This window comes from Grampus griseus, assembly GCF_964374135.1.
Source record: "Grampus griseus genome assembly, chromosome: 3".
Classification (NCBI taxonomy): domain Eukaryota; kingdom Metazoa; phylum Chordata; class Mammalia; order Artiodactyla; family Delphinidae; genus Grampus; species Grampus griseus.
The window spans coordinates 114,832,756-114,974,819 of NC_139019.1; the positions used below are offsets into that span (position 1 = coordinate 114,832,756).

At 44.4% G+C, this 142,064-nt stretch overlaps 6 protein-coding genes across 12 annotated transcripts; 5 read left to right on the plus strand and 1 right to left on the minus strand.

Moving 5' to 3' along the window:
- Positions 1–4,982: 4,982 nt before the first annotated feature.
- On the minus strand, positions 4,983–28,061 carry CDC25C (cell division cycle 25C; the record flags this gene model as incomplete). 3 transcript variants are annotated; one of them, XM_082650429.1, is made up of 13 exons in its annotated part: positions 4,983–5,132; positions 5,332–5,443; positions 5,823–5,956; positions 6,491–6,589; positions 7,859–7,921; positions 8,932–9,033; positions 9,977–10,129; positions 19,530–19,679; positions 24,155–24,244; positions 24,360–24,393; positions 26,300–26,345; positions 27,055–27,149; positions 27,850–28,046. In XM_082650429.1, the coding sequence occupies 13 exons, from the start codon at positions 28,044–28,046 to the stop codon at positions 4,983–4,985; spliced, it is 1,425 nt and encodes a 474-aa protein (XP_082506555.1). The 3 variants fall into 3 exon arrangements, with proteins under 3 accessions (XP_082506555.1, XP_082506557.1, XP_082506556.1); XM_082650431.1 differs by lacking the exon at positions 7,859–7,921 and having other exon boundaries at positions 27,850–28,061; XM_082650430.1 differs by lacking the exon at positions 8,932–9,033.
- Positions 28,062–30,122: 2,061 nt separating this feature from the next.
- On the plus strand, positions 30,123–32,381 carry LOC309821272 (oocyte-specific histone RNA stem-loop-binding protein 2-like; the record flags this gene model as incomplete). The annotated part of the gene is made up of 5 exons (XM_082652458.1): positions 30,123–30,163; positions 30,270–30,374; positions 31,005–31,148; positions 31,294–31,405; positions 32,250–32,381. 5 exons carry the CDS (start codon positions 30,123–30,125, stop codon positions 32,379–32,381), a joined length of 534 nt encoding a protein of 177 aa, XP_082508584.1.
- Positions 32,382–33,125: 744 nt separating this feature from the next.
- Positions 33,126–43,638, plus strand: FAM53C (family with sequence similarity 53 member C). 3 transcript variants are annotated; one of them, XM_082650435.1, is made up of 6 exons: positions 33,631–33,660; positions 36,896–37,125; positions 37,517–37,574; positions 38,970–39,754; positions 40,683–40,747; positions 40,932–43,638. In XM_082650435.1, exons 2-6 carry the CDS (start codon positions 37,048–37,050, stop codon positions 41,041–41,043), a joined length of 1,098 nt encoding a protein of 365 aa, XP_082506561.1. In that variant the 5' UTR covers positions 33,631–33,660; positions 36,896–37,047; the 3' UTR covers positions 41,044–43,638. The 3 variants fall into 3 exon arrangements, with proteins under 3 accessions (XP_082506560.1, XP_082506561.1, XP_082506559.1); XM_082650434.1 differs by lacking the exon at positions 33,631–33,660 and adding an exon at positions 33,126–33,206 and having other exon boundaries at positions 40,683–43,638; XM_082650433.1 differs by having other exon boundaries at positions 40,683–43,638.
- Positions 43,639–46,703: 3,065 nt separating this feature from the next.
- On the plus strand, positions 46,704–105,719 carry KDM3B (lysine demethylase 3B; the record flags this gene model as incomplete). 3 transcript variants are annotated; one of them, XM_082650427.1, is made up of 25 exons in its annotated part: positions 46,704–46,898; positions 59,682–59,849; positions 62,634–62,747; positions 65,430–65,535; positions 67,108–67,232; positions 69,332–69,406; positions 72,101–72,269; positions 72,483–72,700; positions 76,293–77,529; positions 78,650–78,851; positions 83,124–83,338; positions 84,107–84,259; positions 89,535–89,642; positions 91,204–91,331; positions 92,415–92,694; positions 93,438–93,694; positions 96,558–96,824; positions 97,633–97,804; positions 98,203–98,293; positions 98,439–98,569; positions 99,508–99,627; positions 100,867–101,006; positions 101,287–101,463; positions 102,315–102,449; positions 104,296–105,719. In XM_082650427.1, 25 exons carry the CDS (start codon positions 46,704–46,706, stop codon positions 104,374–104,376), a joined length of 5,064 nt encoding a protein of 1,687 aa, XP_082506553.1. In that variant the 3' UTR covers positions 104,377–105,719. The 3 variants fall into 3 exon arrangements, with proteins under 3 accessions (XP_082506553.1, XP_082506552.1, XP_082506554.1); XM_082650426.1 differs by having other exon boundaries at positions 72,101–72,700; XM_082650428.1 differs by lacking the exons at positions 72,101–72,269; positions 72,483–72,700.
- Positions 105,720–107,454: 1,735 nt separating this feature from the next.
- On the plus strand, positions 107,455–113,632 carry REEP2 (receptor accessory protein 2). Its single transcript, XM_082651566.1, has 8 exons — positions 107,455–107,567; positions 109,531–109,603; positions 109,892–109,968; positions 111,153–111,273; positions 111,495–111,608; positions 111,976–112,123; positions 112,221–112,351; positions 112,437–113,632. The coding sequence occupies exons 1-8, from the start codon at positions 107,536–107,538 to the stop codon at positions 112,503–112,505; spliced, it is 765 nt and encodes a 254-aa protein (XP_082507692.1). The 5' UTR covers positions 107,455–107,535; the 3' UTR covers positions 112,506–113,632.
- A 12,662-nt stretch (positions 113,633–126,294) lies between these two features.
- On the plus strand, positions 126,295–129,290 carry EGR1 (early growth response 1). Its single transcript, XM_082652628.1, has 2 exons — positions 126,295–126,867; positions 127,569–129,290. Exons 1-2 carry the CDS (start codon positions 126,567–126,569, stop codon positions 128,861–128,863), a joined length of 1,596 nt encoding a protein of 531 aa, XP_082508754.1. The 5' UTR covers positions 126,295–126,566; the 3' UTR covers positions 128,864–129,290.
- Positions 129,291–142,064: the final 12,774 nt, after the last annotated feature.

Genomic DNA, 142,064 nt, shown 5'->3' on the forward strand with positions numbered 1-142,064 from the left:
CACAGCCCACCTGGCAGAGGGCCAGGAGGGAGGGTACTGAGAAATGCAATATAGACCTCTGAGATTTATTGGCTGCTGCTTCTGAATATGGCCATCCTGCTGTGGCCTCTGGGGGGCATTTGCCGATGTAATCAGCCCAGAAAGACAGTCATTCCAGCCAGGGTGTAAATCACCCTTCACAAAGCTAGGAGAGAGACATGTGGTCCTAGATAAGGAAGGAGACTGATGTGGCCTCTTGTGCCCTTTTCTCCCTTCTCCTGCCCAGGGGGAGCTGATTCCTGAGCTGTAATGCACTTTAAATGGAGTTTGTGCTTCATTTTAATCTATATCTGCCCTGCCAGTCTTACAGGAGAGCTGTGAAAGTGAACATCTGGCTACTCAGCTTTTGTACAGGGCGTGTTTCCCCCCAGATCCACTCTACCTCTGTGTACCTTTCCCAAGTCCTTCCCTCCAGTAAGATTAGAAAACCTGTGGCTGGGGAGCTGACAGCCCCCACTTTCCACTTCACTCTGGCAATAGTTTCAAAATGGGATTTACAAGGCAAAAGGTAACAATTTCAGGTGGTTGGGATGCTAGGAAAGGGTGCTATGAATCAACAAAGATGTGGGGTGTTCAAGGGGTGTCACTTCTGCTTACTCCTTCAGCAACCAAGGCAAATCAAGTTTGGGGTAGGAGGGTAACTTTGGAAAAGGCATTTGCTCAGGGTGCCTACTCAGTGGGTCCACTCAGTGCTCTCCCCACGAAATGGACCAGGAAGGCAGGAACAAGGTCAAGCCAATGGGCTGAAAGCAATATCCAATTCCACCTGTAAAAGGCCAGCCTCTTTTTGAGAGTAAATGAGATACTTGGAGCATATTCCTGTCTGGGCACTGCGGTGGAGAGCTTGACATCACTGGGCCTTTAATGAGGATTGGTAACCAAGACTAGTGGAGGGTTGTGGAAGCCTCTGCAAATACATATGACTCCAAGACTAATATTGACAGATCCTCCAGCACACTGTCTCCCCACCAACCATGTCCTCTGTGACTTGCCAACACCTGCTAGATAAGCAGCATTGTCATTGGGAACCTTGTGGGTAATGACAAATGAGCCAATACTTTATACAAAGATGTTACTCAGCCATCATTCAATTCAATAATGTCTTTTGAGATTGATTATGGGTTCAGCTTTGTGCCAGGTGCAGAAATGATTGAGACACAAACTGCCCTGGGAGGCCTTACAAACCACTGATTGGGGCTCAAAGGTCCAAAGACTCTGTACCTAACTCCACTTTCATTTGTAATCTTGGTTTTCTGCCTTCTATCAAGCCCTCTCTCACCATTGAGCTTTCATTCCTGTTGCTATCCTTAGCTAATCCAGGGTGTTAGCAGTTTAGTGAAAAACAGTTAAGAGAACAAGCTTTACAGACTACCTGGTTTCAGATGCCATTTCCAACACATGCTGGGTAATCTCGGGCATGTCACTTAATTTTTCTGTGCTTCAGTTTCTTCATCTGTAAAATTAATAGCAGCATTCACTTCATATAACCATTGTGAGGATTAAACAAGTATACGCTGAGTAAAGGGTTTAGCTTAGTGCCTGACACATAGTGAACACGGAATGATATCACCCCAGGAGGCAGGCAGGAGTTCATTGTTCTATGAACTCAGCCACCCCCTACCACCAGACCTACTGCTTTGGAGCTAAGGCTAGTTCTTCTTCCTTTTGCTGAATATACTAGTGGGCCAGAGTGCTTGTAGGGATGGAAACAAAAAGAATCATTTTCTACCTTGTCAGTTTCTTGAGGGCAGGAACTGTGTCATATTATTGAATGCCTGTGGTACTTAGAATTGACATCCCTAGAGAGGAACTGGTGTTTCCCTAACATTTGCTTGAACTGAGTGGGGAAAGAAAATCGTCCACGCCTCCCACTTTATATGCCTGGTAAGGAAAGGGAAATGCTTCCCTCTCTGTAGCAGAGGTCAGCCAGGTCCTGGGGCTGAGAATCAAGCAGGAAGCAGTATTCAGACCAAAAGGTTTCCATTCTTTATTACTTGACTTCATGATGAACGAATACCAGTCAGTGCAAGGACACCAGAGCAGAGCTAACCCCCTATATAGCCTCGTGTGGAGGTTCCTGGGCTGGGGTCTTAGTGTCTGCCCTTAGCCTCATTTCTCAAACCCTAGCAACCCTATGGCCCTGACTTCTCAAGAACCGACAACTGAGGCTCTTACACATGTAACACCTGATACAGTGCCAACTTAGAAAGACAGATTGTTCATTGATGAGGATTTGGTAACAGCAAAATCTATTAACGGTACAGACTCTGGAGCCATCTCGGCCTGGGTTCAAATCCCAATTCTGCCATTAATTAACTGTGGGATTTTAAACAAGTTACTTGGGCTTCCCTGGTGGCTCAGTGGTTAAGAATCCGCCTGCCAATGCAGAGGACACGGGTTTGAGCCCTGGTCCAGGAAGATCCCACATGCCGCGGAGCAACTAAGCCCGTGCACCAAACTACTGAGCCTATGCTCTAGAGCCCGCATGCCACAACTACTGAAGCCTGCGTGCCCAGAGCCCATGCTCCACAACAAGAGAAGCCACCGCAATGAGAAGCCTGCACACCGCAACGAAGAGTAGCCCCCCGCTCGCTGCAACTAGAGAGAGCCCGCGTGCAGCAACAAAGACCCAATGCAGCCAAAAATAAATTAATTAAATAAATTAAAAAAAACAAGTTACTTAATCCTTCTGTTCCTCAATTTCTTTATTGGTAAAACATGCATAATAGTGAATACTTGCCTCACAGGATTGTTGTGAAAATGAGTTTATATATAAAATGAGTTCATGAAGTCTTGCATGCAGTAAACAACTGAAAAGTTGTTAGCTACTATTATTATTGTTCCTGAAAATAACATGAATTAAGTGATGCGGTACCTATACAATGGGAAGATATTACAAGAAACTATATGGGAAAATGTTGCCTTTTAGGCAAATATAATTTTCCACAAAGTAGATAGCTGATTAAGCCCTAGTTTTATGTGTTGCAACTCAGAATTTCCATTTAAGATTACTGAAATGTGAACACTTGTACACCAGTCTCTTCCCAGGTAGTGACTTGCTTCCACCTTTTTGGGGAGAATTATCAGGAAATGACCCACTAGATTAGGCAGTGAGTCAGGGACCCCTCATCACACTTGGAAGTGGAGGTGCTTCCAGCAGTTTCCTGCTCATGCAACTAGAAGTTCCTGCTTGGTGGGGGGAAGTGTGTGGAGTGGGACAGGGAAGCAGCATCTTTCCCTCAGCTATTTCCACCTAATGTAGCAGAAGCTTTTCTTTCCTTTTTACCCCCGGCCCTTCTGAGCTCTGAGCTCAAGGGCTTAGGCAGGTCAGAGAGGGAGCCTCCCTCTGGACAGACACGCTCCAGCTAGGAGTGGAGGCTGCAGGCTGCAGTGGCTGGCTTAGAGAATACAGCAGTGCCCTCTGCTGTGAGGCAAGCATGCAGCATTCCGGGAGAACAGCACTTGCAAACCTTGCAAAAATCAATCCAGTCACTCTGGCACACTGTTGGGCTGCCCTATGGCTAATGCCCTCCTTCCCTCCCACTCACTTTTAAAAAGTCTCCCTGCTCCAGAACCTGGGAAGATATCATTTTTGTCTCCATTCTATGTCAGTCTAGGCTTCAGAGCCCTTTGTCCTTTTCTAGTCCTGAGCTATCACTACTACTAGGTTAATGCCAGAGAAGACAATGTTCAATTAATTCCACGGCCACCCAGGCCAAGTAGGGCTGTACCTTACTACACAGACAAAAGCCTACTCACCTTAAAGAGCTCTAAGAAAGGAAAGCCTGGGATAATACTGAAGAATGCAATTTAAAATATCTTTCTGAAGTCTAACTGATCTTGCTTGGTACTTTTCTTTTATTCCTATCTTCATATAGCACGGATCTCTACTTCCAACCATCCTAAATCCTAAACTTGTCTCTGTGAGACATGAAGTGGAGTGGAGAAAAAAATTTTGGAAAATGGGAAAAGTCAAAACTCCATTGAGGCTGTAGATAAGGAACCTTTTGAGCCCAACTCAGACCTATCCCTTGGCCTTAGAGAATGGCAATTATTTTGGTTTTCTGAGCCTTGATACCATTGAGTGTTGAGTCTGGGGCACACTTTTAGGCAACTCATACTATGGAATGGTCTAGGAAAGGAAAGCCTGGAACATTGCTGAAGAATGAAATTTAAAAGGTTTTCCTTAATTCCAGAGCTGTGGTTCTCAAGCCTTTCATGTATCAGAATCACCTGAAAAGGAGATTTTTAAAACCCAGATTTCTGGGCCCTAACCTCAGATGTTCTGATTTAGTAGGTCTGGAGTGGGCTGTGAAAATTTGCATTTCAAGCAAGTTCAGATGATGCTGATGGACCAGGGCCCAAACTTTGAGAACCATGGTCTGGAGAAAAGCACCTAGGCCTTAGCTATGAATAGAGATGGCTACATCTTTGTCCGAAGGAGTTTAATGTGGTGATTACTTCCTTATACACATCTTCTAGGAACAGACTGGGCTCACAATCGCATTTCTCATTCTTCAATGTTTATTTTCCCATTTTAAAAAAAGGTGAGAGAGGGAAACAAAGAAAGAAAATATAGAGAAAGAAGATGGGCAACTCTCTCTCGCATAGCCAGAAGCCCACGGGGAAAAAGATGTGGCTGACCTCTGAGGAGACTCAAGCAGTTAGGAAGAGGAATCCAACAGCTCCCTGAAGCAACACAAATCTCTATGCAACCCAAGGCTCCAGCCTTATAGAGCCAGCTCCAGGACTTCCCACCAGCCAGGAGCTCTACTGACACCTAACCAGTCCCCAGGCCTGGGATTTCAGTAGTTTGGCAGCCTGTTGGTTTGCTGACATCTTTTAACATCTTGGGTTTAGCTGCATAGAAGATGGCCTCTTTCTGCTTAGGGTTTCTACAGTGTCTTTTGGTGAGTCCTAAGCAGCCAGTGGGTGATCTGATATCATGGGCTCACATCCTTCACCAGCAGGGCAATCTGTTCCTGCAGCTGCCGCTCCCCTTCCCATGCTTTGCTCTGGTTTCGACACCTCAGCAGCTCAGTCTTATGGTCCTGGTGATGCATAGGGCAGTAGCTCTGTGGTTCGCACAGCTCCTGAAAGGCAGGGGACAGAGTAAGGGATCCTCTTGATTATGCAGTCTTCCTACTAGGTATAATAGAGATGCTGCAAGTAGTGGCTAAGAAGAAGCAGCAGTTTCTTCTCAGAGGGCTTTGCAGGACCTGGGAGCTGCATGCTGAAGTAGGCTTCCCCGAGTTTGGGCTCCCCCGTTGCCCCATGTGCCCCATCCTTTACCATATATTCTGGAAAGAAGTCTCTGTAGCCCCCTTTGAGGATATACAGCTCTGGGTAGTACAGTGCAGGATACTGGTTCACAGCCCTGTCCTCTTGTCTCAGAGAGCGGTACCTTTAGAGAAAATCCAGGGATGGGTGGGGTGGAAAGAAGCAAGTTCAGGATTCCACGGGCTATACACTGGGGAAGGGGAGGACTTTTGCTAACCCTCAAAAGGAACTCCAGATCTATTTTTGCAAAACAAGGTCCAAGTAGCACCATTCTTTCTCCTCTGCTCCATTGGTACCTAATTCCCAATCCTTTTTCCTTCACTGCTTCCAACCTTTGAATTGTAGAAACCCCTTTCCTCCACCTCCCTAACATTCTTCAAACTTCAGTGAAAAGTATTCATTGATTCAGTCTCTGTCTGAACTGATCTGGGAAGGTTCTCTGGCTGTAAGTCCCTACTCAAGATCCATTTCCATCACCCACCCTACCCTGTGTAGACACTCACATGCGGGGACCCCTCTCTGAGGAGAATTCACAGTGGAACACAATGATTATTCTTTTCTGAGTATCCAAAGGGACAATGGGTTTCTTCAGAAAGAAGTTATACAGTTCTTCTTGACTGTACAAGTTTAAAGCTCCCTGTAAAAGAATTTTATTAAGTATTTCCTTAAGGATCTGTGAACAGGGCCAACACTTAGAAATAACTGGAATACCATCTTGAAATATTTGGTTCAGGAAGGCTAGACTATAAGTACTTTCAGAGAGGCAATCTACCTGTATCTACCCCCAGGGCCTGGCATGGAGCTTGGTATGTAGTAGGTGCTCAATAAATGTTTATAGAATGGAGCTGCCTGAAGTGTAGGGATCATTGTGAGGAATGTCTGTAAGCATTAAGTGTTTGCAAAGTGTTTCTCAGTCCTTGGATGAATGTTTTTACTTCCAGGTAGGAGCTCTTGGCTCCTATAGAAAGACGGGAGATTGGTCTAAGAGGGAAAGGGAAAGTAAATTGCTCAAAGTACACAGAATTAGAACAGGAATGAGGACTGAGCCTTGATGTGCTCCAAATATATAATATCTGCCCTGGTTCTAGAGTTCACAGGACCCTTTGTCCAGACTTCTCAATAAAGAGCTATCCCCAGCCCCTTCCCTACTAAGTCCTCAATGTAACCTTACCTGGATGTGTCCTCCCAGGTACTCATATGGATAGCGGCAATCGATGATATAAAATATCTCTATCAGACCCTGGAACTTCCCCAAAAGCAAGGCAGCCACCTGCACAGAAACTATGATTGAATATCCTGCTTCTTCTGAGGGAGAGAAGAGCCAGTCACACAGTTCCTGATTTGCACAGCATTCCACTGTACGCCCAGCCTCCAAAGTCCCCCTATGGTTGAAATACGGCAGTGATGCAGCCCCACCCCACATGAGAGGATAAAATAGGAAATGGCCTTTTTGGAGAACCAAAATAGCTGGTATTACCAGGACATCAGGGAAAACCACACTCAGGCTACTTATTTGGAGGCAGGCATGGCTGCAGTCAGCCTCTGAGAAGATACCCAAGGACTTCTGTAAGGGCACAGGTAGCAGCTAGAGCTCCTGATTTTACAAGAAGAAATGAGAAATGATTCCCCACCCTCCGCTGTAAAATTAGAAAGCAAGTTTCCCAAAAGGGATATGGAAGGAAAGGGGTGATATCCAGAAGAGGAAACTTAAGCTCGTGTAGTTATGTCAATTGGTTCAACCTTTCTGGAGGGGACTTTGTAAATACTTATAGAAATAAATGCAATTACACTTTCAACAATTTCTTTTCTAACATCTTAAGTAAACAGAAAAGTACATAAAGATAGGGCACAATAATATTCATCTCACCATTGTTTCATATTATCAAAATACTATGAATAGCTTAAATACTCAATAAAAGGGGTTTAGTTAAATAAATTAGACATTATCAGTATAACAGAATATTACATAGCCATTAAAAGGATAATATAGATATCTTTTTATTGCTATAGAAAGATGTTTACAATGTCTTACTAAGCTAATTGCAAAATTACATGTTTATTATGATCCTATTTTTATAAAACTTATGCCAGAATAAAATGTGTAAGGCCATAAGGAAAGTATTATTAGTGCTTATTTCTGGTGGTGAGGTTATGGGTAGAGTGACCAAATAATTACTGCACAAACTGGGACACTTTTGAGAGTGAAAGAGAATACTATTAATAATTACCCTACACTAATAGGCATAAACGGGATTGCAACATGTAAACCAGGATGTAAGTTCAGCCTAACTGGGTGATTTTTACTTTTTTCCTTTCCCCGTCCTCCTTCCTTCCTTTCTTTCATAACAATTATATATCATTTGTTTAATTAAAAACAAAGGTGCATATAAAAGAGAGTCCTTTAACACAGCTTCAGTTGAATAAAGAGCCTATATGAGTGAACACAGAAATAAATACAAATGGAAGTGGGGATTTTAGGGACAGAACAGACCAGATGGTAGCTTATGTAACCAGTTACCATCTCCAGAAATCTGCTTACTGTTTCTGGGTTGATGTACTTCAGATCTTGGTGTCTCCCTGACACGGTCGGCAGTGCACATACCTAGAAATACCCAAGAGCTGAAATAATAGCAAGTTCTCTATACCCAAATTTGAGATCATGACCCATATATTGTCCTTTCCAAATGACATTTAAAACCTCAGATGCCTTCAGAAATCAATGCTCTCTATAACATGCATATGCAGCAATTTCATTTCTAAGAACTGATCCTAAGGAAATAATTACAGATAGGTACAAAGTTTTAGATTTAGCTACAAATATGTCCACCTTGGTATAGTGCATAAGGAAAAATTGTAGAAGTAAATATCCTACAAGAAAGGATTTATCAAGAAATTATGGGCAGCCAAAAAAGAAAGAAAGAAGTACTGTGCTGCTATTAAAAGTGATGAAATGATGAAGCAGAACTGTTTACTGACATGAAAAGATGTTCCTGATACATCAAATGAGAGGGAATAAAAACCTCAGCAGATCACAAAACAAACATAGAAAAACAAAAAATGTATTTGTGTACATGAATGTGTGTTTGTGAAAATACATAGAAAAAAGTCTGCAGGAATATACACCAAGAAAATATTAAATAAAAGCAATAATACTCTGACAAGATTTGGGGTAATTTCATTTTCCATCTTTTCTGTAGTGACCAAGTATGATTTACATAATTTTCAAATATATTAAAAAAAAAAAAAGTAGAAAGCCTCATACTTGGGACTTCCCTGGCAGTCCAGTGGTTAAGACTCCGTGCTTCCACTGCAGGGGGGACAGGTTCAACCCCTGGCTGGGAAACTAAGATCCTGAATGCTGCACAGTACAGCTAAAAAAAAAAAAGAAAGCCTCTTCTTATCTTCCCCACTGCTCTGGATATTCCCAGAATGAATAAGGAATCCTTTCTCATGAAAGGTTTAGGGCCTAGATCTACCACTACAGCAATTTCAGGTTATCAGTGAGTACTTGGTGAAGATGCATAATTAATTAAACCTAGTGTCCTCTGCAAGCAGAGAAGATTCAGATCCAAAATACAGGATGAAATACAGGATTGGTGTAACCAAACTCACCTTGGAGAAATCACCAATCAGAGGCCCCTGGTTAGAATCTTCCTCCAGCATCTGAGTCATATTAATGTCACAGAGGGAGACCATTTTCTTTATACCTAAACCCTGAAGACAACAAGATTCCCCCCACCCCCAGTCCTCATATTAAAGGTTTAAAAACCATGGGATGGAAGGAGTAGAGGGAGACATTAAAAATATGCGTACTCTTTGATCTAATAGTTCCGCTTGTTTTACTAAGAAAATAAAGATATGTACAAAGATTTGGCTGTAAGGATGTTTACAACAGAGAAAAATTTCTAATAAATGATCAATAACAGGATCTTGATTAAACAAATCATATCCACACACTACAGATTACTATTAAGGAATAAAAAGTATATTGTAAATTTCAGTGACATGAAAATATGACATGATATCATTAAATAGGTTAGAAAACATGTACTTTATAATGCCACTTTAATAAAAGAAAAAACATTTGCATTAAAAAATGTCTGAAAGACTATACATCTAGTATTAACAGTAATTATCTCTGGTCTGTGGGATTATGGGCATTTTGCAACGGCTTCTTTTTGCTTATCTGCATTTTCCATTTTACTGTAACGTCATACACTGATTTTATAAAATAGCCAAATGTATTGAGATTTTTTTTAAAGGAGGGATAGGGAATGAGGGCTAAGTTTTTCAGAATTTGCTTTCCACCAAACAAGTGTGCTCTAGGTTGCTATTTCTCTCAGAATGCATATAAAACAACAATAAATGTCCTTACCAATCAAAGTTCCCTTGTACTTTCTCAGATCTTAAAAAAGAGGGTTGGGAAGACAATACAATGACATCATTTCCAAAATTATACTATAATATAACATATTTATTATTAAATATTTTATATACGGATGCAGATGTAGAAAAGAAAACAGGAAGATGGAAAGAAGAGATAAAAGTAAAAGTAATGAAGAAGACCAAAAGATGTACTAAAGCAATCCCCATGCCAGAAAAGTGGAGAAAACGAGATAGAAGATTAAAGAGACTGTCTTCTTAAAAAGTTTCTTACCTTCCTGAGCTCTTTGTGGCTAGAACAATACTTCTTTTTTACTTTATCTGGTATTGTGTTGTCCTTGAATTTTACCATCTGCTTCAGTCCTGGACTGTTCAAACAGTCTGGCAACGAAGAGGAGCCATACAGGTAGCTCCTGTTCACAGATGCCTGTTTGGAAATATGAAACCCCAAGGTTCTTCCTCCTTAAAGTGTGTCTGCAGGCCAGCATTGTGAACATCTCCTGGGAGCTTGTTAGAAATGCAGAATCCCAGATGTTAGGCTTCAGCCCAGACCTGCTAAGTTAAAATCTGCACTCTAACAAGATGCCCAGGTGATTCCTAGGAACACTCAAGTTTGAGAAACAATGCCCCAGGTAAGCAACCTGTCTTCCCCTCCTCATTAACATCTTTCTCCTCAGACTGCATGATGTTCCATCTCTCCTAGATGTTTTAAATCCAGCCAAATTCTCGACCTGACCATCTTATATATAACAATTCTTGTAGAAGAAAGCAAATGCAAGCTTAGTTCCTCCAGTCATATGATAGTTTCTCTATGGGATACTAAGACCCTGACAATCAAAAAACAATTTTTCTTTTCCAGCTGTGTTGGGTCTTCTTGCTGCACGCGGGCTTTCTCTAATTGCGGTGTGTGCTACTCTTCGTTGCAGTGCGCAGGCTTCTCATTGCAGGGGCTTCTCTTGCTGCAGAGCACAGGCTCTAGGCACACGGGCTTCAGTAGTTGCAGCACATGGGCTCAGTACGCAGGCTTCAGTGGCACGTAACTGTGGCATGCAAACTCAGTAGTTGGGGCGCGCGGGCTTCAGTAGTTGTGGCACGAGGGCTCAGTAGTTGTAGCTCGTGTGCTTTAGAGCACAGGATCAGTAACTGTGGCACACAGGCTTAGTTGCTCTGCAGCATGTGGGATCTTCCCGGACCAGGGATCGCACCCATGTCCCTTCCACTGGCAGGCGGATTCTTTTTTTTTTTTGCGATATGCAGGCCTCTCACTGTTGTGGCCTCTCCCGTTGCAGAGCACAGGCTCTGGACGCGCAGGCTCAGCGGCCATGGCTCACGGGCCGAGCCGCTCCACGGTATGTGGGATCTTCCCAGACCAGGGCACAAACCCGTGTCCCCTGCATTGGCAGGCGGACTCAACCACTGCGCCACCAGGGAAGCCCTGCAGGCGGATTCTTAACCACTGTGCCACCAAGGAAGTCTAAGATCCTGACAATCAAGATTTAAGAACCCCGACAAAACTGAAGATGACAAGCCAAAAAAGTTAACCTGGGTGAAAAAGTACTAAGAAGCAAGAGTATATAGTTGTCCCTTGGTATCTGTGAGAGACTGGTTCCAGGACTACTACAGATACCAAAATCTAGGGACGCTCAAGTCCCTTACTTAAAACCATGTAGTATCTGTATATAATCTATGAACATCCTCCTGTATACTGTATTTTATTTATTTATTTTTTGGCCATGCTGCACGGCATGTGGGATCTTAGTTCCCTGACCAGGGATCGAACCCATGCCCCCTGCAGTGGAAGTGTGGAGTCTTAACCACTGAACTGCCAGGGAAGTCCTTCCTGTATATTTTAAATCATCTCTAGATTATAATACAGCTAATACCTATACCTATAATACCTAATACAATGTAAATGTTATGTAAATAGTTTCCTGTGTGGGCAAATTCAAGCTTACTTTTTGGAACTTTCTGGGAAAAAAATTTTTTTTTTTTTAATATTTTCAATCTGTGGAGTGAGAGAGAAAAAATGTCATTCAGCCTTCTTAAAGGGGATGAATAGGGAAGAAATATAGCAAAATAAGCAGCATGCAAGGAAAAAGAAAACACTAGAATCTAATATCAGGATGACCATTATAGGATTGATACTATGAAGCCCATCAGGAAAAAAGTAGATTAAATACCATGAAGAACTAGTCTTGGGAGTTGCTGGCCCAGGAATAGACTTAATACAGGAGGATGGACTAATTGTCTCTTTGAAAGGCATGGTATGTGTGTTATATACCCAGAGGCAGGGGGCTATATTAAAAGACCTCTGATGGCAAGTTTCAACTAATCCAAGATTCTTATCCTCTGTTTCCTTCTTTATACACTCACCTCACTAATTGCCATGGATTGATTTAGAAGGGTGCTAGACCTCCTAAATAAGAGATAAGAGAGCCAAAATTAGAACACATATTGATAATAAATGGTTTCTAGGAGAAGAAAACATGAACATCAGTATTTTACTTTACAATAACTATATCTACACTACAGTGTTTGTCACACCCATGGTCCTAAGGAAAACTCCATTGTTCATGGTACCAGTTGAAGGTACAGTTCACATTTGATATACCAACATTCTATACCTACCTTTTCCTTTGGACCCCTGCCAGTCATCTCCCTATGTCTCCACAACCCTACTCCAAGCCACTGGTGACTGGACCATATTGCTGACTGAACACTCCTATTTAGTGGTCAAGAATATGTAAACATAACCTGGGCCAATCAGGTTCCCTCTCTGATAGTCTAACTTGGAAAATATCAAAATAATTAGGCAGCAGCAGAAGCCAAAGCTTTATTAAAAGGAAGAAGCCAAGAGATATAGTCAAAGGCCATGACGCCAATGAATGGATGGATGAACCAAAGGTATGGTGGTAGAGGAAATGTGGTGAAGAACTGAGGAGTAGGCTACCCAGCCTCCATGACAGACTTCCCGTCATGTAACTTCAGTTTTGCCCTGAGAAGAATGCAGGAGGAAGCCAGATCAGAATTTCAAATTTGCTGGCCTTAGTGCAATCTTTGTTTCTTTTAACCAAAAGAGCCTCTCTAGAACACACTGTAATTATTAAGCTAAGGGCTCATTTTAAAGAGTTTGAATTAATTATCTACTAAGTGAAATGTATCCATGTATTAGTACTACATCTAAGAAATCTTTGCCTAACACAAGGTCACAAACATTTTCCTCCTGTTTTTTTCCTTCAGTTGTTTTACAGTTTTAGGTTTTATATTTAGGCCCATGATCCATTTTGTGCTAATTTCTATATATGGTGTGAAGTATAGATTGAAGTTTTTGTTTTTCAGATGGATTTTCAATTGCTCCAGCAGAACTTGTTGAAAAGACTATGCTTTCTCCATTTAATTGCTTTTGTGTCTTGGTTTATTATCAATTGACCATATATGCATGAGTCTGTTTCTCGAATATCTATTCCGTTGCACTGAAGCTTTAAGTTTTTGGTAGCTATTATGATGGTGATAACGAAGGTGATAAACATCTCTTTGGGTTTCATATTGTCCAAGGACAAGAAGCCAGAAATAAATGATAGCAAAAAACTACTTTAACAAACAGAAACAGCCACTACTGTTTTGACAGATACTTTCCAATACATTTATATAAAAACAAATGGCAACTTATTGCAAGGAGTATAAGTGGTAGGTCATAGAGGAATGATGATGATGATACTTTAGATTTGTCTAGCCAGTTAGAAGTTTCCCAGTTACCAGAAGCTAGTGAGGGGAGATCCCAGGACCAGCTGTCTTAGATCTACCAACTAATGACTTTCATTGTTTAAGGAATCAATGAACACTTTCCAAATCTGGGAGTTTTAAAGCACTGCAAAGGCCAGAAAGGAGAAAAGTTCAATTCTACTTGCAGATTTTATTAAAATGTTAAATTAGATAATTATTACTTTGTAAACTGAGGAGGCATCATCATTTCCTCATGGCTTATATGCTCTTCAGCACACATAGTCTTGGCTTCTGTCTGTACCGCTCTACTGCTCTTGTCAAGGTCATCAACAATTTTCTTGTTGTCACATCAGACGGTCACTTCTTTAGCCATGTATCATCCTGAATTTCACAGTGCCTTCCACTGACTTGGCTAATCCCTTATTTAGCTTCAATGGCACAGCCTAGTTTCTTAGTTTAGTCCTAGTATAGACAACTGTTTACTAAAAGAACTGTGATGCTTCTACCTCTCTGTTGCTCCTTCTCAGTCTTCTTTGTCAAGCTTCCTCACCTACCAAACCTCTAACAGATATTGGATTCAGGGCTAGGACCGGGCCCTTTTTCAATCTCCTCACTCTTGCCACAGGTGACTTTTTTCTACCCGTGAATTTAAACTTTCCCTCTATGCTGATGACTCTCAAATTTTTCTCTCAAGACTTCTGCTCTTACTTCCAGACTTCCACATTCACATACCTGTTTGACAATTTTTAAGTACATACCAGGTGACACAGCAGTGAATCAGAGAGTGGAAGAGACAAACAAATAAATATACTCTGTACTTTCATGTAGTGAAAAGTGCTGTAAGTAAAAAATAAAGAAGGATAAAAGACAGGAAAAATATTGGGGTTAGAAGTTTGTCGGGAAAGGCCTTTCTGTTAAGGTGACATATGTGGAGATAAGAGACCGAAATGAGGGAGAAAATCATGTTTGCCCAGGGGAAGAGTGTTTCAGGCTGAAGGAACAACAAATGCCGTGGTGAGAATAGCAAGGCCAGTGATGGCCGCATTTAGTACGGTTCCATTTTTAGAAAGCTCAAAAACTGAAGCAATACTATAAACCAAATAGATCTAACAGACATCTATAGAATACTGTACCCAACAAACAGTAGAATATACATTCTTCTCAAATACACATGGAACATTCTCCAGGATAGACTATATACTGGGACATAAAACAAGCCTCAATAAATTTTAAAGGATTGAAGTGATACAAAGTATGTTCTCTGATCACAATGGAATAGTTAGAAATTTATAATAGAAAAAAATCTGGAAAACTCACAAAAATGTAGAAATTAACACACTCCTAAATAACCAGTGGGTCAAAAAAGATCACAAGGGAAATCAGAAAATACTTTGAGATGAATGAGAATGAAGATATAACATACAAAAACTTAGGTAAAAATGCAACTAAACCAGTGCTTAGATGAAATTTATAGCTGTAAATATCTATAATAAAAAAGAAGGAAGAATTCAAGTCAATGACCTAACCTCCACTAAAGAAGAAACTAAATCCAAAGCAAGCAGAAGGAAAGAAATAAGACAGATTAGAGCAAAACTCAGTGAAGTAGAAAATAGAAAAATAACAGAACCAAAAGTTGTTTCTTTGAAAAAATCAACAAAATTGATAAACCTTTAGCTAGACTGACCAGGAAAAAAAGAGAAAAGACTCAAATTACTAAAATCACAAATGAAAGAGAGGACATTACAACCAATCATAGAGAGTTTTAAAAACATCATAATGGGGACTTCCCTGGTGGTCCAGTAGGTAAGACTCTGTGCTCCCAATGCAGGGCACCCAGGTTTGATCCCTGGTTGGGGAACTAGATCCTACATGCATGCCGCAACTAAGAGCCCGCATGCCACAACTGAAAGATCCCACATGCCTCAACTAAGACCTGGCTCAGCCAAAATTAATTAATTAATTAATTAATTTTTAAAAATCATAATGGTATACTATGAACAATTATATTCTAATGAATGAGAAAACTTAGATTAAACAGGAAAATTCCTAAAAAGGCAAAAACTATTGTCAAGAAAAAAAAAACAGAAAATCTGACTAGACCTGCAAAAAATAAAGAGATTAAATTAGTAATTTTAAAATTTCTCACAGGGACTTCCCTGGAGGTCCAGTAGTTAAGACTCCACGTCTCCAGTGCAGGTGGCATGGGTTCAATCCCTGGTCAGGGAACTAAGGTCTCGCATGCCATGCGGCACAGCCAAAAAATAAAATAAAATAATTAAAAACAACGACGACAAAACAAAACTTCTCACAAAGAAAAGCTCAGGGACTTCCCTGGTGGCCCAGTGGTTAAGAATCCTGCTGCCAAATTGAAGGAGAAAAAACATATGATCATCTCAACAGATGCAGAGAAAGCTTTCGACAAAATTCAACACCCATTTATGATAAAAACCCTCCAGAAAGTAGGCATTGAGGGAAATTTCCTCAACATAATAAAGGCCTTATATGACAAACCCACAACCAACATCGTCCTCAATGGTGAAAAACTGAAAGCATTTCCACTAAGATCAGGAAGAAGACAAGGTTGCCCACTCTCACCACTATTACTCAACATAGTTCTGGAAGTTTTAGCCACAGCAATCAGAGAAGAAAAAGAAATAAAAAGAATCCAAATCGGAAAAGAAGAAGTAAAGCTGTCACTGTTTGCAGAGGACATGATACTATACATGGAGAATCCTAAAGCTGCTACCAGAAAACTACTAGAGCTAATCAATGAACTTGGTAAAGTAGCAGGATACAAAATTAATGCACAGAAATCTCTGGCATTCCTATACACTAATGATGAAAAATCTGAAAGTGAAATTAAGAAAACACTCCCATTTACCATTGCAACAAAAAGAATAAAATATCTAGGAATAAACCTACCTAAGGAGACAAAAGACCTGTATGCAGAAAATTATAAGACACTGATGAGAGAAATTAAAGATGATACAAATAGATGGAGAGATATACCATGTTCTTGGATTGGAAGAAGCAACATTGTGAAAATGACTATACTACCCAAAGCAAGCTACAGATTCAATGCAATCCCTATCAAACTACCAGTGGCATTTTTCACAGAACTAGAACAAAAAATTTCACAATTTGTATGGAAACACAAAAGACCCCAAATAGCTAAAACAATCTTGAGAAAGAAAAACAGAGCTGGAGGAATCAGGCTCCCTGACTTCAGACTACACTACAAAGTAACCAAGACAGTATGATACTGGCACAAAAACAGAAATATAGATCAATGGAACAGGACAGAAAGCCCAGAGGTAAACCCACACACATATGGTCACCTTATCTTTGATAAAGGAGGAAAGAATATACAGTGGAGAAAAGACAGTCTCTTCAATAAGTGGTGCTGGGAAAACTGGACAGCTACATGTAAAAGAATGAAATTAGAACACTCCCTAACACCATACACAAAAATAAACTCAAAATGGATTAGAGACCTAAATGTAAGACTGGACACTATAAAACTCTTAGAGGAAAACATAGGAAGAACACCTAGAGTCCATGCTCTGCAACAAGAGAAGCCACCCAATGAGAAGCCCGAGCATGCAACAAAGAGTAGTCCCCGCTCGCCACAACTAGAGAAAGCTTGTGTACAGGCACGAAGACCCAACGCAGCCACAAACAAACAAACTAATTAATTAATTAATTTAAAAGAAACTGAGGCATAACAAGATCATATGACTCACCCATACAGGTAAAAGTGGCAGAGTCAAGCTATGAACCCAGGCAGTCTGGCTCTAGAGTCCATACTTTTTAGACCAATATGCTCTATTGACTCCCATGCTCTTGACTTTTCCCTCTAACCCCAAATAATCTCAAAGTCATCCTTCAATCAGGATTGGGAATGGTGGTCAGAAAAACATAATACCCAAGGCTAATTAACCCTAATTTTCTTTCAAGGAGAATATATTCAAATATACTTTGTGAAATAAGAAAATATATAAAATGACTTATTACAAAGCTACAGTAATTGGAACTATGGTTCTGTAAAGATACACCTAGACCAACGGAATAGAATAGGGAGTCCAGAAATAAACTCTCACATACACAGTCAAATGATTTTTGACAATGGTGCCAAGACCTTTCAATGAGAAAAAGACAGGCTTTTCAACAAATAGGGCCGGAAAAACTGGATACTCACATGCAAGAGAATGAAATTGGACCCTTACCTTACACCATAAGCAAAACTTAATTCAAAATGGAACAAGACCCAAATTTAAGAGTTAAAACTATACAACTCTACAAAGAATTTCTGTGTGGGGTGATGAAAATAAAATTGACACCTCTGTGCCCTAGATCTCTCCTTTCTGATCCTTGAATGATGTTATTCCTGTTATGTATCTACCTCATTATTAGACTCTTTAGTGGCTATTACTCCTTCTTCACAAACTTTCTCTCTGCTTTTAAACTTGGAGTCACTAGCCTTCATTTTCTCCTCTATGCAGATGGTTCTGAAACGTACATTTCCAGCCCTGATGGTTCCAATTCCTCATTCAGTATTTCCATTTAAGCTTCCTGTTACTGTCTCTAACTGAAATGTCCAAAACTGAACACATCTTATTCCCTTTGAATTCACGTTTCTTTTCAAATTCATTACAGTGTCACCATTTCTCCAGTTACTCAGATTGAAGTTAAAAGTAGTACCATCCCAAACTTCTAGGTCCCTTTTTCCTATCACTCTGCCATTCACAGCACTTTTGACAATCATTATCTTGTTTATTGACTTACTTGCATTATCTATCTTCTTGACTAGAAAAAATACAAATAGGAACTACATGAAAATTAGGAATCTTGTCCATCTTAATCATGACTTTGTTCTTAGTTCTAGCACAGCACCTGGTGCATACCAGCTTCCTAATAAATACTTATTGAATATTGTTAACAGCTTATACTAGTTTTTATTAACAATAATAAAGTAGGTATATTATTACAAACTGCTTTTAATACTTTATCATATTAACAATGATTCTCTTGTGGAAGTGTTTATTATCATTATGCTCTCCATTTTATATTTGAGAAACTGAGCCTTAGAGTGGTTAAGTGTCTTGTTCATGGTCATAACACTACATAAGAGAATGAGGACCAGAATCCAAGGGTTCTAACTCAGCTATATCATATTACCTTGTAATATGAATAAGTTTAAAAAACACACCCCCTGGACTTCCCTGGCAGTCCAGTGGTTAAGACTCCATGTTTCCAATGCAGGGGGTGCAGGTTCAATCCCTGGTTGGGGAAGATCCCCCATGCCACAAGGCAAGCCAAAACAAAAAACAAAAAACACCCCTACACATATTTGTTTCAAAGAAATGGAGTTGATTCAGAAAATCTAACTGCCTCAGAAACTATCTTTGATATTTCAGTACATTGCCAATAAGCTACAGGCTTCAGATATTCCTCTCAATGATATGGGGAGGATAAAAGACAAAAATATATATTGTAAAATACTTAAAAAATCATGCTAAGTATATCCCATCTATTACTATTATTCTGGAGGCATCACTTACACAAGATTACATTGATGGTGATCTACTCAAACTGCTAACGAACCTTCTCACCCAGCAGTAATAAGAGTCCCATGATGACCTGATACTCTATCAGTCAGGTAGCCCTTAGAGTATAGAGACCATGTCTTCTTGATCTCTGCAGACCTACCACATAGTACAGTGGCTGCAACATATTAGATACACAATATTATTTATTCAAGAATGAAAGAATTTAGGACTTCCCTGGTGGTCCAGTGGTTAAGAATCCACCTTCCAATGCAGGGGACGCAGGTTTGATCCCTGGTTGGAGAACTAAGATCCCACATGCCGCAGGGCAATTAAGCCCATGCACCGCAACTACAGAGCCCACATGGTCTGGAACCTGTGCACCACAACTAAAGAGAAGCCCGCGTGCCGTAACTAGAAAGAAACCCACCCACCACAATGAAAGATTCCCCGTGCTGCAACCAAGACCCAACGCAGCCAAAAACTTAATTAATTAAAAAGAATGAAGGAATTTGAAAAATGCAAAAACACCATCAGAGAGTACTTTACCTTGGCCTCTTCTTGATCTTCCAGAGAAAACTCCATCAATTCATCTGAAATCTCCTCTGTCTGGTTTTCTCCTAGCTCTGGATTTTTATCTAATTTTGAAACTGTAGTAATAGGACTGTCCAGATGTTTCATTTCACTTTCCACCAAGTTTCCATTGTCCTATGAATTATATTGACAATATTAAAAACTATCCAGGACCCTTACCTTACACCATATACAGATATTAACTCAAAATGAATCAAAGACCTAAATGTAAGAGCTAAAACTATAAAACTCTTAGAAGAAAATAGGAGGAAAGCTTTACAACCTTGGATTTGGCAATGATTTCTTGGATATTACACAAAACCACAAGCAACAAAAGAAAAAATAGATAAACTGGATTTCATCAAATTAAAAACTTTTGTGCATCGAAGAATACTATCAAAAAAGTGAAAAGGCAACCCATAGGATAAAATATTTGCAAATCACATGAATACTATCAAAAAAGTGAAAAGGCAACCCATAGGATAAAATATTTGCAAATCACATATCTGATAAGGGATTAAATTCAGAATATATAAAGAACTCCCACAACTCAACAACAATAACAACAATAACAACAATAGCAACAATAACAACAGAAGGAAACAGGACTTGAATAGACATTTCTCCACAGATATACAAATGAGCAATCAGCACATGAAAAGATACACAACATAACTAGTCATTAGGGAAATGCAAATCAAAACCACAATGAGATACTACTTTGTACCCATTAGGATAGCTACTATTAAACAAACAAACAAACAAAAAACCCCAGAAAATAACAAGTGTTGGCAAGGATATGGAGAAATTGGAACCCTTGTACATTGCTGTGGGAAATGTCAAATGGTGCAGTCGCTATGGATAACGGTATGGTGGTTCCCCAAAAAAATCAAACATAGAATTACCGTATATGACCAGTAATTCCATTTCTTGGTATATACCCCAAAGAATGAAAGCAGGGGTTTGAAGATATTTATATGCGAATGTTCACAGCAGCATTATTCACAATAGCCAAAAGGTGTAAACAACTCAAATGTCCATCAACAGATTAATGGATAAACAAAATGCAGTGTATTCATATGATAGAATATTATCCAGCCATAAAAAGGAATGAAATTCTGATGCATGCTACAATACGGATGAACCTTGAAGACATTATGCTAAGTGAGATAAGCCAGAAACAAAAGGACAAATATTATATGATTCTACTTACATGAAGTACCTAGAGTAGTCAAATTCACAGAGACAGAAAAGAGACTAGAGGTTACCAGAGGGAGAAAAGCGCAGTTATTATTTAATGGTTAGACAGCTTCTGTTTTGAAGGATGAAAAAATTCTGAAATGGATAGTGCTGATAGTTGTACAACATTGTGAACGTACTTAATGCCACTGGGTTGTACACAAAAATATGGTTTAGATGGTAAATGTTATATATATTTTACTACATTAAAAAAAATCACACACACATATACAGAAGATTATGTAGTAATTCACCATGCTCCACGTCTTCCCCTATTCCAAGGAATCAAAAATCTGAAACATGATCAGCTTCATCTACTTTGCATGGGATATGTTAAAATGGCTTTCCCAAAGTGTTGAGATTAGAATCCAAATCTCTGGAGTATCTTAAGTCCATAGTCTATTAAAAACAAGTGATGCTGTACACCTGAAACTAACACAACCTTGTAAATCAACTGTACTTCAATTTAAAAAAGAAGAAAAAATCACAACAAGTGAGTGCCTGGGTAACTTAAGACTCCAGTAGCAAAATGGACAAAGGACACAATCATTCACTAGAGAAAATATACATGGCTAATAGTCACATGAAATCATTACTAATTATTTTTAACATAAAATAAAACATTTTACCCATCTAATTAGCAATTTTTTTAAAGTGATAACAAATTATCCAAATGAGCCATGGATTGCTCCTGAAAACATAAATTCTTAGAACTTTTTTTGGAAAGGAATTTGGCAACATGTATCAAAAATCTTAAAAAGTATTTAAACCCTTTAATCCAGTAATTATGTTGTCTTGGTGCTAATCCTAAATAAATTTTTTAACATAGGCAAAAATTTGTGCTCAAGAACTTACATGATAGCATTATTTGTAAAAGCAAAATGTGGATACTCCTAAGTGTCCAACAATCGGGAAGTATTGTACGTAGGTGTTAGAATAAAAGCATCCCTTAAAAAGTAATGTTTACTAAGAGTTTTAATATTAACTTAAAATAACAGGATATGAAGTTATATATATGATACGACCTCAACTTTGTAAAACTGTACACATGGTTAAAAGATTGAAAGAAATGAGGTAAAATGTTAATAGTGGTTTTTCTCTATGAGGTAGCTATTTTCTTTTTTATATTTTCCTTTATTTATTTATTTTTAACATCTTTATTGGAGTATAATTGCTTTACAATGGTGTGTTAGTTTCTGCTTTATAACAAAGTGAATCAGTTATACATATACATATGTTCCCATATCTCTTCCCTCTTGCGTCTCCCTCCCTCCCACCCTCCCTATCCCACCCCTCTAGGTGGTCATAAAGCACCGAGCTGATCTCCCTGTGCTATGCCGCTGCTTCCCACTACCCACTAGCTATCTATTTTACATTTGGTAGTGTATATATGTCCATGTCACTCTCTCACTTTGTCCCAGCTTACCCTTCCTCCTCCCTGTATCCTCAAGTCCATTCTCTAGTAGGTCTGTGTCTTTATTCCCGTCTTACCCCTAGGTACTTCATGACCTTTTTTTTTTTCTTAGATTCCATATATATGTGTTAGCGTACAGTATTGGTTTTTCTCCTTCTGACTTACTTCACTCTGTATGACAGACTCTAGGTCCATCCACGTCACTACAAATAACTCAATTTCGTTTCTTTTTATGGCTGAGTAATATTCCATTGTATATATGTGCCACATCTTCTTTATCCATTCATCTGTTGATGGACACTTAGGTTGCTTTCATGTCCTGGCTATTGTAAATAGAGCTGCAATGAACATTTTGGTACATGACTCTTTTTGAATTATGGTTTTCTCAGGGTATATGCCCAGCAGTGGGATTGCTGGGTTGTATGGTAGTTCTATTTGTAGTTTTCTAAGGAACTTCCATACTGTTCTCCATAGTGGCTGTATCAATTTACATTCCCACTATCTGTGAAAGAGTGTTCCCTTTTCTCCACACCCTCTCCAGCATTTATTGTTTGTAGATATTTTGATGATGGCCATTCTGACTGGTGTGAGATGATATCTCATTGTAGTTTATTTTTATACCATTTTCACAATGGGCACATAGTACTTTTAAAACCAGGGAAGGGGGGGGGGGGCAGAAACACTTAAAGAATAAAGGGGAAATTTTTTAAAAGGCCTAAGAATTTTTTCTTCTCCTTAAATTTAAATGAATAAAAAGATCAGAGGATATCTCCTCCCTTTCCCTGCTCAAAGGTTACTTCTCCAACCTCTTTTCTCACCCAAGTCAGCTTTGAAAAATTCAAAGGGACATAAATCCAGATCTATCATCCTCTACCCCACAATACCTCAGTTGACTCTTGAGGAAGATGTCCAGTGACTCACCAGCAGAAAAAGAGGAGACCTCAGGTTCCTGGGTACCCACCACTCCAAGGGCTTTGAAGTGCTGTTTTCCTGCATAAGAAAAACTACATTGGCTGGAGGAAGAGAAGTGTCAGCAGACCCTGCCAAAAGCATTTCATCTGATGAAGCCATGAATAATCCTTACAAAACACAGTATATGTAACCAAGGTTGACCACGTACCCTGAAAATACAAATTATGGTTTGGATTTGTTATGGTGTGTAGATCTGCTCTGGAGCGTACTAATTTTATGATCACAAGCCAAATGAAGGGAGGAAAAAGGGAGCCTGACAGGGGAAGGAATGATGAGATTTTTAAAAAGTGATTATAAAGGGAGATTAGAAGGACTGTAATTCAAGAAAAAGCTGATTAGAACAGCCAAAAACATGGGCATAACTTAGGCAATGTGAGCAAAGAAGAACAGCAGCTATCTTTTATAGATACTGATCTGGCGGAAAGGATGGGAGGCAGGGAAAAGAAAAAAGATGGCTAGAAAATGGGATTAGTTGAAGGGATTAGTTAGAGAATTATCTTAGCGATTAGGTAGCTTTGGAGAGGCCAGTTTCAACTTGGAACTGAAGGATGGTCTGAGACTCAGAGGAAAAAGGACAATGACTTCCTCAGAATAGGGGCTAAGAAGCTGGGCTAAGGGGGAAATAAGAAGAAATTAAGAAACCTAGACTTGTATATGAAGCCATGCAAAGAATATGTGAACAAGTTATGTAAGTTATCCCTATCTGTTTAAAAAAGAAAAAAAGTCCTAAATTCCTTACACTGCAATCAACTGAACATGAGTAATAATGATGAACTGCTGTGGAAGATTTGGAGCTAGGATCAAACCTTAAAGGGTAAAAACAAAACAAACCATAAAGAATTTTTTTTCCATAGTGATGCAATTTGCTTGTCTAGCATACTGAGGCACAAACAGCTCTAGGTCTCATAATGATACTGATGAGTTAGTTGTTCCACTCAAAGGAAGAAAACTGCTAATGGATCTAGGTTTCCATTAAAACACTCACATTCTCTTTATTTGTGGATGAGCTACATATTGCATCTTTCTTCCTGTGGCCATGGTCCAAAGCATTCGGAGTGCTACAAAGCAGCTGTGCCTACAAGAGATTGTTTTCTGAGAACATCCAGCATCCTCAAGCCACAGGTAAGCTGGAAGCCCTCTGCTTCCCACCTGACAAACAAACTCAGACCCAAGAAAGATGAGTTACTCACTGGGCTGCATTTTACAAGGTGTTGGTGATAATTCCTGTAGATAAAAAAAACTGCCAGTCAGTTAAACCCCAAATAGGATTTGGTTATTCTTCAGTGGCTTGGGACATCCCACTTTTCCTTTCTTCCATTCTAGGAGACCTGTACCTAGTTGATATGTCTTTTCCAATAACAATATGTAGGGTGTTCTCTGTGGTAAATATCAAGACATTGAGTGACATCCTGGGGATAAGGACCTCATTTCACTGGCATAACCATATACATAGATATGCATCAAAGATGATGAGTTTGTCCTACATCTTATGCAGACACAATTTACAATTTACTAATTTTTCAGCATTGACTATTGAGAGATAATATTTATTTTTTTATGAATTTCTATCCTCCCTTTCCAGATTTTATCTAGTTTACCTGGGTTAGGACATATAAACAATTCAAAGAAAATACAGGCAATATAAAGTAAAATTTTCACATGTATTGATTAAAAATACTCATGGAAAGCCTTCCCTAGTGCATGAAAGTGGCACCTAATTCATCTGAACATCGAAGAATAATACTATAAAAAGATTAAAACAGTCAAATGGAAAATTTATGATAAATTTAAGAAGTTGAATTAAAATTACTTTTCAGTCCTGAGTACTCTGATTGAACATTTTAAGATCTCCAACACGGGACTTCCCTGGTGGTTCAGTGGTTAAGAATCCACCTGCCAATTCAGGGGACACGGGTTCGATCCCTGGTCCGGGAAGATCCCACATGCTGCGGAACAACAAAGCCTGTGCGCCACAACTACTGAACCTGCACTCTAGAGCCCACGAGCCACAACTACTGAGCCTGCATGCCACAGCTACTGAAGTCCATGTGCCTAGAGCCCGTGCTCCACAACAAGAGAAGCCACCGCAATGAGAAGCTCATGCACCACAACGAAGAGTAGCCCCCGCTCGCCGCAACTAGAGAAAGCCCGCGCACAGCAACGAAGACCCAGTGCAGCCAAAAGTTAATTAATTAATAGATTAATTTTTTTAAAAAGATCTCCAACAAAGAATCTTCAACAGTAATAATAATAAACATTATAAAATGTATGGTATGCATTAGGTACACATTTTCATTTAATCCTCACAGCAGCCATTTATGTAAAGTGCTATTATTATCTCCATTATTATTATTTCTTTATTACAAATAAAGAAACTGAGGTCCCTTGAAATTAAGAAACTTGTCAGAGTCAGCTGGTGAAGTAGTAGTAAGCCACTGGAATCCAGACACTCTGATTCCAGAGCCTGCACTCTACACTTTCAACCACTAAGATATATATACTCCATCTAAGTGCAGTATACCATTCTCCTCCATTCTAAAGACAATACTGATTGTATGTGATGGTTAAAATGAATAGCCTTCATTTTCACAACACAATTTAAAATGAGCTTTTTTTTTTTTAAGGAATTTTGCCTTTTTTCTTTTTTTTTTCAAATTTTATTTATTTATTTATTTGTTTATTTATTTATTTATGGCTGTGTTGGCTCCTCGTTTCTGTGCGAGGGCTTTCTCTAGTTGTGGCAAGCGGGGGCCACTCTTCATCGCAGTGCGCGGGCCTCTCACTATCGCGGCCTCTCTTGCGGAGCGCACGCTCCAGACGCGCAGGCTCAGTAATTGTGGCTCACGGGGCTAGTTGCTCCGCGGCATGTGGGAACTTCCCAGACCAGGACTCGAACCCGTGTCCCCTGCATCGGCAGGCAGATTCTCAACCACTGCGCCACCAGGGAAGCCCCACAACACAATTTAGATCTTGGAAACTTAAAAACATTTCAAGGGAAGAATCTAGGCCCCCAAGCCCACTTACATCTAAAGTGAAACATTCTCTACTCTACAGAGTCTGCATAGGATAAAATCCCCAGGCCAGTGTTGAAAAGGCTTTAGCATGGGGTTCATTTCGCAAAAGAACTTACATCCCAGGTAACTGTATTTCCTCAGGTCCTGTAGAATCCAAGTGACCTGCAATCAGATGTGAAGAGTTATTCCTGTCCATGCATTTTGTCTTTCCTTCTCATTTTCTTCATTACCAGTGAGTCATATTAATTTCAAAAGCTGGCCTTGTGAACACAAAGGCTCTTGATAGGTACCAGTTTCATGGTACAAGGTACCATGGTATAAGGTACAAGTTCATGGAAACTTAAGAATTTACATGTGTCACGGAAAGAAAAAATTCTGATTAGCAGTGCATTATGCTAAACTACAGAGATTTCTTCCATGAGTAGAAAGGAAAGCTTATCACTCAGGAAATGTGAAATCAGAACAAATACTAAAATGGTTGATTAGTAAAACACATTCCTTTGGGGTACACACCCTATAAAAACACATAAGAATTAGTTGACAAAGTATTTCTTTATGTTGGTTTCTTTGCCTCTGCTGAGATTAGACTAGGGCATAAACTTTTCATCTTTAACTACCACTTTCATTCCCACAATCAGTCAACAAAATATTCCTTCTTGTCTAACTTTCTCAATGAAAAGTGACTCCTATTGGGGTCAATTCTCTTCCCATTGGCTGAATCATTCTCCTCAAAAATCCTCTAGGTACTCAAAGAATTCCATCTTCAAAGTTCTCTATTTACTTTTACCACCTTCCATCTCTATCCTACTACTCTGTCCTCACCCCTAACAGTTATTCCTTCCCTTGAGGCTTTTACCTCCCTTTTCCCTACCAGTTTCATCAAGGTCTGAAGAAGTGGTAAACTGAGTGGCAGACATCTCCCCGCTGCTAAGATTCGAAAGATTAAGGCAACGTTTTGGGGTTTCTCTGTTGAGACATAATAATACATCAAGATTCCCATTAGGTTGTAATATCCTTAAAAGGCAAAGATCACATTATCCTCTTCATTTGAAACACCCCTCAATGACTATCACATAATCTGAGCAGTGTCCAAATAAAGCTAATTGTTTTTTGGAAGTATTTCAGATTAGGCTGAGAAAAATCTCCCACCTTTTCTCTACTCTAATAATCTGTACCTCATTTTCTCCTCACCAACATATTGAGACAAGGGAATTTTTAAAAATTGGCTGAGGTGGGTCTTGACCACACATCTTTTGCCCTGAGCAACATAACAACACAGATTTGATTTCTCCCTGGAGTCTCCAGTACTTCTCTGATCTGTGATTCTCCAACTTTGTTGATTAGCTGACGCATGAGGGCATAGCAAGACCAGAATTTGAAGTACAGTAACAGTAACGTTAACAGTAGTACTAATAAGTGGAAACTCATATAATGCAATAAAGTTTTCAAAGACTTTTCCCAGACATCACATCATTTGATTCTCACAAGATCCTAGTAAGATATTATGTCACAGCAAAGAAGCCTGAGACTCAAAACGGTCACATGGCTAGTCAAGGGCAGAGCTAAGACTTAAACCCTGATCTCTGAGCCAGGATAATTTTTAAAAACCCAAAAACTGTTTAGAAGAGCAAAGGAGATAAGGTGTGAAAAGAAAAAGTGGATTTACCCAGACAAAATGCTTAGGTTTGCAGAATCACCAAAAAGTTTCTTCTCCACTGGGGTTCTAGGGATATCTGAACTGATGGAAAAGGAAGTATCTCTCTCCAGGAGCAGGTTTAATATCTTCCTCTGATTGGACCTAAAACTAGGTCCTGAGTCAGGGCTTCCCTCCTCTCTTGTAGATGAAAAGAATTCTGCAGACATGGTCTCCGAGTTCTCACTAAGAAAAAATAAAACGTAGCTAAGAGAGGGAGAACGCCATCTACACAGGTACATCACAGATGGTCTAGCTGTCAGAACCTCCTCCACCCTTTCCAGCAGCGACCAAGCGGATCAATATTAAGGAGGGGGCATTCCTAAACGGTGAACCACATCTTGGCTTGAAGATTAAATAGCACTTGCCGAAGCGGCTTGGCCTTTCCAGCGGAACCTGAACTAACCGAAAGGCAACCTCAGGACCTTAAAGATGGAATGAAAAGAGGACCTGGACTTGTTAGGAGCCACATAGCTCGTGACTCCTGACAGGAAGGAACTCGGGTCTCCTAACTCGCGATAATGCCTGTTTTGTCCCCCTAACCTCTGTTTGCGAGGCCCGTGATTCCAAGGAGGACACAGCTCTGGGCTTACCTCAGGTTTGAGTCTGAGACTTGCCTTCAGGAGGAAGAGAAGTAGGCAGGGAATCACACACAAGCGAAGACTCTAGCAGAATTCAAGGAAATCTGGGGAAAAGAGGCGATTTAACCAGACGACAGCTATGCCTCTCGAACAGATAGGCTGGAGTTTGCCTTCTCCGCTTCTCTCACCGGACTGTCGAAGTTACAGCCTCAGAGCAAGATCAACAGCCATAGGCCTTGACCATTCAAACCTTCCGCCCGCCCAATAACCTATCCCGCTCGCCTCTAAGCTGCGCCAGCCAATCTTCGCGCACCCGCCTAGACAACCCCGCCCCCCCACACCTCGGCCAATCGTTTGCCTCGTACAGCACCCGGGGGCGTAAACTGTTCCGGAAGGAGCGAGATTTGCCCCGCCCCGCAGCCCAGCGGGCTGCCGACTGGCCCACCAGCTTTCGGCAAGACCCGAGTTAAACCCCGCCCCACAGGGAGTTTGGCGCCTCATTGGCTCTCCCTCTGGCCTATCACCACACCCTTTCTGAGCTCCCCTTTCCTTCAGCCCCTCCAACCCCGGGACATTTAAATTGCTAGCGACGACCACTCCCTAGGGTAATACCTGGAGAAATTAATTTAGGTGGGAGGGTGCTTTAAACGTTTTTTGTTTTTGGTTTTTTCCCTTGCTTCTTTCTCGTATCGTTACGTGGACCTTTCCCTCTTAGTTTTGCTAGCCTTCCCCTAGATGGAACATTTGCCGCCCGTGTGGCAGATGTTGCGGCGAGACAGGTGCGTGTATTTATGATGAGTAGCACTGGCCCCTTCCAAGAGCTTTCCTGGGTCGGTGTCCCTTTTAAGCGCGCAGCATCTGAGACGCTAGGTTATATGCGGTAAAGGGAATTCCTTTTCAAGGAAAGTAGGAGAGTTGAATCATCTCTTGGCGTAATCCTTATCACAGTCCAGAGGATACCAAACTTTGGTTGTTTATGGAAATTTGAACATTGACTAGGTGATACTAAGAATTTATTCTTAATGTTGGGGATTTGCTTTTAAATAATCCTGTGGGAGTGGTGGTGAGTATAGGTGAAACAAGATTGGCTGTGAGTATTGGGTGATGGGTAGCTAGGGGGTACATGATATCAGTGCTCTCAAAGTTTTATCCGCATACTAATCACCTGCGGATCTTGTTAAAATACATATTCTGATTCAGTAGATCTGGGTAAGAATTCAAGATTCTGAACGTCTAACAAGCTCCCAGCTGATGCTAATGCAGCTGGTACTGGGACCATACTTTGAGTTGCAGGAGATTACGCTGTTCTCTTTGTATATTTGAAATTTTCCATAAAAATGTTTAAAACAACCTTGGAAGCTCTTTAAAATACATGTTCCCAAAGTGATAATTCAGTAGGTCTAGAGTAGGGCTCAGGAATTATCAAGGCCCCCAGGTGCTACCCAGACAGATGGCTTGCAGACCACACTTTGAGAAACGAATTAGAAATGCAGCCTTAATCTTTGAGAGACAGTAAGTGAGAAATACAACCTTTATCTGGTGTCAGGATCTTGGTAGTGGTAGTAGCTGAGAGTAGCTGGGTTTTATCCTAATACCCTTTTCATCTGTAGAATCTGCTTCCCCAGAAAGGAGGTGCGTGAAGAGCCTTTATCCTCTAGGATAGAGATGGTGAGTGTGGGAGTCAGTACAGAGCCCTGCCATGCCAGGTGAGTTTGACAATCAGGCTGGGGATTAACGGAATGTGGGAAGAGTTGGTTTCCGCTTTGATGACCATCATCACACTTCATGGGACGACTGTCTATTTCCTCACAGGTGGGAGGTAGAGACAGATGCAATTGTCCTACAGCGGCGGCAAAAGCAGATAGATTATGGCAAGCGCACACCTGGTTACCAGTGCTTTCTGCAGCAGGTCCCCAAGTGAGTGCAGTTGTGGGTAGTTACAACAAGAGTGTCAACCACGTGGCTTTTGTTCACTATCAGATGATGGAAAGATACTAGAATCTGAATGCTCCCACAAAGTTGTAGCATTACTAAAATAAATTATCCAGCACTCTAGCCCCCCAGATAAGTTTCCAAGTGTTTTTTTTTCAAATGGAACAAGTTATACGTGGGCCATAAGACTTTTTAAAGCTCTATCCATGTTTGCTAATGAAAATTTTTTTTCTTCCATCCATTTTCACCTCATGCCTCCATCTGACTTGGCTTATTACAACATACTTGCCTAATTACATGTAAGCTTACATGCATACATACAAACTAATGTATGAAAAGGTAGAATGTACTTTAAAGAGACGTCAAATATTTTCTTTTATATCTCTCTTGACTTCTGAGGGAGTTGGAATATCTAATTTACCCTTCCCAGAAGAAAGAATATTAGGGAATTGGGAATTTTGATGTTTAATCTAATTTAAAGATTTTCTTTGGATTGTGGGCATTGATCTTACCTCATTATCAGAGAATCCCTAATGAGTCTCCTAATTCATCATGATAAGCAGTGAGCTGTGCCCCTTCACCTTGACCTCAGTCTGACATATATGTTGTTGCCAGGGCACAGCGACAGCCAGGACTTCACCCTCAAACACCAAACAAGAACAGGAGGTACAGCCGTCGCTCCTGGGATGCCCAGATCAGGCAGTGGAGAAGAGCCCTACATTCCTGGGACCCCCCCAGCCAGCCTCTGCAGGCTGAGGGGTGTGTGCACTACTATTCCTTGTTCCTTCCCTGAGTGGTGGACTAAGCCCTACCTCTCCCCACTTTGCAGAGGTTTAGCTTTCACTGGCTGAAAAGGGAGAGTCTGAATGAGCTGCACGTTCCTCTGACTCTGCTGCCTTCTTAGGTGGGGAATGGACAATCTCTTAGAGCCAATGGATTCTACCCCTTTGGATGACTGGCTCAAGACCCTGGAACCCTCAGAGAATCTGGATGGAGAACAGAAGGGAGCCCAGGTAGTATCCTCTGCTAAAACCCACTGGAGCAGGGTCAGAGATGGGATCTGGCCCAAGAGGTCACAGTTATGATGGGGTTCAAGGTAGTAGCCCAAGAACAAAAGAAGGGAAATGGGACAGAAAGAAAAAATTGCAGGACGTGAGTAAAAAACCTTGAACCAAAAGTGGCATAAAGAAATCTAGTTATAGTTAGTAATGGGGGACAGGTTGGGCTGCACTGGGGCGCTGTTTTATACGTGATGAAATGGGTGTCATCTTCCTTTGAAAGGAGACATGAAACCTGAGTTGCAGGGTTTAGTTGTTTTAAGTGTCTCAGTTTCTTTCAGTGTTTTCCAAATGCGCCAATGCTAACTGAACTTCTTATTCTCAATCACTTAACTTTAGTAAGTATGGTATTTTGTTATTAAATAAAAAGGGTGATCACCAAGTGGTGAAGACCAAGGGCTTTAGAACCTCAGACTGCTTTTTTTTAACTTTTTATTTTATATTGGAGTATAGTTGGTTAACAATGTTATGAGTCAGATTGCTTTTTAATACTGCTTTTGTCCACCACACGGGCAGTCACTTAACCTCTCCTGCTGTTTAATCCAACAAATAAGGAGATTTTGTCTCATTTGATGATTGTAAACAAAAATGAGAATACATATTTAAAGTATGCAGCACGGTGCCTGGCACGTAAGTGCTCCATAGCAGCAATTATTGGAAACCATGTCTCCTACACTTCACGGCCCCTGTCCCTTCTTTTGCCAAGGGGAAATGTGCAGGGCAAACAAATGTGCAGTGTATCTCCCATCCCCCCCCCATTTTCTTGATACTACCTCACTTTCCCTCTACTCTTCTTTTCCAGTTTGCAGGTTTGGTGGCTCCTGTCTCCTCCCTTCCCTGGTTCTGTGAGGAAGATCCCCACCACTGGCTCTACCTTCTAGCCGATCACAATTACTTATCTGTCCCAGACTTGAGTGGGACACAAAATATTTAGGGAAAACATATCTTTCACGGGACTCGTTGCTGAATGTAATAGTGAAGATTACTTGTACTACTTCTACTTAACAATCGATTAAAAAAGATCTAAAACTCTGTCCTACAAAGAGATCATAACACGAAGGCATTGTTTAAAACCTCTCCTCTTCCCATATTTTACCCTCTCTCTAAACCTTCTTTGCTGGCTGAGACTCAAATTTACATAAGAGCCAGAAACCACCTAGCTGTTCCACAACCTCTTCACGTGCTAACGGCTACATTCAGTCTCTTCAAAAAGGACTTAAACTTTGGCTGAGGTGGGAGGTGGTGGTAGTGGTGGAAATTTAATAAAAGGTGGTTTCCTCTTCCTGAAGAGGAAGTATAGCGCCATCAACATCTTTTCCCCAGCTGCTTGTTTCCTCCCTCCCTTTTTGTCTTAAGGAAAGTGGTCCAGCTGTAACCACCGAACTCCCCCCTCCCCCACGCAAGCAACTGAACCGCCTATGATGTCATAATCACAATCCCATTACCTCATCCTGCTGGGGTGGGGGGGGCGTAGAGGGAGGAGAAGGAGTGAACCGCCCTGGGCCCTCGTCAGATTTACGGTGTTTTGGGTGACGGCTAATTACAGAACCAAGTGGGAACGGCCCCGCAACCGTTGTAAATCCTGGGTTTATAACGTTCGAGCCCATCCGGCAGCTGGAAGAGGGGCTCCCGGGACTCAGAGCAGGCCCTAATCGGCGCTTGGACTACACTTCCCAGAAACCTTCACGCCGCGGACGGGTCCTCTGCTGGGGGAAGGGGGATTCCTTCAGAGTGGCGGCCTTAGAGGGTAGGAGAGCAGGTGAGAGGAATCCTGGCTAATTCCGTTACGCGCCGGAACCGAGTTGGGGGCTGTACAGGGGCCGATGTAGTAACAGAGGGCAGGGGCGATGTCTTTGTGTACCTTCGACCGACACGGCCTCCCCCGGGGGTTCTGAGATTTGCCTCCAACTGGGCCAGTCCACCTTCTGCAATATTTTGCAGGGGGTGACTCGCTAGGGAGGAAACCACCCTCATCGCTAAATTAAAGAGCCGGGCGTCTTCCTGACTGTGCTCTCCAAGAAAGACTTTGCGAGAGAAACGACGCGGGTCTCGAGCCTCCGCGGACGGTTCAGGGGCGTTCTGCGAACCGGAGCGATCTCTCCACTCTCCTCAGGGGCCCGTTGGTTCGGGCCGGCGCCTTTTAAGGGCACCGTGGGGCGAGCCGAGCGCTCAGAGCTGCTCCGGCCGCGGCCCTGGGAGCAGGAGGAGCCGCGGTAGGTAGCGGAGGGCAGGTGGCGCTGGGGCCTCGGGGCGGGCACCTAGACCGTCCCTCCCTCCTTCCCTCTTTCCCCTCCCCCAGCCCGTCCACCTTCGAGGCACGGCCTCGCTGGCCGCCTCCGCTGGGAGAGCACGGGACCTGGTGGGGGAGGGGGTGGCGGAGCGCTAAGTCCCAGACCCTCTCCATACCCTGCGTCCTGAGTTCGCTTCCCGCGGCCAGATGATGGAAGCTGATTGGGAAGAGACGAGCGACAGCCCCCCGCAAGCGTGCCCCGGCGCCCCCCGCCCCCCAGGGGCCAGCGGACGCCCCATGCCCCACCCCGCGGGGACAGGCAGGGCAACCAAGGGAGAGGTTGAAGATTGGAGGGGGGGGCTAGCCTTTTGCTTCTTCAGTGGGGTGGGGGGAGGGGTGATCCCCACTTGTCAGCCCTATCCCCTCAGTGCCATATGGAGGAAGAGCAGTCAGGTCCCCACATACCTGTTCATGTACCTTCATGCCTCCCTCATGTTTTCCTTCAGTCTCCCCCAGAGCTGTGGGACTGGGACCTGGGGGGAAGGTCCCCAGGGGTTTGTGACTCTCCTCTCCCTTGGCCTGACTTGATCCTAGGTTATCGAGGTTTCAGCACAACCTCAGCATCCCTGAAACCGTAATGTCAGGGGTTACTGCCACCCAGTGGGGTGGGGGTCCAACCTTTATTTGCCGGGGGGGTGGTGCTGATGGTGGAGAGAAAGCCTGGATTGAGAGTTGGGCCTGGTGGGGTTTGGGGGAGGGCCTAGCGGCCTGCTGCTCTGTGTAGGGCTGAGCCCCCGTGCCAGTTGTTAAGCTGAGAAGTTTTAACTTGCTTAGTGAACGTTCAGGGCTGTCTCTGCCCCTCAGATACACAAAATGGAAGGGGAAGGAAGGCGGCAAGAGAGGGCTTCTTATACTTTTTCCTCTGCCTGCTTGAGAAAGAGGAGGCCCCTCGCGGAGCTGGTTTGCCTTCTTTTGTGTCCTGGTTTGATTCCTTATGGCTTCCGTTCTGTTCCCCCTCTCAGCCTGGCCTGTTTTAGGAAACTCAGACTGAGAGTATCAGTTGCGTGGTGGTAGCTGCATTGTTCCAATTACCGCCGTTTGTGGCCACATCCCAACAATTAAAATGCAGAAAAACACAAAATCACTCTCTTCACTTGATCCCAGAGAGGGCTGGAAGTTTGCTGTTTGGCCAGATGCCTCATGAAAAGCTTTGAAAGAGTTTGCTTCACTCCCTGCTCCTCATGGCTGGTCAGCCTGAGGCCTGGGGTCTCTGAGGGTAAAAGCCTACAGTTAGGTTCCCTCTCTGGTTGATCTTTGAGGGCAGAGTTAAGAAACCAAGAGCAGAAGTGATATAAGCTTTAGCTTCTCCTACAAGAACAGGGGAAGCAGCTGAAGGGAGCACTCAGGAAGCTGGAACTTTGTTCAAGGTGGTAATGATGATTATGCATGAAAATGTTATTTAACTATAGTGATGATTGACTTCTACAACGTTTTTCCCTGAACTCCAAGTACGCCGAGGTGTATTTCTTTGCTTTTCCTTGTGGCCTGCCTCCCTCTGAGGTGGGAATTGGGTAGAGAGGATCCCCTCTTTTTTTTTTTGCTAAGGTAGAAAGTTATCTGCCCTCAAGGTCAAGCCTTTTGGGCTTCTCTTGGTATGCAGGTGAGGGAGGTTGATATCCAGCCAAATAGATGAACGCAATTGCCTTCTTCATCCTAATATTATCACTTGTGGCATTCTGAGGCTTTGTAGAGCAACGAATAGGAGGGGTGAGAAATGGCAGTCTTTGTGAACTCCTGATTTGTACAGGGCAGGTGGTATACTTTTTACATTTTGATATTTGTGTTATGTTGTCCCAGTGACATATATATTTTTTAATAAATTATTTATTATTTATTTTTGGCTGCGTTGGGTCTTTGTTGCTGCGCGCGGGCTTTTCTCTAGTTGCAGCGAGTGGGGGCTACTCTTCGTTGCCGTGCGCAGGCTTCTCATTGCGGTGGCTTCTCTTGTTGCAGATCTCTGGCTCTAGGTGCGCGGGCTTCAGTAGTTGTGGCTCGTAGGCTCTAGAGCGCAGGCTCAGTAGTTGTGGTGCACGGGCTTAGTTGCTCCGCGGCATGTGGGATCCTCCCGGAACAGGGCTCGAACCCGTGTCCCCTGCAGGTAGATTCTTAACCACTGCGCCACCAGGGAAGCCCCCAGTGACATATTAAGATTATTCTGCCCATTTTTCCTATGGGTAAACTGAGGCAAAGAAAAGTTTGATGATTTGCCAAGACCATCACACCAAATCGGATCTAGATTTGATTTCTTGATAGTTCTCTCTGCTAGCAAATGCTACTTCCACTGTCTGGTGTGCTGTTTGCCTGCTGGTCATTTCTGGGAATAGGCAGAACAGTATGGAAATGTTAGGTTAACTTCCCCTCCTCCCTTGAGCGAGGCCCCTCAGGCAATTTTGTGGGCTTGAAGCCTGTCCTCTGATAGAAATAGTTTGCTTCTACTATAATTGACCATGAGAAGGAGTCTTGATTAATTGTATTCATGGTCTTTGAGTCAAATCAGGCTAAAAACTTAGTCAAATGAAGTCAGAGTTGTTGTTTTTAAACTCTATAGAGTTGAAATGTAAATGGAATTACCTCGGTAGCATTTCCTTATCCTCTTATAAGAGAATATGTACAGTATCTGTTGGAGAACAATAATATAATATCAGCTGTTCAGGCTAAAGGAGAACATAATACCTTGTTTATTCTGATTGGTTTGAAGCAGAAAGTCATTCCTACAACCACTGTACCGTTCTGTTCCCTATTACTCTTTCTGTAGTTTAGGAAAAGTTTACCTCTCTTTGCTTATGACTGGAAGATAAAGAAAATATTGGACTAATCAGGATGGAAATAACAATTTGGGCATCTCTCTCATTTGAGCTATTTTCTAAGTGGTGCTAGTATTCTGGGTAGGCAGAGCAGAGCATGAACCAGGTTAGGAGTGGCAAATAGGTTTCACCTTGCTTGCCAACTCCATTTCATTTTACTGGTTATCCGGAGTGTCAGGTTGAGAATGTTTCTGAGGCTATGTTTAGGCTTAGCAGGAAAAAGCTGTGATCAATTAATGATGTCTGCCAGAGGCCTGACATAGGGATGCTGTGGTATGTGTGCCATACATTTTCCATCTCTGGACTAGATACATCTCTAATATCACTTGGGGCTGGTCCCTCTGTAATTGGCAGACTCAGCAGGCATGACTGGAGAGGGAAGTCCCAATGGTGCTAGAATGGTGCTGCAGTGGCAGAAGACGGCTCACGAGTGAGGTCTGGAAGAACAACAGGGAAGACATCCATCATTTGCTCCAAAGTGTGCAAGTCAGATTCCGGGGAGAATCATGATAACCCTGATCACTGAGCAGCTACAGAAGCAGACTCTGGATGAGCTGAAATGCACACGCTTCAGCATCAGTCTGGTAAAAGACCAGTCTTCCTGCTTCTCTATGACCCCCTCCCCCTTTTTTCGGAGGCTGTTTGTTGTTACTACTTCACCCTTGTCCTGTGCTGTGTGAATCATGGTACTTGTATTGCAAGAGCCCACTAAAGGCTCAAAACCCAGCCCAAAAGGAAGGGAGCAGGGATTTTCTTCACTGTTATAAAAGGGACACCAAAATTTGGGTGGAAAAGGGTTTGAGATACTGGAAGACGTGGATTATTTTACTCACTAACTTTGGGAGGACAAGAAGAAGAGAACACTTAGGAGTTCCTAACATCCCTGTAGCCCATGAATTGCAGGGGTGAGCTGAAGAGGGCTTCCTGGAACTCTGTTCTGATCCTGAATCATGATGGATATTTTCTGTCTCTTAGCCTTTGCCTGATCATGTAGACATCTCCAACTGTGGGAATCCTTTCCAGCTTGTGTCTGGTAAGACATGATGTGTATATTTGTGTGTATGCCCATGCCTCTATCCACGCATTTCTTTCATTGGTTTTCAGTAACCAGGACTAGCTAGCCTGCATCCACAATTTTCTTGCCAGGGTCACCTTCTGAGATTGGCGCTTGTCTCCATTTTACTGCACCAGCATGGAAGTTACTTGTTTAGTTTGGTCTTATTCTAGTCTTGTAGGACCTTTTTTTTTTTTTTTTTGTGGTACGCGGGCCTCTTACTGTTGTGGCCTCTCCCGTTGCGGAGCACAGGCTCCGGACGCGCAGGCTCAGCGGCCATGGCTCACGGGCCTAGCCACTCCACGGCATGTGGGATCCTCCCGGACCGGGGCACGAACCCGTGTCCCCTGCGTCAGCAGGCAGACTCTCAACCACTGCACCACCAGGGTAGCCCCTGTAGGAACTTTTATAATCTAATTTTTTGTGTAGGCAGTACATTCCCATTTCCAAAATTTTTAAACAGCAAAAACATTATACTGAAAAAAGTCCCCCTTCCTCTCCTCTCTCCTCTGCACCCAGCTCCCATCACCTCCCTAAAAGTAACTACTGTTATTAGTTTCTTGTCTATCCAACCAGAGTTTCTTTATACAGATAGAAGCAAATATAAATGTAAATGTTTTTATTCCCATGCTTTTAACACAAAAGGTTGCATTCTGTATATTTGGCACTTTTTTTTTTTTTAAACTAATCATAATATGGCTAGAAGATCTTTCCCTATAAGTATGTTCCTTGTGGGTGGCGAGACACAAAGGAACACGAGCAGTCTTAGGGTTTTTCCCAAGCATGGGTTCCATTGGCAAAGGCCTTCCCCACCCTACTTGCCCTCCCTAGAAATACAAATGATCTCTTACCTGCTTGATCACCTACCTCCTGTCTTGGTGCTTTGACACATAGGAAAGGGAAAGGCTAAGGACGGAGAGCATAGGCCTGCTTTTCACAACTCCGGGCTGGGGGATGCGGGAGCAAAGTAGAGCTCGGTGGAGTAGAGTGAGGGATGAGCATGGCTCTCACACGTTCGCTTCTCTTGACTCATTCCACCTTTGACGGGGAGCAGCAGGCAGTATATGAGACTATATTTTAAGTTTCAGGTGGTTCCTCATACTGGAGGCAATATAGTATGCTGGTTAAAAGGCAGCTTTAGCATCAGACAAATCTGGTTTTGAACCCTGCTTTTGGTCATTTGATTCCTGCATGACTTTTGGCAAGTTACTGGACTTCTCTCATCTGTGAAATGGGGGTAGTAATAATAGTACCTAACTCATGAAGTTTTGGGAAACCTCACATAAAGTGCTCATCACATTGTATGGCACATAGTAAGCTCTTAAAAATATATTAGCTATCATTAATATTATTTTTATTATGAATGCCTTCCAGAAGGTGCTTCCTGGAGGGGCCTGCCCCACTGTTCCTGTGCTGAGTTCCAGGACAGCCTCAATCTCAGCTACCACCCCTCAGGCTTGAGCCTGCACCTCAGACCACCTAGCCCAGGAAATTCCCCACAGGAGCAGCCCCTCTCCCAAGTCCTAAGCCCTGAGCCTCCAGACCCAGAAAAGCTTCCTGTGCCCCCTGCCCCTCCATCTAAGAGGCACTGCCGCTCACTCTCAGTGCCCGTGGACCTGTCTCGCTGGCAGCCGGTGTGGCGGCCCGCCCCCTCCAAGCTGTGGACTCCCATCAAGCACCGGGGCAGTGGTGGAGGGGGTGGGCCGCAGGTGCCTCACCAGAGCCCCCCAAAGCGGGTCTCCAGCCTCAGGTTCCTCCAAGCTCCCAGTGCCTCTTCTCAATGTGCCCCACCCCACAGACCTTACAGCCCCCCTTTCTTCAGCCTGGCCCTGGCCCAAGATTCTTCTCGTCCCTCTGCCACCTCCCCCCAAAGTGGCTCCTGGGAGAGTGATGCTGAGTCCCTGTCACCTTGCCCACCCCAGCGTCGCTTCTCCCTGTCACCCAGCCTGGGCCCACAGGCAAGCCGCTTCTTGCCCTCTGCCCGGAGCTCCCCCGCATCCTCCCCAGAGCTGCCCTGGAGACCTCGAGGCCTGCGCAATCTTCCCCGAAGCCGCTCACAGCCTTGTGATCTTGATGCCCGCAAAGCTGGAGTCAAGCGGCGCCACGAGGAGGACCCTCGGCGGCTGCGGCCTTCCTTGGACTTTGACAAGATGAATCAGGTGGGACCAATAGGACTAGGGAAGCTTGGATGGGAGTAGGGGGACTGTTCCATTTGCACCTGTGAGTTGTCCTCTAGCTCCAGGCCCTCCTGGCAGGGCCTCCCTTGGAGCTCCTTTCTGTCTGAGCTTTTGCTGAGAGTGATCTACCATCCCGATTTGCCCAGGATTATTCTGGTTTTATCATTGAAAGTCCCATGTCCTGTGAAATTTCTCAGTCCTGAGGGTTCCAGAGAAACTTGGGGTGAGACCCATGTTAAACCTTCCAACAGAGATCCCAGATTGTCCTGCTAGAGACACTTTCCGTCCTCTCTGAGAATGCATGAGCCACAAAAGCCCCATCATCAGTGCCCCACCCCTCCTCATGCAAGGCTGGTTTTGTCACTTGCCCTTTACTGCTTCATGTGGGTCTGTAAGGGCTTAAGCAAAACAGGCTCTGCATCATTCATCTGCTCAACAAATGGTTTTTTGACTTCCCAGTGTGAGTGCAGTTGTTGTAGGCAGTTGCCCACTTTTTTCATATTCTTCCTTCCAGACCACTGGGTCATAAAACTTTCTGAGGACTTATTCATAGAGTCATTCATTCAACCAGTCAGCAAGCAGTGTTGGATGCCTACTATGTACCAGGCTCTGACTAGGCACTGGCAATACAGGAGTGAGACAAGCAGACAGTATTCCTGTCCATATGAAGTTTATAAACATGCTTCTAATCTTGAATCTGATCGAAACTATGGGCACTTTCCTCAAAGAAATGTGCACATACACTGAATTTTCAAAATTTTATCAGGGAGTTCACGACCTCACCCTAACAGAAAGGACTCCTGCTTTCAAGGATAACTAAGAGAGGGGTACTTTGAAATCCAACTTGGGCCAGGGTTCTCTGGGAAATTATCATCTTTCTTTGCCTTAATTTTGTTTGTTTGTTTGACAGAAACCATACTCAGGAGGTCTCTGTCTCCAAGAAACAGCCCGGGAAGGCAGCAGTATCTCTCCACCGTGGTTCATGGCCTGTAGCCCCTCACACCTCTCTGCTTCCTGCAGCCCCATTGGGGATTCCTCCCAGGTGCTGAGTGAAAGCGAAGAGGAGGAGGAGGGGTCCGTGCGGTGGGGCCGGCAGGCGCTGAGCAAGCGGACATTGTGCCAGCAGGACTTTGGGGACCTGGACTTGAATCTCATTGAGGAGAACTAAAACTGAGAGGCTACTTCCTGGGGCCACACAGACTGACTCTCTTATGGCTACTAACAAGTGTCGAGGTCCCAAGGCCGGGGGCCCAGCCTGGGAATGGGGGTGAGTGGAGGGCTCCGACTCAGGGCAGCCGGAAATCTTCTCACTCCAGGAAGCTCGACCATGCCGAGAGACTGGCTGGGACAAGATAAACGGAGCTGGTGGCGGGAGGGACAGCCCCAGAGCAGGCCCTTACCATGGCGGCCCTGAGTGTGAGTATCCCTGCCACCGAGAAAGCAATGGGCAGGGAAGGAAGGGGTCTCCTGACCCCAGCTCGGGGAATTTCACTAGCCCCTTTGCTTCAAAGGGCACTTGTGTCTTAGAATTTGGCCAGGGTGGGGGGTTCATTCAGCCTCCTCTGAGAAATTGTGTGAGAGTGTGTGCGTGCATGAGAGTGCTCGAGGAAAGGTGTGTTTGGGTAGCCTTAGGGAAGGAAGGCAGTTGCTCCTTAATGGCAGAGCACCATGGATCTTGGGTTTTTATGGGATAGCAGGCTTGTTCAAGGAGTCAAGGTTCTAAGGAGCTCTGGAACCAGGCTCGTAATCCATTAGCACCAATGGCTCTGCAGAGGATTCTGTTTTGGGGTACAGCAGGGTCTTTTAAGTGCTGTGACCTCAGCTAATGGTCTTTCCCTCAGGCCCACACCTCCCGTAGATAGATCTAGTATTGGCTGGAGAGGACTCTCCACACTGATTCTGAGCTGGCCTTTTTTCTCGCCAGATTGCCTAGGCTGTGTACAACCTGCCTGTCTCACTCTCTAAGTAGATGCAGGCATATGTGGGCAAGTGAGGCAGGGCTGAAGGGCTCCATCTCTTTTTTTCCCTCCCTACTGATGGGACCTTTTCCCCCTTACCCTCTGCCCTTCGAGGGTCAAGAACAAGGAAGGAAGGCCCTATATTGAGGCTGACCTGCAGCAGAAGTAGTGTTCAGTCCCCAGCAGGCACCCCAGCACTAACTTCAGAGAAACCTATTGTTAAAAGATCCAGGCCCAGCCTCTTTTCTGACCTGCTTGAGAAAGAGGAAGGGGATGTCAGCATATACTAGTTTGCTTGTCTTCCACTCCTGCTAGGAAATGTTTGTCTCTAATTGGTCCTTAGAGACCTCAGGGAGGTTGAGGCTCACTTAAGGACTGGCTGAGGATGTGTAAAGCAAAGACTTTGAGAAGCAGCTGGGAGTTTGTTGTTGGATTGAATTTCTTTTTTTGTTTCACAGCCACAACTTGAGCCTGGGCAATGGGTCTCAGTGGCCATGGTGGTGGGTTTAAGGACTGCAGAAGCCCTGTAAGACTGGCTCCAGTAGAGATGCCTACTGAAGCTGCTGCCACAATAGCTTGTGAGGCTTTGTCCAGCTTTGCTTAGACCCTGCGGTACCAAATTGGACCTGCCCTTCCTGTTTATTGGGAGAAGGGCATTTTTCCAGGGTTTTGAAGGAACCAGTTGCTCATGTTAGGGAAGAAGACCAAAGTCTGTGTGTTTTCTTCCTCGTGGAATTGAACCTGTCATTTTCTGGGTCTGCCACATGTTGGATAAGAGCATCAGTGAGGCCCTAGCCTCCTTGCCTCCACTCCAGAGGAGGTGGCTGTTTCTTTTTCAGCCTCCAGCCCTCAGAGGTTCTACCCTTCCAGGGCTCCTTCACTTCTCCTGCTAGTTACCAAATGTTACCAGTGAGCTACTAGGTCTGTAGGGGCTTGAGAGAGAGGCTTTCTGGAGAATCTAAGGAAACCATGAGCCCAGGAGTTGCCCATCCTTGGTTTCATCCCTCCCCTGGCTCTTTTCCCTCTTTAGGCCATAATTTCCCTGGTGCCAGCTTCTTTTCCTCCTGGGGCATCCTCATCCCTGGGCTCTCTGCTACACAGGGGCTGTGCCAGCTTACAATAGGCCACTGGTAATGCCAGTGGGGTCTCTGCAGACCCAAAGCTTAAGAAGTGAGGGCAATAATTCTGCCTCCACCCTGAGTTCCCCAAAGCTCTAGGGCACCATCCTTAGGGGAGAAGATCTGTAGATGCCATATATGAATTCCATTACTTTAAGATCTGGAAAGTTAAACTAGCTGGAGCGATCATCTTGCTTCCCAATCTAAGTACCTGTGGCCCTGGGACAAGCCTTTTCGAGAAGTGGTTTATTTTGCTTTACACAGTAGATCTGTTCCAACAGTTCTGTGTAAACCAAATGCTGTTTTCCAATGCATTTGGACTGCTGACCATTTAAAAGCAGCCTGTGATTGCTTCTTTTGTAAAGCAAGCAACCTCCCTCTACTTTAGCTGTTTTGACTCTTTGGATTTTCACATATTGGGCTTACCCAGAGTGGAGCACACCTCTGCCGGGCTGTGGTTGACCCTGGGTAGACATCTGCATCTGTGTTGTGTGTGTGGTGTGGCTGACCAGTAGGTGAGTATTCCTGCGTGTGTGAGTGAAGCCACTCCCAGGCTGGTGCTCTCCTCCTGTGCCCGGTGACTGCCCAGTGGCAGCTCCAGCTGCCCTTCACTCCCACCTGCTGCCAAAGTCCCTGTGCTAATGGGATTACAAATACAAAAAGTGGAAAAAAAATTTTTCGTAAACTTTGTTTTATATTTTAAAAAAATCCATAAGTCTGTGTATGTTAAAAATGAGGTCCTGCCTCTGTGGCTGTGTTTGAAAAAATAAAGTTTTATTAGAATAATCCATTTTCCCAAGCAACCTTGTGTACTACAGTGTCTTCTTCCTCTCTTCACAAAGAAAGGCAAGGAGGAAGCGGGGAGAAGGCCGCCTAACTGTTCCAGCCCCTTCTTCTATGACATGGCTGGGCCTTTGTCCCTTGAGGGCAGTATTTGGTCGCTGGGCCCTTTGCGCCACAGTAGTTATATCCTATGCCCAGCTTCTGTTAAGGCCTTGGTTATTTCTGGCAGTCTGATTTGATCTCTTGTTTCCCTGGTACTTATACCCATCTCCTCTTCCCTCCTGCCACTCACTTCCAGCAGGGTGAAGTCAAGTATTAATACATTCTTGCTCCCTGAGAAATGCTTGATGGTACAGTTAGAAACTTGTCTAGATTGGTTTGTAGGCTTTGGGAAGTGGGGAGAAGGCATGATAGGAGCCTTGACCAGGAATGTCTTTTCAGAGTTTTCACATGTTCTGTCCTGGAGAGATGGAGATAAAGTCATCAGAATTCAGATTCCAAAGACCTAGGCAATTTCTCCATCCTGAAAATACTGATTTTGGAAAATTATCCTAGCAGCAGAGCTTCTCTTTTGCTCTAGAAGGTGGTATTTTCCCTAATGCTTCAATGTGGAATGTTCATTTGCTGAAAGAAGCTGTATGGCTCGCTCTCTCTCTCTCTCTCTAGACATTTCTATTCCATCCTTTCTTCTCCCTACGTTAGCATTCTTCCAATGTGTGTGGGTGAAATATAGTTGCTTAGAGAGCCAGGCAGGAGCCTCTTGTCCCTAAGGCATAGCCTTTCTTTTACCAGTTGTGGTGCTGACTTGCCAGGCAGCAAGAAGAGTCAAGTTGCTTAGCCTCCAACCCAGTTTCCTGCTTCAAATTGGTGGCACTCATCAATGAATACCAATGAAGTGTGCAAGAGGACAGGATTGGCTTGATTACCTGGAGCAGGAACTTTGAGGGGATGAAAAAAACACTCTAAAAAGAGTGGGAGTTGTCACCTGCCCTGGAAACAAAGGAAGAAGGGCTTTGAGGGGGTAGGACAATAGCATGTGGTTAAAGAATCTCAGAATTATAGATTCGTTCTTTCTTCAGAACTGCTGTTTTGTTTCACCTACTGTTTGAGCAGGGGTAAAGCCTGAACATCTAAAATTACTTCCCTCTGCTTTTTTTCCTTTCTGTTCAGTTTTTTTGTTGGGTTTTTCTACTGTTTATTTTCTGTGAAGGCAAATGTGATTTTATTTTCCATTCCTGAAGTATAGGAAAGAATATAAACTTCATGAGGGCAAAGGTTTTGTTTTTATTCAGTGTTGTGTCCCAACACTTTGAAGTTACTGGCATATGAAAACTATCTGCCATATTTGTTGAATTAATTTTTTTACCTTTGCCTTCCCATCCCTGGGCTTAGGCACATTTCTGTGTCAGTGCTGTGAGAAGCCAGCTTTGGACAGTGGGACAGTAATTAGAGCTCCATATGGGAGAAAATCCCAGCAGTGAATTTTAATGGAAAAGCTGCAAGGCAGCTAGGTCATGTATGGATTCACCCCTGTTTCTCTCCTACCAACTACAATTTTTGGGCTGTGTGCTTTAAGAGGTGTCTCGGTGCAGAAGAACATTGAGTCAGGCCTCAGGTTAGCTATGGGAAATGGAAGTTATAATGAATAGAGAGAAAAAAATCCAAGGAAAAGTTTCCTTGGTGCTCCACAGGGTTAGTTCTAGAGTGAATTCCCTGGATTTTGTACTTTGACTGAAGTCAATAATTGGTACCTCCCTATTGCCCCCAACTTTTGCTAGAAGACAAGTAGGTCAAGGGTAAAGAAGGCTATGGACAGATTTCTGGGTAGGCACATAAGTCTTGAAAAAACTCTACTGCTCTTAACTGTCTGTAGGTCAGAGCAGTGAAAAAAAATGGGCACTTTTACGGTAGTAATCATGCATTAATACTGGACCTTTTTCTGGTTTATATGTTTCCACATATACTCTGCATCCATAAGGCCATGGAACTTGTGCTAGTCTCTAACATGACCAACGTTAATGACTTAGGTTTCTCATTGCCCAGTGTGAATAAAAATCTAGGCAAAAAAATCTCTGTATCTCCCCTTCTCTACAGCCCCTTTTCTAACAGGAGTATCAATCTTCCACGCCTGTGAATTCAGATAGGAGTGGTGAGGTTTTCTTTGTCCCCAGCCCCACTACTTCCATGGTAAGATGTATATACTTCTGGTCTCTTTCCAATTCCCCTGAAAGTTGAATTGAGAAACACCTGGACTTCATAACGTTGGCTGATTTGGAAGGGGAAGAAGCTCCATGGGGTTATGTCAAAATACTGAGATGTTGGAAGCATGCTGGCCTTCAGCCAATGTAAAGGGTGGCATTATTACATACAATGGGTGTGTGACACATTGGTCAATTGGAAAGGAACCTATGAAGTATTGGTAATATAGAATGGGATGGTACCATGTTATGGACCAGTGAGAAGAAAGATAATTGTGTCCCATGGACCAATGGGAAGAAAGTTTCCTAAAAGATAATGACAGGAGGGGTAGTGCCTATTTTCAAGTTCGGAAATCAATGGGGTATTGGGGCACTAACTTTTTAGCTCAAAATATCAACTCTCTAGGTAATTTGCCCCTCAGGCCCCCAGTCCAGTAAAAGTCTTTGGTGTCCGAGGAGGGTAAGCCAAAGCCTTCTCAGATAAAGGGGCCCCGTGAAGGAAATATGGCACCAGGATGGTGCCACGGGGGACTGAAGGACCCGCCCACTTCCCCACCCCGGCCGAAACTGCAATTCCCCTCCCTGCCGCAGGGAGCACTGCAGGCCCCGGGGAGGTTGGGGAGGAGCGCTGCGAGGGGCCCGGAGCTGCCGTCCCGCTCCGGAGCGCGGGGGGCGCTGTGCGGGGCCCGGGTTGCAGCTCCGCTCCCGGCCACGGGGGGCGCTGCGCGGCGCCGGTGGTTGGTGGTGGCTGTTTGGGGGGGGGGAGCCGCGGCCGCGGGTGGTGCGGAGGGAGGCCTTGCGGGCGGATCGGGAGCTCGGCGGCGGAGGTGGTGGGAGGCGGCGGGCGGGAGCGCGGGTCTGGCCGGCCCTGGCGATGGCGGACGCGGCGGCCTCCCCGGTGGGCAAGCGGCTGCTGCTTCTGTTCGCGGACACCGCGGCCTCGTCCTCGGCCTCGGTCCCCGCGGCGGCGGCGGCGGCGGGTGGAGATCCGGGGCCTGCGCTGCGCACTCGGGCCTGGCGGGCCGGCACGGTGCGGGCCATGAGCGGGGCGGTGCCCCAGGACTTAGCGGTGAGTGGCGGCCGAGGCGGGCACTCGAGGCCGGGGTTGCACGGCCTGCGGGCGGCCTCCCCGGGGGCCTTTGTGAGGGGGCGGTGGGGTGGGGGTGACCCAGTTCCGCGCCCCCAGATCTCCTCAGCGCCCCCCGCCGGCATCTCAGCACCCCGAGCTCTGGCCAGCATGGCTTCCGCGTCGGGGTTGGCGCCCCGGTTTACCCCGGGGGGCGGCCGGGGCACTAGGAGCTACTGCCTCCGCCCGGCAGGCCCCGCCTCCTGAGCGACCCCTTTCTCAGCGTTTCCCCCCCACCCGCCAAACACGCCTTCGGAGCAGGCTCTCACACCCTGGGCTCCCGGGCCCCCTCAGAGTTCGGCCGGTGCTGCCGTTGCCTCCTTGAAGACGCGGACCTGTAGTCCCCAGCCTCTCCCGGGAGACCTGCGCCCTGTTCCCTTCTTCCCGGAGCCCCGAGTGGGGCGGGAATGTGGGCACTTGTAGGAGACGGAGAGGCTGCAGTTGGAGCTGCTCGGGGCTGTTTTAGCTGGCAGTTACTTCCTCCTTGTCTGAGCCGGGCTCGGCCTGGCGGTCTCCAGAAAGGCCAGCTCTCAGGATTCTCTTCAGGCTCCTCTCTCTGCGCTTCTGGGTGACAGGAGCTGCTGTTGTAGCTGTTTTTGATAAGTTTGAGATCTGTCTTGGCAGCCGAATGGGGCTGTTGGGTGGTACTTTTTTGCTCGTAGCTGGGCTACTCCCCCAAACCTTGGGAGAGGTTTTGTTTTGAAACTTTGTGTTGGGGCTCGGCCGATTTTGAATACTTGTCTTGGTGTATGTTGTGATTAAAGTTGTTCAGTAATAGAACTTAACTAGCATTTGGGATCATGTTGTGTTATTTTTGTTAATGTGGCGGCAAAATACTGCCTTTGAGCTTTGGCAAACCTCTTTAGTTCCTCATTCTGATAACGGCCCTAGCTTCTCTGTTGAGATAAGGCTGTGAAAAATAGGGGGATTCTTTTGTATTGTGATAGATGTTCAGGCAGAAGGAAAATTTTCTTGATGAACTTGTTTCTGCAGATATTTTATTCGCTGTAAACAGGAACTCATAAGATTTGATATTAATATTGCAGGTTTCTGATGCTCGTTTTTCTACCTATTGATCAGTGGTGTTAGGCTTTTTAAATTTTCTTCCTGATACGCAAGCTTTATGGGTTGTTTTGCTTGTGGCTGGCTTAGGCTTCTGCTACTTGAGTTCGTTCACTTTGATCTTTCTCCATGCTCTATGAGAAAAAGGCTGCTTGGACATTTATGAGGCTTCAGTGGGGCGAATTTGTAGAGATAACAGGAACATAGTGGGGTGAGGATGATTATTAAGAAAGGGGATTTGGATTTAAATTCCTTTGCGCTTTCTTTAGAAGATTGCTTTTTATAGGCTTGGACGGGAGAGAGGTGTCCCTCTCAGATCCAGTAATTTACTCTACCCCCTTAAATGCAAAACTTAAGTAAGATCCACCATTATATGCATATTTTGACCAAAGGCTTAGTCTGTCCTAGAGTTTCAGTCAAAGTTTTATGTTCTAGTTGTTTCCTCCATGAGATGAATTGCTAATGAGCTCTGCACCTGAAATGGCTACCCATTCACTTTGTTGTTTGCTGGGCTCCCTAAGGGCAAAGGTTTTTGAAGCTCACTGAGATGCTGGAAACCTAGTAAGCTAAATAGTGAGTAGTTCTACCACTGCCCTTGGAATTGGTTTCTCAAACCAAGTAAAAAGTTGCAGTGATTCTTGGAAATTAAAGCAAAGTGTATATTACAACTGTGTTGAGGTCTTGCATAGAGCTTTATGCATATAAAAACAAAGGCAGTTTTGGTTTTAAGAATACTCTTACGCTTGTCTTGTGTGTATAATCAAGGGACATAGGTGAGAAAACAGCCACAACAAAACTCAGAGCCTTTAAAATTTTTTACCATCTTGCAAAATTGCTCAAGAATTGCTGTTGTGATGATGAGGTTCTGTTAATGACAATAATTAACATAGGATCAAAACTGGCCGTTTGTTTTCCTTTTTCATTAAAGAGATTTCCTTTGGACCCTAGGCATGTGGGCCTTTCCAATTTGCACCACACACCCGTAGTAAACACAACTGTCTTCCAATCAAAAGTGTTCTTCCTGTACTCAAGGGTGGAGTTTGCAAGCAGCTGGCCTGTGATTGGGCAGATTTTCATTCAGTTATGTTTAAGATGTTTTCAGGCATGCTTAGTTTTGAGTAATGCATGGCAGGGCGCCCCCTGTTAAGGATGAGTAATTGAGGGTTGAATGAATGAGTTTTTGAAGTGATTGAAAACACTTTGCAATTTTAGGCTCCATTAATATCCTCTTTCTAGATACTTTTAGATCCAGAAATCTTCCAAAATGTAGTCCTGATCCATTAATGAACGATTTTTTTTGGAAAACAGTTCCAAAGCCATAAGTCAGGATCTTGTTGATCAAGAGTTTTGTTGAAAACGGTTTGTTAGGTGGGCATCTTCCTCACCAAAGCTATGCTGACAAATAACTGAGATTTTTAGATTAAGTGGATAAACAGCTTTTTTTCCCCCTCATGGAATAGTAGCTTTATTTGTATTTCAAAATAGGCCTGTTATGCGTTAAAAAAAAAAAAAGTCTAGTTTCAAAATTAGTTTAATGGATTTTTGTGCCTTTACCTCTAACTTCTTTTCTAACTCTATGTCCTCCTTGTGTTTCTGGTTCATTATTGGTCTATGTAAGTGGCAGAGACCTTGGGACCGTCACATATATACGTATGGTAAATAAACACACAAACCAAAAATAGTGGATTTTTCTTTTTTTGTTATAAAAGCAAAACTTGCGTTTTGCAGAATGTCAAACAGCCAAGCATAAACACGGGAAAGCCAACAGTCTCCATCCTTTACCAGCTTCCACTTATCAAAGAAGCTTTGTGCGCCTTTCTCAATACTGGTACAAAAAAGTATGAAAACATTTATATCTCTACAAAAGGTTGCTTTTTTTTTTTTTTTTTTAGCAAATGGTATCATACTGCACAATATCTGTAGCCTGCTTTTTTTCTTTTTTCCATTTAACATTAGACCATGGGCATCAGTACCTGTAGCTCTTACTCATCCTTTTAGATAACTACATTATATTCCATAGAATGGATGTATCCTTTATGATGGGCATTCAAGGTATTTTAAAATTTGGGGCACTTAACAAACAATGCTGCAGTTAATATACTTGTACATATATCTTTGTGTAATCATGGTTTTATTTCTGTAGTTTAGCTATCCAGGATTGTTGGGTTAAGGAGTACATGTATATATTTTTATTTTGTTAGGTAATGCCAGGTTATTTTCCTATGAGATTTTAGCTTTTCATACTCCCACCAGCATTCAGGCAATGCTTGTTTCCCTTCATCCTTGCCATCACTGGTGTCATTGGCCTTTGTTGTTTTTGGCAATCTGATGGGCGAAAAATAGTATCTAGCATTTCATGACTACTGATCTTTTTCTATGTTTATTGGCCTCTTACATTTTTTATGAGTTATTTATGCCAATCTTTTGCGTATTTGAAAAAATGGAAGTTTTCTTATTCTGTACAAGTTCTGTGCATATTTAGCACATTAACCCCTTTACCTGTCAAGTGTGTATTTTCTCTCATTTGTCTTTTAACTGTTTATGGGTTGCTTTGCTGCACAGAAAAATAAAATGTTTGTATCATCAGATCTCTTAGACCTTTCTTAATGGCTTCTAAGAAGGATTTAATTGCTTGGGAAGAGGACCTCCCCCTGCCACCTTGAGCCTATATAAATATTTTTCAGCTTTTCTTTCTAGTGTTTCATTTATTTTTACCTTTAGATCTCTGGTCCATCTGGAATATTTTTGTAAGTGGCATGTGTGATGGACAATCTAACTTTTCCTACTGAGTAGTAACCAATTGGGGCAGCACCAACTTTATTAAATAAACCATCCTTTTCTTTCTGTATGATAGAATTAAATGATGCTTTTAGTAGCACTGATTTGTTTTGAATGTGTATCTTACCTATCTCAGCTGTCCAGAACTTGCAACAGGAGTAAAAGCATATCTGCCGTAATTTTTTTAATCCCTTAATCTTTTATCTTTATCTGGGGGAAAGGTGGTCTCTAAAATACTCCTTTTCTTTGATTTGAGATAATGTAATAATTGTGGCAGTATCCAGGCTAGTACCATGTTTCTTCCATCTGGGAGTCTTCTAAGAGGAGTGGAAGCCTACCCGCCTTTTTTTTTTTAACCTCCTCCTCCAATGTTTCTTCTTTGTTTCAGATTAGGTGGACTTTAAAATACCTCTCTACTTTGTTTCTATATAATGTAATAATTATAGTCAGGTTTCCAGTGTACAATCCAATATAATTTATTCTCAACCTGTGTTCAAACACAGAATTTAAGCCCTAATTGAAATAGGAGATTATGGCTTTTAATGATTATCCTTAAGTGTCCTTTTCTTGCATATAATTCCAAAATTAAATAAAAATCTGAATAATATTATAGTATCATATGCTGTTTATTAAAGTCAATAGAATATGTTTTGTGGATCAGTGTGTGGTTTAGAGAACTTTAAATAAAAATGAGATTGTACAAAAGAATATATAACGTTTAAGTGTGAGGTCCTCTACTCACGCTTTTCACCTGCACTCTCCTCTTACAGCAGGAGGTCTATTTTTGAAACATTGAGCCACTGTTGAGGTTTTTAGGCACTCAAGTGCTTCATATAGTTGTTTTCTAAAGTTTGTCTTATTTTATGTGTGCATGTAATTTTTAATACCTCTATCTTATTGTCTTTACATTCTCTTTGTTTCAAGACTATACCATATGTCCACCAGTGATCACACTGTACACTCGTCATTTTGTCCAGCAGCCTCTCCCTTTACTACACAATCAGATTTTTCTTGTTAATTTATGCATTTGTTTCTTAGAGTTGTTTCACTAACTCCCCACCTGCCAAGGGCTCATTCCCTCCTTTAGTAATCACTTGCCTAGTTCATTTATTCACTCATTCATTCATTCATTCATTCATTTATGGCTGTGTTGGGTCTTCGTTGCTGCGCGCGGGCTTTCTCTAGCTGCAGCGAGCGGGGGCTACTCTTCCTTGTGGTGCATGGGCTTCTCGTTGCGGTGGCATCTCTTGTTGGGGAGCACAGGCTCTAGGCGCGAGGGCTTCAGTAGTTGCAGCACAAGGGCTCAGTAGTTGTGGCTCGTGGGCTCTAGAGCGCAGGCTCAGTAGTTGTGGCCCACGGGCTTAGTTGCTCCTGTAAGTAACATGGTGTTTTCTGTTAGTGATTTTCTCAGCAACAGCTGGAATGGGTTCCTGTAGGCTTTGCTTCCACAAGGCCTGGGGGACACAACACCTGTTGCTGCTTCTCAGTTTTCTGCTGCCTTTGACAGGTTGGTGGTTTTTAAGCCCTCCCCACCCCACTATCCCTACTGCCAAAGTATCTTTTACCCTTGTTCTGTAGTTGGGTAAAACCTGCCTGATTGTTTAGTAGTGACTCATACGGCTAACTCTCTCAGTTTTACAAAGGCAGGAGTTCTGGGGGTTTTTTATGTGACTTCACGGGTAATCAGGCTCTAGGGGACTGATTCCCACTAACCAAACTGGAGACTGATTTGTAAATCCACATGTAAGGTTATTAACCTACAGTAGGAGATAAACCTATCCAGAGATCTGCACAGAACCCCCTCCTGGTCTCCTCAAGAGACCAAATTACAGATAAGACAGATCCTTGTCATGCACAGAATCAGACAAGGAAAGTAGGGTGTTGCCAAAAGAATATTTACAGTGAGCAGTCCTGATTTGGTGATCCTCTGCTTTCCTAGTACTTTCTGGCTTCCATTGTTTTATTCCGCCTTTACACTTTGCTTTTGATTTTGTCATCCATTGAAATCCTATAAAGAGAAAAGAAAGCCTGTCCATTCTAGGTTCTTTCACCTTTATAAAGCCTTTCTAAATCCCCAGAGTGTTTTTTGCCTTGCTCCTTTATCACTTTGTGGATACCTCTTTTGGAATATTTATCACAGTTTTTTTTTTATATAGATACATAACAAGGTATATAGCTTATCTCCCCTACTAGATTCTAAGTTCATCAAGAACAGGGAACACATGCATTTTTTACTATTATTTTACAATCCTTCTCTGACCACCTTATCTTAAGAAATAGCATATTTAGAAGTCAGTATTAGGTTAATTTTCACTTCTGATTTATTATGGATTTTCTACTCTGTGGCCCCCAGTTATAAGGTATTTATACTTGATCTTTAAGGTTTTTTCTTTTGTATATTTTTACTGATATTGACTACCAATTTTTTTCTTTACATGTTTGGATTTATATTTGGGACCCCCATCCAAAGTACATTGTCCATTGGTTTTTGTGATTTAAATCTGAGTTGCTGGATTAGAAGCATTAGATGTTTTGTTTTTCTGATTCTCAAGTAATACACGCCTAGTATACAAAATGTAGAAATTATTTTAATAAAAATATAAGTAAAAAAAATAGCCCCTATAGTGTCATAACCCATTAAAAACTGCTATGTTTTGATACATATTCTAATCTTTTTTTAGAATTGCTAAAAGTTGAATTCGTACTGTATTTTCAGTTCTGAGTTTTGCTTTTCACTTAATGTGGCAATTATTTTCCTATATTACCAAAAACTTTGGTATTATAGGTGATTTTAATTTTCTTTGTGCTTTTCTGTATTTTCCACAGATAACATGTGCTTCAGGTGCTTTCATACCTGAAAGGGAAACAATTCTCTCTAAGAAAATCTTATAATTTATTTAACCTGGATAATTTATTTAATTGTTCTTCTTTCATTGGATATTGAAATTGCTTCAGATTTTAAGCTTTATTAATAATTCATTGATGACCGTTTTTTGTGAATAAAGCCTTTTCTGTTTTTAGGGTGATTTCCTAGGATTATTGCCAGGAGTGGTATTATGGAAACACAGAGTATACACATATTTAAGATTCTTGATATATGACAATTTTTTTTCTTTTAAGTCATACCAGTTTATATTTTGACCAGTAGTATGAGTTTGCTTACGGAATGCATGTTTATCAGGAGCCCAAGATCTGCTAGGCATTTTACTTTATTTCGTTTAATCCTGCCATAATTCTTTGAGGTACTTACTGTCCGTATTAATAGGCAAAGGAAGTAAGGCTCAAAGAGGCTAAAGTAACCTGCTCCCAGTTACACAGATAAGGGATGTTGGGATGCAAATCCAGATCTTTGTGATTCCTCTACCCCTAAGAGCATATATATCTATATGCTTGAGTTTTTATTCAGGTTATTCCTGTGGTACTCAAGTACTTAACATTTAATTTATTGAGGTTGTTAGAAAGTAGGGGAAAAAAATGGGAGTAATTGTTAGAAATCTCTCTCTTGATCAAAGGAACCATAGAGGGAAAATTATTTTTTGCTTGAAAACAGCAGTGTTCTAGACATGCATCATTCCCCACTGTGGCTGTCAAGATGTACCAGTTTTGTAATATCATTTGTAACAGAGTTCATATTTTGTTTAGAATGTAGTTAGAAAAACTGGAAAAGAAAATTTGGGAACCTTGGAAGTTAGTCTTCCATTTTCCTTACCCTCTCACAATCATCACCATATCCTGTTATTTTTATCTATAATTTCTCAAATATGTTTTTCATTTACACAGTCTTATTGGTTTAGGCCTTTTACATCTTTTACCTGGGTTTTTATCACTTTATAATTGGTCTCCCTGCCTGCAGTTTCTTGCCTCTATGAGTTCCCTTCCAACTGATCCCAAAGTTAATTCTTTCCTTTAAAAAAAAAGTTATTATATAAATAATATGTTTAAAAACAAAAAAGAAGGAACATTTACTGGTAAGGCTAAAATACTATTACCTCTCCTATCCTAATCCTTCTCTAGAACACTCAGTCTGCTCTTAGTTTCTCTGCCTTTGCACCTGCTGGAAAGTCTTTCTCTCCCTTCTCTGCCAGAAGAATATAGTTTGTCCTTTGAGATGCAGCTTGTATACTACTACCTCTTCTGTGAAACCTTTCTAGTTTACCATGGCAGACGCCTTCTCTAGCGTGTTCAGTCTTTATTATTGCCCTTATTACATAACTCTTTAATAATTTCTATACCTCTCTGTTGGCTCATCGAGGGTTTTATTCCCTCCTGCTGAGTGCTTCCTTATTCACCTTGATACCCTTAGCCCTGGCAAGTGCCGTACACGTGCGCACACACATATATTTTTGAGGCGTTCTGTCTATTTTTGTTGAGTGAGTGAATAAATGAATAATTTTATTAATTGTAGTAAGAATGGCCTTAGGGAGAACCAGAATCCAAACTGATTATTACATGATTATGTGATAAACATGGAGGTCTATATTACTCAGATTACTATCATTTGATTTTTTTCAAACTTAGGTTAACTTACTTGATTTTTTTAAAATTTTATTTCATTTTAATGTCACTCAAATGAATGTACATCACATATAGACCATAAAAGAGATTTTGAAATGAAAGCAGGAGTTTTACCGCTAACTCTTCTTAACTAAGGAAATATTTTACACATCTAGTCCTTGGGTTCTAGCTGTACAATGTATAGTAGTATTTGCTGCTTTTACTCTAATAGTAGAAATTTTTAAAAGACTTAAAAAAAAATCAACTCAAAGTTTTAGTTCTGTTCTGTCCAGATTATCAACCTGCCTTGGCCATCTCTAACTCAGTCCAACCACCACCATTGATTTTGTTAGTTTATATCCCTTCTTTCTGTCCTGTGACCTGGCCACTACCATTTTAAGAGTTCATGTTCTGTGTGCTTTGACCTGAAATGATTCTTCACCTTATATGTTCTAACTCCCTCCATCTCTAGCTAGGAGGTGAAGCACAGTGCTAGGGCCAGAAACAAGCCTTAATGCTGGTAGAACATGTTTACATATATCCATATTCCGTATTGCTCTCAAAACATATTTGTATTATTAGCCTAGAGCTGTTGCTTGATCCTAGAACATATAGCACTGTGGTTGTCAAGTTCAACACTTTATTCCTTTGCCCAGGCAGGTTAGGAAATAATTGCCCTTAAATTAGGTGAAATATGACTTTCAAATATTTCAGCTTTTCCATGGTGTTTTCAGATGTGTGATGATAGGATTCCTGAATATTAACTTTTTAAATGTTCAAGTTCTTATCTACAAAGAATTAAAATCGTTACAGCTTTCGTACAGTGATTTTTTAGTGTGTTCTTATATTTGTGTGTTGGTATGACTTAGAATTTTGTGACTCGTATGTTGATTTTTTTTTTTTTTTTTTTTTTGCGTTACGCGGGCCTCTCACCGCTGTGGCCTCTCCCACCGCGGAGCACAGGCCCGGCGGCCATGGCTCACGCGCCCTGCCGCTCCGCGGCATGCGGGACCCTTCCGGATCGGGGCACGAACCCGCGCCCCCCGCATCGGCAGGCGGACTCCCAACCACTGTGCCACCAGGGAAGCCCTCGTATGTTGATTTTTAAAGTGGTTGGCAGATTAGAACTATAGCATGGCACCTAGCTGTCAGGCACCATGAAGCCTCAACCTCCGGTTTTCTAAGTAATGCCCAGTAGAGTACTGTGTCACTCAGGGTCAGACTCCGCCTGGGGCTTCAACAGTCTCTGCTCCTTTTCATGGCTTGCAAGGTCTTGTCTGTCTTTCAGCTATTGCCTCCTCCAGACATCAGTTATGGCACCACTGAACAGTAATGGGACCACTGTTCTCCTAGTCTCGGGTTCAAAATCCAAGTCATTTTTCAATTTTTCCTTACCCTTATATCCAGCCAATCATCATGCTTGATGATAGGACTCATCGATTCTCACGAGCACTAGTAACTTCCTTCCTAGTCTCACTGCTCCCACTCTAGGTCATGTAAGAACACCCCCTGTTCCCCACCCCACCCCCAACTCTAAACCATCTACATCCACTGAGTAGCTGAGTTGTCCTAAAACCAACTGTTTTGTTCAATTTTGACCTCAGTCAGAAACCTTTTAATGGCAATTGCACATATACACACCCACACACACACATACACACATCTCCCATTGGCAGCTGGATGAACCCAAATTTTATCCCAGTATTCGGGGTCTTCCACATTGACTCTTAGTCTTTTTAGTCTCATTTCCCACTCCTTCCCCAGTGTGTTATAGCTCCTGGCCATCCTAGAACTTGACTGGGACTTTTTTTTTTCCTTAACCTCAGCCCATATCAGTCCCTTTGCACACCTGAAGTGATCTCTCCTGCCTCTGAACACCCCCTATACTTTATTTTATTTCTGTTTATCTTATGGCATGTTATTGCCCAAGTAGTGCTTTGCAGTTGACCAAAGTGCTTTTGAATCCATTACTTTATTTAATCTTCACAACCACTCTGAGGGTAAGTAAGACAGGTGTGTCTTATCACAAGGGAGGAAACCAAGACTTGAGGAGGGGAGAGTGATTTGCTCAAGTTTTGTGATTAGTAGAGGGTGGGGCTAAGACTGAAATCCAAGCCTCCCGGAACATAATCCCCAAGCTCTGTCCATTACTACCTTTCCTGGTGCCTGAGTCTGCACTTAAATGTAAGTTTGAATACATCTTTTTCCAGTTATCAGTAAGTTACTTAAAGTTGTGTTTGATTCCCCTAGAACATATGTGAATATATGAGTGAGCCCATTCATACGTTAAATGTATTGCAGTTTAATGTTCTTTCCCGTTCACATGTTAAAGGTATTGCAGTAAAATCATGCTTCCCCTTTCTGAGCCTTATTTTCCCATCATTTTTTTTTTAAGTAGAAATGAAGGTTACTTGGTATATTATAAATAATAAAATATTGTTATAATATAAATAATAAAACTGGAGCTTTGTATAATGAATTTAATTTCTGGAATAGCTTTTCCAGCAGTGCACTTCAATTCACAAGTATTTATTACCTGTGAAGAGATTAAGCCTAATGCTAGGCTACTGAGTGGTTCCACACTTTTCAAGTATAAGTATCGTAAATTTTCATATAGTTGTAACTCTAATTTTTAGCTTGACTGGATGGGAACTAATATACTGACGAAAGTTGTTGTGACTTCAGTAACAATTCTAATGGATTTGAACTTTATTCATTATATGATCTACATATATTTGAAAAATAATGGTGACACATGTACCAGACCTCTAGTATTTAGTCTACAGGAAATGCTTAGTACCCTTAGTACTTAAGATATTCCTGGTAACTCTGTGATTCCTAGTTGGGAATGACTGCTGTGGGGATTCTGATGTTGTCCTACATCACTCATTGCTGCCTTAGGGAGTGTCATGTGAGAAATTTCTTGTAGAGCCAAGTAGTTGGAAAAGTGTTGCTTCTCTGAGAAACTGGTTTGTGTTCTACTTTTTGCCAGTGATGAATATGCCACTGACCTCTCCATTTTCAGATTGGCCTTTAGGAAGCTCAGAGACAAGTCAGTCAATCAATCAATCAATCATTCATCATATGTCACTCAGTCATACAGCTGTATAGATCCCTATTGCCTGCTTAAGTTTTCCCTCTTTTTACACTAACAATTGTTACAACAATTGTAGTTGTAGTTTGCTTAGCCCTGGTTTTTTAATTGATATTTTAGCATCTTATTGTATATGTTTCCCAAAAGCCAACTAAAATTCTTTGAAAATGAAGTGGGATATAAATACTCCAGCCTTTATTTTGTAACCAGCTATATTTTAGGCACTAGATATATCTGTTCTAAATATTGATACCTATATGCCTATGTATTGCTTTTATTGCTGTGTAGAACATGCTCCAATGTCAGAATTTATATGGAAAAGTTAAACCTAAGCATACTATTTATTAGAAAAATGTAGTTTCATTTAATATGAATTGCTTTCAAAAACTCTTTAAAGATTCTACTTAAGTATATCTGAAAAGGTGGAGTATCTTTTCTGGGAGGAAGCAAAGCATTGTGACAACGGTGTGCCTCTGCTAGCAGATAAGAGATCACTCCTGGCAGTCAGTGGTACTTTAAAAATCCACACTTGGGACTGGGAGTTGTTTTTTTTTTTTAATTGTTTATCCTTTTGCATTGTGTACCGTGTATATATAACCTATTAAAAATTAATTTTAAAAGTTCACAGTCGGGCTTCTCTGGTGGCGCAGTGGTTGAGAGTCTGCCTGCCGATGCAGGGGACACGGGTTCATGCCCCGGTCCAGGAAGATCCCACATGCCGCGGAGCAGCTGGGCCCGTGAGCTGTGGCCACTGAGCCTGTGCGTCAGGAGCCTGTGCTCCGCAACGGGAGAGGCCGCAACAGTGAGAGGCCCACGTACCGCAAAAAAAAAAAAAAAAAAAAAGTTCACAGTCATTTTCAGTAGAAGTATAAAAAATTTCTCTTCCTACCTGTTAGACTGTGAGCTCCTTGAAACCAGGAAGTGTGCTAGATTCCCCTCTGTATTCCTGAACCTAGCATAGTGCCTTATACATAGTAAGCCCCCAGCTAGTGTGCTTAGATGTGAATTGGAAACTAAGAGTTGTAAATCTCAGTAGGATCACAGCTAGAAATTACTAACTGTAGATAACTCACGCCCCCTTAAATCTGTACGCTCTTTTCCGAGTGAGGATGAGACCAACTTCCTGGCTCTGAAGTAAGATTGGTTTTTACTGAAATCCATTAAAAGAACTTAAAAACAAGGTAGTAGAATTTTACCTAGTCAGTTTTTCAAAACAGGGGGTTTGTGTTTGTTTTTATATTATAGTGTGGGATTTTTCCAAATGTGACCTCAAGATGGCTTTTTATCTCTTTTTCCAGATCTTTGTAGAATTTGATGGCTGTAGCTGGAAGCAACACTCCTGGGTTAAAGTTCATGCTGAAGAAGTTATTGTACTTTTGCTGGAAGGGTCTCTAGTATGGGCACCCCGGAAGGACCCAGTCCTTGTCCAGGGCACTCGAGTCTCAATTGCACAATGGCCAGCCCTGGTGAGTGACTTTTATTGGCTAGGAACATATTTGGGCTTTATTCCTATTCTATATGGTATTTACCCAATAGCTGAACTCTTTAGAATTCCCAAAACTCCCAGGGCTTTGTCCTTAGACTTTGATTCTGAAGTTACCAGAGCAAAAACTGGGAGAGATCTTTTCTCCTGTGTCTTCCCATACTTTTTGTATTAGATAATATTTGATACTTTGTTTCTAAATAATTTTTTACCTTTTCTTTTCTCATAGTTATGTAATGAAACAATGTTTGTAATCCTTAAAGTCTTTTTCTTCCATAGAAAGTATTTTATTTTTTTCCAGCTTTTTTGAGATAGAATTGACATATATAACATTTTGTAAGTTTGTGTACAATGTGATGATTTTTTATATATAGTGAAATGATTGTCACAATAAAGTTAATTAACACATCCATTGTCTCACATAGGTTTTTGTGTATGTGGTAAGAACTTTTTTTTTTTAACTTTGCAGAACACTTTAATAATCTCAATAAGGTATAATAATCTCACTGTTTTATAGAGTACTTTCCTACATATTATCTAATTTGCTTCTCACAACACATATGTGGTAAGAACTTTTAAGATTTGCTCTCTTAGCAACTTCCAAGTATACAGTACAGCATTATTAACTATAGTCACCATGCTATATGTTAGCTCCCCACAGCTTACTCATCTTATTATTGCAGTTTATATCCTTTGACTACCTTCATCCATTTCCCCCACTTCCCCCACCCCTGGCAACCACCAGTATATTCTCTATGTCTGATTTCAGTTGTTTTGGATTCCACATGTAATTGAAATCAGACCATATTTGTCTTTCTCTGACTTATTTCACTTAGCATAATGCCCTGGAGATTCAGCTGTTGTTGTAAATAGCAGGATTTCCTCCTTTTTTGTGGCTCAGTAATATTTCATTGTGTATAATATTCGTGTGTGTGTGTGTGTGTGTGTGTACACCACATTTTCTTTATCCATTCATCCATCACTGGACACTTAGGTTGTTTCCATGTCATCGCTATTGTAAATACTGCTGCAGTGAACATGGGGTTGCAGATATCTCTTCAAGATATGATTTCATTTCCTTTGGATAAATACCCAGAAGCGGGGTTGTTGAATCATATGGTAGTTCTATTTTTAATTTGGGGGGGAACCTCCATACTGTTTTCCATAGTAGCTGCACCAATTTACATTCCCACTGATGGTGCACAGGAGTTCCCCCTCTCTACATCCTTGCCAGCACTTGTCATCTTTGTCTTTGATAATAGCCATTCTAATAGGTGTGAGGTGATTACTCATTGTGGTTTTGATTTGCATTTCCCTGATGATTAGTGCAGTTGAGCCCCTTTTCATGTACCTGTTGGCCATTCATCTATCTTTGGAAAAATGTCTATTCAGGTGATTTGCCCATTTTTAAATCAGATTATTTGTGGGGGGGGGGTTGTTTTGTTTTTAGCATTTTAAATTAATACCCATTTATTAATTGGGTAAGTTAGAAGTACAGACACTTTGTGTCCTACTTCTTAGCTCAGAATCTTACAAGGCAAAAATTGGTGTTTGCAATGCTATGTTCTCATCTATAGTAGGTAGTCCTCTTCTAACCTCCCATGTTTATGGCAGAATTCAGTTCCAGTCTCCTTGCTGGCTGTCAGCTGGGGATATTTGTGGGGGTTTTTGGCTCTTGAGTTGTATGAGGTTTTTTTTTTTTTTTTTTTTTGAGCTTTTTTTGATATATTTTGAATATTAACCTTTTATCAAATATATGATTTGCACATATTTTCTCCCATTCCTTATGTTGCATTTTCATTTTGTTGATCATTTTTTTGCCTTGTAGAAACTTTTAAGTTTGAGGTAGTCCCACTTGTTTATTTTTGCTTTTGTTGGTTATGTAGCATGGCTTGTGGGATCTTAGTTCCCCGACCAGGGATTGAACCTAGGCCCACAGCAGTGAAAGTATGGAGTCTTAACCACTGGACCACCAGGGAATTCCCTAAAGTTTTTTGTTGTTGTTTTTTTTAATTATTAAGTTTTGTTTTCTGAAGTCAGACAAAATAGTGCTGTAAAATTTAATTCTGAGAGTATCCATTTGTTTCTATCTGTTCTTTTAGCAAAGTGTAGGCATAAATAGATTTTTTTAAAAAATCTAATTCTCCTGTTATTAACCAAATTAAATAATATTCAAAACAAAACTTCTTAACCTATTGATTATACATATCATCACTTACTGAACTGTCTTTTTTCATTTGTTTTTAAGACCACTTTCTAGTTGAACTTTTAGAAGAAGCTCAAATGGATCTGGGTCCCTGGGTGACTTTAGTAGGCAGTTTATTTACGAAACAGTAATGTGAATTTGCCCATGCATATTTATACCACTGATCATTTTAGAAATCTCATTAAGGTTTCAGAAGTTCCAGAGATGATAATGGTGTGACTCTTCATTCTGGAAACTTACTGTAATTTAGCCCTCTTGGAGCCTGACAAGATTAGTCAGATCGCTAGAGAGAATGAGGAATTTCCCGTTCTTCTTGTCCTTTTTAGCTGTAAATAAGAGTATTGAACTGACTTTATGCTCTGGTTGGCTTCATATGATTATTTGAGGGGCAGATGCTAGGTTGGGAATGTCTCTGAGGACTTATGCTTTAGCTTATCTATATTTACTGGGGTGAAAGATACATTAATAATGGATATTTTCTCTGCAGTTAGATATTCAGTTGAATTGTTATTTATTTCCTTTTCCAAGTTCTAATCAATTTCTTGTCATTGTACTTCACAGACTTTCACTCCCCTAGTAGATAAACTCGGTTTGGGTTCTGTGGTTCCAGTTGAATACCTTCTGGATCGAGAGCTTCGTTTCCTGTCAGATGCTAATGGGTTGCATTTGTTCCAGGTACTTAACACTTGGTCTAGTCCTAAACTTATTTCTCTCCTTGCTAATTTCTCTGTTGATTATAAATAGGGTGCTTACCCTCCTTTTTTATTTCAGATAATATTTTTAATATCGTTATAAAATTACAGAGAATGGTGGGAATCTTAGATTAAAATTTTAATATTATTTCTCAACAGTCTCGACCAAGGTTTCTCAGCCTCAACGATATTGACATTTTTGGTCAGTATTCTTTTTCATAGGGGACTATCCTGTGTATTGTTTGATGTCTAACAGCATCCCTGGCCTCTACCTACTAGATGCCAGCACTGAGTTGTGATAGGCAGAAATGTTTCCCAACACTGCCAGTTGTTCCAGAGGGGGCAAAATCAGCCCAGATGAGAACAATGGAGTAAAACAATTCCATGGATGCCACAGTTGATGGTGTATGCTTTCAAAGAGATGGAATAATAGAAAAAGCAACATTTTAGGGAGGATAAAACATCAGTTTAATCTTGGAAAGGCTGGGTTGAGGGGCCCACAGAACACCCCATGATTATCTCAGAGGTCAAATGTATTGGTCTGGCTATCATCAGTCTGCACAGGTGGCAGTATAAGTCAATTAATTATATTGTCCCCTTTTCTTTTAACATTGAATCAAATTCTTCCTCCCAGTAATTCCATGTACCTTTTAAAGTTTCTTTGCTCTCTTGAAAAGTATATTTGGTAGCTGAGGCTTCTTTCCTCCTCTACACACCCCCACCCAACCCTGAAACCACTTAAGACCACAACTCTAAGGGTTTCCTCAGAAGAGGTGGCTTCCCAGAGGTGGCTGCTTCTATAACTTGAGTCTAAGAGGTCCTATACTTACGTCTGTGGCAGGGAAGCTGGGAATTTGGGCTGGTTCCAAGCAACATTAAATATTGAAGAGCTTAGGTATATTTTTAGTTACAAAAAAAGGGATAAGTTAGTAGTTTAAACAAACTAGTGTCTGAGTTAGCGTTTCAGAATTTATGGAGGACAATATTTATTTCTCACTTGTAAGGGTTACTGTCTGAAGGTTAAAAATTAGGAGACTTCCGGGCTTCCCTGGTGGCGCAGTGGTTGAGAGTCCGCCTGCCAATGCAGGGGACACGGGTCGTGCCCCGGTCCGGGAGGATTCCACATGCCGCGGAGAGGCTAGGCCTGTGAGCCATGGCCACTGAGCCTGCATGTCCGGAGCCTGTGCTCCACAGTGGGAGAGGCCACAACAGTGAGAGGCCCGCATACCGCAAAAAAAAAAAAAAAAAAAAAAATTAGGAGACTTCCAAGAGTTTTGCTGTCTTATTGAGGCAGCCAAGAGCAGTATTTCCTGAACTGTGTTCTGTGTAATATTAATGATTTTTTTGTTGTTGATATGTCTTCCTCCCTCATTAGGCCTCACACCCTCTCATCAATCTTGCTTTATTCATCTTGTAATCCTAGTGCTTATATGAATAGGCACTCAGTGAATGTCGGATAAGTATCAAAATAAACAAAAAGATTTACATGGAATAAAATGTTTTGTGGTCAAATAAGTTTAGAAACGCTGACCTAAACATGTTTTTTTCCTACATGTCTTCTCAGAGCCTTTAATATACTGTCGTATGTAGAAAGATATAGTATGCAGTTGACCCTTGAACAACACGGATTTGAACTACACGGGTCCACTTATATGTGGATTTTTTTCAGTAAATACAGTACCTATAAATTAATACGAATTTTTTTCACATTATCTTTTCATTTTTGATATCTAGTGTTACTAATACTTATAACATCTAGTGTTTTGTATTATATGAGGCAGTCTTGATGTAGTGTACTGACAGATGATTCATCTTGTAAACAGACATCATAAACTTAGGGTATCAATAAATACAGGACTTCCCTGGTGGCGCAGTGGTTAAGAATCCACCTGCCAGTGCAGGGGACGTGGGTTCAATCCCTGATCCGGGAAGATCCCACATGCCGCAGAGCATCTAAGCTCATGTGCCACAAGTACTGAGCCTGCGCTCTAGAACCTACGAGCCACAACTACTGAAGCCCGCGCGCCTTGAGCCGGTGCTCTGCAACAAGAGAAGCCACTGCAATGAGAAGCCCGCACACAGCAACGAAGAGTAGCCCCGCTCGCCACAACTAGAGAAATCCCGCGTGCAGCAACGAAGACCCAATGCAGCCAAAAATAAATAAATTAATTAATTTATTAAAAAAGAAAAGAAAACACAAAGGCAAACCACAAACTGGTAGAACCAATAAACGTCGGGAAAATATTTTTTTTTAAAAAAGTTATATGCAGATTTTTGACTGCATGGGGTGGGGAAGCAGTTGGTGTCCCTAACCCCCCCACCTTGTTCAATGGGGGTATAATATTTCCTAAACCTAAATGATCCTAGCATCCTTAACTTTTTTAGGAGGGCCCACACCACTTGGCTTGTGGGACTTTTGTTCCCTAACTGGGGATCAAACCTGGGCCCTTAGCAGTGAGAGCTTGGAGTCCTAACCACTGGACCACTAGGGAATTCCCCTAGCATCCTTAACTTTTGTAGAGCATCTTGTGAGACTAGGTTTCTATGGAACATTCTCTGGCAAATGCTGATGTAGAGCTCCTCAGGGGTATAATTTTTCTCTTCTGGTTAGATATTATTGGTACTTACTTCAATATTCCGTTTTTTCTTCTTTTATCTTTATCAGATGGGAACAGATAGCCAAAACCAGATTCTTTTGGAACATGCTGCTCTGAGAGAAACAGTTAATGCTTTGATCAGTGACCAAAAGCTGCAAGAGATATTTAGCCGAGGTAAGAACAGGTGGTCCTCTGTCCCTGAATTCTGAATCAGGTGTATGGTCAGTGTTGAAAGTGATAGAATGGGGGGGACACCATGCAACTCTCAACATTTGTGCTTGTCTTCTTTTTGTGGGTGGTGTCAAGAGTAACTCCAGTTAGCTGGATCTCTAGAATAGACTGGAAAAACAGGATCTCACTCAGACCACTATTTCCTTTTTGTATTACATTTCGTAATATGCAATTTTGTCTTTCTTTTTTTCATTTCTTAAATATTTATTAAGTGCTAACCTCGTACTAGACACAGTGTTAAGGTACTGAGGATATAACCATGAACTGGAAAGTCTCTGCCCTTGTTGAGCATACTGTCTATAAGGTATGCTCTAAAGACTGTTAACAACAACAAATAACAACTTAGAGTGTAAGGTATGTTCATAAAGGAAGGTGTCCACAGACACATTAACAGCATGTAAATTTTTAAGAATGAAAACAAAAAAGAATTACTAGCTTTTATTAGCTTTTTCAGTTCACATACAGATTTTGCCCAAGATTCTACGCAAAACGTAGACTGTTGCCTCATTTATCCTTCCCTTCGTGTTGTACATCTACTCTACGTCCTTTCTGACCCTCGTGATAATCATGCTTTTCAATGAAATGGGATCCTTGGTTCTCTTTTGTCAAACTAAATCTAAATAGGTAAAGGTAAGAAAACTTGCCTCTTTGGGAAAGGAAAGTATCAGGGTAAAATGATGTTTAATAATCAAGGAAAGGTATGGAAGAGGAAAGAATGTGAGGAAAAATAGCAGAGAGAAAAAAATCAAGTGGACAGAATGAGAGGTAGAGATGTTTATGAGTATGTATAGAAAATTTAAGCTTAATTATAGCTCTGAAAGATAATAATTTAAAATAAGCAGTGATTTAGCTATCTAGTCTCAAATGTATAAGATATGTAGGAGAGAGAAACTGTCCTTCTTGGAGGGCCAGCTGAAATTGCAGGGTAACATTACCTGCTGCTAAAGTAATATCTTTGAAACTCTGTGTTCCTAGGAAGACAGGTGCTATATTTGTTCAGACTATTATTAGTGCAGAGGCTGGAGACCTCATAAATTGAACTCTCCACCTACTGTAATGAAAGTCAGATAGCAAAGTGTAAATGGTTATATATCATTCCTATGGTAACATAACAAAATAGTACATTCAACTTACTGGCCTCCCACTTTTTTAATGTTTATGTCAGATAGATCTGAGTAGATTTTCACATTACCTATAGTTTTTGATTTGTAAGTTTCTCTTCTCTTCCCTGTATTACTTTCTAGAATTGGAAGATTGAGATAAGGTAGAATCGGAGGCCTGGGACATTCTAAGAAATCTCCAAATAAACAATTTACAAAAGTCTCTGGGAAAAACTATGTTTTGTTTTTAAATTGCTGTGTATGGTAAATCTGAAATTGCTCATTTATTCAACTCCATACAAGAAGATTAAAAGTGCCAAGTATTTACACTATATAATTTTCTTTCTGTTTTTAGAAACAATCATGAAATACAGCTTAGCCAAAAATACTCAATACTGACTAATCTCTCCTTTAGGTCCCTACAGTGTTCAAGGTCACAGGGTCAAAGTATACCAGCCAGAGGGAGAAGAAAGTTGGCTCTGTGGTGTTGTAAGCCATCAAGACTCCATCACCCGTCTTATGGAGGTGTCTGTAACTGAGGTAAGGCTCTGTGTTATTTTGTCTGAGGTCCATCCATCCCCTTACCCAGGGTGGTGTAGGAAAAGGGAGCACTTCATTACATGTAAGAAGACTTGGGTTCCATCTCTGGCTTTGTCACTGTTTTTTTTTTTTTAATTTATTTTTGGCTGCGTTGGGTCTTCGTTGCTGCGCATGGGCTTTCTCTAGTTGCAGTGAGCGGGGGCTACTCTTCGTTGCCGTATGTGAGCTTCTCATTGCCGTGGCTTCTCTCGTTGCGGGGCACGGGCTGTAGGCGTGCAGGCTTCAGTAGTCGTGGCACTCAGGCTCAGTAGTTGTGGATCGCGGGATCTAGAGCGCAGACTCAGTAGCTGTGGCACACGGGCTTACTGGCTCTGTGGCACGTGGGATCTTCCCGGACCAGGGATCGAACGTGTGTCCCCTGCATTGGCAGGCGGATTCTTAACCACTGTGCCACCAGGGAAGTCCCCCCTGGTTTTATCACTTATTGATTCTATCACCTTGAGAAAGACTGTTCAACTTTCTTAACCTCAGTGTTCTCATTTGTAAATTAGAGTTAATTAGGTAACCACCCCCTGACCTCACAGCATATGTTTTGGGAACTAAGATAATGTATTTGAAAGTGCTTTGAATTCTATGAAAGGGTATACAAATGTGAAGTGGTATTATCATTATTTTATCATATTCAGAAGGTTTAGTATTTAAAAATCTAATCAGTTAGCATTTGCTTCTATAATACTTATGCCACTCCCCCGTAGATACTGAAAAATGAATTGTTTCTAAAGCAATAAATAGAAAAAAACATAGCATCTAGAGCTACCTGGAGAATTGTCTCTCAAAACAACAAGAATATTTGGGGACTTCCCTGATGGTGCAGTGGTTAAGACTGCTTCCACTGCAGGGGGTGCAGGTTTGATCCCCGGTTGGGGAACTGAGATCCCACGTGCTGTACAGTGCAGCCAAAAACAAAAACAATAGCAGAGTATTTTGAGGCAAACACGTATGTATTTATGATATCTTTGAATTGGTTTCAGACTTGCCCTCAGCAGTCACATGTAATGTAAACATAAATGATTTTAGTTATTTCTTTATTGAATTTTATTTATTAAATTATTCAATCCTCATTTACAAATTTCAAATGATACACATATATATAAAATAGATATTGAAAGCCATCCCTTCCCCTAGGCAAATGTTACTCCCCACAGTGGTAATCACCATTAACAGTTTGGTGTATATTCCATATGCTTCCAAATATCTTGTGTGTGTGTGTGTGTGTGTATGATATTTATATATTGTCCATTTAGGAGATAGCTATATAAATCATACTTCTTTAACAAATGGGATCATATGATACATATAGTTCTTTGATTTACCTTTTTTACTTAATTTTAGATTGTCAGCATCTTTGTGTGTAAATATATATAGAAATCTATCAATACTTCGTCCTTTTAAAATAGATGCATACTATTCACTGAATGGATGTATCATAACTAATTTAATTTAAAATTGATGGACGTTTAAATAATTTGTATTATTTTCACTAATACGAATAATGCTGCAGTGAATATCCTTGGGCATATATCATTGTATACTGTTTCACATTATTTATTGGAACAAATTCCTAAGTGTGTAATTGCTAGGTCAAAGAATATGCACATTAAATCTGACGATGTCTGTCAAATTGGCCCCTCCCAAAACCTTTTGTTTTTTAATAGTAGAGTGGTGCTTTTAATGATTACTGGTTCTGAAGGTTTTTTGTTTTTTTAATTTCAGAATAGGAAGGTTTTAGAGATGCAGAATTTGAAATTCATATCCCTAAAAGGGACACTTGGGCATTGAATGAAATTTTTTCATTCATTCGTTTAACAAATATTTGAGTGATTACCATATTCTAGACCTTGTTTCAGATGTTGTTATTCTGGCAGTGAATGAAATAGTAGAGATCCCTGTTCATGGAGCTTTCATTCTAGCAGGGGAGTAGAAACAAATAGAGATAATTACATAGATTAGAAAAATACATAATTATGTCTTTGGTGGACAAGGCATTAAATCTTTTTCTTCCTTTTTTCATATTTTCTTCTATCCCGCTCCTACTGTAGAGTGGTGAGATCAAGTCCGTAGATCCCAGACTGATCCATGTGATGCTGGTGGATAATTCAGCGCCTCAGAGCGAGGTACAGTAATGAACTGAGTCTCTGAGCAGACTCATGAGCTTGCGTTATCTTGTTACATAGACTTCCTTATGTGTGTGTTATCCACGGATACCCTTTGGGTTTCATCTCTGACCACTGTACATTTCTTGCTCTCTCCACGGTCTTGTCCAGTTGAGGGAGGATAATCTCAAGAAAGAGACCTAGTCTGAGCAAACCCTTTTCATCATGGCTATGTTGCCTAGCTGTTTTAAAATCCATGGCCTATTTTTTTCTTACATTTTTTCAGGACAGATATATTTGAAAGATACAGTAGACAAAGCTGTAATAAGCAGTAGAAATATTCATGACCTACCCAGTAATAAGAAATGGAGGAGAAGCTACATCCTCTTTTTCTTTCCATTAGGTGGTAGTGAGCTCCAAGGAAATCTGAAATTCCATATCCCAAGAAGAGTCAAATCAAACTGGTGTGTAGTTCAGTGCTCAGCACACAGTGGATTACTCCATAATTACTGTGAATCAGGCCAACTCTTGGTTCATTGAGAATTAACATAACCCATAAAAAGATACATTATATATCAGTGCCTGAACCAATCAAGGAATCCTGTATGAGTTTCCTTCAGTAGGACATTGACTTGGACAGCCTTCTGTCCATATATTCCTCATAGTCTTTTAGCACCTGCGTAGTATTGCTCTCTTGGCTACTCCTGCTGAGTATACAGTTCTTCCTCATCTTTATCCAGTCATTTTTGGCTTGATAAAACAAGATTAGGGTAGGAAAAGAAGAATCAGGGTTACATTTAATAGTTCTTTACTACATATTATATTATTACAAATAGGATAAGTCTCTTGACTGTGTTTACGTGGCTGAAAAACACTTGTTATTTTGATGCCATATTGGGTCCCTCTTTTATTTCCTTCTTTATTTCATTCATTCTTTAAGCACCTATTATATGTCAGGTACTGTTTAGCTGCCCAGGTATAGCTAGAGAGTACTGGTCTCAGTGTCCTAGTCTTTCTACTCACATGTGAGTAGCTCACTGTAAGTAGGGCATACATGTAAATTGTTGATCAGGGAGATTGCTCTGAGCCAGGCTCTGTAAGTTGGCCAAATGAGTTAAAGGTGAGATCTGTGGTTTTCAGCAACAGATGTTGATTCTTCCCTTCTCAGCTTTGCCATGATGTGACTATCTTCTTAGCTAGCAAAGTACAATTATTGACAGTTCTGCCAAGTTTTGCAGTAACCCTTCTTAAGATCCATGGTTACCTCATCTCCTTAAAAGAGTGAGCAAGAAAGGAGAGATTTCACTGATTGTACTTCCGTACTTCACAGCACTGAAAACTGGGTGATGATGGAGGTTGAAGAAAGGGTAAAAAGGTTTTAAAAGGATCACATGAAAGCAATTCTTTTTTTTTTTTTGAAAGCAATTCTTAACAAACAGGAACAGTTCTTGAACGAAAGATTTAGAAACTTAGATTAATATTACCAAAGGCATGGGAGAAACAAATAAATCTTGAGCTTTGTTTAAGGTTTGTAGAAGGAAATTAAGGGAGAAAAGACAGAAATGAAGGCAGCAAAAAAAAAGAAGAAAAAAAAAACTAGAACTGGCAAGAAGAAATGTAAAATTTGAAAAAATTTCAGTTATAACAGCTATAATAATGATTACAACAAAGATAGATCTGCACAAAGAATCTATAAGTATTTAAGGGCAGTAAGACTAGAGTAATCAAGTTGGTAAATAATAATGGCCAAATAACTATGTCTCTAGCTTATTGCCACCCCAACGTGTTATCTGAATAAAACTGTCTGAAAGTTAGCTAAATGAAGCTAAAATGAAAACTTGCTTCATGATGGGATACCAATCTAAGACTGTTCCAGATATAAGTTGCTTGAGAGAATGTTAGCTCTGTCCCAAGCCCCTGTCCTCTTGTCCTTCTCAGGGAAAGAGTTTTTATTCAGAGATAGGAATTGCCCCCTTTTAATTCTGTGTCTTTTAAAGTTGTCTGACCTCTCAAGTAAGGCACAAATAAGATTTCATGTGATAGGCTAAAATTACTGGAAGAGCTAAGAGATTTGGTTGTTTGGTTATGGTAGCCTGCCTTTTTAGCTTTTCCCTGTCTAATGCTTTGAAATAAGCTCTGGAGATTGTTTGTGTCTTTATAGTGTCCATAAGAGCAATTCAGACTTGTTTCTGTTGGGCTCACTTTTGCTCTGGTCACAGACTCATGGTTTTCCTATTGTTAAGTTGTCACCAGTTTTTAATGACTTCTGGATAGAAGAGATTTTATTTTTCAATAGTTGAAATGCCAGTTTCTGTCAAACAAGGAGATAAATATAAAAGTAAAGCAGATTTTGTTTTTCATCAAGAGGCAAATAAGTTCCCAGCCTAGCAGTCTATTTTGTAAAAGAAATTCCACAAATTTTTAAAATCCTAAAAAAAGTCCAGTTGAGGAAGTAGTGGATTTTATTTAAGGGAAGGTTTGCCAAGTGAGTTAACTTCTTAGTAACCATTATCTTGAATATGTGTGCATAAATTGAATCACAGGAAGATTGGAGCTTTTTAACAAAAGGGGATGTCTTAGAGCTGGCATTGGAATTTGGCAATCTGTACCTGCTTTGATTGTCTGCTTCTAGAGATGGGAAAGAGCTAATGGTTTATGGTTTTCACAGGATGGAAAGTCCCTTGTAATAAATCTTTTTTGAATTTTGTTTTGTAGGGGGGTACGTTAAAAGCAGTAAAATCTTCCAAAGGAAAGAAGAAGAGAGAGAGCATAGAGGGGAAAGATGGCCGGAGGAGGAAAAGTGCTTCGGACTCTGGGTGTGACCCTGCATCAAAGAAATTAAAAGGAGACAGGGGTGAAGTAGACAGTAATGGGAGCGATGGAGGTGAGGCAAGCCGAGGGCCCTGGAAAGGAGGGAATGCCAGTGGAGAGCCAGGGCTGGATCAGAGAGCCAAGCAGCCACCGACTACATTTGTCCCCCAGATTAACCGCAACATTCGCTTTGCCACTTACACCAAAGAAAACGGCAGGACTCTGGTGGTGCAGGATGAGCCCATAGGTGGGGACACACCTGTACCTTTCACTCCATATTCTACAGCCACAGGTCAGACACCTTTGGCCCCAGAGGTGGGTGGAGCCGAAAATAAAGAGGCAGGAAAAATACTGGAACAAGTTGGCCAGGGTATGGTGGCTTCAGCAGCTGTGGTCACTACCGCCAGCTCCACCCCAACCACGGTGAGGATCTCAGACACTGGCCTTGCAGCAGGGACTGGGCCGGAAAAACAGAAAGGCAGCTGGTCGCAGGCCCCAGGAGAGGTGAGTTGTTTCAGGGGCAGATTTGCAAGATTTGGGTTCACTCTTTCACCCTACTTTGTTCTTAACACATTAAAAAAGCATCTCAAATGCCACAGGGAAGGAGTATTTCTGAGATGTGCTTAAATTGTATTCTGTGGATAGTCCTTTACTGCTCGTTGGGCAAATGCATATATCTTTAAAACTTTATCAGCTCTTAAAAGTCACCTGAACAATTGGGCTGATCAAAAACTGATTATACAGCCCAATTTAATGAGTTGTTAAAATAGATCTAATGGGGAATCTTTTTAATTCAGTTATCTATTTAGTTCATGTAGTGGTTGAGCCTCAACCAGGCCTATGAGAGGCAAGGTTAATGAATTATAGTGTTGGCAACAGTGAACACTGTAATTAAGGCTATGTGAAAGCTACTATTACCCAAACCCCTGTTTTCAGTTCATCATTTTATATATTTTCCTTTGAGACTGGGCTGCTTTCTTTGATTTCATATGACCATGGAAGGTTGGTTTTTTCTTCCCCCTAAGTTAATCTTTTAAGTCTTACCTGGAAATTTTGATGGAATTATTTCATCATTTCATATATTTTCCTTTGAGGCTGGGCTGCTTTCTTTGATTTGATATGACCATGGAAGGTTGGGTGTTTTTTCCCCTAAATTAATCTTGTAAGCCTTACCTGGAAATTTTGATGGAATTAATCACAGTAGTATCTAGTTTACTATGTTCTTTATCTTACATGCATGTATTGTTGCTGAAAAGGAACTTTTGTTAAATACAAGTTAACATCAAGTTGGCTCCCCAGTCAAATTTGAAAGAGTGTCAAAATCAGTTATAGTCTTTTGGTTCTTATTTTGGTCACCAAAGTATGATTTATGATGCTAGTCATATTTTTTTCAAACTGGCTGTTAATTCAAGCTGGAATATGAAATACAAATAAAATACTAATTTTTTAAAAAATTATGTATGGGAAACTACTGTGTGCTAAGTACTGTATATTATAAACAAAGAATTGAAATCCTGCTTGACGGAGCTCACATCCTAAAATGGAATCATTTTATAACAGTGTATAACAGTGCCATATAAAACATGGCATATACATTTCATCTGACTTCTTCCCCTCCCTAGCAAATGCAGTTTGTTAATCTCTAGTGTGCAGGGTTGGGGAGGGAGGTGAAGTGCCCAGGCAGAAGAGAAGGCCTGTAAATGCAAATTTCGCACTCTTCATGTTTTGTTCTCTGTTAGTTTGCCAGCATTCCAGCATTACCAGATCCCCAACTAGCTAGTTGATTAAAATCAAATCCATGTCAAAGGCAGAGTAGATGTAAATGAGGATTACAAAATAGACCAAATACTACACTCTGCAAGAAGAGATCCACTGAATGCTGTTGTTCTTGGAGTGGCAAAGCTGAATAAATGAAATGTGGATCAAAGGGCATTTTCCAAACAGGTTTGAGAAATTTCTGTGACTGTATCTGTAACTTTGCTAATGTGTTAGCCTAGGTATTCTCTTGGAATATGATTTAAAAGTACAGAAATGGGTATTTCCATCATGAAATAGGGACACAGCCCTCCAGGAAACTTCTTTCCCTAAAACGTGTGTTAAAATCAGTTTGTCATCACTTTCTTATAAGAAGAGGATTTGAAATTTAATCATTTGAAGAAAATGAAAGACCATCCAAATTATTTTTCATTCATGTGTGTATTTATTTTTAAAGAGTAACTTTAGTAGTGAAACCTGAGATCCTTATGCTTATTCCTTGCAGTCATGCAGGTGTCAAGGCTCCTGGCCAAATTCTCGCAGTGAAACAACAGCATAGCATCAGTGCTGTGTCTGTCTATTCTCTTTATTTGGAGGAGTTTAAGTCTGGTTGCCGGTTAGTGGGAAGGAAAAGAAGAATGAACTAAGTTTTTGACTGTTAAATGCACTGAAGCAGTCTCTGTAGCAGATGTCAGCTGGAGGCAAGCCACAGGTGGTCTGCCTGGTTCTCATGCCTCTTTGCCACCCCAAAGAAAGTCCTAATGTAGACTCCTCTTGCGTATTTAAAGGAAACCTTAAATATATTGAAACTCCCCCCACCTTTTTTATAAATTTATTTATTTTATTTTATTTTTGGCTGTGTTGGGTCTTCGTTGCTGCTCTCTGGCTTTCTTTAGTTGTGGTGAGCAGGGGCTACTCTTTGTTGCGGTGCATGGGCTTCTCATGGCGGTGGCTTCTCTTGTTGCGGATCACGGGCTCTAGGCACGCAGGCTCAGTAGTTGTGGCGCGCAGGCTCAGTAGTTGTGGCACACAGGCTTAGTTGCTCTGCGGCATGTGGGATCTTCCTGGACCAGGACTCGAACCCGTGTCCCCTACATTTGCAGGCGGATTCTTAACCACTGCGCCACCAGGGAAGCCCCCCGCTTTTTTTTAACAACACCCTTTCATTTATCTGGCATAAATTTTTTAAAATTATGGTAAAGTAACACATAACATAAAATTTACCACTCACACCATTTGAAGTATACAGTACTGTGGCATTATACATTCACAGTGTTATGCAACCATCACCACTATCTAGTTAAAGAAATTTTCTTCTCCCCAAAAAGAAACTCCATATCCATTAAGCAGTCATGGAATAATTTTTATTTCCAAGTATTACATAAGTGCTCATACCTACCTGTGGATATTTCTCTGTATTATGCACATATATGGGTGTGTAATATACCATATGAAAGTGATTCTAACCCTTCTTTATGTATACATCCTTCTTTATTCAAATGCAGAAGTTAGCATTTTTAAGGTATCAAAAAAAGGAAAGTGTTTTTTCATTCTCCAATTTGTTATGCTGAATGCTTTTATTTGGTGGGTGTATCAGTGTCTACAGTTTTCCACTTTGGAGACTTGTTAGATCCTAATGATAACAGAAGGGTTCAGTAACTGGTGTGCCTTCTTTAATTTAGCACCTTTAGGTCTAACTTTAATTGAAACAGATACTTCAACTTTTAGGTTGACTTGGACCCATAAATAAAAATAAATGGCCAAATTCCAAAAGGGTCCATCTTGGTGAGTTTCAGACTAATAAAGAAAATACTTTTCCTTAGTGTACAGTGGGCTTGTCATAGGGCTGAAGTCGCTTTTGTAAGATGGGCAATTTGCAGTGGCTTAAATAAACTGAAACTTTAACCATAGCCCCTAAGGTCTTTGAGATAGATGAATATTACAGTGTCACTAGTAATATTTCACTATATTTCAGAGTAAAAGCTGATGTCCATTGGGGAGCCCTTTTCTTCAGTTCCTGGTGGAGTCTTCATTTCTAAATAGATACTTAGAAGCCTACACAGCCTCCAAGTGCTCTGACAACCAGTTGGCTAACAACCAAGGGAATGGCAGGATATCATTCATCCTGCCATCTCTAGCTTACCTTGCTAAAGATCCCCCTGTGCTGTCTGTGGCAGTTTTCTTCCCTGGTGAAATATAGGTATAAGAACAGTTTTCCTGGAATTGTAGGAGAGAAAAGTTGATTGACCCACAGGAAATGTTGGCCTAGGTCCAAGAAGATATCTTAAGGTTGTCAAGAGAAGCCAGCATCACTAACTCAGGCTATCTTCTCTCTTTTCAGAATTCAAGAAATTCTGTTCTGGCCTCTTCTGGATTTGGAGCATCTCTCCCGAGTTCATCACAAGCTTTGACTTTTGGAAGTGGAAGGAGCCAGTCCAATGGGGTTCTAGCTACAGAGAACAAACCTTTGGGCTTCTCTTTTGGCTGTAGCTCTGCACCAGAGTCTCAGAAAGACTCTGATCTCTCCAAAAACTTGTTTTTTCAATGCATGTCCCAAACTTTACCCACCAGTAACTACTTCACTACTGTTTCAGAGAGTTTGGCTGATGATTCCTCCAGTCGAGACTCATTCAAACAAAGCCTTGAGAGCCTATGTAAAGGAAGATCCGCTCTTGGAGCAGACACTAAATCAGGCTCTAAGGCTGGAAGCTCTGTGGATCGGAAAGTGCCTGCAGAGTCCATGCCCACCCTCACGCCAGCCTTCCCACGGAGCCTCCTAAATGCCCGCACCCCAGACAGTCATGAAAATCTATTTTTACAGCCCCCTAAACTGTCCCGAGAAGAGCCTCCTAACCCTTTCTTGGCATTTGTGGAGAAAGTTGAACATAGCCCTTTCAGCAGCTTTGCATCTCAGGCATCAGGTAGCTCTTCCTCTGCTACCACTGTCACCTCCAAGGCAGCACCCAGCTGGCCCGAGTCTCACTCCTCTACAGATTCAGCATCTTTAGCAAAGAAGAAAACCCTTTTCATCACAACTGACTCCTCCAAACTGGTGTCTGGTGTTCTGGGCTCAGCTCTTACCACTGGGGGGCCAAGCCTCTCTGCCATGGGGAATGGCCGGTCCAGTTCACCCACCAGCAGCCTCACCCAGCCCATTGAGATGCCTACTCTATCCTCTAGCCCCACAGAGGAGAGACCAACTGTGGGGCCTGGGCAGCAGGACAATCCTCTCCTTAAAACCTTTAGTAACGTCTTTGGCAGACACTCAGGCAGCTTTCTGTCCTCCCCAGCAGATTTTTCACAGGAGAACAAAGCTCCTTTTGAAGCTGTGAAAAGGTTCTCACTGGATGAGCGAAGCTTGGCTTGCAGACAAGACTCGGACTCCAGTACCAATAGCGACCTGTCAGATTTGAGCGACTCTGAGGAGCAGCTGCAAGCCAAGACCGGCCTAAAGGGGATTCCGGAGCACCTGATGGGGAAGCTGGGCCCCAATGGGGAGCGCAGTGCTGAGCTGCTGCTGGGAAAAGGCAAAGGGAAGCAGGCCCCCAAAGGCCGGCCTCGGACTGCCCCCTTGAAAGGTGATCCTGCTGGGCTTATACGTGGGCTTGGCTCTGGCACTAGCTTTAAATGCTTGTTGTGCTCTTGGGCAGCAGAGGCCCTCTCTTTGATGGAAAGTTCTATAATCTCATAGAATTACATAGTCAAAAGGGCACAGTAGGGGCCCCTCATCAGACCTTCTGGTTCAGGGCAGGATTGATCTATACCAGTACTGTAAGAGGGGTATGTGTCCTGTGTAATGATAATCCCAAAAAGTCTTGATAGTCTGTTATTTTCGGTCAGGAACTCTTGTGTATTTCTCTTGCCTTTGGCCCTTCCTCTTTTATTTACTTAGGCGAGTTACTCAGTACTAGTCTTCATTCTCACATCGCAGCCTTTTTTTTTTTTTTTTTTTTTTTTTTGTGGTATGTGGGCCTCTCACCGTTGTGGCCTCTCCCGTTGCGGACCACAGGCTCCGGACACGCAGGCTCAGCGGCCCATGGCTCACGGGCCCAGCCGCTCCACGGCATGTGGGATCTTCCCGGACCAGGGCACGAACCCGTGTCCCCTGCATCGGCAGGCGGACTCTCAACCACTGCGCCACCAGGGAAGCCCTACATCGCAGCCTTTAGTAGAGTTGATGAAGCAAAGCGAAGCACTCCTCAGTTTGCTCCTCTCTGTCACATATATATGGTTTTAACACCTCTTCCAAAAGCCATTAACTCCTATGGAGTGAGGTTATGGTCCAAAATTGTATAAGGGCAAGTGTCTAAGAGAAAGTCTGATGGTAAAAGTCGCCATTCTTGTTAGGATTTGGTATCCCATGGGAACCCCAAGAGTTCTTGATTAGTAGAACAGTCATATCCTGAGGGGCTAGTGGCAAGAGGCTTCTGCTGTCTTGAGTTTTCCTCACCCATGCTCAGAGTTGTTTTGTTGTCATGGGGTACTTCCCACAAACTCTCCATGGTCGTTAACTCCTAGTTGAAGCCTTTGTTCCCTGTGCTCCTTTTCTGTCAAGGATAGACCTGATGGGCTCATGCCCATTCAGTGCAAGGAGGAGTGACTCAGGTCAGGACAAGTGACTGTTCCCAGGAGGATTATGTTATTGAGTCTCATTTAAACCTTTCATGACCAACCATTTCTCCCCCTCCCTTGCCACAGTTGGCCAGTCAGTGCTGAAAGATGTGAGCAAAGTGAAGAAGCTGAAGCAGTCCGGAGAGCCCTTCCTGCAGGATGGGTCGTGCATCAATGTAGCCCCTCATCTGCACAAGTGTCGTGAGTGCCGCCTGGAGCGGTATCGGAAGTTTAAGGAACAAGAGCAAGATGATTCCACTGTGGCTTGCCGCTTCTTTCACTTCCGGAGGTACCCAGACTCCTCTCTTCATCTCCTTCCCAGTTTCGTTAGTGACACTTAACTTCCACTCTTTCTCTGAATCGGTAAACATATCTCACCATCTTTTTACTGTTTTCCTAAATTGCATTGCTCTTAGAGTCTGTGCTAAGGTTCTGCCATCCCATTAGTGGCCACTTAGTTGTTTGGATTGTGAAATGATATGTGACTTTGTCCTTAGAGAACTGAAATTGAACAATCTTACCTGCTGCCCCCTGAGCTGTGTTGAGTTATTCCTAACTTGGGTTGCATTTGAAACCAGTGGTGTGAGCAGAAGGATGCCATTTTGTGTCATAGATCTGCCTGACCACTTATTCCTCTTTAGTGCTAGAGTAACTTGAGTCCGCTACGGAGAAGGGGAAGTAAGATTAGGAGATAATGTGAAATAGAGATAACTGTTGAAATCCTAGGAATATCCCTTGCTTTTACCAAACAACAGCTATTTAGTCACTTTTCTTCTGCTTGATAAACTTAGAAGAGGAATTTCTTCTAAGCAATCATTCAAGTGTCCTTAGTTTTTTAAATAAAGAAATCCAGGTGGTTTATCCATGTGGCATGGATTCACTTATTCAGCAAATATTTATTGAGCACTTAATGTGTGCCAGCCATTGTTGTGGGCATTGAGGATTAAACAGTACATAAAACCATCAAATTCCTGCCCTCAGGAGGCTTGTTGGGGATGCAGAGAGTAAATAAGAAAAAAAAAAAGGTTAAATATATAGTATGTCAGTCTGTAATAACTGTGAGGAAGAAAAAGGAGGGAAAGAGGATTGAAGTGTGGGGAGGCTAGAGAGTCTACAGTTTATTTATTTATTTTTATATCTTTTTTTTTTTTTTGCGGTACGCGGGCCTCTCACTCTTGTGGCCCTCTCCCGTTGCAGACCACAGGCTCCAGACATGCCAGGCTCAGCGGCCATGGCTCATGGGCCCAGCCGCTCCACGGCATGTGCAATCTTCCCGGACCGGGGCACGAACCCATGTCCCCTGCATCGGCAGGCGGACTCTCAACCACTGCGCCACCAGGGAAGCCCTATTTTTATATCTTTATTGGAGGAAGCTACAGTTAAATAGGATGGCTTGATGGGGGAATTCCCTGGTGGTCCAGTGGTTAGGACTCCTCCTTCCACTGCAGGGAGCACAGGTTCGATCCCTGGTTGGGGAACTAAGATCCCACATGCCATGTGGCAAGGCCAAAAAAAAAAAAGGATAACTTGAGAAAGTGAGTTTTGAGTAAAGACCTGAAGGAGGTGAGGGGAGTGAGCCACGCATTTTTCTGGGAGACGAGTATTCGAGATAGAGGGCACAGCAACAGCAACTGTCTTGAGGCTGGAATATTTCTAATGTGTTCATGGAGCTAGGGTGGGTAAAAGAGAGTAAGCAAGGGGAGGAAAAGAGTGAAGTCAAAGAGTTAATGATAGATCCAGATTGTAAAGGGCTACTCTTAAGGGCCGTGGCTTTTATGCTGAAGAAGCAGTTGTTGGAGATTTTGAGCTGATGAGTAACACTGATGAATGTTTTAAAGGATCACTGTGACTACCTTCTTGAGAGTAGATTATATTGAGGCAAAAGCAGGGAGAAATTAGGAGAATATTGGAATTACCCAGGTGAGAAATGATGGTGGCTTAGTGTAGGGAGGTATTAATAGAGGTGATGAGAAGTGGTTAAATTAAGGATATATTTTGAAGGTAGAGCCACATGATTTTCTGATGGATTGCATGTGGGTTATGAAAGAAGAGTCAAAGATGATTTTATGGCTTCTGGCCTGAAAACTGGAAGAATGGAATTGCCATTTACTGGTAAGGTGATTTCTTAGGGAAAAGTGGGTTTGAGGAGGAAAATGGGGAGTTTTAATTAGTTGATTTATTTTTATTTTTTTATTTTGGGTTGTGTTGGGTCTTTGTTGCGGTGTGCGGGCTTCTCATTGTGGTGGCTTCTCTTGTTGTGGAGCACGGGCTCTAGGTGCATGGGCTTCAGTAGTTGCAGCACGTGGCTTCAGTAGTTGTGGTGCGTGGGCTCAGTAGTTGTGTCTCACGGGCTTAGTTGTTCCGCGGTATGTGGGGTCTGCCTGGACCAGGGATCGAACCGATGTCCCCTGTATTGGCAGGAGGATTCTTAACCACTGCGCCACCAAGGAAGTGCAGAAGTTTTAATTTAGATATGTTAAATTAGAGATTCCTATTAGATTTCCAAGTAGAGATGTTGAAAGGGCAGCTGGGGAATTCCCTGGTGGTCCCATGGTTAGGACTCTGCCTTCTCATTACCAAGGGCCCGGATTCAATCCCTGGTCAAGGAATTAAGATCCCACAGCTGCATGGTGCACCCAAAAAGAAAAAAAAAGAAGAAAGAAAGAGCAGCTGGATATACAACTCCAGAGTTGAGGGAAGAAGTCCAAGCTGGAGATAAAAACGTGGATGTTACTGGGTATTTAAAGCTGTGAGTCTAACTGAGATCACTTAAGGAGTCAAAGTCTAGGCAGAGAAGAGAAGTAGTCCAAGGACTGAGTTCTGAAGCTCTCCAGCATTTAGAGATGGGAAAGATGAAGAGGAACTAGTAAAGGAGGCTGAGAAAGAACAGCCAGTGAGGTATCCTGGCAGACAACTGAAGAAAGTATTTCCAGGAAGGAATTATGAACTCCGGCAAATGTTGGTGATAGGGTGGGGTCAGTTAAGGACTGAAAATGACCATTGGATTTAACAAGGGGGAATGACCTTGTCAAAAACAGTTTTGGGGGCTTCCCTGGTGGCGCAGTGGTTGAGAGTCCGCCTGCCGATGCAGGGGACACGGGTTCGTGCCCCGGTCCGGGAAGATCCCACATGCCACGGAGCGGCTGGGCCCGTGAGCCATGGCTGCTGAGCCTGCACGTCCGGATCCTGTGCTCTGCAATGGGAGAGGCCAAAACAGTGAGAGGCCCGCGTACCACACACACACAAAAAAACAGTTTTGGGGCTTCCCTGGTGGTCCAGTGGTTAAGACTCCACACTTCCACTGCATGGGGCGCCGGTTCGATCCCTGATCAGGGAACTAAAATCCCACATGCTGCGTGGCATGGCAAAAAAAACAATACCAATTTTGGTAGATTGGTAGGAGAAAGCCTGAATGACGTGGATTAAGAGAAAATAAAAGGAAAAGGAGCTGGTGACTGTCAGTATAGACAACTCTTTTTTTTTTTTTTGCAGTACGCAGGCCTCTCACTGTTGTGGCCTCTCCCACCCTAGCCCTAGACAACTCTTTTAAGAAACTGCTCCTGGGCTTCCCTGGTGGCGCTGTGGTTGAGAGTCCGCCTGCCGATGCAGGGGACACGGGTTCGTGCCCTGGTCCGGGAAGATCCCACATGCCGCGGAGCGGCTGGGCCTGTGAGCCATGGCCGCTGAGCCTGCGCGTCCGGAGCCTGTGCTCCGCAACGGGAGAGGCCACAACAGTGAGAGGCCCGCGTACCGCAAAAAAAAAGGAAACTGCTCTTACAAACATAAATGGAGGAGGTGGGTGTGGGATCAAGGGGATTTTTGAGATAGCATGTTCAAATACTGACAAGAGTGATTCAGTAGAGAGGAAGATAGATGATGTGGAAGAGAGAATTAGTGGAGGGATGCCTATGCAAGAGGATAGGATGTAGAACATAGGTGGAGAGGTTGGTCTTCACTGGTACCTAGTTCATCCATAGTAGCAGAAGATGAAATGGAGTACATGGGGCCAGTGACAAGAACGTGTGGTAGCGTGGTGGTGGGAGCTTGTGGGAATTCTCTTCTGGCTCCTTGCGGAATTTTTTCAGTGAAATACTTAGCAAGGTCCTTGTGGGGAAAGTAATACCGGAGGTTTAAAAAGAAAGGAGAAGATATTAAATAGGCATCTAGGAGAGGGAGCCCGCTAGGAAACTGTATTGTGGCTGCCAGGCAATATTAAGGGTTCACGTGAGTAGACATGAATTTCAAGTGTGACAGTGAGCATAGCTCCGTATTTTTCTCTGGTCAGATTCAGTGCTGTGGGTGCTGGTGTGGAACAGGTGGTTGGAGAAACTGGTGGACATTTCTGGGGACAGCTTTTTAAAGAATCCAGACCTACTAGGTGTGAACAAGCCTTCCTATTAGTGCACACTGTGTTGGTCTAATACAGTGAAATTTCTGAACTCAGTCTGATTCCTGTTATGTGTCATTTAATGTCTTTTAGGTCCTAGGATTTTAAGTGTGTGTTGGTTTGCATGGTTGCTGCTATTTACTATGTATTTGACTGTGTACCTTCCTGTCTCAGGTTGATCTTCACTCGAAAGGGGGTACTCCGAGTGGAGGGGTTTCTGAGTCCCCAGCAAAGTGACCCTGATGCCATGAACCTGTGGATTCCCTCTTCCTCCCTAGCAGAAGGAATAGACCTAGAAACCTCAAAATACATTCTTGCCAACGTTGGAGACCAGTTCTGCCAGCTTGTGATGTCTGAGAAGGAGGCCATGATGATGGTGGAGCCACACCGTAAGGCACCCTCTTGCTTGTCTTCCAGTCAGTTCTAGTTGGAAACTCATTTTCTTTTGCTTAAAGGGAGGTGTGGAAGGAGTGGCAGGTGGCATTTTCTATGGATGAATTAAGGCCGATAAAACTTCTCTTTGTAGTAAACTAAATAGCTGAAGCCACACCTGTATCCAACAGTCCTCATTCTTTTAGTCTTTGGCAGTTAACAAACTAAGAATTCCTTCCCTGTTTGTCTTTCATTGTTGTAGCACAGTTGTCATAATTTGCATTTTGATCCCTGTTTGGGTTTGATTCACGCCGAATATTTTCAGTTTGCTTTGAACTAATTTGTGTTAGTGATACTTGATGGTTTGTGAATAGATGAAGTGCTACTGGTTGTTGTGTTTCATACCTAGAACCCACATTTTTCAGACATTTATGATATTTCCATGTCTATGAGATACTGTACCCTATTTCTAGACCAAGGAATATTATACTATGAAATTATGCCCTACACTTTAAGAAAAGAATCCTCTTGTTTCAAAATTCCCCAAATTGAAAATTTTATAGTATCTTAAATGACAACATGTGGCATTCATTCTCATTGACACTTGTTCAGAAATATTAGAAATTCCATGTATTTTGTTTCTCTTACAATTATAGAAATACAGACTTCATGAACCTTTGAGTTTAATTGCTAGACAAAACACTTGAGTAGAAATCAGTGGGTCTGGGATCTTTTGCTGTTGCTCAGGATGGTCAGTGCCAACAGTATTCCTCTTTTTCCACCAGAGAAAGTGGCATGGAAGCGAGCAGTGCGTGGTGTACGGGAGATGTGTGATGTATGTGAAACAACTCTCTTCAACATCCACTGGGTTTGTCGCAAATGCGGATTTGGGGTCTGCCTTGACTGTTACAGGCTCAGGAAAAGCCGACCACGCAGTGGTGAGCAAATGTTGTCCTGTGTAGTTCTAAAGGTAAACTGTCAGTGGAGGTGTGGACTTGGAAATTGAAGCAGAAATGGGTTTGCGCCTCCTCTTTAGCTGTTTAGCTTCATTTATGTTTTGTCACATTGTGAGGTCTTAAAATTGCCAATACTCCAGCCTGACTGGGAAGGTTAAAACAAGCCAAGAGTAAATCTTCGTCTTCCCTGGTTTTGTTTTTTTTAATAACATCTTTTTTTGAGATATAATTCATATGCTGTAAAATTCACCCTTTTAAAGTGTACAGTTCAAAGGTTTTTAGTATCTTCTCAAGGTTATATAGTCATCACCATAGTATAGTATATCCTCAAGGTTATATAGTAATTTCATTTTCACTGCTCCAAAAAGAAACTTCACACCCATTAGCTGTCACTCCCCATTCCTCCCCCTCCTTAGGCCTTGGTAACCACTAATCTACATACTGTCTATATAGATTTGCCTATTCTGTACATGTCATATAAATGGAATCATACAATATTTGGCCTTCTGTGACTGGCCTCTTTCACTTAGCATACTGTTTCAAAGTTTCATCCATGTTATAGCACCTAATTCATTCCTTTGTATTGCCAGGTAATATTCCATTGTGTGATATACTACATTTTCTTCATCCATTCGTCAGTCGATGGACATGTAGGTTGTTTCTACTTTGGGCTGTTATGAATAATGCCACTAGGAACATTTGTGTACAAGTTTTTGTGTGAACATATGTTTTCATTTTTTTTGAGGATATACCTAGTAGTGGAACTGATGGGGCATATGGCAGTTCTATTTTTAACCCTTTCAGAAACTGCCAAACTGTATTCCAAAGTAGCTGCACCATTTTATAATTCCACCAGCAATGTACGAGGATTTCAGTTTTTCCACATCCTGTCAACACTTGTTATTAAATGTCTTTAATTGTAGCCATCATAGTGGCTATGAAGTAGTGTATCATTGTGTGTGTGTGTGTGTTTTTAATAAATTTATTTATTTATTTATTTATTTATTTATGGCTGCATTGGGTCTTCATTGCTGCACACGGGCTTTCTCTAGTTGCGGCGAGTGGGGGCTACTCTTTGTTGTGGTGCGCGGGCTTCTCATTGTGGTCGCTTCTCTTGTTGCGGATCATGGGCTCTAGGCGCGCAGGCTTCAGTAGTTGTGGAGCGTGGGCTTCAGTAGTTATGGCTTGCGGGCTCTGGAGCACAGGTTCAGTAGTTGCAGCGCACAGGCTTAGTTGCTCCATGGCATGTGGGATCTTCCTGGACCAGGGCTCGAACCCATGTCCCCTGCATTGGCAGGCAGATTCTTAACCACTGCACCATCAGGGAAGTCCCTCACAGTGTGGTTTTGACTTGCATTTCCCAGATAACTACTGATGTTGAGCATCTTTTCATATGCTTATTGGTCCTATGTTTATCTTCTTTGGAAAAATGTCTATTCAAATCCTTTGCTTCACTTTGTTTTTGCTTTACCTTATTGCCCACCACTTCCTCATTCTTCCCTCTTCTAAGATACAGTGTAACCATTGTAACGGTGGTTTTAGAGCTTAGGCTACTGGGATCTGAATCCTACTTGCACACGTTATTATACCAACTATGGTATCTTGGGTTAGCTACTTAAACCCTCAGAACCTCAGTTTCCTTGTCTATAAAACAAAGATAATATGAGTATGTCCCTCACAGCATTGTTTTGAGGATTAAATGAGGTGATGTATGTAAAGTGGTTAACACAGGGCCTGACATCCACTAGGTTCTACATGTTAATGGAGCTAAGATCTTCCATTTTCGCCCGTGAAAGATAAACTTCTGCACAAATTGCCCTCCTGCCATAAACAACAAGGAAACCAGACAAAATATATGAAACCACAATTTCAGATATTAGAGAGCAGGCAGTTTGAGTCTGTGTTCCCTAAGAAAAGGGAAGAAACAAGGTGAATCTTACAGTTGCCCCAGTTTACTGCATGGAGGCAGTTTCCATCCTGTACCACAGGGAAAGGCAACTAAAATAGAGTTTGGCAATCTCATGAGTTGAGACAGAGATCAGAATCTGCAAAGAGTGAGGTAATGTACTAAAGAGGTTACAACTACACAGAACACCAGAGATCTGTGGAGAAATTGTCTAAATTTTTTTTGTCTTATAGTGATCTGCACATGCATAAGGTGAAACTTTCCTCAAGGCAACCAACTGAGTAGTATACAGAACTGACAGTTTGTATTCCCACCAGACAGAGTGGAGAGACACTGGATAGAGTTCAAAAGAGTCACACCCTTAGTAGTAAGACTAATGTTGTCCCAGAATACAGGCTGCTCTGGAGCTGCCATAATGAAGTGTAAAGCAAGCCTTGGAAGGATCAAATTCATCTACAAGTTACTTAGTTATATGCCACACTAAAACCAAACATTCTTTAAAGGATTACAACAAAATCCAGTACTCTGAACATAATACTCACAAAGCTCTGCATTCAGTGAAGAATGGTCAGGTATACAGAAAAGCAGAATAATATGACCAATAATCTGGAAAAAAGAAAAAAAAAAACAATCTGTAGAACAAATCCAGAAATGACAGTAGTGATGAAATTATTGTACAAGGACCTAAAACAGCTATTATAAAACTTTTAAATATGCTTGGACATAAAGGAAAACACAATGAGAAAAACAGAAGACCTGTAAAAGACCCAAATGAAACCTCTTGAGATGAAAAATATCTCCCCCCCAAAAAATACACTAGGTGGCAGATTAGATACTGCAGAAGAAACAGTGAGCTTGAAGACAGCAATAGAAACTATAAAAACTAAGCACAGAGAGAAGAAAGAAATTTGTAAGTTGAAGAGTGGCTTGTTGAACTACAGGATATATTGGGCAGTCTCCAAAACTTATAAATGGAGTTCCAGAAAGAGGGCAGGAGGGCAGAGACAGAAAAAATATTTGAACAAATAAAGCCAAAAATTTTCCAAATTTGATGAAAAAGCTATAACACCACAAATCCAACAATAATCCTCAAACAGAAAATACGTTAAGAAAACCACACCAGGGCTTCCCTGATGGCGCAGTGGTTGAGAGTCCGCCTGCCGATGCAGGGGACGTGGGTTCGTGCCCCGTTCCGGGAGGATCCCACATGCCGCGGAGCGACTGGGCCCGTGAGCCATGGCTGCTGAGCCGGCGCGAACGGAGCGTGTGCTCCGCAACGGGAGAGGGGCCCGCGTACCACAAAAAAATAAAAAATAAATGGAGAGATGTACTGTATTCACGGATAGAAGATTGAATATTAAGATGTCAGTTCTTCCAAATTGATCTATAATTAAGTGCAATTCCAATGAAAATCCCAATAGGCCTTTTTGTAGAAATTGACAAGTTGTTTCTAAAATTTATATGAAATACAAATTACCTAGAATAACCAAAATTTTGAAAAAGAAGAATGAAGTTGGAGGATTTATACTGTTTCATTTTAAGACTTTGTATAAAGCTACAGTAATCAAGACACTATGGTTAGCACAACAGAACAGAGTCTAGAAGTAAACCCACTCATATACATTCAACTGATTAGCTGCAAAGGTGCCAAGCTAATTGAATGGGAAAAGATAGTCCTTTCACAAATGGTACTTAAATAACTGTATATACATATTCAAATAATCAAATGAACTATTTTTATTCACATTATATACAAAAAATTAACTCTAATAAATCATAGACCTAAACATAAAAGTTAAAACTCTAAAACCTCTAGGAAAAAAATAGAAGACCTTTGTGTCCTTGGGTTAGATAAATATTTCTTAGCTAAGACACAAAAAAACAAAAGAAAAATTAATATCAAATTTGAAAACTGCTCTTCGAAAGACATTAAGTAAATGAAAAGGCAAGCCACATAGTGGGAGAAAAGATTTGCTGATCACATATTTGCTAAAGAACTTGCATCCATAATAAAGACCTCTTAAAATTCAATAACAAGAAGACAAAAAACCCAGTTGTTTTTTTTTTAATTTTTAAATTTATTTATTTTTGGCTGAGTTGGGTCTTTGTTGCTGCTCTCAGGCTTTCTCTAGCTGCGGAGAGCGGGGGCTACTCTTCGTTGCGGTGCACGGGCTTCTCATTGCGGTGGCTTCTCTTGTTGCGGAGCACAGGCTCTAGGTATGTGGGCTTCAGTAGCTGTGGCACGCGGGCTCAGTAGTTGTGGTGCATGGGCTTAGTTGCTCTGCAGCATGTGGGATCTTCCCGGACCAGGGCTCAAACTCGTGTCCCCTGCGTTGGCAGGCGGATTCTTAACCACTGTGCCACCAGGGAAGTCCCCACCAAAACCCAGTTTTTAAATGGGCAAAATATTTGAACAGGTACTTCATCAAAGAAGATAGATCAATGGAAAATAAACACATGGGAAAAAGCTATCATTACTTACTAGGCAAATACAAATTAAAACCATAATGAGAAACCACCAACCCCACTAGGATGGCTAAAATTTTTAAAACTGAGAGTACAAAAGTGCTGTCAAGGATATGGAGCAACTAAAACTTATTAAACATGGCTGATAGTAATGCAATTTGGTACCATCACTTTGGAAAACAGTATAGCCATTTCTTTATAAATTTAGACATAAGCTAGCATTCCACTTCTAGGTATTTCCAAGAGAAATGAAAATATGTCCACACAAAGGCTTGTACTTGAATGTTTGTAGCACTTTATTCATAATAGCCAATAATGGGAAACAATCCAACTATTTACCAGCTGATAAGTGGGTAAACACAATAAGGTACATCCATACTATGGAACAGCACTCAGACATAAAAAGATATGAATTACTGATAAATGCAACAATATGGATGAATCTGAAAATCACTGCTAAATGAAAGAAGCCCAACACAAATGACAAATGACATACCATATGTGTCCAGTGATATGAAATTCTAGAAGAAGCAAAATTTTAGTGTTAGAAAGTTGGTTGTTGGTGGCCAGGGGTTGAGGAAACGGTATTGACTGTAAAGTGCTGAAGGGAACTTTATGAAGGGATTGAAAAGTTCTAAATCCTGAATGTAGTACTGTTTCTACAACTATATACATTTGTCTAAATTCATTGAAGTGTACACTTTAAATTGTTGAATTAATTTTATGTAAATTATAACTCAGTGTAGCAGTATTTTTTAAAGTTAGCTGTTATCTTCTTTGACCCATGAAAAAATTGGCCTGTAAAGTCTGAAACTCTGACTTACTGAGAGAGATACATCTTGTGACCCTCATAAAATAAGTAAAGTCATTTTGTTTCTGTTTCAGAGACAGAAGAGATAGGTGATGAAGAGGTTTTCTCCTGGTTGAAGTGTGCAAAGGGGCAGTCCCATGAACCAGAGAATCTCATGCCCACACAGATCATCCCTGGCACAGGTAAAGGAATTCCTTTTTTAGATTTGGTGGGGGAAAAAAGATGTTTTTAATTGAGCTGTAATTTACACACCATAATATTTGGTAAAATGGTTTATCTCAGCTTGACTCTTTTTAAGCCTCACTAGATTTCCCTGAGAATTTGAATCTTCAGAAATGTTAGATTGTATGCAGCCACTGCACCCACTTCGCCTCACCTTTCTGGGTGGAGGGGTTGGTTGCTTTTCACATGTCATTTTACATTCCTATGGTCGGCAGGACCAGGATAGCAAAAGTCAGTCTGGGAATTCCCTGGTGGTCCAGTGGTTAAGACGCTGTGCTCTCACTGCCGAGGGCCCGGGTTTAGTCCCTGGTCGGGAAACTAAGATCTCATAAGCCGTGTGGCCCAGCAAAAAAAAAAAAGAAAGAAAGAAAAAGCCAGTCCCCTGGCTTCCAGAAAGACCTTTGGTTCTAGGTTTATAAAAATCCAGCTGAAGCTAATCAAAGCTCTTGAATCCATGAAGAAGGCAGCTTAACAGTAGGAATGAATGGTCTTGTGGCAGCTTACTTCATTGATTCCTCCAGATAGACTGTTTCCAGCTTCCACAGTTCCATTAACATACACACACTGAAGTTGGTGAATCCTCTGCCTATATTCTTCTCCACTTTGGGGAGCCATCCCCTGGATCTTTATAACCCAGTGCATCTGAACAGAAGAGCTCCCTGAGTGCAGTGGTCAGAGGCCTGCTCCCTGCTGATCTAAGCATTGGTTAAATGTTTATGTAAAGTTTACATTGGTCTATTTTTTTTTTTAGGTATAACTTACAGTAAATCTCAAGTATACAATTCAAAATGTTTACATACGCTTGAACAACAGGGAATCTACCCCTAGAGTTTCTGCTAAAGGACACCTTGTTAACGTTTACTAGAGGAGGGAGGGAGTGTTGCTTAGTGGTTAAGCGTGCACAGAACTTTAGTGCTAGATAGACATGGGTTAAAGTCTCGGTACTTTCATTTACCAACTTTATGTACTTAAGCAAATAACCTAACTTCTCTGAGTCTCAGTTTCATCATCAAAAATTGAGGGTACTGGGCTTCCCTGGTGGCGCAGTGGTTAAGAATCCGCCTGCCAATGCAGGGGACAAGGGTTCAAGCCCTGGTCCGGGAAGATCCCACATGCCGTGGAGCAACTAAGCCCATGCGCCACAACTACTGAGCCTGTACTCTAGAGCCCGCGAGCCACAACTACTGAGCCCGCGTGCCACAACTACTGAAGCCCACGCGCCTAGAGCCCGTGCTCCACAAGAGAAGCCACTGCAATGAGAAGCCCGCACACCGCAACGAAGAGTAGCCCCCACTCACTGCAACCAGAGAAAGCCCACACACAGCAACGAAGACCCAACGCACCCAAAAATAAAAAATAAATAAAATTTAAAAAAAAATAACTTAAAAAAAAAAATTGAGGGTACAAGCTGCTACCTCATTGACTTGTGGTAAAGCTTGAGAGAGATAATGTAAATAAGGTCTTTAGCACAATACCTGGCACATACAATTATTTTAAGGTTAATTGTTATTTTTTTTCCAGCTCTTTACAATATTGGAGACATGGTACATGCTGCCCGGGGCAAGTGGGGAATTAAAGCAAACTGCCCTTGTATTAGCCGGCAGAACAAATCTGTGTTGAGACCTGCTGTCACTAATGGGATGTCACAGGTAAAGTGGTGTGTATAGGTACAACTGAGAGAAACTCAAGTTCTTTGTACCAGGAAGTGCCTCATTTTCACCTCTGTTGTCCCAGGCTACTGTCAGATTCCTGGGGAATTAGGGGATGGGGAGGCCTGTCTAGAGAGAGCCCCAGAAGTTACTCAAGGGATTTAAATTCCCCCTGACTGGTATGAGTTTCTCTTCATGTGTCTTTAAAACCAATTCAGGCTTGTTTGATAAATAGCACAAAGAGATTCTTTGCATCTTGTCAAGATTTGTACCTCAGGTTCCTTGTGTAGGTGAAGAGTACAGAAAAGGTAATTAGGAATACAGTCCTATTTGTGTGCATGGTCCCTGCCTTGTCATGTTAGGTACTGAGGAAAGAAGTATGAATATTAGCCTGCTGATCTGGGATCATTCTACCCTGAAAGCAGTCCTAAGCCTTCACAGAGAGGCAGTGATTTTCTCATTGCTTTGTCAGAGGTGGAGGTCATTCTGGTGTGATGGTGACTATTTTGAATAAGAGGCTATTTTAAAAAAATAAAAAAACCACACACACACCTCTTACATTCGGAGGGCTTTCCAGGAATGCTACACATGATCAATAAGAGGTACAGGGATTAATGCTGAGAGATCTCAAAATATCTTTTCAGTAGAGTTGACATATTAGAGCAAATCATCTGGAAAATTCAATAATAGAATAATAACCATTTTATTGAGCATTTATGTGTGCCAGACACTATTCTGAGCTCTTTGCATATATCAGTACTATCTCATTTAATCCTCAGAACAGCTCTATGCGGTCAAGTTCTAATCACCAATTTGCCAGTGCAGAATTTGAGCCTCAGGCATGCCAAACAAAAACACTGTTTTATTTTCAAGTCTTGTTCACTGCTCTTTCCACAGAACCTAGCATAGTTTCTGTCACATTGTAGGACTCAAATATATGTTAAATTAATGAATGAGTGAAATAACAGTTTATGGGACAGTTGCTTTCCCAGACCTGTTTAGCATCAGCTGTCATTACTATTTGCATTGTATTTTTTCTACACAAGGACAACACTTTAACCATGTTGGCGTTCTGTGCTATAGCTTCCTAGCATAAACCCTAGTGCCTCTTCTGGAAATGAAACCACCTTCTCAGGTGGAGGAGGAACTGCATCGGTAACACAACCAGAGACTGACCATGTTGCCAAAGCCAACAGTACTGACATCAGATCTGACGAGCCTCTGAAAGCAGACAGTTCGGCGTCAAATAGCAATAGTGAGCTAAAAGCCATCAGGCCCCCTTGCCCTGACACAGGCCCACCTTCCTCTGCCCTGCACTGGTTGGCGGATTTAGCAACTCAGAAGGCTAAGGAAGAAACAAAAGGTGAGATTAACACAAGCCTCTGCCCTGCCTGTGGGTGGAACACTTGAGTTATTCTGGGATTCTTCAAACTCACACATTACCATCCACATTTTTGAAACATGCCACTTGCTTTCTCTGGCTGATCATGTAAAATGAGGGAATCTCTTTCCACTTATTTCTAGAAGTGGAGCTTTCTAAAAAAGGCACATGCCTGGGTTCTACCCCAAACCTCTTTAGTCAGAATCAATATAAGGTTTTTAACAAGCTTCCCAAATGGCCCTGATAGCCAGTATTACTAGCCAGGAGGGCTACACTTGGTTTTCAGTGGGCACAAAATCACCTGGGGAATCGTTAAAAATGCAGATTCCTGTGCCCCACCAGAACTATTAAGTGAAAATCTCTTGGAGTAAGACCAAGAATCTCCATTTTTAACAAGCACTCCAGGTGATTCTAATACAAGTATTCTGGAGACCCACTTGAAGCAACACTGTCTTAGAAAGTGAGGGAGACGAAAGATGGATGGGAACAAAAGGAAGTTTGAAATCCAGATCTGGAAAAGAAAGGAAGAAGTAGGAGGGCTTCTCCTTGGCCATGAGACCTGCCATAGTCATAGCTCGTCAGGCTTGGCCCAGACAAACCGTACGTAGTTTGGGGGGCAGGGGAGGGGAAAGTCTTTCCTCTTTCCCACTTGGCTGATTTTTAGGAGTCAGTTGCCTGCTGGGTATTCCTTGTGCCTAATGCTATTCCTGGTTATGTTCTTACAGAAGCAGGGTCCCTGAGGTCGGTGCTCAATAAAGAGTCTCATTCACCCTTTGGGCTGGACTCATTCAACTCCACTGCAAAGGTCTCTCCGTTGACTCCAAAGCTTTTTAACAGTCTGTTACTGGGTCCCACTGCCTCCAACAACAAAACTGAAGGCTCTAGCCTTCGAGACCTCCTCCACTCCGGGCCCGGAAAGCTTCCTCAAACCCCCTTGGACACAGGCATACCCTTCCCCCCGGTCTTCTCTACATCCTCAGCAGTAAGTGTCCTCTCTACAACTCTAGCCTTTGCTGCTTTTCCATGAAAGAACCATCAGAGATCTGATAACTGGGTTAGAGGGTATATGACTGACTTGTGTCCTCCACATTATCAGTCCAGCTGACAAGATCTTTCTTTATATTAAATTTTGGGAATGTTTGAGATCCTTTTAAGTAGTAAACCTTTTGTGCCATGTTAGGAAGTCAGTAGAAACTGAGACTGAAGTTTTTCAATCATCAGCAGAAATCACTTTATTTTCTTGACAATAACAGACATTAGATTTTTTTTAAACGTAGGCAGTACATTCATATTGTACTCTCTTGGGTATCTAATAGACGCCTCAAACCTAACACCTCTAAAACCACACTCCTGTTCTTCTGCCTGTGAGCCTGCATCTCCTTTATTTTTTGCTTCTCTTGGTCAGTGGCTTCCAATTGCTCGGCGAAAAATCTTGGAGTCTTTTGGGACTCCCCTCTCACATTTCGTATCTAATCTGTTAGCATAACCTTTCAGTTTGATCATCAGAATGTATTCAGAGTGCACCCATTTCTCATCAGCTCCGCTGCTTCCTCTCTAGTCTGAGTCAACATCCTCTCTTGCCTGAATTTTTGTAGTAAACTCCTTAGAGGTCCTCTGTATTTCTTCCCTTTCTACACAGAGCAGCTAGAGTGGTCCTTTTAAGATATGTCACATTATATCACCTCTGCCTAAAGTCTTTCAAGGGCTTCCAATTTCATAATAAAAGCAGAGTCCTTTCAGTGGACTATAACGTTCCAGCCCTATCTTCCCCTCACTTCCCTGACTTCAACTACCACTCTCCCTCTTGTTCACTCTGCTCTGGCCACACCCACCTTCTTGCTGTTTCTTGAACATGGCCAGGCATGCTCTTTCTTCAGAGCCTTTGCACTTGTCCTTTTCTCCACCGAGAACTCTCTTTCCCATGTCACAACATGGCCTGCTTCTTAATCAACTTCCTCTCCTCCCTCCTGAAATGTCACCTCTTCAGTAAGCCTTCTTCTTAGATCACCCTTTTTAAAAGTCCATTTTACTCCCATCCTCCACTCATGTCTGTTTCCCCTGCACTTTTTTAAAAAAATTTACTTATTTATTTATTTTTGGCTGCATTGGGTCTTCGTTGCTGCACGCGGGCTTTCTCTAGTTGTGGCAAGTGGGGGCTACTCTTCCTTGCGGTGCGTAGGCTTCTCATTGCAGTGGCTTCTCGTTGCGGAGCACGGGCTCTAGGTGCACGGGCTTCAGTAGTTGTGGCATCTGAGCTCAGTAGTTGTGGCTCACGGGCTCTAGAGCGCAGGCTCAGTAGTATGGCATACGGGCTTAGTTGCTCCGTGGCATGTGGGATCTTCCCGGACCAGCGCTCGAATCCGTGTCCCCTGCATTGGCAGGCAGATTCTTAACCGGTGAGCCACCAGGGAAGCCCTGCACTTTTTCCATAACACTTATTACCATCTGACTTGCTGTGTTTTATTTATTTTCTGCCTTACCTCCACTTAAAGGCATTTTTGTCTGTTTTTTGTTTTTTTGGTTTTTTGGGTTTTTTGTGCTGCACAGCTTTCAGGATCTTAGTTCCCCAACCAGGGATCGAACCCAGGTCCCCAGCAGTGGAAGCAGAGTCCTAACCACTAGACTGCCAGGGAATTCCCCATTTTTGTCTGTTTTATTCACTACTATATCCCTAGTGCCACAATGTTTGATACATAAGTATTTAGTAAGCATTTACTGAACTAATTAATTCAAAACGTACAAAATTTAAATTTTAAAAATACAGTGAAAAGTCTCCTTCCCACTGTTGCCTCCCTTTCTGTAGGTGACCATTGTTTCATGATTGCCCTTTCAGTGATATTAAAATATGTATATAGTTCCCCCCCTTTTTACACAGATGTTTTTATACATTGCTTTTGTATTTTCAGTTTATATATTCCAGAGAGCATTTCAAACAAGTACACAAATATGTTTCTCATTCTATTTTATGACTAATGACTGAAATTTGATGAACTGTGGGTGGTTGAGCCTTGTACAATGTGGGTTATTTGTTTCTCTTTTGGATAAATGACCAAAAAAATTACTTTGAGCTCTGTCTTATTTGTACTGCTCCAACTCCCAGTTCTCCTTTTTCTTTTTAAATTTTCCCAGGATGTTATATGATTACATGTACTCTGTAGAGATCATGATTAGTGATACTTCAGACATTGTGTTATCAAGTTTACAAAAGCCCTCCCCTTCCTTCACTTCTATGACCTTAGGTATGTCACTTTCATCTCTGGGCCTGAGCTTTCCCACCAGCTGAAACAAATGAGAGATTCTTGGTAGGGGACGGATTGGGGAGTAGGAGACTGCTTTCAGAATATACAGTTATCTTGGGTACTCTGGTACAACTGTTTATTGGGGTACACTCCCTGGTAAAAAAAATCACTGCCTTGATAAGTCACCTCAGTTACTTAATTGAAGTATATCCCTTGGGCATGCTGGCCAAAAAAAATGTGTAACCCTCAAAATAAATGATCTTTCTCACTCAGTTACAGCATTTTGTGATCCCTGCAGTCTACGTGCATATGCTTAAAACGGGGCTGAATGCCAAAGATATTTCTTAAGTCTCAAATCTCCTGCAGTAGAGGGGACCTTTCTGTACTTTTTTTTCATAAATATAAAGCAAAATATGAAGGCTAGGGAAATGTAAGATAGTGACTTAATAGGCTCCCCCCTCCAACTACAAAAGACTTTACAATTAACTTTTATGAAATTTAATCAGGTAGATCAGAACTCCGTGTGAATATAACTGTGAGACTGTTTTTGAATCCTCTACTGATGGTGCCTCAGTCATACTAACCTGATGGGTTTGTGTCTGGCAGGGAGTGAAGAACAAGGCCAGCCTCCCCAACTTCCTTGACCACATCATTGCCTCAGTGGTAGAAAATAAGAAAACCTCAGATGCTGCAAAGCGGGCCTGTAACTTGACTGACACCCAAAAGGAAGTGAAGGAGATGGTGATGGGGTTAAATGTGCTGGACCCCCATACCTCTCACTCCTGGCTCTGTGATGGAAGACTTCTGTGTCTCCATGACCCCAGCAACAAAAACAATTGGAAGATCTTCCGGGAGTGTTGGAAGCAAGGCCAGGTAAGCAAGAATAAGCAGATCCCAGGGTCGGCTGTCTGCCTGCCCACTATAGCTACCAGGATAGTTTCAATTCTCTCTGGGAGACACTTTGCTAAGGAGATTTAGACATATACTAAGTTTGTTATAGACAGCCTTGCTACTTCGAGTTTTCTTGGATTTTTAAAAGTCAGAAGATTCCTAAAAATACATTGTGGATCTTTTTATTTCTCAGCTGTGTAGCTCTGTGTTCTTAAAAGGGCAGTTGAAATTCCTGTGAGGTTGTGATCTGGCATTAATGACACCTTTAGAGGAAAATCCGTAAGTGTGATATGGGGTGAGGCGAAAATGGGTGGAAGTGGGTGGTACTCTTCTAGGTAAATGTTTCAAGACCATACAAGTCTGTGTGATAGTGTGATAACACTTCCTGATTTTTATACATTAGCAGGTGTGAGGAAGGGGGGGGAGGTTGTAGAATTGTCTGGAGAGTTTTTCATTCGAGATGTGAGGATGTATTCTCAGAATTTGCATTTGTCAGCTTTTCATCCTCTCACCTCAAAATAGTGGTAGATACCAGGGCAGCAGAAGTGATTTTTGTGGAATGTGCCCCCCACCCCACCCCCCGCAGTGAGAATCAAGTGTAATAACAGAGTAGAAGTGTTTTCATTTTCTGTAGCTGACATTGTTGAAATCCACAGATTGTGAAACTGGGAGGGAATAATAAATCATTGTGGAGAAGAGGTTGTCCCCAGGAAACCCTCCTATTCTGTCCCTTAGCCCTGAGCTAAGTATTTCCTAAGTGACTCTGATTGAGATACTTTTGTTTCCACAGCCAGTGCTGGTATCAGGGGTACATAAAAAACTCAAGTCTGAACTCTGGAAGCCAGAAGCCTTTAGCCAGGAATTTGGAGACCAGGATGTGGACTTGGTGAACTGCAGGAACTGTGCTATAATTTCCGATGTGAAAGTTCGGGATTTCTGGGATGGCTTCGAGATCATATGCAGTAAGTAGCTTTGATATCTGGTTCAGTAAAAGCAGACTGCAAAGTAAGCATCTATATGCCCAGCCCTACCGCTGAAATAACAAATTACATCCTCTTAACAGGAGGAACATTCTATCCTGGTGCCAACCAGGTAGCTCTCATGGCAATCACATGGCTCCCAGAGCATACCTGGACTTAAGCACATGATCACATGGGATGTGTGGAGCACTTTCACTTTGAGATGGAAAAATTTATCACGTACTAAAGCAGTGGCTGAGGAAAACAAAGCCCACCTTATCCATTATGGGGGTTTACAAGTCTGAAAATAAGAGTTTAGTCTTCTAAACCTTTTAAGTCACTGGAGAATCAGGCAGCAGCCAACCCAGCAGATATTTGTAGGAGTGCTTTCTGTCTTCCAGAGCGATTAAGGTCAGAAGATGGGCAGCCAATGGTGCTCAAACTCAAGGACTGGCCTCCTGGGGAAGATTTTCGGGACATGATGCCAACAAGGTTAGTGAACTACAGTGAGCCGTCTTGAGAGACTTGTGCTTTGCTAAAGCTGTCACAAAGTAATCACAGAAAAGTGAACTCCACCTCTTTTCCTTTTTCCCCTATAACAAGCTAAGTCATCCTTCATGCTTTTTTTTTTTTATAGGTTTGAAGATCTGATGGAGAACCTTCCTCTGCCAGAATATACCAAACGAGATGGCAGACTCAATCTAGCCTCTAGGCTACCCAGCTACTTTGTAAGGCCCGATTTGGGCCCCAAGATGTACAATGCCTACGGTATGAGGGAGAGGCCATAATTGACCTTTCTGGACACTACTGTTTCCATTTCACCTATAGAGGGAGATTTGTAATCAAGATCATGTGTAGAGGGCAAAGTGACAGGAGCTGAAGAAGTTGACAGTATCCAGGATGGTTTAGAATATGTTTGCTTTTGCCACTGATTTGCATAATAGCCCTTTGGGCCCAGTACTGTATATGTATGTATGTGTGTATATATATACACACACACAGTAGTTAGAAAGTTTCCTCTCAAAGGTTCCATCCAAGAGACTTCCCTGGTGGTCCAGTGGTTAAGACACTGTGTTTCCACTGCAGGGGGTGAGGGTTCTATCCCTGGTCAGGGAACTAAGATCCCGCATGCCGCACGGCACAACCAAAGATCCTTAGCTTTTAAGAGACTTGACAAGATAAGAGTGAAGACGTCTGAGTACCATGCTACCCAACCAGCTCTTTGTGAAGTCACAATAATGTCCTAAATCACTGTGAAAGCCAAGCTTCATTTGAGTGTCCATAATGCCCATATCTGTTTTGCTTCTGAAGGGGAGAGATCATTTAGGAGGGTGGAATTGGATCAATGGCCAAAGCTAATGATAGTGTCAACTGAGCTTGAAATCAGTTTTAAAACACTAGAAAAGAGACGAGGAGAATTATTTATTGATAAATAGATATACGTCATTCTCCCAATGTTACACATTTAAGAATATCTTCGAGTATGTTTTCACTTGTAGGGTCTATATGGATTCTTCAGAATATTGCCCTTTCAGGAATTCCCTGGCTGTCCAGTGGTTAGGACTCCACGCTTTCACTGCCGAGGGCGCAGGTTCAATCCCTGGTCGGGGAGCTAAGATCCTACAAGCCTTGCGGTGCAGCCAAAAAAGAAAAAAAAACAACATAATATTGCCCTTTCACCTTGCATATCTTCCTTTTACCTTCAGGCTTGATAACAGCAGAAGACAGAAGAGTTGGCACAACAAATCTTCACTTAGATGTGTCCGATGCAGTTAATGTGATGGTGTATGTTGGGATCCCCATCGGGGAGGGTGCTCATGATGAAGGTATGATTTCTAGAACCCAGTGCTTCAGCAGGGTGAGGTTTAGCCTCAGGAGTAAAATGGTGTGTCTTTCTCCTCAGTCAGGGCCAGTGGGTTTTTCTTAAATCTCTGCCAGGCATGATGCATAGTAGGTGCCCAGACAAAGGGGTGATTGCAGCAGAGAAGAGTGGTACTTGTGTATCTTTGACCAGAGTTATTCCCTCTCTGGGAATGCTGCCCTTTAATACTGAGTATGTAGCATCACAAAGAGGAGTAAAGAAGAAAGGACAGGGCTTCCCTGGTGGCGCAGTGGTTGAGAGGCCGCCTGCCGATGAAGGGGACACGGGTTCGTGCCCCGGTCCGGGAAGATCCCACATGCTGCAGAGCAGCTGGGCCCGTGAGCCATGGCCGCTGAGCCTGTGCGTCCAGAGCCTGAGCTCCGCAAGAGGAGAGGCCACAACAGTGAGAGACCCACATACCACACAAAACAAAAACAAAAACAAAAAAAAAGAAGAAAGTTCAAACTGGCCTACTTGGTCCATCACCCAGTTCAGCTGTGGGGTAATAGGTGATAAAGCCAGGTCATTTGCACAGAGATGAAGCATAAAAGTGATATTTTGCTGCATTGCACTCTCCGCTATCTCAGTGTAGAATTAATGTGTGTTAATTACGGAAGTTTTAGAAAACAAAATTTTAAAGAAGAAAACTCAAAATCTCAAAGTTCAGGGATAATCAATATCATTACTTTGGTATATTTCCTGCCACACATTTGCTTTTGATGCTACACATCTGCACATCTTTCCATTAGGCTGTCATTTAAAGCATCATAACAGACAAGGATTAGAAGCCAAGCCTCTTAATTTGCCAGAGAAGCTTTACTCTTCATGGCCTTAAATCCACAGAATCCTAGAGTTTGAAGAGGTCTTGAGAAAGTATACAGTCCACCTACTTACAGCAGGAAATAACCTGCAATTTGAACATAAAATATGGCTACACAGTTTGAGCAGGAAATATGTTTTAAAGGCATGACACTATATCTCCAAAAAATGCTGAGTCTCTGTTAAGTATGGAAGATTAGGGTCGCTCTTCCCATGTGTAGGAAGCTTAGACCAATGTGAGTTTTGATTCTTTGATTCTACCTTATATCACTCCAGAGAGATAGAGAATAGTAGAGACTAAACTTGTTTGAATTGGACATTTTGCTTCACTCAGAGGTACTGAAATGGCTGGTTACGTTGAAAAGTGCCACTTTGCTCTTTTCAGAGGTGCTCAAGACAATTGATGAGGGAGATGCTGATGAGGTGACAAAGCAAAGGATTCATGATGGAAAGGAGAAACCCGGTGCTTTGTGGCACATCTATGCAGCCAAGGATGCGGAGAAGATCCGGGAGCTGCTCCGAAAGGTGTGTCCCTGGGTGGGCTCCCAGCTCACAGACAAAGGGTCTGGGGATGCTGAGACAGCCTGCCTAGGGTTTCTCACGTGGAGTCCCTTGGCATTAAAGACCTGTGCCCTCTGTCAAAATGCCCCATAGGGCTGAATCCACACTTAGAGGATACTGAATAAAGTAGAAACTTTGGCCCACCAGTGATGTTACTGCAGCAAGTTGGATTTATCCTGTTAATAATCTTTATGTATTTATTGATTTTTCCATCTTTGGGTTTTGATCATGGTTTCATGATCAGGTTGGAGAAGAGCAAGGCCAAGAGAATCCCCCTGATCATGATCCAATTCATGACCAAAGTTGGTACTTGGACCAGACCCTACGTAAGCGACTCTATGAGGAATATGGTGTGCAAGGCTGGGCCATTGTTCAGTTCCTGGGAGATGCCGTCTTCATACCTGCTGGAGCCCCACACCAGGTATGTTCCAACTTGGGGGTAAGGCTGGCTCCACAATTCCCATAGTTTCCTTATATCTGTGTTTCTTGCTAATCTGGCAATAGATATAAATGGCTGGGTTAGACTGATTGCTCTTCAAGTGCAACTTATTTTTTGATTTTTAATTTTCTTCCATGTAATTTTATTTTTTATATTTTATTTTTTTTTAATTAATTTATTTATTGGCTGCGTTGGGTTTTTGTTGCTGCGCACGGGCTTTCTCTAGTTGTGGTGAGCGGGGGCTACTCTTCGTTGCGGTGCACGAGCTTCTCATTGCGGCGCTTCTCTTGTTGCGGAGCACAGGCTCTAGGCACGCGGGCTTCAGTAGTTGTGGCCTGCGGGCTCAGAAGTTATGGCTCACGGGCCCAGTTGTTCTGCCGCGTGTGAGATGCTCCCGGACCAGGGCTCGAATCCCTGTCCTCTGCATTGGCAGATGGATTCTTAACCACTGCGCCACCAGGGAAGTCCCCCTTCCATGTAATTTTAAATGCTTATTTAAAGATTTTTAAATAAGGGAGACTATTAAAGAAAAGGTGAGTCTCTGTTCAGCTACCTATGCCATATCCCTTTTCAGTCCCCTTGTCCTGCCTTCTCCAGAAAGTAGCCTACTGTTAACAGTTTGGTGTGTATTTTTCCAGATCCTTTTCTGTGCAAATACTAACGTTTTCATCTATAAATGTATACTTACAGTCTTTCTGCATTTTGTTGTCTTTATGAAAATGGAATATCATAAGTATTTCTAAAGTGTTTTTTTAAATGATATGATGGACAGTTTCCACCTGTTGCTGACTCTCTAGTGCCTGATGTTTGCCTCTGTACTTTTCCTCTCCCAGGTGCACAATCTATACAGTTGCATAAAAGTAGCAGAAGACTTTGTATCTCCAGAGCATGTAAAGCACTGTTTCCGCCTGACTCAGGAATTCAGGCATCTCTCTAACACTCATACAAACCATGAGGATAAACTGCAGGTAAAGAACTCCTCCTCCACCCCAACCCTGTCTTCTCATCTCCTACTAGGCTACATACACAGGAGGCACATTCTGCTTTCTGAGGATATTACCTGGGCAGTATAACTGCAGAGAGATGATTAAGGGACCCATGTCTGGGGTATGGAGTCCTCCCTCCAGGAAGTATTTAATCAGTCCTCTTCAGGTTTGCTTTTAGAGAATATGAATCTTTTAACCTAGTCACTTCCAGTGTGACAATCTTCTATTTCTCTGCCCCTGGAAGATACAGTGTATCCGTGTTAGTAACTGACTAGACTGACTTCCTCAGTCAGGTGGGAAAAGCACTGTGGCAATGTGTTCTAAACCTCTTTCCCCAAAGCTTCTTCTCACAGCAAATTTCTGTGCAAACTGAATTCCTTAGAGCCCTGCTAGGGACTGTAATCCATGTCCCTAAGAGTTGTTTCCCACTTGTAGATCTAAGCTGGACAATCAGATTAGGTTTTCCTCTGCTCAGAAATGGATTGGAACCTGAAGGGCAGAATTTCATTGTTAATATACTTGGATGCTTTAATAACATTAAAAAAGAAAAAGAATGTAAGGAAGCAAGATTTCCCAGGCAGAACTTCAGCATCTGAATAGGCGTTCTTCCAGCCTCTCACATATGACCTGTTTTCCTCCATCGTGCCTGTGACTCAGGTGTGTTTTCTTTGGTCAGTGTCCCATGAGGTTGTAGATTTTTCTTGGTTGCTGGTAGATTTAATCACCTTTAACCCTGAACTTGATCTGTTTTGCTGTTCCTTTTTCAAAATTATGGAATATTTCAACCATAAAGTTCTTATACAAAGTACCATCACATTGATAAATAGATAACATTGATATTATAGATATATAATGCAAGTATTCAGGCATACATATTTCAGACCCCACCTCCATTAGGTCTCTACTTGTTACATGTCACCTCCCAATCCTCTGTCACTGCTTTATTTTCTTCTGTAGTATTTTTCACCATCTAACATACTATGTATTTTATGTTTGTTTCTATCCCTACTAGGACATAAGCTGTTTAAGCTCCATGAAGGCAGAGATTTTACTGTTTTATTCACTGCTTTTCCCTAGCACATAGTAGGTACTCAGTAAATATTTATTGAATTAATACAAAAAATGTAATAGAGAACAGCAAAGGGGGCTTTTGTGCCCATAACTCAGCTTAAGAAATAAAGCATCATATACGTACCACATACACAATATATACCTATACAACAACTACATTATTGAAGCCTCCATGTACTCTTTCCCATTCTACCTCCTCAGAAATAATCACAGTGTTGGTTTAAAACTGTCTTTATCCTGTTCACTTTATTTTAATAACTTTTACTTCACATGTGTGTTCCTTTTTGACAAATTAGAAAATATGTATAAGCACAAAAGGGAAAAATACCCAATAAATCCTACCTGCCCACTATTGTCTTAATGCATTCTTATTAGCTACAGGACCTCAGGTAAGATTCTTAACCATGGAACCTCAGTTCTCATCTGTAAAATGAGGATAATAATAGAATCTGCCTCATAGTATTATGGTAAGGATTAAATGAAAGTCCACATAAAGAGCTTAACAGTAGTTCCCAGCATATAGAGGATGGTGATTACATAGCCTTTCAAATGATGAAATCATTCTTTTTCGAATATAGACTATATATCTTGTGTGACTTGTAAATCATCTTTTGGGATTGATTTAGGAAGCATGCAGTCCTGGTTGAGGGCTTTCGTCACTAATCAGAAGGCTTTTAGTCAGTGTAGGACATAACATTTTCATTTGCAGAACACAGTCTGGCTGCCATAAACTGACTGTGCTGATTGCTCTCTCCAGGTGAAGAACATCATTTATCACGCAGTGAAAGATGCTGTTGGCACCCTCAAGGCTCATGAATCCAAGCTGGCAAGGCCTTAGGCGTGGAGAAATTCCAAACTCGCCTGTGAAGCAGGTCTTTCACTCACAACACATACAGGGAACAGCAGGGTTCTCTGCTGGAGCAGAGGTCCTTCACTTGGAGCCAGTGTGGTCAGTATTACAAACTCTCCAGCCACTCTTTGCTGCCTCAACACTGAAGGTTGACACAGGAAAGTCGCACTGTTCACACACACAGTTTCAGACTCCAAGCCAAGGGTGCCACATCCCCATCCTGTGGCCTTTTGGGACTCTGAATTGCCTGAATATCGCTGGGCTTTCCTGCACATTCTCATGATTTGAGATTCGTGGAAACCAGGAATGTGGGCACACCTTTCTTTTCTTTTTCTCTTGTGCCTAGTTAAGTGGGAATGTGTTTGGAGGTAGGGGGAATCACGTAACTGGTACAAGTGGGGGCTAATTGCTTAAACACGCCTGGTGGAAGCCTGATGGTGTCTCTGCACATGACCTCTGACACACCCCATCCCGGGAGCCGGGTGAAGCCTTTCCCCACCATCTCTCCTGTAAACAGTGGAGTCTTGAAGGACCCAGGGGGAATCCACTGCTTTTCCCAAGGGGCTCCAGGATTAGGAAATGTGTGTATTTAGTGAAAAATAGGTTTGTAGTGAAATAGTTACTATTTCATGAAAGTAGATATTTTTAGAACTTTTGAAATACCACAGTTGTTTTCCTGGATTATGAGGAAAGGCACATTATGTTTAGTCTTCCTTTCGATAAAACTCTTTGAAGAAATAAGATTTTTAGAAATCAACGGCCCATTATAGCACAAAAATCAGCCAAAGCAGAATTTTAAAGAATTGGCTTTGTAGGATTCTTTTAGTTTCTCCCCATCCCATCTCAGTCCTATCTTGAGGGAACAGCCATCTTGAGAAAGAACTTTGTCATGTCTGTGCTGTTGGTGTGTTCCACGCATACACACACTGGTGACTCCAGGACCCATTTCCATCTATTACCAGCGTTCCCTTGGGACTCCTCTTACAGTTCCAAATGCGAAGGAAAGTTTGCTTTCCTACATGAGGCTTTTTGTTTTGGGGGTTTTTTTTGTCCGGAAATATTTTCAGCAAAACTTTCCAACTCAGTGGAGTTTTATTAAGAATTTATTTGAAAATGATGGAATTCATTGGCCCATAGGTACATTGGAAAATGTATCTATCTTCCCGGCTGTACTGTAGTGCCCTGCAGGCTTGTTTATATGTTCACAGTTACATTTTTTTTTTTAATAAAAGTCATTTACTGTAGAATACTTTTAATTTCACTTTCTGTATTTTAATTTTGTTGAAGGGCTGATTGGGATTTCCATGTTCTTATTAAAAATCTAACAAATCTGTTTGTAGTGGACTAAATTCTTCCTGTGCCAGCCGTTCTAAAAAGCAGGGCCAGGTTGAGGATGGGGTTGGAGGTGGAGGATGGTTAATTTTCATATCATCATTACATTGTTGCATCCGATTATTACTCTTTGCTTCCCGAATGTGTCCAATTGGGAGAGGGAAGTGCCAGGTCATTGTGGTTTGAGGGCTTGGGGATGAAGGGAAGGTGCTACATGAGTTAGAGGGTAGGAGCAAAGATGGGCTTTCCATAGTTTATGCTCTATGGGAAAGCTGGGTTCCTACCTTCCTGAACAGTCTGGGGGGAAAAGGACATGGGAAGTGGCCAGAGCAAGGTTTTTGGCAATCAGTGACAAAAGTTCATCAAAACAAGAGGCCTGGCTGTCCATGTATGAAATTAAAGTGGCTTGAAGGGTGAGGACTACGTTCCAATTAGAAAAGGCCTTTTGAAGAGGAAGTTGTAAAGAATAGCAAGAGGGATCATCAGAAGCTGCTTCTCTGGATCTTGTTGGAAAAACATCTTCCAAAGTGTTTCAGCCTGGAAATACAATTATCCGGGTAGAAATAGACCATTGTGTGGTTCAAGGATACTGAGCTTGAATAGGACCATAAATGAAATACAGAGTTCTGAGCATGTCCTTTCAGCCTGGATGGGCATGGGTTGATGCTATGGTCATCAGAGGATTACACCTCGACATAAAGAATGCAGAAGCTTTGAAATGGCACAGGAAAGGAAAGCAGTGGGGGAAGGGGGGTTGCAGAGGTTGCTGGAGCTTTGTTGCTTTGGTGAAAATCAGGAGGCAGGCTAGCCTACATTCTGGATATAAATGTCTTCAGAATTAGGGCATCCACTGCCGCCAGTGCTTGCTGATGGGGATGGAATTGGAGCCCCTGGATTCATCTCCTACCTGGACCCCAGGCCTCTCTACCAGCCTCTGTTTACCGAGAGGCACTCCCCTGCCCCAGGGTATCCACCTTGAGAGCACAGGGCTCAGTTTCCTTACAAAACTGAAAAAGCAGATCAGATTGGGAAGGGGGTTAGGTCCTTTTCCAACTGGAGTGATTGGTGATGGTGGGGTGGACAGATGCCCCTCTACCTTTGACTTCAGGACTTCCTGGGTAGGTGTCTTGACGGCCTGTGGTGGGGGAGGAGGGTTTGATAGTCAGCAGTTGGGAGAAGTAGCCCATTTAGTACACTTCCTGAGCTCCTATCTTAGCAGCATGACTTTGTGGTTCTGTGACCCTTGGCAAGTTATTGAACCTCCCTAAAGCTTCCCATTTTCTTATCTTCAAAATGAGAATAACTATAACCTCTACCTTACAGGATGGTCACTGAAATAATGCATGTGAAGCTCTTAGCACGGGCCTGGCACACAGTAAGCACTCAATAAGTCATAGCTATTATTCCTCGTGGGATGTTCTTTCAGACTGTTGTGGGCAGGGCAGGAGGAGGGCTAGGATGTCAGGATGGAACCATGAAGGCCTCTGAGGACCTCAACCCAGGGCTTGGAACCCAAGAAAGGTGAACAAGCGATTAGAAGAAGGCAGGTCAAAGGCGCATGCCCGGCGACAGCAGGTGCAGGGGGCGCGCCGCCGCCGCGGCCTCCCCTTTAAGAGCCGCCACCGCCCACGGCACGCCGCTGCGGCAAGGACCTCCCCTTTAACGGCGGCGGCTCGGCGCTCCGCGGCCCCCGCGGCGGCTGCTGCTGCGGGTGCTGCTGCTAGTGCGGCTCCTGCTGCCGCCGCTGCTCGGCCTCCAGCAGCTGCATCCTCGGCCCGGGCCGGGTTCCCGCCCTGCGCCCCGCCCGGCCCCGCCATGGTGTCCTGGATCATCTCTCGCCTGGTGGTGTGAGTGCGGCGGCGGCGGCGGCGGCGGCGGGGCGCGGCCGGTTGGGAGGGGGATGGGGGCTAGGGATGGGAGGTGAGGGGTATTGAAGCCCGGGATGGACCACTCCGTGGCTTCATACAGCAGAGTCACCTAAAGGCACATCGTCCCTATTTGGGGTCCCCAGAGACGTGGAGGTGTGGGACCTGGAGGAGGGGGAACTGTTAGAGGAGCATGGCAGACCTGGCTTCCCACCCCTTTTATTTTTAATTTCCCTGTTTCTTCGCCCTCCCTCACCCCAGGGGCTGGGCAGCACGGCTTGATTTATCAGGGGAGGCGGCTTGTCCCCTCCCCCACGTCGCAGATCTGACTGGAGGAGCTCCTCAAACCTGGGCCCTCATCTCCCTTGGGGAGAGGGCTAATGGAAGAGCCCGGGGAGCAAGGCAGGGCCTCCTCATTCCATAGCTTAGGGCCGTGGCAGCCTTGGCCTCCCCAAAGGGCCGGGTTTCTCCTGCCTCTTCCACTGACTGTCAGGAGACTGGGGGGTGAGGGCACATGCTCTGAAGACCCCCCAGGGAGGACGGGATATGGGAAGCAGAGATGCTTGGAGGACAAAGTGTGGGAGGTAACTGGGAGAGGATGTGTGTGGCCAGCCTGGAATTGTGAAAGCCGCGGAGGGGAGGGTGTTAGGTGGCCTTCATTTCAGGCTGCCAGCTACGTCCCTCCCACCTCCCCCAGGCTGCGGGAGGGCACCCTCTCCCACAACCGGGGACTTTGTCCTTGAGGATTCCGCCCCCCACCCCATCTCCAAAGCCTATTTCTCAGAAGTGTCCTGCCTCAGTGAGGCAAGTCCATGGGGGAACAGGCAGTACCACACATTGTCAAGGGGCTGGGCCTGGCAGGGGCTCCACATGGGCCTCAGCCAACCCCTCCCTGCCCCAGCTCAGGTCCCTGCCCCTAAGCCTCTACCTTGGGGGACTGACACCCCAGAATCCCCTCCCTGCTGTCATGTGCTTGTGTTCTGGCTTCCTCTAGACCCACCAGAGTCTCCCTCCTGCCTCTCCCGCATCCCACCCCAGAGGGAATCCAGGGGCCTCAGACCTCCCTGTGACCTTCCCAGTGTCTGCTTCTCTCGTGTGAATGAGCTCGCTGAGCGGCATCGGTCCTCTCCTTCCCTCACCTGTGTCCTGTATGTGATCTCTGATGGGATCAACACCGGACTCCACTCTAGCCAGGACCTCCAGCCCAGCACACTACCCTGAGCCTGTTCCCAAAAGTGTTTACATGGGGGAATAAACCTCTCTCAGGGCCTCCTGCCCCTGTGCCCTCTGCTCCCCAGGCCCCAAGGTACCACTGTAGTGGTACCTCTGACTGCCAGGTAGAGTGCCCTGTTAGGTGGCCCTACCCAGCTTGGCTCTGCAACAGGGAGGTAGAGGGTAAGGGCAGATGGGTATGAATGGGAGTGGTGTCAAGAAGGAAGACAACCCTGTGGCAGTGACCAGACCCCCACCCCTGATATGCTTATGCACAAACAAGGATCAGGGCTGAAGAGGCCACAGCAGACCCTCTGGCCTCTGGGTCTTTCTGTGCCTCGGGGGCTGGAGAAAAACTGAATAAAGGGTTACAGAGGAATTCCCTGGCGTCCAGTGGTTAGGGCTCGGTACCCTCACTGCCGGGGGCCCAGGTTTGATCTCTGGTTGGGGAACTAAGATCCCACACGCTGTGCGGCACAGCCAAAACAAAAAGGGGCGGGGGGGGGGTGTTATGAGGCATCACCCTAGCTGGCTGGGGCTTCCATGCTTGTGTATCACCTCAGGCTTGCCTGCTTTGACCTAAACCCCTGACCTGAGTCCATCAGTCCAGCTGATGTGGCACTCTGGAGTTCTGTCCATTCTCCCCTTACCTACCCAGGGACTGATGCAGAGCTGGGAGGGAGAGGCTACTGCTCTTGGCCGAGGGGCCCAGTAACCATGCCTGCCTCCCTAGGCTCATCTTTGGCACCCTGTACCCAGCCTATTCTTCCTACAAGGCCGTGAAGACAAAAAACGTGAAGGAATATGTGAGTGTATGACCCTTTATCTCCCACCCAACCCACGTGGCAGAGATCAGGGAGGACACTGGGTCACATGACAGGTGGGGGTGACTTTGTACTAATGCTGTCAGCACTAATGAGACCTGGTTCAGGGGAGGTTCCAGTGTGTTCCTCTCCTCCAGGCCTGGTGTGATACGCAGGCAAAGTTGAGGTCCTGAGCGTCCCCCACAGCACCTCCAGCATGGTTGGCAGGCAAAGGTGGGGTCCTGGGTGTTCCCCCAAGGCCCCAGCCAACACCACCCTCTGTACCTTCAGGTGAAATGGATGATGTACTGGATCGTCTTTGCCTTCTTCACCACTGCCGAGACACTCACAGATATTGTGCTCTCCTGGTGAGATCTAGTGTCCCCTCCCTGCATCCTCAGGGACCAGGGCCTCTGACTTTTTCTACACAGCCAGTCAAACAGAAGACTGAGACCCAGGGTGGGATCCCCCAACAGTTCCATGGGGTCCTGGGTGTCCCCTCCCCCCAATCCCCATCCAGGCCTGGCTTGATCAGCAGAATAAGAACAGATATAACCCTCACATTTCTTTCTGGTGGTAGCCAAATCACCACAATAGAATTCAGGAAACCTGCTTCTGCCGAACTTGCCGTGACCTTGGCAGGTCACAGTTTCCTAGGCCTCAGTTTCCCTATTTGTAAAATAGGCGTATGACTCATTCTTATAAACATTGGATGCTTGTATTTCAAAGGCTTTTTCTAGGCACTACTAGACCATGTATATGTCCTTTGAGGACACGGAATGCCCTAATCATCTGTATATTCACAGCAGGAGCTCAAAAATGTTTACTGAATGAGCAAATGCCTCTTGGAAGAGAGGACTAATGTAGCACGGTACACTGGAAGTCCAAAGAAAAGAGTTTTACAGAGGCAGAGGACAAAACATCCTTGCATTTGTAGATTTCAAGGGCCTATGGCCTTTGAGAAAAACAGTTTTAGAAGAGGAAGTTGAATGGGGTCAAATTAGGAAAGAGTAATGGGTTAAAACTTGAGAACAGTGAGTGTAGGTGCCTCTTGACACAAGCAAAGGAGGGAGCTTTGATGAGGATGGAGGAGACCTGAAGGAGTGTGTGGCCTGGGAAAGAGCCTTGGGGCATGGAGAACGATCCTTAAAAGCAGGGGCCATGCCATGGCATCAAGGGGTGGATCCAGAGCACAGCTGGAGAAGCCCGGCTTCTTCATGGGAGGAAGGGCAGGAAGAGAATGGGGTGAGGACCCAAGAGTGCACCTGGAAGTTCAGGGATCTCGCCGTGGTGTTGACCCCAGGACAGAGGAGTGGGTAGTCTTCTGTCAGAAGAGGGTGAGGAGAGCCACTGCTGCGGGCAATTCCTGCGGGATCACCTCTCACCTTCCCACTTGGAGTCTCAGTTGAGCCTCGCCTTGACCAGTCTCCTGAGCCACATGGGGACCTCAGTGCACTAAGGGGTGGGGGGCCAGCCAGGGTCATGCAGAGAGTCGGCGCACCTCCTGACTCCCTGCCCCAGGCTCCGCCGCTTGCCTCTCTCCACCCAACAGGTTTCCATTCTACTTTGAGCTCAAGATTGCCTTTGTGATATGGCTGCTGTCCCCTTATACCAAAGGCTCCAGCGTGCTCTACCGCAAGTTCGTGCACCCAACACTGTCCAACAAGGAGAAGGTCTGTTGGGACGAGGGAAGCTCCCTTCCCATCTGCCCCAGGTCAAGGCAGCTCAGTGCCTGTAACCACGTGCATTCGTGGCTCTCCCTATGGGTGATCTGGCAGGGCCCTGGCCTCCTGGGGCAAGCAGTGCCTTTGTCCAGCTGTGAACAAGGGCAGGGCAGGGCCTGGCCAGCAGGGCCCACCCCTCACCTCTTCCTGCTTCCCCTCCGACCCCTCAGGAGATCGACGAGTACATCACACAGGCCCGAGACAAGAGCTACGAGACCATGATGAGGGTGGGCAAGAGGGGTCTGAACCTGGCCGCTAATGCCGCGGTCACGGCTGCTGCCAAGGTGAGATGGGGGCAGACCCAGCTCCCAGGGCCCCACTTTGCTCATCTCGTCCCCCTGGCCAAGCCCCTTTGCAAGCCCCTTTGCATCCACCAGGTCCTCAGGTGTGTGAAGGTTTGGGGTCTTGTGCAGCTTAGGGTTCCAGTCCTGCCTCTAACACCCTCCAGCTAAGGAACTTCCACTCAACGGGCCAGTTTCCTCATCTGTCCAAAGGGAAAGCATGGCCCCAGCCTGTCAGTGCTGCCATAGGACGGGGTGAGGACACTGCGGGGAGAGCACTGAGCCCAGTGGCTGCCCAGTGCCCCACGGTGACCTCTATCTCCACCCCGCCCCTTCCTCCGGTTCTCCCGGTGCGTGGTGGTGACCCTAGGGCCAGGGGGTGCTGTCAGAGAAGCTCCGAAGCTTCAGCATGCAGGACCTGACCCTGATCCGGGACGAGGATGCGCTGCCCCTGCAGGGGCCCGACGGCCGCCTCAGACCCAGCCCTGGCAGCCTCCTGGACACCATTGAGGACTTAGGTACAGACCAGGCCCAGGGCTGGGCATGGGGCACAGGGGCAAGGAGGCCAGGTGGGAGAAAGGCCAGACCACTGTTCTCCTTTCCTCCCCGAACCAGGAGATGACCCTGCCGTGAGTTTAAGGTCAGGCACGAACCAGGCAGATCCCCGGACAGAGATCTCTGAGGATGACACGGGAGACAAGGCCCCTAAGAGGGCCAAATCCATCAAAAAAGTGCCCAAAGCTGAGGTGAGAGCTGGGCCAGAGCTTGGGGAAATGGCGAGGGGTTGCAACTCCAGGCTGAGCCTTCTGTCTTCCTGTCTCCTTCCCACAGCCACTGGCTTCCAAGACGCTGAAGACCCGGCCCAAGAAGAAGATCTCCGCGGGGGGTGACTCCGCTTGAGGCCCCGGCACGCACCCCCCGCCCCAGGCTGCAGAGCCCCAGCTCCACACTGTGCCAGCAGCCCTCATTCTCAGGCCCTGGGGCCTCTCAGATGGCTGGTTCTGGTGCCTGCCCAGTGGCCCCTCCCCCGGAAGGGCTTGGAAAAGAGGAGGGAGGCCCTGCTGTGGGGGCTGAGGGTAGAGGCTGGACCAGGAGCTGAGGACTGAGCCACTCGAGGAGGTGTGGGCTCCTCAGAGCCTGAGCGCTCTTCTCCCCGCTCCAGCCCTGCCCCCGCCCACCCAGTGCCTTGCTGAAGACCATGGCCATTCCCTCGTCTGAAGTCCTGACATGGTCCCACCGCTCTCCCTGGGTCGGGGTCGGGGGCCAGTCACAGCCCAGAATGACCAGAGACAGGCCTGAAGGCCCTGGGAGAGAGGGAGGGAGTGGGGAAGGCCTCGGAGAACCTGGGCAGGGGCTCTGGGCCTGAAGCTGTGAATAGAGGACACGGGCCTAGTGTGCACTCAAATGACCAGGAGGGCCAGGCCAGAGCTGCAGCTGAGGGCCTTGGGTAGGACTGTGTGCTACATGCGCCCACTGAAAAGAGCTGGGGCTCCAGGGGTGTGCGTGTGAGAGTGTACGTGTGTGTGCATCTTTCTGGGTCTAGAGCTGGGGGGTTTTGAGTAAAGGACATTCCCTCTAGCAGTAACCTCCCCCCACCCTCAGCCCTCCCTCCTACTCTCTGAGCCTCAGAGGACCCCAGCCCATGAGAGAGTAGGGCTCTGAGGGGCCTCTCACCTCCTCCTCTGCCCTTGATCCTCTCCCCTTTGCCTCCTCCCATTCCTGCCCTGCCCTTGGACTAGGCTCCACCCCTCAGAGCCCTCAGTAGAGGCCCTTGCTGAGCTGGTTCCTTTCCTCCTCACCTGGGGGCCCATCTTCCTTCGCCCTAGGGTCCTCGTCTTACGCCAAGCAGACTAGGCCCCATGTAAGCAGACCCCCGTCAGAGCCCAGCCTTTGCCCCACACTTTGCCCCAGCTTCTGCCGTGGCTTCAGTCAGGGCTAGGAGGAATGTATGAAGAAGAAAAAGATCTTAGGAGCCAGGGGGCTCCCAAATCCATGGAAAGAGGGTGCCCAATGGACCTTTCGCACTGGATGAGCCAATAAACCAAATTCTGGCACCTCATTTATTTTGGCCTCTGTGCTTTGTTCTTGTTCTACCAGTCCACAGGCGGGAAGGACTTCAAGTGAGAAGCAGGGCTCAGCTGTGGGATGGAGGGGGGAAGAGGCCAGACTGTGAACCCCAGGAGTTCTGATCTCCAAGGTAAGAGATAGGCTTGAGGCAGTTCAGTCTGGGAAGATGGTTTTGAGGTTCAAGGTAGAGCCAGGGGACTAGGTGGGGCCAGGACTTATGAAGAGCGAGCGACAACCCTCAGAGGTTGTCCTGTCCCTCAGAATCTTACCCTGAGACCCCTGCACATTCTGGTACCTCACAGAAAGTGCCAGGTGTAAGCTCTAGGGACAGAGATCATGATGAGGCCCCCAGGGAAGAGAGAATGGGATATGGGGGCTCCTGGTCAGAACCAGGAGATTGGATGCCCATAGTGCCTAGAAACGGTGAGCCAGACACTGAAAGGAGGAGATAGGTGGGATGAGGGGAGAGGTGGAGATGAGGAACCAGCCCCATGGTTCATGTCTGACCCTGGGGACAGGCAAGGAGGACAGGGAACCAAGGGCTGGGGCCAACGAGGCATGCCCATGTGGCCTGAGGAGGGAGGGGTCGAGCCCTGAGCTGCTGGGCTGGGGTGGAGGAGAGAAGGAGGAGGGGGGCTGTAGCGCATGGAGTCTGAGTTCTGGGGAGGTAGACCCAAGGTCTCCAGGGGTGGAGGGGTACAGCTGGTGGGGACGAGATCCTGAGGTAGAAGCCAGGAGAAGGAAAGGATGACAGAGGATCAGAGGCAGCGTTGGAAGAGACGAAGGAAAAGAGTAGAGAGGGAGGGAAGGAGGAGGGGGAGGGTGAAGGAAGCAAGAGAAATAGCGGCTCAGCCTTGCGGAAGGAAAACAGAGGAAGCATAGCCGCCGGGGATGGGGTAGGGAGTATGAGTGGGGACCTAACTCCAGGCCCTGGACCCCAAGGTTGGCAAAATGTCCCTACATCAGGCTTTCCTCTCCCTTCCCTGGCATCACAAGGGCATGTCCTTCTGCCACACTTGAGCCAGTTGGCCAAGAACCTCCTGAACTGAGGTGGCAGTGGAGGTGGGGGTGTGAGATGCCCTTTTCATCTTTCCTGGATTCTTCCAGTCAATAGACCTTTGAATGGCATTCCTTTCACCATTGACCTCTGGGCAATTTGGCCCCTTTCTCTATCAGAAAGAAGAGGAAGTGTCAGGGTAGAATTCAGGGGACAGACACCCTTGTTCTAGAAAGATCTCCAGAGACTAAGATGCTGCAGTCTCCTGCTAGCAGCTACCATATGGCCAGGAAAGCAGGTTAGGCCTTCTCTAACCTTAATCCCATTTGCTGCATATCACACACACACACACACACACACATTCACACACACTCAGATAACACACTTCCATCCACAGTGACCAGTGGCTAAGGAGGTCACTGCCAGATTCCACATTGCCAGGCTCTCCGTGCACATCTGGGTTTCCCTGTGTCAACAGAAACATGCTCCGATTTCCAAGTTCATTGGTCCGTTGCCATGGAAACATTCAACCTCCTAGAACTAGGCACAGGGCCTGACCCCTGTGGTGCAGGGTAGGAGAGGAGAGATGGAGAGTGACAAACAGAATGTGGGGGAGGAGGCTGGGGAGACACATCTGGGTATATGTGACCCCTTGCTGTCGCGTCCCCTGGGACCACCTACCCTCTCCCCTCTGCCTCGATAGATCTCTCTAGGCCAGGGGAGTGGGGAAGAGGAGTCATAACAGGTGTATGGCTAGAGCTATGTGGAGAGTGCTTGATCATTGCCTGGATTCCCACTGGGCATTAAGAGAGATTAGCTCTGGAGCGGGGGCTGAGGTCTAGCCCTGTGACCCATGCCCAGACCATTTTGGGGACACTGGGCAGCCCTCCAGGCCTGAGGTCCCTGGCTAAAATGGCCTCAGGCCTGAAGCTGCTTCAGCTGGCTCCCCCTCCCTTTCTTGTGTGTGCCCCACACCCAGAGAACCTGCTTAAAATGGGATTTCCAGGCTGTGATGTCAGAGGAAAGGTAGCCGCCGCTCCAGCCTATGCCAGCTCTTCCTTGACCGGTAGAGCTGAGCCCAGCCTTGCTCAGCCTGAAGGAAAGGGTGTTAGGTAGAGGAAGGAGGGGCTCTGGTCCCCATATATGTGGCATTCTGGATAATAGGGAGAGACTGTTTCCAGGCCTAAAGGTACTGCTGGCTTCCCCACTGCCTTAAATATCAGCCAGTACGTGATCATATCCCTCACAAATTCCCCCCAGTTTTTCGCTCTCTGAGCTGGGTCAGGCCTGCATGGAGGAGGAGAGCACCTCAAGTCTTAGAGCCATTTGGTTTCTACCTGAGAGCTTGTCGCTTATCTAGGCTGCAGGCAGCGATGGGTGGGAGGGATGCCTGCAAGGAGGAAAAGAGCCCACTAGATGGCGCAGCTCGCTCCCACTGTGGGATTCTCTGGCCCTTGCCGGGGACAGTCTTACATTCAGCAGTCAGTCTGCTGAGTAGGATGCTTTATACCCCACTCCCTGGAGTTGGAGGTTCATGAAGAAAGCATCCTTGTGGGTAGATAGGACAGCTGTGGATTCTCAATCACTTCCTAACCCCAGTTTGTGTGCACAGGAGATGGTCAGACCCAGTGGGCAGGTACTCCCTTTGGGCGAGGATCGGGCACCTCCTGGGAGCAGGGAAATTGCCAAGCTGACCCTGGGAGGGCCCTACAGCCCAAGGAACCCAACCTGGGCTCTGAAATGGCATCTAGAGAGGATGCTGGAGCTGATTTCAGGGTCAGGTCTGAAGAGGGACCCAAGAGGAGGCAAGGGGTAGGGAATTTGGGAGGGACGGGTTGGGCGGAAGAGAGGAACGCTAACCTAGCTGCAGGATTCCCTGGATATGATCTCCTTGATGGCCACAGTGGCAGTCCCAGGCCTGCCCCCAGGTGTCCCTGTCCCCTTCCCCTTCCCTTATTTTCATCTGGGGTACTGTAGGGATGAAAAAGGAGACAAAGACCCTAATCTCCAAACCCTGGAATCCCAAAGTACTTTTCCAGCAGCCAGGGCCGAGACTCCTCAATGACCTACCTTTGCCTGACCTCTTTCCCAAACTGACCCCACCAGCCCTGAATACCTAATGTATTACCCTCTCCTTCTGTCCCAGCCAGATGAGTGATCAATAAATAATGCTGCTTGAAATATTAATGGCAAGTTTTACACCAGCATCCCTTAGCTGTGCCTGTCATTGGGGAACTCACTTGAGAGCTGACAGAGAAATGCATGGCCCCCCAGAGAGCTCTCTCCTTTTCCCGTCAAGAGAAGGTCTTTCTTTGCCAAGATTTCGACCTGTTCCTATCTCAGCCAGATCATGATTCATTGCCATTTGGTTAGAAGAGGACAGGTCCCCCAGAGACCAACTCAGCCAGCCTCCCAGGAAAGGATGGAGTAAGTTAAACCAAGCAGAGACCCTTCTTGATTCCTTTGTCTCCTCTGATGCAACTGAGCTCCCATTTCCTCTCTTCTATGTCCATCTTGGACCTGCCAGGTCCAGTTTTCTGAGTGGTGACTCAGGAGGAGATCTGAGGCTTCCCTCCTCCCCCTGCCTCAACTATTTAGAGCCTGAGCAGAAGGGACTCACATGCTCCCAGACTTCTCTGGCCCAGTCATTCTCATCTGGCTCTGTTCTCCCTGGAAGAAGAGGACGAGGAGGAGATGGGAGCTCTTGGCCCTCTTGAGCCCACCTGGTGGGCTCCTGGGGCCAGCGTCCTCCTTTGGGGAAGCCAGGCCCACTCAAATCTCTGAACACGCAGTGCCTTCTGCCCGAGCACTCTTGGTCTCCTGCTTCACTTGGTCAGCTCCTGCATGTGCTCCAATTCTCAGCTTAGATGTGACACCACACTCAGTCCAGGCCCCTGTGGCCTTCTGTTCTCTTCCCTGACAGCATACATCACCCTGTTTGGTCATTGCCTGTTTCCCCACTGGACTGAAAGCCAGGGCATAGGTGATGGGTCTACCTGGTCCACCAGCATCTAGTACAGGGCCTGGCACACTATAAGAACTCAGCACATTTTTCTGGAATGTTCGAATGATATCCATGCAGTATTCTTCTGCTCCTGGAAAAACACCAACCTTCCAACCTCAGCATCTCTCTGCTGAGCTGTTTGCCTGCACCTGAGGATGGGTGTCTGCATTAAACAGCGGCTGCCCAGATCACCTGCCCTCGCCTGGACTCCCCCCCTGCATGTGCTCATGCTCACTTGCTCTGCTTTTCTCTCCCTCACACACACAGATGGGAGTCAGCTTTCCAGCCACATTCAGTTCTCACTTTAATTCAAAAGCTAAATTGGGAAGAAGAGCAGCTTCACACTCCCAATTTAGCCTGGGAGAGAAAAAGGGAGACAGCCTGGATGTTGCCAGGGAAAGGAGAAAGTCTGGGTCTGGGGTGGGTAGTCGTGGCAAAAGTACCCAGAGCCCAGGAGAAGACCGTGAGACCCCTGCCACCCAGCTCCTAAAAATAAACCATCCAGAGTTATGACCCCAGAGTGACCCCTGTAAAGCCTCTTTCTAATACCAGTGCAGCCATTCTGGGCATTACCCCAGTCTAGGGGTGGGATTAGAGGAGGTAGAAGAGACTTGAGTTAAGAAAACTATCCAAAGAGGGAGATGCTGCTGCTTTGGTCACTGGTAGTAGGAAACCAGAAAATCCTTCTTAAATCTAACTTTAATCCCTCTGGTAATTGCTGAGATGAGATGAATGATGAATAGAAACAGAATCCATAAACAGATACTTGCTCACTAATATTCATTATTCACAATAGTCAAAAGGTAGAAACAACCCCAATGTCCATCAACAGATGAGAGGATAAACAAAACAAAATGTGGTACATACATACAATGGAATATTATTCAGCCTTAGAAAGAAATGAAATTCCGATGCATGCTACAACACGGATGAACCCTGAAAACATTATGCTAAGCCAGGCATAAAAGGACAAATATTATGGACAAATATCTTCACTTACATGAGGTACCTAGAAGAGGCAAATTTAGAGAGACAAAAACTATAACAGAGGTTACCAGGGGCCAGAGGGCAGGGAACAGGATGGGGAATTACTGTTTCATGGGTACAGAGTTTCTGTTTGGGATGATAAAAAAAGTTCTGCACATGGATACTGGTGATGTTTGCACAACATTGCAAATGTACTTAATGCCACTGAATAGGACACTTAAAATGGTTAAAATGGTAAATTTTATGTTATGTATATTTTACTGCAATATATTTTTGAAAAAAACAGTGAGTCCGATGTCAGCCTAAAGACATCGTCATCCTGCCATGATGGCTCTCTCTGTGTCTTGACCAGAGGGAAACTGGGTCCTTTCAGTTCCAAAGATCCCCTCCCTTTGCTGATAGGAACAGAAGTGCAGCCTCTGCCCAAGTGAAGCTCTTCTCCCTGGTTCTGGGTGCCAGCTTCCTCTTCAGTCACTCATTTTGACTTTGCCCTAAAACAGCGTTCCTCATAATATGGGTAGACCAGATAGGGTGATGATTAGAGGAGGAAAAAGAGAGGACTCTTCCATCCAGCCTCTCTAACTATCCTATTGCCTCCATACCATGGGAAATGGATGCACTTTGGGCTGAGATGCCTGTCAGTAAATTGGGGTGTCAGTTTTTCTTGCTCTCTGCCTCTGACTCGGAGGCCCCTGAAGAGAGTCTCTGTGATAGCTGGTGCTGATGCACCCAGACCTCACCCTCTCTCCTGGATGATTGCATGGTTTCCTGGCTGGTCTCACCACCATTCCTCCCCCACCCAGCCTCCTGGAATTATTTTAAAATGGTGAGTCGGCTCTCTGACTGACTGGGAACCACGTCAGTGGGTGGGAGCTGGATTAGGGGCTCCCACAGTCACTGTGCTTCCCCCATGATAGCACATATCACACTGTTAAAATTGCTTGTTTACTTGTCTGTCTCCCTTACTGGGCTATGACCTGCAAAAAAGGGAGAACCCTCCTTACTTCTCCTTATATCTTTTTTTTTTTTTTCCTTATATCTTTAATGCCTAGAGTGGAGCAGATATGTGATAAGTAATCGTTGAATGAATGAAGTGAAATGATGTGTTCACGTGTCTGCTTCCCCATTCGATTTGACTCAAGAACCCCGGTAAGATGAAAGCTTTGTCTGATTCATTCTGGGGCCCCAGAAAACAGTTCTTGGGATGAGCTGGGGTTCAGCTAGAGGGTTCTAGACTGTCTGGATTGGAATCCTGGCTCTACCACTGCCGGGCTCTCTGACCTTGAGCAAGTCGCCTGCCCTCTCTGAACCTGTTTCCTCTTCAGTGAAATGGGGATGAGAATGGAACCTACTTCATAAGGCATTGTGAGGACAAATGCCTGTCAAGTGTTTAGCACGGAGGCTGTCACATCGTAAATGTGTCTTGGGGGTGGGGTGGGGATAGAGAATGCATCTAGAGATTAAGGAAAATCAGAGGAAACGAGCACCACCACTGATTTCAGCATCCTGGTGTTTAGAGGAAGGGGACGGTGAGGCCAGTACCAGAGTGGGGTAACCCCAGGGGCTACCTGTCCCCGCTCCCTGCCCTCCCCCCAGGTCTGCAGAGTCCAAGCTCACCCACCACGAAGCTGAGCAGCCCTGGCGCTGGGTGGTGGTGAGGGGCCAGAAATAACCGCAGTTGCTATTCCTGCCTTTCTGGGCTGGATGGGAACGCTGCCTTTCTAATCTAAAGGCTGCTCTAGACTTCCTGCACATCAGTGGGCTCTTATGTAACACTCCCCTCCCTCTGCCTGCCCAACGAGCTTCCAGAGATTTCTGCAGCCAGCTTTGCTGCACACTCAGCTGGGGGTGTGGGGAGCAAGGAAGCCACCGCAGGATGGATTGTCCTCTAAGCCCAGGATCTTGCTGGCCCTGAGCCTGGGAGAGGGGCCACTCAGCACAGGGCAGAGGGACTGATGTCCAGGGACAGCGGCCTCTTTCTGCATCTGCAGGATACTCTGGGGCAGAGAGGACCAGGAGAGTAGGCCTAAACGATAAAGGTCGTCTAACTTGACCCACTCCCTCCCTCTTCCCTCAATGGCCCCTCTGAGCCACCTCCGTGACTTCCACTTCAGGCCTTACCTAACTTTGTCCGGCACATGACCCCTCAGGCAGACTCTGAGGACAGCAGCCCAGACCCCAACTCTCGCAGGCAGACCCCCACCTGGGCCAGTCCTCCATGGGCTCTTCCCTGCAGCCCTGGATGCCATCTGGAGGGCTCATGCCAGGCACCTCTTCAGAGCCCAGTGGACCCCCTTCTTCCTCAGGCCTCAGCATCACTCTGCATGGGCCTATCTCAGAACTTGACCTTCTCCACCTATCCTAGGGCTCAGGGTCTCCTCTGGCACCTGGTTTCCTGTCTGTAATTGGAGAAGATGAGGTGGTTTCACTCTACAACACTCTGGGATGATTCTCTCTCATTTCCCCCCTTCCTCCAGGTCTCCACTTCTCCCCACCCTCTCAGTGCACCCTCTGTCCCACCCCATACCTGGCCTCTTCAGGTTTCTTCTCTCTGCACCCAAAGACCCTCCCTGGGGTGGGAGCAGAGCTACCCCCAGACCCATTGAAGGCCAGGCCCTCCACGTTTCCAGCGGAGCCGATCAGCCATCGGAAAGTGTGACAGGCACCCCAGACAGAACCAAAGCAAGAGTCACTTCCTGAGCCTTGGGCGGGCCACAGTGGTGGCAAACCACGATCTGAGCAGCGCATGTGTGTGCTGACGTAGCCTGGGGCTGGGGAGGAGGAAGCGGCAATGGAAAAAGGGGCTTGTTTTACTCCGAGAGCTGCAGCCTGCTCAACCCTGGGTCAGGCATGATGGTTCCCACTGGCTTTCTCCTGCAGCCTCAGCTGCCCTGGACCAGCTCAGTTCTGCTCTCACCTCTGCGTCTTCCTCTTCTCTGGTTTGCAAGGAAGGTCTGAGCACAGATAGCAGCTCAGACCTGCAGAACCTCTGAGGGCCTCTCAAGTTTTCCAGGGTTTTTGGCATCAGTCACCCAGCAGGCAAGGTCTGAGAGTCCCAGACTCATCCCTGAGCCCACCTGAGGCCCCGCTGACACCCGGACCAGGGTGCTCAGGGCCTTCCTTCTCCCAACATGGTTTCCTTTAGGCCCCAGACCTGTTGTCCCATCTGGGTTGTTGGTCACAAGTTGGGTGCTCACAAACCCTCCTTGGGAGGGGCCAAGTCTTTTCACCATGTCTCCTCCCCTCTCTGTCCCCCCAGTCACAGCGAACAAAAGTGTGCCATTGGCCAAAAGACAGACCAGAGGAGAATGGGGATAACACAGATGCTCCCAGCCCCACTGCTGAGAAGGCAGACCAGCAGTATAACCCTGTCCAGGAGGAGGCTTTCCGCCGGGCTTCTTTCTCACTCATGCCCCCTCACAGCGAGCGCGAAGGTGGGCAGTGCGTAGGGGCTCTGAGCCAGCTGTTGTCACTGTTTCTGGGTGGAAGCTGCCTTCTAGGGGCATATACTGTGGAGTCAGGACAGAGTTGAAAAGGCCACCTCCTCCTTAGCACTGTGTCTGATACACGCAATGGCCAATAAACCTCTTTTTAAAAGAATGAATGTTTTATTCAACTGTATCTCCTACTACTTCCCAATAGGAATGCTTTCTACTCCAGCGCATTTTTTCTAGACAGACCACACATGGACTCTCCTGGCCAACCCACCCCCAACCCCGGCCTGAAAGTGCCTCTCATCTCCTCACCACAAAGTTTGTTCCTCATCATGTTGTTTCTCCAAAATATCATCCTTGTCCTTTTCCCAGCCCCCTATCCTCTATGTTCTGTAGCGTAACTGACTTTTGGTGGCTAACAGGGCTGCTGCCTATTCTTAATTCTCTTGTAACGTGGAATCCAGGCTTGCTTCTACCCAACTGTAAGCTTCTCAGTGGCAGAAGCTTTAGGCAGAAGCCTATGCGTTAGGCCTTATTCCCAGGCCTTGCCCACAGAAAGTCCTCAAAAAAGTTTTTTGTTGTTGTGTATAATGGGTGTATTAATCAGAACCTGCTGTGTTGTAACAGAAACTGAAATAAGTTTTATTAAATAAAAAAGGAATACACTGACCTGTGTAACTAAAAGGCTCAGGCTGTATCCAGAGACTTACTCTCTATGTGTGAATCTATTTTCTAATTTCCTCTGCACTGGCTTCATTCTCAGGTAAGCTCTCCAGTCCTGATGGCAAGATGGCTTCCAGGCTTACATTCCATTGGCTTAGTACCACCTGGGTAAGAGAATTCCCCTTGTTCAAGAGTTCCAGAAAAAGTCCAAGAAGAGATTCTCATTAGCCTGGTTTGGGTCATGTGCCCATCCTGATTCAGTGGCTATGCCTAGGGAGATGGAATGCTCCTGGACTGCTGGATGGAAGCGTCCTAGACAGATGGCCAGGCAAGGGTGACATACCCTCTCCTAGAACTAGGATGGGGTTCTCTTCCCTCAACCACATGGATTGGGGTGGCTCTCCAGAGGAAATAACTGGCAGGGAGCACTTAGGAAAAGAAAGGTTGGACATGCAAAGCAAAAGATATAGATTGTTAGGATTTCGAGTGCCCAGCTTCAGTGAGGACCTGAACATACCGTAGGTCAGCTTACACATTAGAATCACAGGGGAACCAGTTTGCCCTGGCTGGGGGAGGAAGATGTGCTCTTGGAGTCTGGGCAGCTCCTGAGAGACAGAAGAAGGATCCTAGGACAAAGTGCCTGCTTAGTTCTGGCCCTCAGGAGCTCAGGAAGATTGTGATTCAGTTAGCCTAGGGTAAAACCTTTCTTTTTCAGAGCTCCACAGTGATTCTGCTGCACAGTCAAGGTTGAAATAATTCTGCTCTAGGAAATGATGTTCTACTGCCGCAAGAAGGATTCTGATTAGCTCTTCAGGACAATGTCCCCTGTGTTAGAATTGGAATGTTTCTCCTTCTCTGTACAACTTTTCAGAAAAGGGTCACTGGGGTTTGCTTGGAGGCTGAGGATGGGTGGGTGAGCTGTGGGTGACCCTGTGGGGGTCATAAATAACAATAGCCACTGTTTACTGAATGCCAACAGCAAGGCAGGCACTGTGCTTTATTTAGGACTTCACAGACAGAAGTCCACGTGAGTTTCAGTCTTCACAACAATCCTTCCATGTGGGCATCATTAACATTAGCTTTTTTTTTTTTTTTTTTTTGCGGTACGCGGGCCTCTCACTTTTGTGGCCTCTCCCGTTGCGGAGCACAGGCTCCGGATGCGCAGGCTCAGCAGCCATGGCTCACGGGCCCAGCCGCTCCGCGGCATGTGGGATCTTCGCGGACCGGGGCACGAACCTGCGTCCCCTGCATCGGCAGGCGGACTCCCGACCACTGCGCCACCAGAGAAGCCCAACATTAGCTCTTTTTTACAGCTGAAGAAAGATACAAAATTCTGGCCAAGGTACCCCACCAGGAAGTACCAAAATGGGCATTCAGACACAAGACATCTGACCCTGACTGGCCTGGCCTTTCTGCCCAGCAGGAGGCCTCAGAGAGGTGCCTCACTCTTGCTCCTAATGAACAACTCGGTAGGCGGTGGGAGTGGACACCCACCAGGCCCTAGCATTTGGGATGGGGAGTTCAGACCTAGAGCACAGAGAGGAGGGAGCCCTGGTTCACTGCCGGATTTCTTAAGCCGGTTTTTATAAGAAAGTGTGTGTGTGTGTGTGTGTGTGTGTGTGTGTGTGTGTGTGTGTGTGTGTGTGTGTGTGTGTGTGTGTGTGTGTGTGTGTGTGTGTGTGTGTGTGTGTGTGTGTAGGATTCAGAGGGATGAAGCCCAAGATAGCTACGCCCCCCCCCCCAATTTAAACCCTCCGACACCTACTTCCTGAGGCTGTTTAGGTTCAAGCAGACCCTAACCCGCCCCCTTCCCTCCCAGTATCGTCAGCAAGCTCCTTCCACACACACACTTTCTGCTTTCTTTTTAAATTCAGAAAAACACCACCTCCCCTGGATTCAGAGCTAGAGCAGAAGCCTTCCCCTACCGGAATCCCAGTTCTCTTTTGGTTGCGCACTTGATTGTGGGGAGGAGGGCGGGGACGAGACAGGGAGGGCTTCCTCGTTTGCGTCCCGCTCCTGGGAGACCTGCGGGAACCATTCCAGTCTACTCCCCTCTCCTCCCACCCTTGCCCTTGGCCTGGCTCGAGGAGGGGAGTGTTATCCCGCCCGGGATTTGGGCGCCTCGGCTGTGGCGGCTCCCCAGGGACTGCAGGGGTAGCCCAGGATGCGGCGCCTGCTCAGTTCGCGCTCACTGCGTCTAAGGCTCCCCCAGCCTGGCGCAGCGCCCAGCACAGAAGCCGGGAGGGGGAGAAAGACGGCGGCGGAAGAGCCCACTCGGCCATGGGCCGGGGGAACCGAGCTGGAGGGACCTCCAGAGGGCAGCACCAACCCGCCAAGCAGGTCCTCTCTTCGAGCCAGCCTGGGGTCCCCAGACAGTCCACAGGGAAGCCTCCTTTTCAGATTCCCACACTTCCCGCCCCACCTCCACCTGTTCTGGATAAAGGTGGGACAGTCTCCCACCAACACAGGGACCACCAGCTCCTGGTGGGAACAGCACTCAGGTCTCTCCAGAAGCAATCAGCTTACCTCGTCCAACCACCCAAACGTGGGATCTTCCCCAGAGGGACCAGAGAACAGCCTTTTGGTTCGGGTGGCACAGAGGGATCCCCAAGCTCCAGCAGCCCCACCCCATTGGCAGATGGCGGAGAAACAGATGGCCCACCGTACCGCACAGGAAGGAACCCAGGAACCATCTGGCCGTTATTTCCTAGCCTCAGTTTCCCCCGCGACACTTGGAAAGGCACCATGCCATTGGTCGAGGCCTGGGGTCAGGGCCCCGCCTCTCCTGGGCGGCCTCTGCCCTGGCCAGCCCAGCAGCTCCTCCCCTTCGCTCCCGCCCGGCTCCCACGGTCCCAGAGGTAGGCGGGCGAGCCCTGGATCACGGTGGCAGAACCCAGGTCCTACTCGCCCTCGCCCCCGCCCAGGGCCTGGGCTTTCCCAGCCCAGTCCCCGCCGGGAGCCTCGAAGCGCATAGAGCTACGCGCCTGGAACCCTCCCCGCCTGGGCGTCCCCAGCTCTTGCGCGCGCGTAGGGCTCCCGGCTCGGAACCAGGGAGGAGGGAGGGAGGCAGGGAACAGCAAGCAGCGACCCGGAAACGCCATATAAGGAGCAGGAAGGATCCCCCGCCGGAACAACCCTTATATGGGCAGCGCCTTATTTGGAGTGCCCAGATATGGCCCGGCTGTTTCCGGCTCCGGGAGGAGGGAAGAAGGCGGAGGGAAGGGGCGGGGGCAACGCCGGGAACTACGGAGCAGCTTCGGTCCGGGAGTCCTCAGCTGTGGCTTGAGCACTAAGCTTCCTCAAGGCCTGGGCACCCAGGGTGTGGGAGCCGGCGTCGGGCCCAGGGTGCGGGATGGCAGTGCCTATGGCTCTTGGAGAGGGGGCTTCACGTCACTCCGGGTCCTCCCGGCTGGTCTTGCCATATTAGGGCTTCCTGTTTCCCATTTATGGCCATGTACGTCACGAAGGAGGTGGGTCCATGTCGTTCCAGACCCTTCAAATAGAGGCGGATCCGGGGAGTCGCGAGAGATCCCAGCGCGCAGAACTCGGGGAGCCGCCGCCGCCAGCTGCCGCCGCCGCTGCCACCAGCTTCCGCCGCAGGACCGGCCCCTACCCCAGCCTCGGCAGCCGCGCCGCGTCTACACCGGCCGGCGGCGAGGGCGAGCCGGCAGACCCCACCTGCGCTCTCCACAGTGTGCCCCGCGCCCCGCATGTGACCTGGCCAGGCCCCCGAGAGGTGTCCCCCGCAGCTCCTGCCCCGGGCTGCGCCCACCTGCCCCAACACCAGCTCTCCAGCCCACCAGTCCGGGATGGCGGCAGCCAAGGCCGAGATGCAGCTGATGTCCCCGCTGCAGATCTCCGACCCCTTTGGCTCCTTTCCTCATTCGCCCACCATGGACAACTACCCTAAGCTGGAGGAGATGATGCTGCTGAGCAATGGGGCTCCCCAGTTCCTCGGTGCCTCCGGGGCCCCGGAGGGCAGCGGCGGTAACAGCAGCAGCAGCGGGGGCGGTGGAGGTGGAGGGGGCGGCAGCAACAGCAACAGCAGCGGCGGCGCCTTCAACCCTCAGGGGGAGGCGGGCGAGCAGCCCTACGAGCACCTGACCGCAGGTAAGCTGTGGCCTACGTCGAGGGCTAGCCCCTTCGCCACCATCCTGGAGTCTGGTCCTTCCCCACGGCCTTTGCAGCGCCCCTTCACCGCGGCAGTGCTTCTGGACTTAAGGGATGCAAGTGGGGTTTCCCTTCCATTCTTGTCATCCCCAAGGTCCTGTGTTAGAGGAATGCCTGGGGACATCCCCCACCCCCTCCTCGTCCTTAACGGTGCACAGGGGAGCCAGCTTTTGTTTTGGAAGGAGAGCTGTGGGGCTGCGGGGGTGGGGGGAGGGGGGGAGGGCTTGTTTTGACGAGCAGGGCTGCGCCCCCTCCGCCTCCAGGAAGGCTAGCCTGCCTCCTGTCCCCAGGGAAGGACGGTGATCCTTGGCCAGGGATGTCTCGGCAGCCCCGGGTAGGGGTTGCGCACTAGCGGTGGCCGAGGGGGTGCTGGCGGGAATCCCTCGCCCTCGCAGCCGCTGCTGCGGAACGCTGGGAGCTGCAGTGGAGGGGGATTCTCCGTATTTGCGTCAGCTGTTGTTGAAATGGGTTCTGCCTCTGGATCGGGTCCAGGAACATTGCAATCTGCTGCTATCAATTATTAACTAGCTCAAGAGTCAATGGTAGCTGGCCCGACCTCTCGCCTGGCAGCGTGGGTCCTCCTCGCCCTCCAGTGATTGCTCTCCAGTAACCAGGCCTCCTCCCTCTCTCTCTCCTGCCAGAGTCTTTTCCTGACATCACTCTGAATAACGAGAAGGTTCTAGTGGAGACGAGTTACCCCAGCCAAACCACCCGGCTGCCCCCCATCACCTACACTGGCCGCTTCTCTCTGGAGCCTGCACCCAACAGTGGCAACACCTTATGGCCTGAGCCCCTTTTCAGCCTGGTCAGCGGCCTCGTTAGCATGACCAACCCCCCAGCCACCTCATCCTCAGCATCATCTCCAGCGGCCTCCTCCTCTGCCTCCCAGAGCCCACCCCTGAGCTGCGCAGTGCAGTCCAACGACAGCAGCCCTATTTACTCAGCGGCACCCACCTTCCCCACACCTAACACCGACATCTTCCCTGAGCCACAAGGTCAGGCCTTTCCAGGCTCAGCAGGCACCGCGCTTCAGTACCCACCTCCTGCCTACCCTGCTGCCAAGGGTGGCTTCCAGGTCCCCATGATCCCTGACTATCTGTTTCCACAACAGCAGGGGGACCTGGGCCTGGGCACCCCAGACCAGAAACCCTTCCAGGGCCTGGAGAGCCGTACCCAGCAGCCTTCGCTCACTCCACTCTCTACCATCAAGGCCTTTGCCACACAGTCGGGCTCCCAGGACCTGAAGGCCCTCAACACCACCTACCAGTCCCAGCTCATCAAACCCAGCCGCATGCGCAAGTACCCCAACCGACCCAGCAAGACTCCCCCCCATGAACGCCCCTACGCCTGCCCCGTGGAGTCCTGTGACCGCCGCTTCTCTCGCTCAGACGAGCTCACCCGCCACATCCGCATCCACACGGGCCAGAAGCCCTTCCAGTGCCGCATCTGCATGCGCAACTTCAGCCGCAGCGACCACCTCACCACCCACATCCGCACCCACACAGGCGAGAAGCCATTCGCCTGTGACATCTGTGGGAGAAAGTTTGCCAGGAGTGATGAACGCAAGAGGCATACCAAAATCCACTTGCGGCAGAAGGACAAGAAAGCAGACAAAAGTGTGGCCTCTGCCGCTACCTCCTCTCTCCCTTCCTACCCATCCCCAGTGGCTACCTCTTACCCGTCCCCAGCCACCACCTCATACCCATCACCCGTGCCCACCTCCTACTCCTCTCCCGGCTCCTCGACCTACCCATCGCCTGTGCACAGTGGTTTCCCGTCACCCTCCGTGGCTACCACATACTCGTCCGTTCCTCCTGCTTTCCCTGCCCAGGTCAGCAGCTTCCCTTCCTCAGCTGTCACCAACTCCTTCAGCGCCTCCACAGGGCTTTCGGACATGACGACCACGTTTTCTCCCAGGACAATTGAAATTTGCTGAAAGGAAAGGAAAAAGAGAGAAAATGAAACACAAGAGACTTAAAGGACGGGAGGAGGAGATGGCCATAGGAGGGGGCTCCTCTTAAGTCAGATGGAGGTTCTCAGAGCCAAATCCTCCTCTACTTGACCCCAGGGTCGCTGTGGAAGGTCTGTTGGCCAACAATTCTTTCTGTCCACTTCCCTTTCCTCCCCAGGACCTACTCCCTTTGACTTCAGCTGCCTGAAACAGCCATGTGCAAGGTCTTCACTTCTATCCAAAGAACTTGATTTGCATGGATTTTGGATATATCATTTCAGTATCATCTCCATCGTATGCCTGACCCCTTGCTCCCTTCAATGCTAGAAAATCAAGTTGGCAAAATGGGGTTTGGGCCCCTCAGAGTCCAGCCTTGTACTCTTGTACAGTGTCTGTGCCATGGATTTTGTTTTTCTTGGGGTACTCTTGATGTGAAATAATTTGCATACTCTATTGTATTATTTGGAATTAGATCCTCACTTTGGGGGAAAAAAAAAAAAAGAAAAGCCAAGCAAACCAATGGTGATCCTTTGTTTTGTGATGATGCTGTGACAATTAAGTTTGAAGCTTTTTTTGAAACAGCAATTCTCGGTATTAATCGGAGCATGTTTCAGAGTGTTGTTCTGTTAACCTTTTTGTAAATATTGCCCGACTGTACTCTCACATGTGGCAAAATATGGCTTGGTTTTTCTCCTTTTTTTGAAAGGTTTGGGGTTTTTTTTGTCCTTTTGGTTTAAAAAGTTTCACGTCTTGGTGCCTTTTGTGTGATGCGCCTTGCTGACGGCTTGACATGTGCAATTGTGAGGGATGTGCTCACCTCTAGCCTTAAGGGGGGCAAGGAGTGGTGATTCAGGGGAGGCTTTGGGAGCAAAATAAGGAAAAGGGCTGAGCTTGAGCTTCAGTTCTCCAGAATGTAAGAAAACAAAATCTAAAAATCAGAACTCTCAAAAGTCTATTTTTTTAACTGAAAATGTAAATTTATATATATATTCAGGAGTTGGAATGTTGTAGTTACCTACTGAGTAGGCGGCAATTTTTGTATGTTATGAACATGCAGTTCATTATTTTGTGGTTTTATTTTACTTTGTACTTGTGTTTGCTTAAACAAAGTGACTGTTTGGCTTATAAACACGTTGAATGCGCTTTACTGCCCATGGGATATGTGGTGTATATCCTTCAGAAAAATTAAAAGGAAAATAAAATAGCTGTGGTTGGGTGTGTTTCCTGGGCTAGGGGGAGGCCTCTGTAGTAGCCGTCTCTATCGAGGGGTTTGAGGGGCTTTTCCAGAGACAAGGATATTCCAACCAGAGACGTGCCCACTGTGTGTCGCTGGAGTGAATTCTTCGAGAATTGGGTTTGGGTCTCCTCTTCTTGATACTGGGCCCATTCCTCAGTCTGGTGGGCTTCAGGCTTATCTTGGTTAGTGAAAGCTAAAAAAGGCCAGAGGTAGAGGTGGAACATGTGTGGCCAGAGGTAGCACCATTCTAGCCCCAAATGTCTGACCAGCCCTGCCTCCATCTCTACCCAGGGTAGGGAAATTCTGTGTTCTTGGGAATCCCTGCCCTATACACCTGGGGGAGATAAGGGGTGGGCAGAGGGCTTTGGGAAACAGTAAAAGCTGGGGCTGCCTCAGACTCTTCCTCCCATCCTCCATGTCCCCAGAAGCCTGAGGGTATCGAAGAAGGTTAGAAGAGGCAAGGACCAGTTATCAAGCCAAGAATCCTTCCAGGAGAAAATCTCATTACTTGCCAGCTAGAGCTGTGATCCTTGGCAGCCTCCTGTGACACAGGGCAGAGGGGGCAGGAGGCTGGCCTGGTGTCTATTGTTCCACCTAGACTAAGTCTGTCCCCACTATGCAGGAGGCCTAAAGTGCTAGGTTCCTCTGGCCCCAGCCCCCAGAGGGTCCACACTCACAGCCAGAGCAATTCTCGTGGGCTTGTGAGCATCTGTCTATTCTGTGAGAGGCCTTGAGCTGGCCATGACAACAAGGCACATTGTCAGTTGGGGAGATAGAGATGAAGCCAAAAATTATAACATGGTGCTAGGTCATATAACATGGGCAAGCATAAGGCTCTCTGGGAGTACTGCGAAGGACACTCAACCCACCCAGGGGCTTAGGAAAGGTGGAAAAGTTGAGTTTGGCAGAGTAAGTGGAAGTCGGCCCGATTGGCTTGCTTTGTGTGTGAGACAGGGAGGATGGATGGATGGATTACTGAATGGAAGCACTACTTCCAACCCTGATATGAGTCTTCTGTGAATTGGTCAGACACCACCTTCCATTGGTCAGATGGGTGCAATAGATTTGGTGTCCTGGAATTCCCAAGCCTTGGCTCCCTTCCCAACTTCTGACCCCAAAATCAAGGACAATGAAGTATCCCCTCTATCCAGTATGGATATCAGGCCCTGAATGAAATCGAAGTCTAACCTACCTCCACACCTTCTCCTCCCCCAAGGGTCTCCCTGGTTACCAACCCACACCTCTCCCGGAGCCAGGGGAATTCCAGCAATCCCCTGGCATCAACCCAATTCTTTCTCTTCCATTCTACCCCTCAAGCACCAGCAGTGTTTGATCTCTGCCCTTTCCCATGACACCAGAATCCTCAGCCTGGAACACGGGGAACAAAGCCACCTTCTCTAGCAACGGGCACATCCCTGTAGCCTCCTGGCAAAATCACCACGTCCTGATGGGACAATATTTGCATTGGCACACCTCTTCCCAGCCCCACCTCCCCTCCCCATCTTACTCTAGGCCCAGGAAAACAAGTCTATGCCTGTTACACATTCTTAAGAATCTCTCATCACAGGCTCCCAAGAAAAAAAAACATGGCAAGAATAAAATATGAAAGAAGGAGCAAAGAGACTCACTCTGTTCCTTTAAAGCAAAGGGTCTCCTACATTGTTACAGTGCATCAGAATCAGATTCCTAGGCCCCATTCCCAGAGCATCTGATTCCTGAGGTCTGGAATGGGGTTCTGGAACTGGCCTTGATAACTAGCATGCCAGGTGATTCTGATGCAGATGCCAAGCCTGCCAGCTAATTATTATTAGTCCTGTCACCAGGGTTTCTTTAGGTTCTGACAGTTGAAATTTAAGTTTCTTTGCATGGTTTAAATAGGCCAAGACTCAATAATTGCCTGATTTTAAGGTCCTATAGTGTAAAGAAAAAGGAAAGTGTTCACTTTAACTCCTGCTCCTGTGAGGGAAATCTAAAACCAAGGGCCCAGGGCAGTGCTGATAAAAACTCGCATCATCATAAAGGCTGAGGTTTGGGAAGGGACCCAGATAGTGTTGAACAATTGATTGCTACCTGGGGACATTTTCTAGGGCTTCAGGGATGTGGAGAGGGACAGAGAGGAATGGGGTGGAAGAGGAGAGAGGGCAAGGGAACTCGGCCAGCGAAGGACAGGTTTCAATTCTGAAGCAAAAGAAAACCAGGTCCTAAGGACTCTTGACCCTGACCTCTTAGTATCTGAGAGGTACTCTTTTCTCTTAAATTTCAGGAATGTTCAGCCTCATTCATTTTGAAAGATTCTAAGCACTCAGAAAGGCAGAGCTTAGCTTCTATTGTCAGGCTGGGTTTGAGGTGTGCTTCCTTCTACCTGCCCCCACTTACAGCTCCCACACCCCAGGAAGAAATGGAGTCAGGAACGGGTGCAATGGAGTCAGAGGGGTTCTCTCCAATGTTCCCCTCTCTCCTCTGCTGTTTTCCCTGGTGCAGCGACACTTAATGCAACTTGAGAGGGGAAGATTGGGCAGAGTGAGATCCCAGTGGTCCTAAGGGGAATGAGACCAAGTCTAAAAGAAGCAGGTAAGAGCAAGTAAGATGTCAACATTCTACCCATACACTTTTGGGTGCTAATAAGATTTTGCACCCAAATAGCAAATCTAGCCCTCCACTTCAGTGATTTTTCATCCCATCTCCCTTTTCCCAGTACTAGAACCTAGGAGAGCCTTTTGAGGCAAAGCTTACTCGATAATGTTCTCTTAAGTCAAGTTGGTGGCTCAGCTTCTCAGATCCAAGTAAAACTATCTCATCTCCTTTTTCAGGAAGCCCTCCCATAAGTCCATTCTCCTCAGTACTTAGGTTGTTTATTATTATTATTACTGCTATTATTATGACTTTATTGAGGTACACTTGATGTACATATAAAAGTACACAAAACTGATGTAAATACAATTGAGGTACATGTAAAGTGTACAATTTGATGAGTCTTGACATGTGTACACAGGTGAAACCATCGCCACAATTAAGATAATGAACATATCTATCACCTTCAAAACTTTCCTCATACCCCTTGGACGTCTTTCCTTCTTCTACTTCTGTCCCCAGGCAACCGCTGATCTGTTTTCTGTCACTATATAGATCAGTTTGCATTTTCTGGAGTTTCATACAAGTTGAATAATTCTGTATGTACTCGTTTTGGTCTGGGTTCTCTCACTTAGCATTGTTATTTTGAGATTCATCCATGTCGTTGCATGTATAAATAGTTCACTCCTTTTTATTGCTGAGCAGTATTCCACTGCACAGCTATAGCACAAGTTGCTCACCTTCTCACCTGTGCATGGACGTTGGGGTTGGTTCCCTTTAGGGGCTATTAGAAATAAAGCTGCTTTGAGCATTTGAGTACAAGTCTTTGTGTGGATGTGGGCCCATTCACTCCAGAGCCGCCCCGTTCTGGCACCTTCTTCCCACCACGTCCCCATTTACTCCCCTCTCTCTTACTCAAAGCAATAATCACCCCCTTCCCCCCCCCCCCACTCACAGAGTCAGGGCCCAGACTCCTAAAAATTTTTTGCTTCATTTAATCTTTCTGCATGGAAACGGAGCCAGCCCCTTCATCATCTTCATTGCTCTATTTCAAACTCCGTCCCGTTTGTTTATATCTTCTTGGTAATATGTCTGGGGCTAAATAAGGTATGCTTGTTTATATGTCATTGTTTATTCAGTTTGGCAAATGTCCTTAAGTCCTCAGCAATACTTTTCTAAGGAGAAAAGGTGCCTGGTGGATGGTGGGCCACACACTGATGAGGTGCTCGTACCTCAGAAGGAGGAAGGGGCTAAGATCAGATGGTGTGGGAAATTGTCCCAGGAGATAGTCCTGAGAGGTTATCTGTACACGCTGCATTTTGTTACTATCTCCTGGGGGATCTTACCTGGATGGATTTTCTAGAACATGGGCCCCACTCACTCACTAGTTATCACAAACCCTATCTTCCCACATTCCCACCCCTCAGTTCTGAGATAGTCTTGCAACTGCATCTTTTCTCTCTCCTCTTTGGGCCAAGGGAGCCTGGGGCTGTGCAGCAGCCTGAGGGTGAAAAGGCAGTGGGGGTCAGAGGGTGGGTTCCCAACTCTGATAAACTGGCACTTGCTGCCTGCCTGGGTATATGTTGGGGTTGGTGTGGGGAGAGGGTGACTTGCTTTGTTTTAGAAGATTATCCTTAACAGTTACCCTTTTCAGACAGACAATAACAAGTGTTGGTGATGTGAAAAAACTGGAACCCTCATACATTGCTGGTAGGCATGTAAAAAGGTGCCACTTTGGAAAACAGTTTAGCCATTTCTTATAAAGTTAAACATACACTTACCATACGACCCAGCAATTCCACTCCTGGCTATCTACCCAAGAGAAGTGAAAACATGTTTACACAAAGATATGGATGCGAGTATTCATAAGAGCCAAAAAGTGTACACAAGTCAAAATGTCTATTCAACTGGTGAATGGATAAATAAGGTGTGGCAGATCCAAACAACGAAAGACCACTCTGCAATCATTAAGGGACAAAATATGGATGTGTGCTACAACATGGATAAACCTTAAAGACATTATAATAAAAAAAGTTAGGTGCATATTGTATGGTTGCATTTATATGAAATGTCCAGAAAAGGCACATCTATAGACAGCAGATTAGTAGTTGCCAGGGGCTCGGGGTAAGAGTAGATCTTGAGGGACTTCCCTGGCTGTCCAGTGGTTAAGACTCTGTGCTTCCACTGCAGGGGATGCAAGTTTGATCCCTGGTGGGGGAACTAAGGTCCTGCATGCGGAGGGGCGCAGCCAAAAATAAATTAAAAAGAGAAAAAAAAGAGTAGATCTTGACTGCAAATCAGCTTCTTATTTTGGGGATGATGGAAATGTTCTAAAAATGAACTGTGATGTTTGAACAACTCCGGAAATTTACTAAAAGTCATTGAATTGTATTCTTAAAATGGACGAATTTTATGGTATGTAAATAAAGCTATTTTTAAACCCTTTATACCTCACTACATCTAGATTTTTAAAATCTTTTCCTTTCCTGTCTTCTAGTGCCCATTCCCCAGGTAGACTTCCCAGTGCTCATTCCGTCCTACAGACCTGTCCTCCCTCCCTGGGGGTGACCCTCTTGAGCCCTCTCTCCTGCTGGCTGCCCTGGCCTGGGCTCTGACCAGCCTCTCTGCTGGGAGAACATAGCCCTCTAAGACCATGACGCTGACTTGCAAACTAGAGTCCAAAGAGCAGACCTGGGGATAGTGGGGAGGGAGGCCCTCCTAAGGCTCTCACTTGGGACTCATTTGGAGGGAGGGGGTTTGGTAAATCTGGGGAGGCAAATGCATGGAAACAAATCTGTGTTCTCCCAGCCCTGTGACCCAGGTAAATCAGGCTGCCCACCTGGGCCTGAGTGCCTCCTGAGTTCCCAAACCCAGAAGTAGCCATTTTCACAGAACCATAAGTGGGTGCCCGCCTCAGAGAAAATTATCTCAGCCTCCTCAGAAGCTCATTTCTGCTCATAACCAACTTCTCATCCTAGAATCTTTTCAGATCCAAAGACCAAACTCCTGAGAACAAAACTGGGCCTCATTTATTGAACAAATTAATGAAGCACCTACTGGGGTTAAGTTGGTCCAGAGCATATGGAGGGGATCTGGGAGAACAAGAAACAAAACCATCCCAGCCTGCCAAACACCTTTGAATCTCTTTAGAACCAACTTTGAATTCCTTCAAACTGGCTTGTCAGAGAGAGTGAATCTCCAGCTGCCTTATCAAAACCAGTTTTCAAAAAAAATGTCATGAAGAACCTAGGGTTAAGACAGGAATAAAGACACAGACCTACTAGAGAATGGACTTGAGGATATGGGGAGGGGGAAGGGTAAGCTGTGACAAAGCGAGAGAGAGGCATGGACATATATACACTACCAAACGTAAGGTAGATAGCTAGTGGGGAGCAGCCGCATAGCACAGGGAGATCAGCTCGGACCGCCTGGAGCGGTGGGATAGGGAGGGTGGGAGGGAGGGAGACGCAAGAGGGAAGAGATATGGGAACATATGTATATGTAACTGATTCATAAAAAAAATACTAAGTCTTGAAATAAGTAGTTAAAAAAAAAACAAACAAAAAAAACGTTTTCAGGGCTTCCCTGGTGGCACAGTGGTTGAGAGTCCACCTGCTGATGCAGGGGACACAGCTTCATGCCCCGGTTCGGGAAGATCCCACATGCTGCGGAGTGGCTAGGCCCGTGAGCCGTGGCCGCTGAACCTGCGCGTCTGGAGACTGTGCTCCGCAACAGGAGAGGCCACAACAGTGAGAGGCCCGCGTACTGCAAAAAAACAAACAGACAAAAAAAACCAGTTTTCAGTCACCTCAACACCAATCATCCATCTTAAACTGTCTTCTCAGAACCACCTATTTAATACTCTAAGGTCCACCCGACCTGGACCATTTGTAAGTCTTCTTAGATCAGTGATGAGGCCAAGCAGTACTTTGGGGAGTGTTCTCAATATCCTATGAATGACGCAAATGCAAATTTGATTGCCCCAAGTCTCTATAAAACAGAAACTCTGGAGTGGTGACTGCTTCCGATCCCATTCCAGCGGCCTCAGAACCAAGTTTGTCCCCTCAAATTTGTGATGACTCCCCTGATTGTCTCCTCAGAGCCATCTTTCATTCTCTTCAGAGCCAGACTTCATTCTTGGCTACTGAAACTGCCAAGGTCCTTAGAATTTTCTTCTCAGAAGCATCTTGGTTCTATCCAGAAATACTTTTTTTCAATCTCCTAGACCCAACTGTCAGACTTCAAAAAGCAAGACTTTAAAAGTTATTCATCCATGGGCCTCAGGTTTCCCATCTGTTTAATGGGGAAAACTTCTTTTTCTTTAAAAAAAGAACATGATTTTTTTTCTGATTACGAAATATATATCAATTGTGAGAAATATAGAAACACCTTACCTTTTTCACACATGGTAGATTGAGGGATAGCCCGTGGATGCACGAAAGTCTCACACACTGATGGAGGGAGAATAAACTGGTATAAGCCTTCTTGAGGGCAATTCAACAACATGCACCAAAAGCCTTATAAAACTTCATGCCGGGGCTTCCCTGGTGGCGCAGTGGTTAAGAATCCGCCTGCCAATGAAGGGGACACGGGTTTGATCCCTGATCCAGGAAGATCCCACATGCCGAGGAGAAACTAAGCCCGTGCGCCACAACTACTGAGCCTGCACTCTAGAGCCCACGAGCCACAACTACTGAGCCCATGCGCCTAGAGCCCGTGCTCTGCAACAAGGGAAACCACCGCAATGAGAAGCCCACACACCGCAAGGAAGAGCAGCCCCCACTCTCTGCAACTAGAGAAAGCCCACGTGCAGCAACGAAGACCCAATGCAGCCAAAAATGAATAAATAAATGTCTTAAAAAAAAAGTGCATGCCTTCTACCTAGCAGTTCTTCCAGGATTGCTGTTAATTACAGTGTATTATTCGCAATGGAGAAAAACTGGCAACAACATAAATGTCCTATGGGTGATGGCTGAAGTAAATTGTTATATGATGGACTACTAGGCAGTCACTATAAATCATGTTCTAAAATAACTATCGACCTGAAAAAATACCCAAATATACTACTAAGTGGTAAATATATAAAACTCTATATGACATGATTCCAGTTACATAAAATGCACACATGCACACACGCATACATCAAATGTTAATGTTATTTCTGATGGGATTATGGGAAATTTTAATTTCATTTCATGTACTTTTCTGTATTTTCCAAGTAAGCAAGTTTTTAAAAAATCATCAGAAGAAAGTATTTATGAAAGAAAAAGAAAAAATAAGATTAGGTAAGCAAATAATTATTTTCTAGAATCTGGTATGATGTAGTCATCTTTAGGAAGTTCCTCTGATGGAGTATTTTCTCCCCCTGCACAGATGTGCTCCTTCAGTTGTAAGGTGTTAAGAGTGCTAAAAAGAAAAGAAGGGAAAGATTTTGTAGTGACTCAGAGCTCTAGGTTCTTTGCTGAGAGGACACAGGTTGGCTGTTTAATATTCCCTGTAGGTGGATTGTCCGTTGGGGCTGGCAGGATAGAAGCATCAGGGAGCTGCTGCTGGCTTCTATATTTGGGGGCTGTAGGTTTTTTAAAAGTCAAAAAGCAGTGTTGTTTTATTAGCTTGCCACCCTATTTCTCACAGGACTCTTGAGCTCTTGCCCCTATCACCAAATTATCTCTCTCCATTTCCAATACACAATTCATGCATACTACTAGGCTCCAAGTTTTTCTCTTAAATTTCTTTCTTTTGCTTATAACTGGGTTGGTGTTAACCAGGTGATCTTGTTGTTTATTCTTGGATCAGACTGTTTGCTTTGTTGTACCCCAGTTTAGCAGGCATATCTTGGGAGAGAGCCCAAGTCTGAGTAAATTTCTTGGGGCCACACGGAGCACTGGGCCATCCAAAGTCTATGCTGCTCCTCAGTTACTCAGTCAGTCTGTTATCCAAAACACATTCACCAAATGCTACCTGCTTTCTGTCATGCCCTGAGCATGCAGAGATAAACAAGATAGAGTCTGGGCCATCACAGAATTGGGTGGGGGGAGATTTAGAAATAAATAATTGCCTCACAGTGTGATAGAGGTGTGTATGGAGCAGGGAGTGACTAATCCTATGACGGAGGAGGCGAACAGGGTGTAGGAGGAAGATGGGGTGTTCACAGGAGAGGGATTTGCAGGCAGAGGCAATAACAAGTACAAAGGCAAGGAAGTCAAGGTGTTCAGGAACCTGTGAATTAATGGTGGTGTGGCCTGAGAGCAAGGAAAGGAGGAGGGCCAAGAAACGGGGCTGGAAAAGCAGGTTGGGGCCAGAAGGACAACAACTTAGTTTGACTGTGTTTCTGGGTGTTCGAAAGGCTGCACTGCTTCCTGCCTCCTTGGGAGGGTCCTGGTCCCCCCGCTCCATTTCCAATTTAGTTATTGCAATAATAACAATAATGATAAGAATAATTTGGTCACTTCAGATTTTACACATGCTCTTTAATTTCAGCTTTCAATAAAGCACGAGTGACCTCAAACTCAATTATTTGACCTTAGCCCATTTTCCTTTAAATAACATATAACTTTTAAATATGCCCCAATTTCATGGATAAATCAAGCCTCATTTTTATGTGTGTGTTTAAATTTTGAAACATTCACAAAAGTAGGAGGGAGTAGTGTAATGAACTTCTCTGTATCTAACCATCAGTTCAACACCTGTCAACTCACAGCTGGTCTTGACTCGTCTACACTGCCTTCCGCACTCCCTGCTACTACACACTGGACTGTTTTGAAGCAAATTCCAGACATTACCTAATTTCATCTGAAAATACTTCAGTATATATCTTTATGAGTATTTTTTAAGTTCCTTTGTTTGAATCAAGACCTGAAAAAGACCACATTTTTCATTTGTTGATATGTCTTTTAAGTTTCTTTTCATTCATATTAGTTTCCCTTGCTATTTATTTATTGAAGAAACCAAGTTACTTGTCCTGAAGAATTCCCCACTTTTAGATTTGACAGATTGCATTTTTTTCCCCTCATAATGTTATTTACTATGTCCTTCTATCCTGTGAATTTCCTATAAACTCGTTTTTTTAATATTTATTTTTATTTTTATCATTTATTTTTGGCTGCATTTGGTCTTCATTGCTGCATGCGGGCTTTCTCTAGTTGCAGCGAGTCTGGGTTACTGTTCGTTGTGGTGCGCGGGCTTCTCATTTCAGTGGCTTCTCTTGCTATGGAGCACAGGCTCTAGGTGTGTGGGCTTCAGTAGTTGTGGTGGGCAGGCTCTGTAGTTGTGGCTCGTGGGCTCTAGAGCGCAGGCTCAGTAGCTGCGGTGCACAGGCTTAGTTGCTCCGCAGCATGTGGGATCTTCCCGGACCAGGGCTCGAACCTGTGTCCCATTCATTGATAGGCGGATTCTTAACCACTGTGCCATCAGGGAAGCCCCCAAACTCATTTTTATACCTAGAGGTTTGATCAAATTCAGGTTCACTTTTAAGGTCATGCTATGTACTTGCTTCTGCAATATATCAAGACACACATAATTTTTGGTTCTCTCTCTCTCTTTTTAATTTTCTAGATATTATTTTTTAATTGAAAAATAATTCATATAACATAAAAATTACAGTGTAAAATTCAGTGGTTTTTAATATAGTCACGCTGTTGTACAACTACTGCCACTACCTAATTCCAGAACATTACCATCAACCCCTAAAGAAATCCTGTACCTGTTGGCAGTCACTCCGTGTTCCACCCACCCCCCAGCACCTGGCAACCACCAATCTACTTTCTGTCTGTATTTGCCTAGTCTGGACATTTCATGTAGATAAAACAATAAAATACGTGGCCTTTGGTATCTCAGTTCACTTAGCATTATATTTGTTTAGCATAATATTTTTAAGGTTTATCCATGTTGTAACATGTATCAGTACTTCATTCCCCTTTTTTTTCTTTTGCGGTACGCAGGCCTCTCACTGTTGTGGCCTCTGCCGTCGTGGAGCACAGGCTCCGGACGCGCAGGCTCAGCGGCCATGGCTCACGGGCCTAGCCGCTCCGTGGCATGTGGGATCCTCCCGGACCGGGGCACGAACCCGTGTCCCCTGCATCGGCAGGCGGACTCTCAACTACTGCACCACCAGGGAAGCCCCATTCCCCTTTTTTTGGCTGAATAATATTCCATTGTATGGATATACCACATTTTAAAAATCCACTTATCAGTTAATGGACATTTGGGTTGCTTCCATTTTGACTATTACAAATAATGCTGCAGCTACGGACATTATATACAGGTTTATATGTGAACATATGTTTTCTGTTGGGTGTCTCTCTTTTTGTGATGTTAAAATTAATTGATGAGTTCAAGTATTATTGATATTATAAAGTTCCCTTCCATCCTTCACCACCCAATGGTTTTAGGAATCCCTGGATTACTGATGATCCTTGTCTAAATCTATTATCTCATTAGAGGTTACTAAATGGTGATTTTGTAATTCTACCATTCCATTTGCATTTGTTAGCCAGAATTTGTCGATGATGAACTTAGGCTTAATCATAGTTGTTTAAAAAAAAAAAAAAAGGGCAGGATAAATACTTGACTATTTTCTTTCACTTATCGGATAATGATATTTTGTACTTTCCTGTATAGAACCCTAATAAATGCTGGATTTCTACATGGTCAAAGCTCTACAAGGTTTGCAATAAAGAATTGCAAATAAGGAATTACGATCCTGGAGCCAGAAAATACAGTTATTCCAATCTCTACTTGGGGAATTATGGGGAGTTCACGTAATGCCCCACAGCAATACTTCATAAAAGTCCTCCTACTTTTCCCTTCTAACTTTCCTTCTCCCTCTCCTTCCTTGTTCTTTATTATATAGATCAGTTTAGCCTCTCTGCCCAAGTCCTTCCTTTTTCCAGCCTCTCAGACTCTACATCTCTCTCTAACTACTCCCTCCCCCCAGTTCTGATTGTGCATCACAAAATGTCCAGGAACTGGGCTGGCAAAGACTGAACCCTCTAAACTGGAAAGTGGGAAAGTGGGATTGGATTCTGAGCTGGAAACCTTTTGGTGGACGGATAAATTAGGAGAGAAAAAAGGGAGGAACACTCACACTAATAAACCTCATTTCCATAACATGTATTTTCTGCAATGAACGTGCATCACACATGGTGTGATAAAAATTAAATGCATAAAATGTTTTTAAAATAAAAGAGTTGGTAGGGAAGGAAATGAGCACTATTCTTTTTCACTTTCCAGTTGCCCTTCCTTTCCAAATACACTGCCGGCTGCATCCTTGACTTGCTGTTCCAGGGAAAGTGAAGTGGAACCTTGCCTGTGACTCAGGATTCCAAGTGTTTCCCACCTCCACAGCAGTGGGGGTGGGAGTGATGGAGTCTGCTCATG

What these genes read in the sequence shown, in the direction of transcription:
- FAM53C (XM_082650434.1), top strand. Translation starts at nt 37,048, where the DNA reads ATGATAACCCTGATCACTGAGCAGCTACAGAAGCAGACTCTGGATGAG. An exon ending in CACGCTTCAGCATCAGTCTG is followed by an intron (nt 37,126 to 37,516) that starts GTAAAAGACCAG and finishes TCTGTCTCTTAG; the next exon opens with CCTTTGCCTGATCATGTAGA. An exon ending in ACTTTGACAAGATGAATCAG is followed by an intron (nt 39,755 to 40,682) that starts GTGGGACCAATA and finishes TTTGTTTGACAG; the next exon opens with AAACCATACTCAGGAGGTCT.
- REEP2 (XM_082651566.1), top strand. Translation starts at nt 107,536, where the DNA reads ATGGTGTCCTGGATCATCTCTCGCCTGGTGGT. An exon ending in CAAAAAACGTGAAGGAATAT is followed by an intron (nt 109,604 to 109,891) that starts GTGAGTGTATGA and finishes CTGTACCTTCAG; the next exon opens with GTGAAATGGATGATGTACTG. An exon ending in CGGTCACGGCTGCTGCCAAG is followed by an intron (nt 111,609 to 111,975) that starts GTGAGATGGGGG and finishes TGGTGACCCTAG; the next exon opens with GGCCAGGGGGTGCTGTCAGA.
- EGR1 (XM_082652628.1), top strand. Translation starts at nt 126,567, where the DNA reads ATGGCGGCAGCCAAGGCCGAGATGCAGCTGATGTCCCCGCTGCAGATC. An exon ending in CTACGAGCACCTGACCGCAG is followed by an intron (nt 126,868 to 127,568) that starts GTAAGCTGTGGC and finishes CTCTCCTGCCAG; the next exon opens with AGTCTTTTCCTGACATCACT.